This window comes from Bemisia tabaci, chromosome 8 (genome assembly GCF_918797505.1).
Source record: "Bemisia tabaci chromosome 8, PGI_BMITA_v3".
Classification (NCBI taxonomy): Eukaryota; Metazoa; Arthropoda; class Insecta; order Hemiptera; family Aleyrodidae; genus Bemisia; species Bemisia tabaci.
In genome coordinates, this window is record NC_092800.1 from 21,780,855 (window position 1) to 21,925,033 (window position 144,179).

Consider the following 144,179-nt stretch of genomic DNA (forward strand, 5'->3'; position numbering starts at 1 on the left):
ATGCCCATTGTTAAAGAATTAAAGACATTTTTCAAAATTTACAGTCTTTCAAAATGAGCTTTCCGTGTGATTTTGCTAAAAATGGACAATTGAGCGTAGCCCCCCCAAATTTTAGCGTACCTCAAAATCGTTGAACGTGCATAAGGAGACCATAGATATGGTGTCCTGTGCCAATTTTGAATGAAATCGAACAGATAGATTCTGAGATATCGCTGTAGACAGATTTGGGGGACGCCACACGGACGGACACACATTTTTTCAAGTATGGTTATTTTTACTCCTGGGACCTTAAAACGTCTAGAAATGATGAAATTTCAACTTTTTTTTTTTTTTTTTTTTTGGAGGATGACAATACTTCCTCTCTACCCTATGGGAAAAAATGCGAATACATTTTTTTCCCGCAAAGTTGGAGGGAAAGAAAGAGGAACGCTGATACAGAACCAGATTTTGTTCCTCTTTTTTTCGTAAGTTCCCCTTGACGGCTGCAAGATCTATAGATGCTAGGTACAATAGAAAAACTCTTGGGAGCTAAAGACCTTGTCAACTCCAATAACTCCATCGAAACACCCCTCACGAAAGGATTACTTACAAATACCGAGTAAACAGGCTTTTGCAATAAAATACAACTAAAGAGGAATGAGCAGATAATAGCTTATTTATTTCTTTAATTTGACATTTAATGTGAGGCCACAACAAAGAAGTATTAGAAAAAAAAAAAATTTATAAAATGAAATCAGTATGATAGTTCAAGAAATAAGTAAGAGGGAATACATTCAATTAAGTACTTCCTCTGGGCAAATCTAAAAATAAAATTATGAACTGGAATGAACTGAATAGAAATGTGCTAAATATACACCAGCAAGGAGAGCATTAATTTGTATGCTCATGAAAAAAAAGGAACCGACATTAAAAGAGAGCAGATACTCATATTTCCACATACTTATAAAATTAAACTGTGAATTACCTAAACTTAATGGAATTATGTAGAACTAAAGATGAGGGAAAATGTTTTTAAAAAATTGGAGACGGAAATTTTCTTAACCCTGTTATACTTTAGCACTTCAGTGTTTTAAGCAGAAAATTACTAAAATTTAATCTCAATATTTAAAAATTTATGTGAAAAAGTCAACTACAGGTTCTTTAATAATAGGAAGCTGAGCAAAAATATACCTATACGGTTTCACTGGTGTATAAAAATGAATACTTATTCACTTGGTAATCTCTGAATGAAAATTTTATTTGAGTGAATAATGCAAATATACATGACCGAATAAAATCTAGTGATTACCAAGACACTAAAATTACAGTCGGTTGATGGAGAGTTCAAAAAAACTTATGTCACGAAAAAGCAAAGTGAAGAGGCTTTTGAGCGACATAAGTATATCCTTCTTGATCTCTTTTTAAGATAAAAATTTAAGTACATCTATGCATGAAAAACAAGAAAATAGGTACCAAGAATCATTCATGGACCTAAGCAATGGAAAAACAGCAAGCAAGAGCTATCTTTATTTCGAAGCAGGGCATAGATTAAGGGCTGAAAACTTAAACAAAACCGCAATGAATGTAAATGATGGTGGAATATGTTAAAAAAATCCACATGACAGAACTAGAGGTTGATAAGGTCAGATAAGAGGCACCATTGGACCCCTCAAGTTCAACCAAATCATTTGAGAGTGACATGCATTCGCCCTGCTTCACTCGCTGTCTGAGTCAGGCCCCTCGAGCTGCTCTCTCATTGCTCGTAATTGCATTGGCATAAGGGGATTTTTATAGTGATCTATTACATCCGATTTTTCAATAGCATAACCGATAAAACTCCAGCCCTCCTTTAGGGCATAGTTTACATTCTCAGTTATCATTCCTTTAGACCACCAGTGTGGCAGAATTCGCGACTGTGGAGCTCTCCTCGCATCTATTCTCGTTATGAGAGTCAGATATTTACGGAAGTGTTGTGCTGCCGTGCCAGGACTGGCCCCTCCATACACAGAGTCTTCATCTACGTCTCCCTCAAATACGTACTCATCTTCAATTTTCATTTTGTATACATCGATTAGAAGCTTAAACACTTCATGCTTTGGACGGTTTGAAAACCATGTGCCATCAAGAACTGCAAAGGGATCCAGAATTGAACCTTGTCCATCATCACTACAATCACTTTTATGCTCCCTCCAATTAGCTCTTTGACACTCACGAGAGCAGTAGCGTTCTCTTTTGCATCTACTACATCTCAGAAGTGGCACCTCGTTCTCAGATTTGTGGCAAGTAGCGCACCGATATTCAACATTCGAGGACATTCTTAATTAGAAATATTTGAAGGAGATGATGATTCGGAGGTAATTAGAACTGAAGATTAAACTTGAAAATTGCTGTGAGGAGACGTATGAGAGGACCTCACGAGTCACGCCTGATTGTGAACAAACATAAGCACAGAGAAAGAGATAATTTGAATGTAGTTGTCGGCAAAGAAAAATGTCTGTGCTCACTAGGAATTCACTTCATCTATTTGCATACTAGACGGCAGCTGAGGTTGAAAAATCTAGACTACCTGCAAGTAAAAAAAGGCCAAAGGCAAGTGACGATTATGATAGACAGACTTCCGTGATTCAAATTCTTGAGTCGCCAGATATCTTAAGTTTAGGACTGCATTTTTTGTTCAATAAGTAGGTAAAAAGCTGCTCCATCAAAATTCTCTTCAGCGGTCAACTGCAACAAAAAATTAAATTTTGATAATAGAATATTACATATGAAGGGTACAAGTAAATTTCACGATTTCTAAATTACTGCTGCGAGACTTCAATGCACCAAAATAACACTGTGACAAAATCATTCATCACTGTGCATATGGCTCTTCGTCTTCTGGAGAGCAGAATTTCCTTGGAAACAGAGGTAAGTCCAGATTCTAAAGCCAAGTTGAGCCCTTAAAATCCTGTACCAGGTGCCTGGTTGTTGAAATTTTTGTCGGCACAACAAGAATCGAAAATCGAAAGGTATATTTCTTAGCGCAGATACCTAGGGCTACATCTTGTCTTCTCTTGACGGCATAGCCAGTTAAAGTTTCAACAATCAGGCTGCAGCACTGAACTAGATTACTTAGACAGCAAGATAATCGCGCAATGTGAGTGTGGATATGAATGTCAAATCGGTTCATTTGCAATAGCTTAGAATAAATTTACTTCTGACAGAAGTACCCATGGAAAATAACAGTTCCTAAATTGAATGTCTCATTGTCTCCTATAAAAGCGTTGAAAACAAATTTAGAAAGTTAAACATAGGTATGTACTTCTGACAGGTAGCTACCGGGACTCTTACATGTATTCAATGAGAGAGGAGTTCTAGTGTCGAGGAGATTGAAAAAAATATGTGATAAGGTAAGTAACATAAATTAAGTATAATTGAGGGCTGAAAAAATTCAGGTGTGGATCTGATATACTTACCAATGAGTTCCAACACGTGGCAGGATAGAAGGCTAATGCTTGGCCTAGGTAAACTGAAACTGAGTAATCTGCTGAATTGCGGAAATGTGATAATAATCAAATCAAATCATAACAAAAGATTGTTCTTTGTGATTGTACGGAGAGACGGCGCGGCAGGATGGAGGGGAACCGCTACAGAGGGGAGCCATTTTTCATAATTTTTACTTTTCCCGCTATTCGAGCCATCTTCTAGCCATCAGTTTCTTCAGTGAGGCACATCTAATTCTCGCGGATTCAACAAAACAACGGTCATCATTTTTCTGATTTCGCCTAAAGTTGACTGGTGCTAGTCGCATCTGGTGAGCTTTTGGCAATATGGCGATTTGTTTACATTCTTCCTTATCACTTGCAAAGCGGAAAATTTTCCAATTTTTCCTTTGAAACTCTCCGAATTTGTCATAAAATGACTTTTTACCAAGTAAATAATTAATTCACCCCTTCTACTCAACATTTGTGATACTTTCGGTGGTTTCACTTCTTGCAGTGAGAAACAGATTCCTCGAGACAGCCTGGTCCTCAGATTGTTCAACTTCCATATGGATAATTATTTTAGCAATCGAAATGTTCTTTGACTGTAAATGGTGTATAATTTTTTCAAGATAATTCTCTGTAAATAATTCTGTTTCCAAAATCCTATCCCGAAGCCTGATGTAATGCATTGAATGCGGAGCATTTCGACTGAAGAGTCGATATGTGTCTTTAAGGAGCTGTGTAAATGAAACGGTTGGATAAGCCTGTAAGCAGTACAATTTCTTTTGTGTGTGAAAAATAACTGAATGTCCAGAATTCTAAACATCTGACCGTATCTCAAGTACCTGAAGGAAATGTTGGTCAGGTCAGAGTTTGTGAATCCTTGGCAGCAGTTACTGAAATTCTCCTACGTACTTAACAACTTTGCTCATTAAAGTTTGGTAAGTGAGAAATGTAAACCAACAATAAGTAGTGCGCGGTTTGAATCTTCGCCTGTTTTCGTCAAGAGGTAGATTTGACGCATTATGAAAAAGCTAAAAACTGCAAATAAGCTGTCACATTTCTTTCTTGAAAGATGCCTGTTCAAACTAAATTTAGTTTCTTTATTTCTGAATGATGAAAGAACCTTTAAGGGCCGAAATATCACGAATTTTGATCTATAAGTTGTAAGAGAGCACTCTGGTGAGATCCTCTTTCCTTTTTTCGAGTTACACATTTTCCAATTTTACAGGAAGTAGTATTAGTTGCATCCAGTATCACAATTTATATGTATTCAATGTGTTTCCTCATCGAAATGAGCGAAGAAAAAACATTTACTTTTATTTTCACCGAATTAATGAGAGTTTTACTGCCAACTAAGCTAGCAAATGTTTACGGTGAAGCTACTTTATTTGTTTCACGACTCCCAATTTTAGGAATTCTAAGGCGAAGTTGATAGCGTATACATCATTTCTCATTTAATGCAAGGTTGAAATACTTTATGATGGTGGTGGAAGAGACAATTCTGGTAAAATTGAGAGAATAATCAGGAAGAAAAGTTCTTAAACAAATCTCAGGAACTCCATCAGATGATGGGCACTTCACCCTCCAAGGATTTTTACACTATGGAGTTATGGACTAATACTGACAAGCATAATATGATGGATCTGAGCGGTCTCTTACTTACCTAACTTTGATGAGCGAAGGCCTTAAATATGTAGAAGAATTGCATTAACTGCTGCCAAGGATTCACAAACTCTGACCTGACCAACATTTCTTTTAGGTACTTGAGATACAGTCAGATGTTTAGAATTCTGGACATTCAGTTATTTTCCACACACAAAAGAATTCGTACAGCTTGCGAGCTTATCCAAACGTTTCATTTACACGCCTCCTTAACAACAAATATCGACGCTTCGCAGCCATAACACTCCGCTTTCAACGCACTACATCAGGCTTAGAGATAGGATGTTGGAGACATCAAGCATTTGATCCACGATTAATACTTATCATAGTGAGCAGCTTATGACATAGACAGTAAATTTTTTTTCGTCAAATTTCAATACAGTGTATCTGTAAGACTGGCAGTGCTGCTGTGATCAGGTTCTTGACAGATCTCAAATAGCTAAAATATCTCTATCCTGCGACATGATATGGAGGTTAATAGATTGAGAATTTGATCACAAGGTATTGATACTGTCTAGAAAAAATTATACACCATTTAAAGTCAAAGGAAAGTTCGATAACAACTAAAATTATCCATTATGAAGTTGAACAATCTGCGGACCAGGCTCAGAGTCTCGAGGAATCTGCTTCTCACTACATAAAGTGAAACCACCGAAAGTATCACAAATGTTGATTAAAAGGGGCGAATTAATTTTTTACCTTCTAATAGGTCATTTTATGACAATTTGGAAGAGTTTCAAATGAAAAATTGGAAAATTTTCCGCTTTGCAATTGATTAGGAAGAATGTAAACAAGCCGCCATAATGCCAACAGCCGAGTAGCATCAGTCAACTTTAGGCGAAATCAGAAAATACATGACTGTTGTTCCGTTGGATCCCCGAGAATTAGATGTGCCTCACTGAAAACCCAACGTTTCTTCTCACATTATTTTGACCTCAACTTTGAACATAAGAGTATACTCTTATAGGGAAGAGTCGCTCTGTGATGATAAAGCATGTGCCATCACCTATTTGAGGTTATGTGGGTTGGGGTTCTGTTATTGACTTATTGCAAAAGTATAATACTGTGAGTGTAACTGTAATGTAATGAATCAAGTGAAAGAATTTTGTCTCACTTGATTACTTTGAATCGAGTGAAGTTCTGCAGTGAAGTTTTAGATTTACAGGTGTGTTACTAATCTAAAATTCTCACTTATTTAGTATCAGCCCACTAGTTTGGAGTCAAGCCCGCAACCTTTTTCTTGAGTAATACTCCCGGTTGATTTTTTCATTTTTTACCTCGAATTCCCTCTCTGATCTCTCATTGAACTTGTCTTTTGACTCTCTCTTAGGTTCTGTCAGTAAGCGGGTTTTGTTCAATTAATTCACCTGTTTTATCAATATATTATTCACCTATCAAACACCGCCAAGTTGTTGCAGAATTTTGAAATCCGACTCCTCAGTGACACGTTGAAGTCCCACCACCAAAAAGCCTTTCAATCGTGCTAACCCAACATGTTTCTAGCCAAATTTAACCACATGATTGGTGCCGACCGTATAGAGTTGTTCTTATTTTCTGCCACTCGAATCTAATATGCCAAGAAAATGACTTTTGGTCTAAAATCCGAGAACCATGCCAACCAGTGAGGGTTACTTATTACCATCATTATTTTGAGGCCAATGGCTGCTAAGCACAACCAAATTGCCGGCACGCTCTTTGACCACATGTATCTAAATTAAATAGCCTCATTGAGGAATGAACTAACTTACTTTGATTTCAATTACAGGAACATCATGGTGCGTGCATCAGTGCCAGTAAATCCGGAAAAAGCCTCTAAAACTAAGGTCCGTGCTGCGAAAAGAAGTAAGAAAGCATGGAGGAAGACTGATTCAAGCGATGTTGATGCATTCCTCGAAGATAAAAGATTGGAAGAGAGATTAGGGTAAGAGTCTATTGCAAGTCTTGGTGTTGGAATACCTAGTGTCTGGTTTTGCACCAAAAAAAAGAGTGTTCAATCTTAAACATGTATCTTAATTTTTATAAACTGCTTCCTAGTAAGGGAAAAACTTTGTGCCAATAATAGTTCCAATTCACCACAAGTGTTTTGAAGTTTTAAGTTACTGAAATCATTTAGACGAAAACCGAGTTTCCATATTAAGCAAGTATTGCGATTTGTCTGCTCATGATTTCAATAATGTAAGCTGGTAATTTGGGGGGAAAAAATCTGAATTACTATTGAGTATGAAAGTTACTTTTAATGAAGTCAGGAGAGAAATCTTATCATTGTAAGAATTTATTAATGTAATGGTGTGTTGAAAACGGAATCTAATATTTCACTTTTCATATTGGTTTACAAAGATTGTGTTGATCTGGAAAATTTATTTTTTGCGTCTTTTTTTTCATTTCTAGAAAACCCTTTTCAGAACGAACTGATGATGAATTGTTCCAAGTCGACACTGCCCCAGCCAAAAAGTCAGTGCCCCTATCAGTCGCTGAAAAGAAGAGGAAAGCATTTCTACCTCCTAAGTGTTTTGAGATTTTAGAGCCAGACTCTGCAGTTCCAGATCCTATTACCAAAAGGTATTGTTCCACATTATTCCTCTTTTGATTTTATTTTTTAGGCTTTGGTATTAAGTTGTATACCTAATACTGTACCACCACGCAAGAATCCAAAAATCTCGGACCCCAACCATCCGTGCTCAAATCTTAGGTATAGGAACCATTCGCTTAGTGTGCATAAATATTTCTTATTTTCACCTAAATAATTGAAATCTTGGCCAAAGTTGGCGCTTCAATGTTTGGGATCAGCTAGCTATGAAAACACTGGAACCTAAACAAACTTTCTTGATTGATACTAAAATTGTTAAAAGACCCCCTGAAGAGAATTCAATTGGGTAAAGGAAAGCTGTAAAATGTGTAGTTAGTAAGGAAAAACCTGACTCAAGGGTGCCATAAGATATCCGGTGCTCATCATAAATTGTTTGTGAAAAAAAGTAATTTACTACCCTTAAAACCTGATGTCCCCTAAATTTCTCAGTAAGATTCAAACACTGCCAATCAGTATCTACTTCCCTCCCTCCAGTACAAAGAATGGCCCTTAAGTAGGCATCCAGAGATTATTTTTTTTGCCTCGGTCCTTTGTAGACTGATTCTGTCAGCTTTGCTGCAATTGACCCTTTACATTCCACAATAATAATGAAAAGTAAGTTCTGGTAAGTTAATACGTAATGCTAATTTCAAATCTTTGAAAAAAATCAGCGTCTGTCAGGTCTATATTTTAAGATGCTCAGTGAAAGCCCTTTCAAATGAAATTGCCTCAAGCATACATATTACTGTGAAAGCTCGCCAAATCTAATTGTCTAGGGACCGAAAGTTAATTCGACTTAAATGGCAATTCTTCTTAACTGACTCTCCGCATACCTTATGAATGTGTCTAGGGCCGGAAAAAAAATTTGGCTTAATTGGCATTTTGTCTTAACCATAGTTCAACTTAGCGAGCTTTTACTGTAATTTCAATGCCCTTAAGGGTATTCTCATTGAAGTTTCAACTAATTCAGGCATATTTTTAATATATTGGTGCTAGCATGAAAAATTTAACATCCTAAAATTAGTCGAAGCACTTGATTTTTTTTTTTATTAAAAAAAAAGTTGTCTTCAGCCTCAATTGCATTACTTTTGTGTTGCTCTAGAAGTATGGAAAACTGAGAGACTGAAATATTCAGTCTTGTCAATTGTAGGAGCACTGATACTACCTTTTCCCCTTTTTTGTATTTGGTATTTCACATTAGTAAATTTTCAGGCAAAATATACAACCAATGTTGTCCATTAGCATTCTGGCGCTTGCTGTATGATGGCGCTGGTTGAGAATATATTTTGAGGCATAGTGCGTAATATTTCTGCTGATCAGGATTGAAGGAATCATATGAAAGGCACTCACCAGAAATCAATTTTTATTTTTGAATTTTTTTGAAACTACATATCTGATGGACTCATAGAGGTTATCTTTATTGCCAAACTTTGTGAGTGATGAATTAAACTTTGCTGTTCAATTGAAGTCTTTGTTTTACTAAAGTTTTCTAGTCTTTTTTATCACTGAAATATTCAAAATTCAAGATTCTCATCATTTTAATGTGGTTAATGGTATATGCACAGAAATCGAGTTAGGACCAAAGCAGAGCGACAAGACCGAATTGCCAAAAGCAAAGAAGAGCAGAGGAAAAAGTTAGGTTTACGCAAGAGGAAAGAAATTGACTCAATCAAACAAAAGCGAGCTCATCGGTGGCAAAAGAAGAAAGAAGCGAGGAAGGATCTTTTTAAAGTAAACCCATGGATAGATGGTAAGAATAATTCGTTTATTTCTTCAGTTTAAGCAGCTTTTCATTTTAAAATTATTTAATTTCTTTTGGACTTGTCGAAATCAAAAGAAACTATATCCTTTGTGACATGAGCAGGGTGTTTACAAGTCCGGAATTTCCGGAGAGTCCAGAAATAATACTGCTTTTTTAAGGACAGTTCGGAAGTACTGAAAAAGTGCGGAAATTCGGCAAGAAGGTCCGGAATTTTTGCCATTTTTGTCTCAATTTGAGTGAGAAATTCAAATTTTATCAAATGGAGGTACTGAAAAAGTACTGAATTTTTCTATTGAGGAGGTATTGAATTTCTTGGAAATGTACTGCAAAAGTACTGTAAAAGTACTAATTTTTGGTCATCCTGTTTTAGTAGACACCCTGCATGAGTCATGTCATGCATGTATTCTTATGGATCGCAGGGCACATATCAGAATGGATGTACATAGTTCCTCTTGAGTTAAATAGGTCCATTTTTTTCATTAGGTTCCTTATTTTGTGGCAGGGAGATGCCGAAAAATTTGACCCTTTACTTGCGTAAAAAAAGGAAACTTCTCTCACCAAATATAATGATAATGCCTTTTATAGAGTTCTTATTGATAAAAAAAAAGAGGGATAATCAGAAGGCTATGCCACACTGATGATGGGATCCAAAACACGCCTGTAGTCGCCTTCCTGATTGTATTATCTTGAGTCTGGTGTTCCATATTATAACAAACTTTTTTACTCATGTAGATCCCTCTGTAAGTATTTGAAGAATGCAATGAACTGTTTATTTTCTTTCAAAACTGATAGTTGCATTTCTTTGGCTCTCCACTACAGATATCCCGGACCTTAATTTCCTTCCCTGTTTCTATTATGCACCTACCATGAACTTTTAAGGTTGATTTAATTAAAATTTCTCTCAACCGAGAAATTTAACCTAGAATAGATTATCAAATGCAATAAACTGATTTAGTGGCTACACCATGGTTCAATTGTAAACAAACTGATAACCCTCTCTCTGATTCGCACCCTTCGTACCATGGTAGTGAAATGCATCTAAGTGTTTCTTGTAATCGAATTTTCTTGTATTTAATGAGCTCTTAATTTATTTATGATCTGTCAATGACTAAATTATAATGAGTAAACACAATTGACTTGCGCAGAATTTTTACATAAGGCTATGTCATTTCAGGGTTTCCACAGTCAGGGAATACTGGGAAAACCGGGAAATGTCAGGGAATTTTAAAAAGTCAGGGAAAACTGGAATTTTCAGTGAAAATGGTGAAAATGTCGAAAATGTCGAAAATGTCCAGGAAAAATTGTGAAGTCGCCTCTATTTGCTTTCTGGACTAGGCTTGACGTTTCATAATAGATTTTGCGTGAAAACTATCTTTAATTACCCATGTCTTTATTTTAACCATCTAGCATATCTTCAATTGTCAGGGAACTTTACTAAAATGAGACAGGAAAATCAGGGAAACGTCAGGGAATTTCATTTTCCTCATTCTATGGCAACCCTGCAGCCTGATTGTTGAAATTTTGTGTTTGTCGGGTAGACTTAGATGACATAGGTTAAAAGGCGAAGCGTGATTGGTCGGCTATGTCTTATTGCTGCTTTTTCGTGCCTTTGTCAGGTAGAATGGATGACTTACTTTTGGAAACTTACGCTTCAGTTACACTCCGCCTTTTTACCCATGTCATCTATGTCTACCCGACAAACATAAAATTTCAACAATCAGGCTGCTAATTATTTTTTTTTGGTTTGAACCACTGGGTTTGATATTATATCAAATGACATATTCATGAAATCAGTCTGTACAAGGAAAGGAAAGGGACTTTTATGTATAATCTTTTGCTTTTCAGAGAATGACTTATTTAATGGCAACGGGAAGTGGCTTGAGACTGACACCAAGCGACATAATCTTACAAAAACTGGAAAAGTTCTGGAAACTGTGAAAACACCCGCCAGCGTCCAAGTAAAACCAAGCATTTTGCCACCACTCCCTAAACCACACCCAGGAACTTCTTATAACCCAACTCTAGAGGACCACAACCGGCTTTTGCAGAGCGTAGCAGAAAAGGAAATGAGGAAAACTAAAAAAGAGATTGAATTGGCTCGTGAAGTCAGTAAATACCGCATTATGGAGCCTAAACAGATTGAAGTAAGTAATTTTATCATGACCATTTTATGGAGAAATACTAATCAACTAGTTACTCACCTCCAATTTCTGCAATGTGTTCTGCATTCATGTATTGGCGTAAAAAAAAAAAAAAAAAAAAAAAAAAAAAACGAAATTTCATCATATCTAGGCGCTTTAGCCCTCTATGACATGAATTGATTTTAGATCTTAGATTCTAGGAGACACTAATCATTTTTGTAGCTTGCACAAAAAACATAGAGTACCAAATGAAGAATTTGCAGGTGTCTGAAATTTGAAAAATTTCGTGTTGAAGAGGAAACTGCTGATTGAACTGAATACTATTTGTTCATTAATCGAGCAATTGTTAAAGGAGATGTGACAAAAATATCTCTTTTGCTAAAATACATGCGATTTAATGGGAAATGCTGCCAGATAACGTCACGAGGCGGTGCATTTTCTCACTTTTAAATCAATTTTTAGACTATTTCCAATCGCAGAAAAAATTATAAAAAATACTGCAAAATCAGCTCTTTTAGCAATTTCAGAAGAAGCAGTACAAAATTTGCATGCAAATTCTCCATTTGTTTTCAAAATTTTAAATTTTAGGGAATCGGTTATTCGAAAAAAGAAAAAACTAATGAAAATTTACAAAATCAGGCCACGGAAGAAAGATTCAATTTTTAAAAAACCCAAAAACACGTTGCTACAAATTTGTAACACTATGCCATAGAAGGTTAAAGTGCCCGGAGTAAAAAAACCATTCTTGTTTTTTTTTCTCTCCCTACCCCCTCCCTTGCAAAGAACTATGGTAAAGTAAATAATATGTCGTATAGTGAAATCAAAACACCAATAATGTAAAGCTTAAAATTGGTCATAAAATTTTAAACCTGAAAAACTTGTCATCTTTGTGAAAGCTTCAATCCTTATTATTTTGTAAAATGTATTAGTTCAGTCCAGCTTCAACATGATCATCTCTGTCTATAATCATATTTTGTCTTCAAAACTAAGTGATAAATATGTTCAGCAAGCAGTAAATTTCTTGTAAATTTTTCAGGAAGAATGGATGGATGAAATGATGCAGGGGTTGGAGAAAGATGAAAACAATGAAGATGAAAGTAGCAGTAATGAAAGTTCTGAGTTGCGTTCTGTTAATAAGCCAGTAACCCGTGATAGAAAGAAAAAGGCAAGCCAGCGCCAGCGTAAGAAGGAACATGAAAGGAAGCAAAGGGAAACCCGGAAAAAGAAATTGGAAAAAAGGCGATTGGCCGATCTTGACAGGTATGTATATTGAAAACCATAACTGGACCTATGGGGTTGTTTTCAATCATGGAAAGCTTAAATTTTCAGTTTTTGAAACCTTCAAACCCTCTATGAATCGGGCCAAATTTTTTAAAAAAATATTGGTAGCTGCATAGTGAGGCAATATAAATGTCATAAAATACTTAAGCTTACTTTTTTAAAGCAATAAGCTCTTATTACAGGTAATTGCCTTTCTTTTTCAGGGGCAGTTAAATCTCTGCATGCGTAGGTCAGATATACTCCGGCATTTTTCCTGCCAAGCCCCTCTTTTTTACTTCTTATTTTTATTTTTTTCCCTTCCCTCCCCCCTTTTTTTTGCTTTTACCAACTCATCGAAATTGCTGTTAATGTTTTCCTTGTAATTTTAAGTGTTTTGCCATGATCTATCGAAGTTCTTCTTGTTCAACTAATTTTTCCGCTCTGTTTTTTCAACCACATAATTATTTTTTATCACAGGGTAAAATCATATTCCAAACTGATTGATCAAGCTCTAGAGATTGAGCAGGCCAAGCAAGTGAAACTTCAGAAGCGCAAAGCTATCCGAGACAAGGTCCTCACAAAACGGCTCAGTAAGAATAAATTTGTGGCACCAGCCCCTGTATTCAGTCAGAGAGAGGATATTACTGGGAATTTGCGGACTATCACTCCTGTGGGCAATATTGCTGCCCAGGTACTTTCCAATCTGCAAAAACGCAACATGATTGAAGTAACACAGAGACAGCTGAAGTATGTATACATTTCATTTATGTCTTATTTACTCAGAATAAACCTTTTTTTTTTCAAATTCTCATGAAATTGTATCTTTGAGGCATTAGAATTTTTTTTTTTTTACCGGATATTTTTTTTGCATGATTGATTCATCATCTTTTTTTCCATTTTTATTTGATGTATAAAGGAGTCTCTGAAAATTATGGAAAAGTTGCAACGAGATTACGGTAAAGTATAACTCAGCAAAGGGCGCATGTTGTGAAAAAATTGAATAGCTGCTCTAAGACCTCCACCTCACTTCCCAGGTTTAAAGGTCTAATGTGCCATAAATTTCCTTTTAATGCTTCAACTTTAAGGAAGTCTTTTCTCAGAATTCCATTGTTGTCACTTAACTCCTTCATCAGTCATACTTACCCTTCATATAGCAGAAATCGTATTGACTGTGAAGCTCACAGACCACGTATTACAGTTTGTGATGTTGCAGACTTCCTGGCTTTCAGTTAATTACAACTAAGTAAAACTGCATAGGGACCAGATTGTTAGTTCCTCTTAGAAAGAAACTTCTACTTAGAATGCTTTTTGTTTTTATGATAAATTCGATGGGACGTTAAAAAAGTTTGACTTAGGGGAAAATTCAACTTTAAGAGCTTTTGACCTTGAGGAAGTTAACTGTTCTTCATTTTTTAAACGGAAAAATACTCAACATTAATCCTGGAAAACTTCTATTATTTGTCTTCTCCTAGCAAAGATAACTATGCGAAAACTTCGAGGAATGATACTGATTTGTTCTTCTTCAAAAAATTAAAATGGGAGAGGAGATTTCTAAACATTACAAACGAGTTACGTGGTTTTGTAGTTTCACCTTCAGTATGGAATATTTAGCAGAATAGCTAGTAGAATTTATGAATATCACAGTAATGACGGCACCCAAGTGGATGTGAGGTTCAGTCCCCAGGGAGCTCATTGGTTAAAGTTTTTTTTTTTTTTGGTAGACAAAAGAAGTCGGTGGCATATAAAAATTTAAATTATTATTGTGTTTAGCATAAAATCGATTGGAAAATGAAGTTACATTGTTTTAACTGTTTTAATTTCTTGATAGACACCTTGTTTTTCAGGAGTTATTTAATTTCCTTTCAAAAATAAAACTGTTACTAATGGGGGAAAGCGAGTTAAGGGACTGTGAGATGGATAGATCAGAAAGAAAAGAGAATCAGTAAATTGAAAAACTTTAACTCCTAGAAAGAGTTCAAATGATGGCCATAGCGTTTCTAGGCCGTGTTAATTGGTCGCATTTAAGGCTGTAACTCTGGAAAGCAGCAGAATTTACTCCAATTTATTTTTTGTGTTTGAGTTTTTTAATTTTCTGATTCTCACTCCCTTATTTTCCAAGAAATTGAGTGTTAATCCATTTGCACACATACATAGTTCAGAGTGTAGCTAACCTACTAAAAAAAAGTAAATTCATTAAATTTTTAGGATTTTAGGCCACTGGACAACGAAGCAATGATAAAATCATCTTAAGAATGGTGAAAATTTTCATTTCAGAAGCTGATTTAAAAAGTATAATAAAATTTTGAAACTGCTCTCTTTAAACTTAGTTTTTCTCTGTGCCTCGGTTAAGTTTATCACACTCAATGGTTGCCTTTTTCCTTTTTCAGGTCAAAGAAAGCGAAGAAAAAGAATACAAAAACATTCAAGAAAAGATCACATGTCCTCCCAACAAAGTAATTTTGATAGCTGTGATAATCTATTGTTTATGTATGATAATACACTATTTTTATGCCCCTTATTTAAATTCATTGTTTTTATTTTCTATGTGAAATGAGTTTAATTTATTTTTAAGAACAATATTCTACTTCTACTGAGTTTCGCTCATGCCTATCCATAATTACCTACTTATTTATCAAACACCCGCTATGCAGTGTATTAAACATGTAGTTATCTAGATATTGCAATGGATTATTTTGCAGCATTGTACATAGATATGTAGGATAGGCTCTTAAAATTCAGAGTTCTTTTATACTGCAGTATAGTTTTATATTTCAAGAAAAATTCATGTTTACACTAGTAGGTATAATTGAAAGGTTTCAAATAATCTTAGTTTCAAAGGAAGATAACTTCCGTTTTGTAAATGATATAAAAAGTGCCACAAAGAAAATAGGTAGTGAGAATTCTTGATTCATATAGATCCCACAATTGAAACTCTGATTTGCAAATATAATGTAGCTTAGAACGTTATCAAAAAGGAAGATTTGAAGGGGAAATTTTATGATGATGATGATTTGAAGGAAAAATATCACACTTTGAACACTTGGCCAGAAAATTCTATAAAGTGAGGCTCCGATTAGCAGTTTTAAGCTGTTCTCCGAGATATTTACTGAAATAAATTTTCAAAGATGACAGAAGTGTCTCTCTTTCAAACATTTTCCTCCTGAGCCCTCCTGACCTCCAAAATTTATTCCACTGCAGCACTGCGGATTTTACTCAAATTAATTTTTACAATTTTGTTTAATCGTACTGCTACATGTTCCAAGAATCTTGTTCGGTAAGAAATGACAACTCCATCAAATCATGAGAAACATACTGAATAATTTTCACAGTAAATCTGTAGTAGGTGGGAGGGGGGACGATTCCAGAAACATAAAACGGGAATTTCTATTCCGGAAACCGCATCCCTGCCGCATGCCAACGTACAACAGGTTTGCCTTTCTTACAGAGCTAAAATCTCTCGTACTAGCCCTGCGTTTAAACTTTCTTTTTTTTCCGTCCATACTACCTATATTCTTTGCCCGATCAAAGAAAAAAATAATTTCAATCCAAATTATTCGTAATCCATCGTCGAATCCTCAATTTTTCAACATATTACCCAGAATTTTCAAAAGAACAATCCCATAATGCACAGTGACGTTATGTTATTACGGTACGGGCACTTGATTCGCGTTCTTCAACGAAATCGATATGGATTTGTGGAAGGGGAGGGGAAGTGGGGCAATTGTTATGGCAGGCAGGCTCGCAGCAGGCCCGTTCGTGATGTGTTTGTGTTCGTAACTTTGTGACTTTCCTCATTATCACGATTTCTAATTTTGATTTTATCAACTCGGAAGTGTTTCGAAAGATGTGATACTTCGAAAATTAAAATATGAGTAATGAATCTTCGAGCCAGTCCCATTATAATGTGGACGAAGTGTCCAGGCCCGAGGATTTTCTAAACGCGATTGCCAGCCTAGACCTAGACAGCAATGGTATCATTCAGCAACAAAGTGAAAAGATAAAAGTGCTGGAAGCCCAGTTGAAATCGGTGATCAGCGAACGAGATTTGTTACTATGTGAAGTGAGCAGACTCAAATTCGAATTGGAAATCGCCGATCTCAAAAGGATTCACGAAGACAGGCAAGTTAACCTTACTGCCTTTCTACCATTCTTATCACACAGTTTTTGTTGTGAATTTTCGACTACACGATCCTTCCTTCAATTTGGTCTTTGAAATTCGCATCCTCTCTCTCTGAAATGAAATTATTTTGGCCTGTCACTGAGGAAAATGGAGGCTGCTACTGTTGTCAACAACCTCTGTCAATTTGTGATTTCTCTTCCCTATTGTATTGGTTTTCTTATCTCCTGCTATCATGAACTTTCTTCTGCTGTTACATAACTTTACCATAGATGAGAGCCCTAACTAATAGTTTTTCCCTCTACACTCTACAGCTTTGAGATTTTCTCTGTCATCCGCATTGTTCCACTTTCAAAGTGATTTTCAATTTCTACAATGTGCGATGGACCTAAACGCTTCAGGAAATGAGAGTAGGTTGCCTGTTGTTTTATCTGAACCTTACTTCAAACTTCTTCTGGAATGAAACTAGTAGTGATTTTCTTTTTCTATTCTTGTAGATTTTAATGACGGATATGACAAAAGTATGATTCGAGGACATGCCAGGTACTATGAACTAATTTTACTCTTGCTTTCACTTACATCGTAAAGGTGTTCAATCGAATCGCGCTTGAGTAATGAGCAGAATATTGCCTTGCCTACTGTCAGTTAAGTTTAACTACCATGCAGCTTAACTACCCCCGCTGATTTTTAACCAGTCTCTTGCTATCTGATGTCTTTCTTCTTCAAGATCGTTTTTATTTCTCGTAGGAATTATGTTTCTAAGAAAAATCTTTTCGCATTCAAAGCGGTAAGTTTTCTCAACTATAAGAATGACGAGTAACAAACTAATGATTGCATTGCTTTTGAAAAACGCGTGATCATAGTTGCTTTCATTTTAATAGTGTGACCCTGTGCAAACTTCTCCTTCGTTACTTAAATATCCATCCATCAAACCAATCATCAAGTACTCAAGTCAAATTTTATTTTTATCCTCAATATTTTATTTTAGCCATTCATGAGCATATCTGCGCCTGTTTCTCCTGAGCCATAACTAATTTTCAATGCCTTACGCTTCCGAAAATTCCTAAGACAGTCTCAGAAACACCAGTTCCTAAATTTGAATTACTTAGCCCTTCATCATTGAACTCTTCAATAAAAAACTGAAGTACCTATCCATATAACTTACTAATCAAACAAGTATAGTACTTGTGAGTTGGAGGTCTTACTTACCTAATCCTCTTCTCTTATTTTATCTGTCCTTAGCTCTCCTAACTTTTTTTTAACATCTGGTACTTCTGAATACTTAGCACGAACCTGTATAGAAAATTTTCTCTCATCATTTATTAATATACTTTTTATTAACTTTTTTTCTTTTTTAATAATTTTAATGTGTGTGAGAGTAGCTAAATTGTTTTGAAATTTTAGAAAAAATTAATCCTCTAGAAAGTAAATTCTGATTTTGTTACTTACACCAAATTTAACAATAAATAAATGGATGTCCGCTTAAGTACCTTGTTTACCTAACAATGTAAGTCAACTTCTCAGGTAATTAATTTTTGGACCATTGCAAAAGTAAGGAAGTAAATGAAAATTATTTTTATTTTCAAATTCAACTAGTTACATTTTGATTGTAAAACTGCACTACATGTGTCTTGGTTTGTAAGACTTCTTGTCATATTATTTTTAAAAATGGAATAACGCTCCAAGTATTTCTCGAAAACTGCTCTGATTTTTTTTTCTCGGAGTTAAATATACGTTGAAAATTTCAAGGAATAGTGTTGGTTTGTTCTCCTTCATCATACAAAAATGGGAGTGGAGATTTTGAGACACCTGATCTGAAATACGCATTTTTGCTGTTTACTGTCATTTGTTGATGGAGCGAGTAGATATCGACGGTGAAAGTCGGCAATCACATAACTCGGTTTGCGACGTCGCAGACTTCCTGTCATACTTTATTTTTTAAATGGAAAACTACTCAACGGCAATTCTTTAAAACTGTCATGATTTTTCTTCTCAATGTGAAGAAAATTCTGCAAAAACTTCAAGAAATAATATCAATTTGTTCTCCTTTGAGAAAATGACGTAGAGGCGGAGATTTTCAGACACCGCAAACGAGTTATGTGATTGCCGACTCTCACCGTCGATATTCATTAACTTGCCTGTCAAGCCAACTTGTAATGTGTTGATCCTTTAAAAGAGGAAGAATCATCAGTCAACATCTACTATTTGCTCAAATGAACTCAACAAGATGTTCTTGTCACATATCTAATCGGGTGTGATGCAAGTTTAAGAGTAATGTCTAGAGGGACAGTCCCTATAGTTGGAGAATAATGTTTACAAGAGGAAATTAATATAGTTACAACTTTAGATTTTGATAGGTGAAAACAATTGCTTGCCTTTTCATGAATTATATGTCAGACTGAAAATAGGAAGGAAGGCAAAAGAAAAATTACGTCAGGTTTAATGGATATCTGAAAGTTTTCTTTATTATTTTCAGATCTGATAATATGACCAAGGAACGTGAACAACAGCCTCCACATGCAACGTACATCAATGGCAATCTCAATGGAACACTGGAGACGTAAGCATAGTTTTTTCGTCAATTTGTTTAGTTTTTTTTTTTATCTTTTGACCAGGAGATACTTAAATGGATACTTTGTTCTCTTGTAATTTTCTCGTTTTTCTTCACATTAAATTACTATAATACTATAATAAATACCAAAGTATTGTACAAAGACAATTTGATACTTGGTGTGCGTTCTGTTTGCTTTTACACTACTTGAAATTTTGACTCATAAAACTGAATCACAAGGCAAAACTTGACTATGCAAAAAATAATTATCAACTACCTCCTGAGCTGGCTAAGTGTTGCATATGAAACCAGGCAACCCGGGTCGAGGTACCATGTTGCATATTAAAGAGGAATACGATCGGTTTCTTCATTAATCGTGCACTAAGATTTGGAAAAGCACTTGAAACACCAAAAGTAAGTTTTTCTGAGAGAGCACAAATTTAATGTTAATTTTTGGGAGAGCAGATGTAGATAAGTAACACTGGGAATCTGTTAAGATAGCACAACACACTTTGTTCATGAAGTAACTGGATTACAAAGTTGGAAATAGAAAGTTCTGCACATAGTTAAATATCTTAGAAAGACTTGCGAAAGCTTAAGAGAGGACATGTAGTCTTAGCTGAGATGGTAAACGCAAAGTAAAGTTCCTGGTTCACAGAGAAGGGGAAGCAGGCCTAGAAATGTAAGTTTTAGGGCTTGTTGCATCAGCCATCCGGTGTACAGATAAAAAAAATATTAAATAAATGTGATGGTACGTATGATTGTATATAAGCAACGGCTTAAGGCCTAGAATGCTTGACAAGTTGGAATTTAGAATGAGACAGAAGAAATAAGAGGGAAAAGGATGGTAGAAAAATCTGTCTCAGGGAGAATTTTGAAAAAAATGTTGCGTAACGCGCGTCACCAAGCGGTTAGTTCTAGTTCTAAGTGTTTATGTTTCACACAATATGGAGTAAAAAATTTGAAACCATAAGTAAGACTAGAGAAAAGAAAAATTATTTGCAGATTAGCTCAGAATATTGAAGGTTTCCCATATAACAGAGGAGAATAGACAAAAATGGCTCATACCTATCAAGTAAAATTATAAACATTCCCAAGAAACTTTCTCAAAGTGGTTATTATGACGAAAATCTATGAAATGTCCGAAATTTTGCTTTCATTAAGAGAAAGTCAGGGAATTCAAAATGTGTCTGGAAAAATGCATTTGTCAGAATGTGAATTATTCGCATTGTGTCACTCTCACGCAGAAGTAAATACAATTCTGTCCTCCCCTCTTTTTTTCTGTAACCAGAAAGGTTTCTATAAAATTCCACTAATTCTTAATTTCACTTATTTTCTGTCCTAGAATTTAAACTAACGTAAAAAAGCTTAGACATAGTCAAGCTATGTTTGCAAACAAAAAACCATGAAAAGTCATAAATAATTTGTGTGTGAAAAACTGCATTTTTTTAGCACAAATTCATTTGAGTTTTTCTTGAGTTAGAAATACTTAGAATTACCGATGCATCTTGTGAAGAATAATTTTTATGTCTCTTTACAGTGATACAGTTGACTCCGGGGAGCGAGCTTGTACGAGCTCTGTTTATCAATGTCATGGCTGGTCCCAAAGTCTTACCAAGAAAAGCTCAGTAAGGAATAGTACTGAGCTCAAACGCTGTAGAGTACAAAATGTGTAAGTACTCACCATATTTTTCAGCGCTTTGGTAAATTATTTGCATGCGTGCTGCAGTAAAATTTGTAATCAAGACATGGCACTAGTAATCATAACGTTTAACAATGACACCAGGCGTCTCAAACTGTCTAAGTAACAGCCAAGAATTTGGAAATTCATTAATTTATGGGGCCATAATGAAACTTTTTTTTTTTTTTGCTTGTTAAACATATCAATTGCATAGTGGTGTGCAAATTCCAAAAATACAGCATATAAAGGGCAAAAAAGACAGCTGATTTTGATGTTCAGCTCCGTGACTTCCTCTTGTTTTTTTGATGTCCACCAGCGAAACAAGGGTGAAACAATCGAACAAAATGTGCTACACTGTACTTTAATGACCTCTCATAAAAGTAAACCATATCATCACATCACATCAAAATTCATCAAATCATCCCCGCATTATAATTCCCATTTTTGAATCGATATTTACAAAAGTGGTGAAGCAATCCCTCAGTTAGGCAGTTTTGGGTAACCTGGTACCGTAGTATCTATCAGTTCTTCCGTTTTGGGTTATCAACATTTGATTTCACCATCATCAAAAAATGATGAGGCTGAGTTTTCAGAGATTTTTAGGCATATCATCAACCTGAAAGAGTTCAGGCTAGACTAGATTCAATTTTTTTTAGTGCAGGCTTGGTTTTACCATTAAACACAGAGCAAACCAAGCCGCTAAAAGGGTTTAACTACTACCACCCACCAGCTACCACAAATTTATAAGGCTTTGACTGTATATTCATTTACAGAAACGCCATAAATGTCAGTGCAGGATGTTTCATGTAAGAAATATAAAGGACAAAAGAATCCTGAATCAGTATTGGTTGATAGATTATGTGTTCTTACCAATTTATGATGTCTGATCGGTATTGCCCTAAGTAGAATTTTACTTTTGGCTCGCCTCTCAATGAGTTTCCTTTACAGTAATGATTTTTGACGGCTTGCAATATTTTTGTTAACTTCAATCGAGGATAAGTTACTGTGCTTAATGGCTGTCTCTCAATGGTTACTTCACCAGTTCTAATTCATTATAAAAACCATCGTTCAATTAAAAATTATCCACACAGGTAAATTGAAAATGTCCCCCTCAATTTAATTTTTTTTTTTTTTGAATGATCAGTAGGTATGAGCTGTCTCAAGACCTATTAGACAAACAAATCGAAGTACTGGAACGGAAATATGGTGGCGTCAAAGCCCGCACTGCTGCGATTGTTATCCAGCGGGCATTCCGGCATTACATGCTCCTCAAAAAGTTCGCCCACATCACAGCAATGGCTAAGGCGGAACGTCGTCTAAGTAGACGGATACAGAATTTTGAAGAAAGTGAGCGTAATTTGTGTCCACTGCCCGAGGCCGAGTATGAAATCCATTCAACTCCTCCTTTGCGATCCATGTCTTTGAGAGAGCACAGAAATACTGGGTTCCACATGCCACGATCATACTCAGGGAGGTGTGATCTGACTTACTATTCCTCCTCTTCACAGCATTATTATTCACCACAACAGTTTTTTGCAGACCATAATAAAGTAAGTAAAATGTTTTTCTGATTTAATGTATGTTTATTATGCAAATTGTTTTATCTAAGTATGGAAATCTCTAATTGTATCTTTGAGAGAATATTTAAGTAGACCATTCTTTCATTGCGTTTTTTTCAAGAACATTGAGATCGGTATTTTAACAAATACATACAATCGTCCATAGAGAGAGGACTTTAGTGACTCGTGTAATTTTTTTATTTGTTCTGTTTAGTAAAAAAAAAAAACAAGTTTTGCTGTCCAATGAAAAAAGCTCTCAATCCCCTCAAAGAATATGTTACCATCAGTTTAGTTGATGTTTGCGCCAAGAAAGGGCTTAAAGCTATTAAAGTTGTATTATAGATTAACAAGTTTTAAAAAACTACAGATTGAAACCTTAAATTGCATTCATTTTAAACTGTCTGGTTTAGCTCTGGTTTAGTTCAACATTTTTAGAGCCAAACATGTTTGTCTAACACTCCTTTACAGTGGTACTAGCACCCAATTTGAATATTTTTTCTTAAAACTTTTAATGATTTTTGACATATCTATTTTTTCCTTTTCAGAATGGTCTTAGTCCAGAGCCTCCTTTGAGTAGAGCTGCAAACTCGTCCCCGTCTCCAGACACCTCTACAATGAGGTCTTTGCATCGGAAAGTCCCCCCAGAAGTCCCAAAGCGAACATCATCTATCACTTTGCGATGCATGGACACCCCAAACCAAAGTTTCAACACTTCAGGAACGCTGACTTTGAGCGGAAGCCTGTCAAGCGTTCAGTCCTCGGGCAGCGATACACCGCCACAGTTTGTCAACTCACCTTCTCCAGCACCACCTCCTGCCACGTGGAGTAAAAAGATTCCGGTACGGAGCAAGTCTGTCATTTATTGTGTCCCTTCATAGTTACAAATCCCTAGTCTATGAGATAAGCGGCTGAAATACTTTAGGAGTATATTACTCAGGTTTGCCAGTCAGTGAAAATGAGGAACTTTATCAGGGAATTTTAAGAAGTTAAGGAAAATGAAAAAAAATCAGGGGAAGTGGATAAAACGTCTTTTCCCTCACAAAAGAACGTAACTATAATTCAATGTTGCTAAATTTCCCCTTGCGAATACCATCTGTACCAGAAGAATTTTGGGCATTTCTAACTGAAAATCACCCTAATTTTTCCCGTGATCATGCCGAAATCAGAAAAATTTTGAGGAAAATTTCATGGGGACACTTTTGTAAAAAATTGAATCGTTTGACTCAAATATGGAATGGAACTACATTGCTTTGTTCGAAAAACAATGGAAAATGTCAGAAAACAACAGTCAATTCATTTAATTGTATTTAACCATACACCAATGGGCTGTGCAGCATATTCATACAAGAGTTATAAATTTAGGATACAAAACAGTGCAATTCCTGTCATTGAAAAGAATACAATTTTGAAACAGCAAGAACAATATTTAAACAAATGGTAACAACAACAATCTAACCTTCTAGATGAAAAGAAAACTATAAACTTAAGAGTAGAATAAGCCTTAATTAAAAGAAAAGATAAGGCCCTTCATAGAGTTTTTAAAAAAGGATGCTGTTACCCTTGCTTAATGGCAGTAAGTGAACCAAAGCCCCCTAAATGTAACTGCAATATGAAAAAGCATTACAATGCAGTAGTCCAGGGCCGCTTGAATTTTTTGTTAATTTTAGGAGAAAGGGAAGGAGAGATATCCCTCCTTCGCTCTTGCTACATCCCTGCTGGTGTGAGGGATAAAGTTCCTTCTGAATGATAAAGAAAATCTGGGTCGCAAACATAACCCCATAAACTCCAAATTTGTTTTGTCCCATCGTTTTCATCGCCCCTTTTTCTATTGTTCGGTCAAACTCTTTCCCATTAGCCTGTATAGCAATGGTTTTTATTAGTTAATTTCTTTTTCTCTCTTTCCAGGTCCATGAACAGATGCAATCAACAACTTCACTCCCTGTTTATCATCATGAAGTGGCATTATCATATAAGGTTTGTTGATTTATCTGGTCTTGTTATCAAATTCGGTTTGTCTTGTCAACAAAATTTAGTTTACAACCAAGAATTCCAGAGCAAAAGAAATAGGATCTCGATCAGTGGATTGAAGAAACATTAGTGTGACAGTTTCTAACGTCAAGAAAAGTATGAAACTCTGCTTTTGAATGTAGATGTGCAAAAGCTCAAAAGAAGGATGAAAGTTATAAATAACCTTGTCAATTTACCGTATCTACGAGGTGAAATAATTTTCAGCGAATTGCCTCCTTGTTGCAACTTTTGAGAGGAACTCTTTGCATCAAGAGCTATCTTTGATCATTTAATCTAAAATACTTGTGCTTTTTAAAGTTATTTTTGAATCTCCAAAATTGAATTTTTGGATTTCCTCCCTCTGTGTATACCTCAGTTCCTATAATTTATGTTAGAGTATTCTAATTTTTTGAAATTTTGGGCCTCTTGAATTTTTTTTATCAACCTCTAATTTCTCGCTCAACAAATCAGAGGGAGTCATCCTCATCATGCAATTAATCATTCCTGCCTCTTTTGCAGATCTCAGAAACGGTGAGGAAGCGTCAGTATAGAGTAGGTCTGAATCTCTTCAATAAGAAGCCGGAGAAAGGAATAGCTTACTTAGTTCGTCGAGGCTTCCTAGAGAACACACCGCAGGGCGTTGCAAGGTTCTTCATTTCACGGAAAGGACTAAGCAAGCAAATGATTGGAGAGTATTTAGGCAATTTACAAGCAAAATTCAATAATGCAGTTCTAGAGTAAGTAATTTGCTTTCCTTTAAAAAGGTTATTGTACCTCTTTGATCATAGCTTAGGACATTACTGAAATTTTGCCCCCTCCCCCCTTCCTACCTCCTGAAAAAGAGAGTTGTGAGATATGTTTTATACTTTGCTTAAAAAAGTTCAAATAACATATACTTTATATGAAATGTAATCTGAAATTTAAAGCTGCCTCCTTTTCGAAATTCAAAATTGTTGGACTAAAGTACATTTTAACACTTCTAATTGGCACAAAAATTAACTTAGTAACTAGTAGCTCATTCATGAGGACTCTAAAACTAGATGTATTTCATTGTCAAAAATTCAAATTTAAATTTCTTTACCCAAGTTGACAGAAACTGCGTTTCTAAAATATTTACCCCAGTGTGCTCAGGACCCGTTTCCCATTTTCAGTTTCAATGATAGCGACTTCCGATTTTGCGCTAGTTTGACTATAAATTAAGCCATCATCTATGCCTCTGTTTTCTAATTATAACTCTGTTGTTTTAGGTGTTTTGCAGAGGAATTGGACCTCTCAGGAATGCAGGTTGATGTGGCTCTGCGCAAATTTCAGACTTACCTTCGGCTACCAGGAGAAGCTCAAAAGATTGAGCGACTCATGGAAGTATTTAGCCATCGATACTGCCACTGCAACCGAGATGTTCTTGCTAGGCTGCGAAGTCCTGATACTGTTTTTGTCCTTGCGTTCGCCATCATCATGCTCAACACGGATCTACACACGCCCAACCTGAAGCCAGAGCGGCGCATGAAACTAGATGATTTCATCAAGAATTTAAGAGGTTTGTAGCCATGTATTTAATTCCTTTACTAGTTTACTTTTATTTAAAAATACACCCCCCCCTCCCCCGACTAGAAAAATTTAATACAAGTAGTAGAAGCATTGTACCCGTTGTAACCGAGGATCAAAAACTTTGTTGTCAATGTTACGTAGTTTCCTGTACAGCTTATTTTGAGTTTATCGTAAATGAGTCCTGCAATCCTCTTGCCAAAGTTTGACTTATTCATATTTCGGTTTTTTTTAGGTGTGGATGACTGTCACGACGTAGACAGAGACATGCTTGTAGGTATATATGAAAGAGTGAAAGCAAATGAATTCAAGCCCGGCTCTGATCATGTTACCCAAGTTTTAAAGGTGCAGTCTACAATTGTTGGCAAAAAACCAGTAAGTACATTTTCGGTTGTTTTCATTTTGTGTTGGACGTCAGATGCACTTTTAAGTTATTTTCTGAAAATTTGTATCTGATTTTTCGCCCTCACGTGATAGGAATCACTCTTTGGGAAGTATGCCCTCGTTTATTAAGGTCTTGTATCTCATGGACGTTTACACATCGGAGATTTCGATTTTGCATGGAGGGAATAAGTAGCGGGGTACATATATTTATGGTGGCTTTTCTCAAAGTATACGGCTGCAAAGTTTACGGTTCAGTTGTATTTTTTCAAATCATAAAGGAAGGAAAAATTGCCCTGTCATTCCAAAATCATTTAGTGACAAAGAGTTGTTGAGCTTTTCATTTATTTATTTGTTTATTGTACAATGCACGGGTAAATACTCAAGATTCAATGAGACAATAAATTAAAAAATACAACAAGACAACAAGTTTTTATATATTTTTGCATGTCAATGCATACAGCTCTTTCGTGAAATTTCAATGAAAATTTTTCTCTTACAGAATCTAGCAGTTCCTCATCGAAGACTGGTCTGCTATTGTCGTTTATATGAAGTCTTAGACATTAACAAGAAAGAAAAGCATAGCCTTCATCAGCGCGAAGTGTTCCTTTTCAATGATCTACTAGTCATAACAAAAATACTCAGCAAGAAGAAGAACTCGGTCACCTACACTTTTAGGAAAAGCTTCCCCTTGTCGGGGTTGGTTGTCACCCTTTTCGAGTCTACTTGTAAGTACCTTTTTTTTTTGTGAAGATTCTGTTCCTTTTTCTAGCAGTGTCGGTGACGCAGTGGCCAAAGCAGTTTGTTGCCAGCACTAAGGTTCTGGGTTCGATTCTTGGGGATGATGGGTTTATAAGGACACTTAAAAATCCATCATCAAGACTGCGGGTTACCAAGACCATCAAAATACCCATTTTAACTATTTACAATTTTATCCAGGGTGTCTACAAGTCTGGAATTTCTGGAAAGTCCGTAAATAGTACTGAGTTTTTAAGGGCGGTCCGGAAGTACTGAAAAAGTGTGGAAATTTGCAAGAAGGTCCGAAAATGTTGTCATTTTTGTCGCAATTTAAGCGAGGAATTCAAATCTTTGAAATTTTCCGAATTTTGTCAATTGGAGGTACTGAAAAAGTACTGAATTTTTCTGTTGAGGAGATGCTGAATTTCTTGGGAATGTACTGAAAAAGTACTGTAAAAGTACTGATTTTTGGTCAGCCTGTATCAGTAGACACCTTGTTAACAAACAATGAGTTCATACATTGCAACGTAGATACATCACAAAAGTTTTAATCATCAATACCTCTTTTTTTATTAAAAAAAACTGATCGGCCTTTATTTAAAGTATTTATGTATTTGTTGCATACTGACTAGAAGTAGACCAATAACTTTTGTGCGACTCATCGCAAAGTTATAAGCTATCTTGAAAAGCTGGAAAGCAGGCAACGTTTACGGCTTTCAAAAACATAAAAATATCAGCTAATCTCAAAAATCTGTTAAAAGTCTTTGAACCAAAGATCTTGTTGCAGTCATAAGCAGAAATTTGAAAAAGTGAAGAAGTTGATAATGTTGCTAAAATGTTTCGTTTTTGTATCATACAATTAGATAAAAAGTTCGAAATTTGATGGAAAGCTAGGTAATTTTTTATTCGAGTTTTACCAGTAACCGCATTCTTTGTTTGATTTATAGATTATCCATTCGGAATTAAACTCTCTCAAAAAGTTGACAGTCAGTTGCTCATCATTTTTAATGCAAGGAACGACCATGACCGCTGCAAGTTCGCTGAAGATATTCGGGAGTCAATAAGCGAAATGGACGAAATGGAGAACCTCCGTATCGAATCTGAACTGGAAAGGCAGAAAAGTAGTCGAGTTGTGAGGTAAGTAATAATCTCTAAGCAGTCTTCAGCTGAATAATTCTGAATTAGTGATCATGCAACTGAATTTTCAAATAATTTGAAGAAGGGGAAACTGAGTCTAACAGATCTTATGTTCTTTATAGGGGAGAAGAAGGATATGATTTATGATTCATCATTTATCCCCAATGATCATAGAAATATTTATGCTTCAATGATATAAGCCTTAAATATAAGACAACTCAATTAAAAGAGCTGAAAATGATCAGTCAAGTTGTGAACGCTGTCAATTTTTGAGTCACTTACTTTTAACTATTTAGGCATGAAACCTTTATGTCTCTTGGAAGAGGACCAAGACGTTCCTTCGAAAAATTTTGGAAGCTGAACCAACGGCATTTAAAAGTCTATCATTTCGAATATGTTACCTTCCAGATCCTCCAGTAATAACGGAAGTCCTGACAATAGAGATAGTGGAGTAGCAGATGTTGAGGTGTGTCCGCTAGTAAGCACATCACCCAGAAATGAACCTGCGTCAATCAAATTGCCGGTAGACAATCCAGCCGTTTTAAAACGATCAGCCCTTAGTAATTCCCTGCTCGACATTCATGACCAATGTAAGTAGTTTTCTCTGGACTTGATTCTTTTTTAATCGATAAAAGCTGATGTTTTAAATTTTCTGGCTGTTGAACTGGGGAAGCCAAATCAGCATGTTTTAAAACTTCAATCTACAATGAGATGTTTAAGCTTCGATGTCTTGATCACTTTGTAAAGCAAGATCTTTGATTGGTTGAATTAAACTTTTCTTTCTTCAGTGTTTGCATTACATTTATAGCTACACTCTGTATTATGTTTTAGAGTATTTTTATAACATGTCCTGATAGTCATTCTGCTTAATCTAGGTATCATGAATTTTGCTTTGAGCCCTTTACAGTCTTATCTAAATTAATATTTGGACTTTACCCTTGTTTTGTATAGTTTGAAAACGGGACTAAGAAAAATCTCCCTTTGCTAAAGATCAGAGTTTTTAGCATCAAGATTTTCCTGATTCTATCAGGATTTGAGGTCAATCAGGATTCAATCTTGAAATCATCAGGATTTGAGACAAAATCGGTCGTAAAATCAGGATTTGAGAAAAGTCGGCCGTCCAATCTGATTTTTTTATTGAGCTATTTTTGTGAAGTTACATTTGCCAATTTTTCTCCGCAAAAAATCAGGATTTTGGAAAATTTTAAAATCAGGATTTAGCAGTCAAAAATCAGGAAAAATCAGGATTTCCCAAAATGAAAAAAACTAGACACCCTGAAGATGCTTGGCATACATTCTTATAAGGTTCACAAAATAGTGTGTTTCCACACTAGATAATATTTTCTGATCATGATCATGCAGGAATTCTCATTATCATCCATGCAGGGATAATTGGTTCATGTCTCTTTTTATCTTTCAGTCGGTGCGGAAAAAGGGCAACGGCGGGGAAGTGTGGGATCCCTGGACTCAGGTATGTCTGTCTCCTTTCAGTCGACGTCAGCCAGCACTGTGAGTAGAGACTCCTCCCCGCAGAGCATCTACCCCAAAATGAACAACGTTCCTGTCTCCAAAAATCAGTCCTCGTTCCTCGGAGGCCTTTTCGCCAAGAGGGAAAGGAAATCTTCTCGAGCAGAAGAAATCGTCCAACCAAGCCGAAGTACGGAAGTTTAACTATCTCGTTGACCCGTGAATTTCGAAAAGCTGCTTACGTTTTTAAAGGTTTGCAACACATCCAAAGTTTTACCTATCTCCATCGTTTTAAAGTATGTACCTTGAGATTCAGACTTATTTGACATTTTGTATAGCTAAAGGGTTTTTTCTCATCAGTAAGTGTCGCAGGTGGATTGACAAGTGCCTGTGGTGCCAACTGGTGAAAATTCTCTTCCCCTGTCCACCTCATGATAGATTTTGGACGTTTTGTTAGTGAGACTCTTAAGCGTGTCTGGCCAAGATATTCTAAAACATACTTCATCCATTCAGTGATTTGGTGGATTACATCATCTTAGAAGCAATACTGCCATTTTGGGGTGGGAATTACTTTAGACAATTTTAATGAGTCCAAATTGACGTTCTTCGTAAGTATTAAGTAGTTTTTTAAAATGAACACCTTAAATTTATCCAATGTCTAACTTGGAGCTACCAAACCACCAGAACATACTCTAGAAATTGGTCAATAGAAGAAAGCTCAGCCGGCAAGTCTGGGAAAAGTTCCTGATGTTTCTCGACGCAACTTAGAATTGAACCTTCCCAGCAGGTTTTTGAAATGGAAAATTGTAGCATCTAGAATTTATGACCTTTTATAAATCATTTGTGCTTAATGCTTCACTGATGCAGAAGCCAAAATGCCCCGTAACTCTTCTTGCAATCTGCTCTGGAAAATTTGAAGTGTGTTTGCTCATTTTTGCATTGAATGAGACGCTAAGAAACATATTTATGTTTCATGATATAGGCTTTTTAACATTTTGCTAGTGACTTTGTCCTTTATGTATTGTTGGCTCATCCAAGGTTAATAGACTCAGATCAGCCAACTTGGGGACCAGTGGCGTGGCGTGAATAATCGATTATCGATATCTCGCCATTTGAAGCTATGGTAAAGAATCGATTACTAAGGTGTTCGCTGCGAACACCCTGATAATCGATCAATTTTCATCGGTTTAAATGGCATAACAATCGATATATCGCAATTCACGCCTTGCCACTGTTAGGGACCGTTCATGAAATATGTCTCGCTGAAAATTAGATTTTTTTTTACTTTGCTCCCTTCCTCACTGGTAATACCAGCCTGCGCCTCCTCAAAATAAATTACCTAATGCTCAGATGAAACCATCTTCCCCTCACATTGTCGTTTTGTGATGAATTCTGGATTAAAATTTGCCGCCTCTCCGACTTCTCATATTAGATTTTTGCTTAATCAGCGCCCCTCAGAGTGATATAAGTGAGATAGTCTGAAGGATCCCCAAGGCGATAACCTTTAAATGTGTATTCTGTTTGAGCGTAGGATTTGAATTTTTGAGATTCTATCTCCTGTATGGAGACATTTTACTCATGTGGTTTATCTGTTCCGACAGTCCCCTCATGTATAGTCAATTTAAATCAAATGAAGGATACCAAAACGAACATTCTGTATTGGACAAACTTCTGACCTAGTGGATGAATAAAAATCATGAGAATTTTTACTCTAAAATTTGGCGTCTGGCTGGGCTGAGTCTACTGTCTAAGGGTTGGAACAATTATCTATCTACTTTAGCCCCGCTTCAATTGCTCTCTTTCAGGCTACTTCATTTGTTTGTGATTTTCTCTGATATTTTCTGGAGATAAAAAACCTCAGTGTTTGCTCACATCCTAATTCCAGATTGTCGTCTAATGGAACACTAGGCTAGGTGCGAATTAAGCATTCAAATGTACGGTTTTTCATCAGAAGTTAATAAATAATATGATTTTCGCAACAAAATTATTGAAAGTATCTCCTCACCAAGAATTTTGATGCATGAATTTAAACTTCCAGCTGTTGAAAAAAACCATCATCTACTTGAGTTGAATTTCAATTTTCAACATTACTGTAACTGTATCCGCAGTATGTAAGTATGGCATTCTCAATCCCGACATTTCGGCGCAGCTGTTGTATGTTATTTACATTTCAAACAACAGAAGGTGAAAGAGGAACACAGTTTGATCAAAGAAGCCTGTAAGCCTGTTAAAACCGTAGTAGTATGCAGTTTGATTCATGTAATTTAATGGTTTCTCTTACAAGTGGGAAATTCAATTTTGTCCAGTGCTACTTAAAAATATTAGTATTTTGGTTAGGTGTTTATTTAAGTAATTTTTGTCGCTTGAATCGTGTTCTTTGCGAAATTTTGAAGAGAAAACGTATCAGAGTGCTTAAATCTGTACATTTTTGATTGCAAGTCATGCTTTCAGTTGTCTGTTTTCATCCTAAGCAATTTCAATTGCAGCTCCTATTAAGCAGCTTTGCATTATGACTGTATTGCTCAGTATTATTCTTCTTATTTAATTATTTAAATTGTATTTAATGTCCTATTTCAGCTTGACTCACATTTTTCAATCCTAAATTTAAGCAGCAAAGAATTTATTTGCTCTTATTTAAATTGACCCTATAGGTATTTTAGCAAACGAAGGTTCCCTTTGAATTTTTAGCCTGTGTTCTTATTTTTTTCTGCTCCCTGTAACTGTTTCCTGTGAGGTAGATACTTCTTGAGTTTTTTTTTTGTTTGAATCTTGCATAGCTTTTCTGGCCTTCTCGGTTAATCTTAATTTGATATTGTCTATCCGCTCAATGCAAATGTTTCTTTTGGCCGATTTTTTGTCAAACATAGATCTTTTCTAGGCTGTGATTAATAGTCCTCGCTGTTAGCGTTTCTTGTTTTCAAAAACATCTTTAGTATCTCTCATGAAACATATGGATAAATGTAGGCCTACCTTACAAACAACGACATCTCTTGTACAAGCCCCAACAGTCTGTTCATTATGCTTTGCTGTGTACAGTATCGTCAACTGCTGTTTAATCAATTTCCTAATTTTTTCATGAGTCATGAAATTATTATGCATTGAAAAACTTACTTAACCACTTGTATCTCTCTGACACATAACTTGTAAAAGTCATGAATTCCTAGATCCCTGTAAAGAAACTTAATTATTAATTTATATATTCTTGAAGATATTTTAAGCTCTGGAAGCTCAATATATTTAGAACTCAGTACAATAAGGATTACAGTGTGTCCATTGCCTAGCGAATTGTATTTTGGTGAGGTTTATCTTTTTTTTTTTAAAAAAATTGCCTCCAAGTTTAAATTTTGTAGTTGCAGTATCACCGATTTTGGTCTGTAATGTTTAGTAGCAAACAGATTAAGTTATGGGTTGTGAATGAAATTGTCATTTTTTCAGTTTATTATTCAAGTAGGTAGATATACCCTTGCTGGAAAATTTAAACTCTTTCCTGAGGAGCTATTAGTTAAAAGTTAGTGGAGAAGGCCAAGGCTCTCAAAGGGCTGTCATGCTGAATAGTTAGTAAGTAGTATTTGTCAAAATTCACCATCTCGTATAAACTAATCAGAGCACATTATCGCAAGAGGCAGCAGGATTTTTCTAGCCTCCTTGATGGGGCGTTATCGGCAGCCCCATATTACATTTGAAAGTAGGATAACTCCAATTTTCATATCATTGCTGTATTATCGCTGTAGCTTTTACTTCCTTGTAAAGAGTATTTTTTGAACCATGTGTCAAAATCAAAAACTCCAAAACAAATTCATCCCCCCCCCCCCCCCCCCCCGCGAACGCTTGCGAATTGCTTTTGCGGCAAGATTACCTTTTCTCTAGTCTTTTTGTCCTTGTTCGTTTTCATCTGTCTTCTCTTTTGTCGAATTGCTTCCTTAAAGCGAAAAGCGTTTAGCAATCAAGTCCTCTCCTAATGCAAATTTTTATTTCATTTATTTATTTATTTTTTTTTAATATTAATGATGTATCCTCTTTGTCTTTACGACAAAAGTATTTATAACGTGATACTGTTCTTATCAGTATTAATCGGCCTAATCTAATTTTAGGTTTTTTGTCAGCCAAATGCTTTGTTTGTTTCAGCGATAATTTTATTTATTCCTAAGCTTTTAACGAAGCTTTCCGATAAAAAATGTTTGAATTCAAGCATTTTTGTATTATTATAAAAAAACATTTCTCTCAATTAGTTGGTGTTAACTCAACCCAGTATCAATCTGTCCTCTTATACATGGTGTCTCAAATCAAAGTATATAAACCGAATGGATCACTTCTTTAGACTAAAATAAGACTTCATTTTTTCGTTTGAGGTGTTTCAAGGGGGATACATTTTTAGGAGGAGCCCCTCTAAAGCCTCACATGCTTTTAGTCCTAACTTTTTTTGCCCTTAAGGAATGAATGTAGTGCATAAAAATACTCCCTACCCTCAAAGCTCATGTAGTTTCGTTGATAACTGGCTAAAATTTAAATATCAATTTTTATGGACGTACTTATAGGGGGATGTCCCCTTAAAATGGTTGCAACTAAAGAACATCATATAGATAACGAAATAGTCCTATTTGGGTCTGAAGGGTCAATCCTTAAAGTTCCCATCTTTCGATTTGTGACAACTTGTATAACTCTCTAAAAACTCCGAATGGATAACTTGCACCCGTTCAATTTTTATTGTCAGACCCTAAAAGAAAATACCCAAACGAAAACCTATGAATTGAACCTGTCTGTGCACCAAAGGCTTGGGGTCTAAAAGTGCCTAAAATAATACACAATTTTTCAGGTCCTCAAATTCTTGATTTGTAACTAGATTAAGAACTAGCCTGAACTTGATCTGATTATCAATAACTATGATTATTTATGTAAACTCTTTTTCGTAATCATCTGCTCATTTTTCTTATTCTTAATAAAAACCAACGAAATTGATTGCAATAATGAATATAAAAAAAGACAAAAGCATGTATCAGTTTGCATCTTGTTCAAATTTTAATGCTTTGTCGAAATTGTACATTTTCCACGTCGCCAGACTCATTCAAAAACATGAGGAGGATTTTCCTCCAATGTGTGGCGTTCTCTGATGTAACCAAAAATTTGTAACTTAGTCACCAGTTCTACTAATTTATTAACCGCATATTCTACTCGAAGCTTGTCTAACTTATACTAATCAAAATAACATAAGTTTGTACAGATTTTTAAAAATTTTATTGTTGCATATTACGGAGTTTGCTTTTTTGTGTGAGACACTGTACAATATTTTTTACAACATGCGTGCATGTGTGTTTTTTGTTTTTCATTTTTATTCAGTCACCGTTCTGCGCAGATTTAATAGTGAAGTTCATTAACTTAAAGTTTTATCTGGCCATCTTGGTGATGCTGATTTTATTTTTTGCTTGTTACTATGTGCCGGTTGTCAGTCCATCGGTTGTGTACAGTTATTTTGTACAGATCTTAGTTTTAAGACTTGAAATTTTATCCTATTTCTTTATCAGTTGCTCATTTCAACTCTCCTTCACTTACTTCCTCCAGTTCAAATATTAATTTAAATATCATATCAGCGTATTTGATTCTATTGTCTAAGTTGTCATAGTTATGAAGTTCCCTCTCTGAGGCAAGGCAATGAATATGGCTACTTAAATTGCTTAAATCCTCTTCTCCTCCTGGTCTACTTCAAGTGTCAGTTAATTTTGTTTTAGTCTTTTTTATGGAATTGTTAAAGTATAGCTCGCAAAATTGCAGGAAAAGAAAAATCAAGTGAACGATTTTGATGTTTCTAATTCTGTTTACCAAGGAGAATTGAGTGGCAAAGATTTTACCCTCTTCCTCATACACGTCTAGCACTATTAAAAAAAAAGTTGAATGATTTTTTCTCACAAAAATCTAATTTAAAAAAAATGACCATCTAAGGTATGGCCTCAGTCTCATAAATTTTGTATTTTTTTTAATCTGTCTCATCGTTGTACTGAATGTTGTTAAGTCAAGCTTTTTAAGGGATTTTTTCTGGAAAGTGATTTTTGATGTTGGAATTTTTGTATGAATATTTTTGACTCCGTGAAGGTTTGCCTTAAATTCAGTTTTTGCCGTTTCTCCTTTTCTTGACCCTTCGATGTCCCAAATATTTAGCAGCCCTGCTAAAACTTGTACAGTAGTTGCATAATATTCAGACCTTGTATAGTGCCCAATATGTGAAACTCATATTTTTGTATTCATTATTTTTTATCCGTAGACTCATTAATGGGTGTTTGCCCGGTAACTTTTTGGCTCTCAAAATTATGCCTTACCCCCTCCCCTCCTCAGCCCTTGTGTGCAAAGTCTCTCTTTTTTTAAAGTCTAGGCGATACTCGGAAAGTAGACATACTTTATCCGCTAATTATCTGTAGACTGAATTTTTTTTCTCATTCAATGATAGCCTGGTTTGTTTACATGGTTAATTTTACCAGCTCAGTAAAACAACATGGCAGAACTGATTAGATAATTCTAACTAGATTCAATTCATAACAGTGTAGTAATTAATGTCAAATTTTTAAAGTTTTCATTTTCCCCTCGGTCTAGTTTGTTTATCTGGCCATTAATATTTTAAAAAATGTGAGGCATTTTGAATGAGGTCTTAACGTTTTTTTTAAAGACGTATTTCTGCTTATGCTCTCTCGACTGAAGCTTTCTCCGTGAAGATTTCCTCTCCCTTTTTTTCCAAGGTATTCAGTTTTTATTAGCTTTATTTCAAGGGTCTTTACATTCACTTTTTTATGAGTTGTTTGTATTCAAACTCAATACAACTTCACACAATAATTTATAAGCAAGGCTGTGCGTTTTTAGCCTAACATCCTTTTGAATTTAATGTTTTTTTAGTGTGGGGTGATTTTGTCTAAATTTCGAACCAGCACTGATCAATGTTAAATGAGGCCATTTTTATGCTCCAATTGTTTGCGCTTCCCTCTTCTTTATCTCACTTTTCGCATTTTTATGAACTTAAAAAACTGAGCCGACATTGACGCTTTTTTTTCGCAAAAAAGAAAAAACCCCTCCATCACAGCATTTTAGTTTCATGTCTAAGCTGAATTTTTCTTGCAAATTCAGCATTTACACACATCCAACTTTTTTTCTCCAAGCTACAATAATTTCTAACAAGTCTGTCTGTCAACAGTAACTATAAATGTAACCTTCATGAATTTATCGGAAGAAGCATGTAGCACTTTTACCTCTTTTCCTGATTAAAATATCTAAAATCGAATTATATTGTAGATGATCCGGTATTACATATATACTATTACTTCTTACTTCTCTTTTTCCTGTTTAACATCCAAAACAGGTGTAATTTTTTCGATAACTTAAATATTGATGTTTCTGTTTTTAATTTTTCAACTCCAGACTTTAACTAAAGTAATTGTTAATATTATAGCTCATTTAGCTCTTTTTCCCATAGGTTGTTGTACTGAAAATCATCAGTAGAATAAAGTGAATTGGTTTGTGTGACTTAAAATATCAAAGTTTCATTTTCCTAAAGTGATTCAATCCATTTTTCCTTTGCTTTGACCTTTTCAACAAACGCGCAACTGAATTTTTAATATTGTAAAGAAAAACTTCTCCTATCCTTCACTTACGAGATTTTTTTTGTTTTGTTTGTTTTTGATCTTCTAATGCTCTACTGTAATGTAGACACTTTAGTCAGTCTATGGATTTCTTCCGCTAGTCTACCACTGTAACAGTATAGTTAACCAGTACTAATAAAACTATTAAAATGAGAATGAACTACATAGTTGTATGTTCTTACTAGTATTAATTATGTATTTCTTATTTTATCATTTAAACTCTGTTCGTCTTTTGTTAATGTTATTTTTAATATAAAATTGCACAACTACCTAAGATTTTTTTATTTCAACCACTCAATTTTTTCTTTATCCTCCTCGTTAAAGTGTACTTTATTTCATAATACAGATGCCATGTCTAAAGAAATTTCCAAAGTTAATTCAAGTTGCATCTTCTGATTTTGCATTCTGTATTGCAACAGTAATTACCACGTGTTATATCGATGGCTAAAGTACAAAACCAACTATCTTCATTTGTGACGTTGCAGATTTCCTATCATACGTACTTTACTTTTACTGCTGAAAACTAGTCAACGTAATTTTTAGAAAACTTTCTTGATTATTCCTCATTGTTAGAAGAATGCTCTGTAAAAATTTCAAGCTATATGGTTGGGTTTTTTCTTCTCGAAAAATAAAATATGTGTGTACATTTTGATGAAACATTGCAGTTAAGATACATCATTTCACTTTTTTGGCCATCGATACTGTCATTCTTTAATGAATTTGATAGCCTAGTTAACCAGAATCAATCGAACTGCATTTTATATTGCTTAACCTTCTCTCAAGTGTAATTTTATTAACCAAGAATCTGTAACACTCTGCTTTTGAATTTGATGAGGGGCATTTTCATGATCCTCAGAAAATGTCCAGTAAGTTTCCAGATTTTAGTCACGTCACTTTTAGTTACTTATTCAAAAACCAGACAGAGCAAAAACAACCAATGTGGAATACAGATATGCCATTTCTAGTTTAAGCTCTCTTGCTCATAGGAAAATGAAAAGAATCAGTTGGTGTTGCCACTAGCTGAAGCCGTAACTGATCAGTCTCTGCTGCTCATACCTACTCTTTGTAGAGAGTGTGTCTCCCAGCTCTCTGCTAGTTTTTATACATGTTTCCAGTCTTTCCTTCTAATCAAGTAGTACAGGTTACACTCAATGCTATTTCATCTGTTAAAATCATTGCCACTACATCGGAGTGTTACGTATGTTGCATGACTGCTAATTGAAGGGGCTCCGCCTGATGAAACTAATTGTAATCAAATTGAAACAAATTGCGAGTTTTCTTTGCACTGCAAGTAGTGCAAGTCACCCATCGTTTGCCTGGGCGTTCAAAATTGGCAATTATAGATATTGTAATGTACAAATATAACAGTTTCATGGTAAAATATTTGCAACTTGAATAAACTTCATCAAACCAATAGATAATGCGCATAATTGACAATGTCGAAGTCCGCCTTCAATTCTGCAGTATAGGCAATAAACCTACCGGGAAGTTCGAATATATAGTTGCCCAATTGGGTCGCATTCAGGAAAAAGGAACCTGCGCGATCACAGTGATTTCAAAATCGCGCAACTTCTCACTTTCTTTTAAAAATACTTAATATGTGTGCGGTATTCACAATTAGGTTCCTCAGAATTTAACAATTTGTCGGTGGGAAGTGAAAGCTATCTACTATTCTGAGAGATTTTTTAGATAATTATGAAGAAGCAACATTTTTACAACACTAGCTGTAATCGCGCTGGTTCCTTTTTGTTAAATGTGATCCAATTGTGTGGATCCACGGGCGGTGAATGAGGATACGGCTTGTTATAGTAAATCCTCGAAAACTGAAATTTCCAGATATTTTAGATTAAATTGCGTGCAAAATTGTCTGAAATTTTTTGGGAAAAATATTCGCAATTTTCCTAATAAATTCGGTTTTTATCGAAGGAAACTTGGCAACGTTTGAAGGCTCATACGGCCAGGGCCGGATTTACCCACTTTCCGCCCATGGGCCGCCTGTATTTTGCCGCCCCCTTCTCATTCGTTTTGAAACATCAATAAAAACCATCAAGTGAACATGCCGGAGGGGGAGGGGTGCATAAGACGCGTTTACCTACCTACTCATGTTGGATACATTTTTTGCGAAAGCCCTGTCAACACTACTAGTAAAATTTCACGAAAATTTGGACGAAAGTTAAATTCCGTAAACCTGTCTCTGTGTAGACAAGGTCCTTCATTTATAAGAAATGAACCAAAAAATTACGAAAGAACAAACATAAATGTGATTAAATAATTTTAACTTATTCCTCCGCCGCTGCGCCTGCGCCGCGCTATAGCACTGTGTTTGGCGCAATGCGTGAAGTATTCCTGCAGTCTTGTAGGCGCTATGCGTTTCGCACGCCAACCGCTCCTGACCGCGCTGTGTTTGACGCAATGCGTGAAGTATTCATGCAGTCTTGTAGGCGCTAATATGTGTTACATGCCGACCGTCGCTCCGCGCCGCGCCGAGGACTTTTCCTTTTCTTTTCAAGTCATCGTCATCATTCCTCTCTGCGCTGAGCTCCAGGCCAAATTGCGTGTTAAGTTCCTCTCTTAACTCGACTAATTAAAGATGCTGTCTCTTGTATCACCGAAAAGCGAAAAAATTCGAAATTACTACTCTCAAGAAAGAGAGACTTTGTCCTCTTTTCTCATTGATAATTTTTTTTTCTGAATCCGATTTTTTTTATACCTACATCCAAAAAAATTGCAAAATTTGCCGCCCCCTAAATTTGCCGCCATGGGCTGCGACCCAAGTGGCCACCCCCTTAATCCGGCCCTGCATACGGCGTTCTTTCTTAGCACGGCATGCGGCAGCTCAGGTGCGCTCTACATGAAGCAGTGTTTGCGGTTGCTTGGTTACAAAATAACACGGTAGCATCCTCGTGTTATCCTTGTCGAATTCTCGAGGTTTTAAGCGTCCAATATATGGTGGCAACAGTGGTTCTTCAAGTATCTCTAGTAAAGGATTCTGCATACATTCCTAACTTCGTCCTACCTAGATGTTACCGCTAGACGACTTGTTATATTTCAACTCCGTCATATATTTGGTTTTAATTCCTCCATCGTCCCTCCGAATCTTGACTTGTCGATTGAACCCACAAAAATGGAGTCTGAATGTATTCTCACACCGGGCGAGATAGATTTCTACGCTGCGAGTATACAACCGTCAGATTTTGAAACTATCGGAACATCGAGGTAAAACTTTCTGATATATTCACAGATTACCGGCCTCTCATGTGATTTGCGAACAGCAGAGGTTTGCTCCAACGTAGCAAACCTTTAAAAAACACTTCTCAATATCCCTGAAAAACTGTCATAGATAGGAACTATTTTTCCGGAAGTCCTTTAACTTACTTATGCTATTTTTTAAAGGTGAATTTTCATTTTTTAAAAAAAAAATCGCAAGAAACACATGTTTTTAGGGTTTTGTCTTATTTTGTCAAACATCTTAAATGTTAAGAAACTGCAGTAAATTTTTAAAAGTTTTAACACTTTTTTTTTACTCAACCCTTAATGCCCAGGACTTTGATGCGCAAAGTTCCAAGTTGGGTCAAATCGACTCGTATTGATTTTGACACTTTTTAAAGCATGGACAAGGGCGCCAGTTAACGGCGCAGAGATACAACTATTCGTGTTTGATGGATGTCCGTGTTGCGTCTGCAAATGTGAAGGCGCGATGGCGCCAGGCGTGAGCCCGCACTGCTTCGCTCTATGCTGCTAGGCTGCCTGTAAGGTGTCGCTCAGATTTGACTGAAAAGTTGAAAAACGAGGTCGGATTACGTCTCTCGTATCTTCGGCCGTTGCTCAAGAAGCTCTTTAAACACCAACGTATAAATAAGACAAACGGAACCAACACAACATGGAAATAGAGCATGGAAAAGGACGCACGTTGATGACGGCGCAGAGATACAACTATTCCAGCTCGATGGATGTCCGTGTTGCATCTGCGAAATTGAAGGAGCTATGGCGCAAAGCGTGAACTCGCAAAGCTCCGCGCTACATGCTGCCGATTAGATGTCACTCAGATTCGGGAGTAAAGTTTAAAAACGAGGCCCAAATACGTCTCTCCTATCTTTGGCTTTGCCGTTGACAATTTGACATTGACACCGTAGATCTTTTTCTTTTTTGAAAATGAGTAATATCCGTAAAAAAAATTGAGTAAAGTCATCCACTGATTCCTGAGACCAGGATAATTTTGATGAGTGTAAAGCGTCCATCCAAATAAATAATTTACAAACGAAATAATTATTTATTTTTTCCAGCTGGTTTGAGGCGCATGAGAGACTGCAAAGGTTATATCAACAGGCTACTCTAGAGGCGTCAAAAAACATTGAAGAACATGTTAAGGAAGCCATCATTTCCAACTTGAAAGTAGGTGATCATGCTTTACACATATTTATACACATGCGATATTATGTAAGTACTGTGGAGGGTAAGTAGGTACTTGCAGTTATATGTGAACAGAGTTGCTTTAAAGCTCAAGCAAGATCACTGGTATTTTATGATCGGAATAATAAAAAAAGCTTTTTTTACGATTTTAACAATGATAGAACACCCATTGCCAAGAGTTCGTGGCTTCGTAAGAAGGAGAGTAAGTAGTAGAAGTTACCCCGGCGCACAGTAGATCGAGTCAATGAGAGAGGTCGGACAAAATTTGGAAACTTTAAAAGCTTTTAACTATCCGTTCATACAAAACTTTGAAGTCTTTAAAGTGGTTGCATTGGTTTCTTAGTGAAATTTTCTTTCAGAGCTACCCCTTGAAATTTAAAATGTGACAAATTAAACAGCAAAATTTTCAGTTTTAGTTAAAAATTTCATGTCCAACCTTATCGATTGAGTCGATCCATTGTGCGGCGGCGGTTTCGAAAATTAAGAGCCCTTTCAATAATGGAACCATTCTCAAAATAACAGATTTTTTTGCAAAAAGCCCCCATACCCTTTGAAATTTACTGATTCAATAACTTTATACGAGCATGCTATAGTTGCAGATACTGGTCTACGAGGCAGTCCTCATCTCTGTGTGGAAACAACGAATTCTCCCTCGGATTTTGAAACAAAACCCGAACACGGAAAATACATTCCCCATTTATATTATAGTAAGTTGAATTCCAAAAACACTTAACATGCTCTCTTATTTATAGATGGTTTTCTTGTCTCCTCTAAAATTGTGCAAAACCATTAAAATGCGTTGTTAAGTTCGAGGGAGTAAAATAATACTGCATAGGAACTCTGTGCTCCTTCAATCTAGTGTGACGCAATTTGAGTTATTCAGAAGTCGGATTCCATAAATCACGCATCTGAAATGATTTTGAGCTTTTTAATGTTTGACCAGAGATATTTAAGATGAAAGCCTAATCACATTTACATGTAAAAAAAATTTGTTTTTAAAAAAAAAAGAAAAAAAGAAGCATGTGCAGTTTTTTGCAGTCTCTATAATTCTAACCATCTCTGAACTAACGCACGATCAATGGACAACTTTTTGGTCAATTTAATTTAAGATAAACCGCGAAATGCTTTACAATTCCATGTGGTTTTTGATAATAAATATATTTTAATTTATGTTCCTTCTACACGCGCCAAATAAGTAAGGTAAAACCTCTAAGAGTCCACCTCAGTATAATATGAAAAATTTGGAAACAAGATGGTTTTACTGAGGAAATTTTGATAAGGTAAAATGAGAGTTTGGTACCTAAGTACATGCAGCATCAAATCAATACATTTTCGAGTTGTTATAAGGATTTAAAATTTTGACCTCAAAAATATTTTCATTTTTTTCATAGTTCTATCACGAGGCAGTAGTGGTCGGTCTCCTTCAGACAGTCTTATACCATTCTGAGGGTTGTGAATATTTACAAGATAGCGCTGTGGAACTTGTTGATTATTGTATTTTGGTGCTTACAAGAATAGCAATAAGGTAACGCACGGCTTATTTCTTCAACATAGTTTAACCCTTGAAGAGTTTTAATAAATGTACTTACTTCGATCATACTTATAGCAAAAAATGGACGTATATGGTTCAGCAATTTTCCGAGATTAGGTACTACATGCCTGGTCACATCGCACGATTTCGCGAAAGGCCCGGCACATCGCGATGAGCATATATTTCGATTTTTGCTCGTAACAGCCCAAGTGGCACAGTGCAACAAAATTAAATTGTATATAATACGTCTTGAATAAAATTGTAATTTTTTTAAATTACAATATTTGTACATCATTTAGTCGATTTATGCCGATTTTAAACAATCAACAAAATGAGTTCCATGTGTCAGAAAGATAGGCAATATGCAATGCAATGAAAAATGTCAACTTATTCCAATTTTATTATTGCAATAAGTTTCGATAAATGGGGCCCCTTCAAATAGGAGCTAGGCAACATACACAACACTCAATGAAATTGCAATATTTTTACTGCGTAATTGCTACTTATTGCAATCTGTGCTACTTGGGAGAAACGTATATCGTAATCCTAGTTTGAGCGGCAATTCTAATGACTACGATGGTTGCCTCAGTTCCAGAGATGCAAAAGAGTTGAAAAAGGACAAGCTGAAAGCTTCAACTTTGGAAGAGCTGAGAGCTCAGGAGGAAACCCTCTTGTTCGGCATCGGAGCAAGTTGTTTGGGCATCATTCGATACTTGGTGGAGAATCTGGATTGCGTGCCCGTAACGGTAGCCACGCGTTTGTACTCGGACAACGACGTTCCTCTCTTGGTTTGTCAGCTCATTGATCAAGAATCTTGGACGAGAAGAAATGCCAAAGGAGATACCTACAAGTATACAGGTGATCCACCCAAGTAGCCAACTCAAAAATATCGAAATAAAATTGGGATTTATGGCAATAAAATTAACATTTTTATACCATGGCGCTGCGATACAGGGTGATCCAGGGTCAAACGGCCAGACTGCAGGAGCCGGAACACCCCCAAACCCCCTCTTGAAATTGAGATTTCAATTTTTTTGATCATTTTTGCATTCAGGGCATAAAAGTACAGGGGAGTGCAAATTTTCATGAGATTTGGTTCACAACCGTTGCCAAAATTCGGGAAAAACGATTTACCTACTTTCCTAAATTTTGGGGAGGCCGTAGCTCCGACTAGGTAAGTAAACTTTTGGAAAAGAAAACTTCATACAACAAAAAAGTCTTATTTTGACCCATACTTCCGTGCTAGTGCTACTCAGTATACACTAAGATGCCAGAAAAAAGATCACTCAACAATCTTGATTTTCATCAGTTTTATGTTTTCCCTGAAAAATTAATCGTCCTGCAATATAATGCCATTTTTCCGATATGGGATTCATTTTAATGATCATTGTCAAAATTTTGAATTAAATAAGTTGATTTTGTTTTCATAGACGGCGAATGGAAGAAGATAACGGATGTGCAAGAAATGACGAAAACCGAGGCACAACTCTGGCTTGCGATGCATCAACTTCTACTGAATAAGCACATCATTCACCACTACGAACTAACAGAAAGTCGTAAAAACCGACTCGGGCGATTGAATCGATTCCTCCACGAACTGCTACTGGACCAACTTCCGCCTCTGATCGACTTGAAACGATGGTTGAGTCAGTTGGCGGTATCTCAGGTAAGTTTGTAAAAACGCCTTTGTCTATTGCAACCACCCGCTTCTACGAATAGGCTCGTTCCTTTTCCTCTTCGTCTTCTTTGTCTATGGCTTCGTCTATCACTGTCAATAATCAGCCCGCATTCTTGCATTACGAGTGGTGAACTGAGCACATCAAGAAAGAAGCATCAAAGCGCATAAGAGCAGATGCAACTTGAAATGCCATTGACTGTGCTCTTCCATAGTAACTACAACAGGAGTGCTCCTTCAATTTGATAGCTATGCAATTTGAGCTACAGAAGAGTTGAAATAGTCGCATCATTGCTCCTGTCACTCTCGAAACGCTGGTTAATTGGAAACAGAATCGCGTTTAAGTAACAATAAACGCGGAAATGTTTGTCTGTGTAGGCAGAGATGGAATAAAGTGACATTTCAAGAAACTTTATGTGAAATTTCAAAAGGCTTGAATAAATTTCACAAAATTTTAAATTGATTACTTTTCTCCCGAATTATTAATTGAACCATTGGAGATCAGGAAGCGTTTCACGTGGTCTTCCTGTTGTTGCGGCAGTAATATGCTGCCCTCCTGAGGTGCAATACACGGAGGGGGGGGGGGGTTTACAAAGGGGAGTTTAGAGAGAAAAACCCTAACTTAATCTCTAAACCAAACTGAAATACTTGCAACATGTGAATGTTTCATAGAGTACATAGAGTCGTAATGTAAATGGAAGAGCTGGGCGTCATGTTCTGCGCGACGAATTCCGAGCCCGGTGTGCGCCGAGTTCGGGTCACTTTTTCGATACATTTTCGATCCAAAATGGCGGTGTGGAATACGTGGTGATTCCTACCTCCTTTGTTGTTGTTGTTGTCATCGGATGGCCGGGTACCCGTGTATCGCAAACAATCGATTATGTATCGAAAAAGTGACCCGGCGTCACACAGGAGTCTCGGAATTCGGGACATGGAAAATGCTTAAAAGTGCGGGCGCCAGCTCTCCCTTTTACATTACGACTCTATGTACTCTATGGAATGTTTAAAGGCTTTGTGTGATGTATTTCAAAATTTAGAATCAATGTTTTTGGGAATTTTGTGACCTCTTAAATGCATCCCCAAAAGTCTCAAACGATTTTTCACGAATCTTCGTGAAATTTCGTGTAATTTTGCGGAATAAATTTCATGAGATTTTCCATCCCTACGTGTAGGTGCCGACGATGAGCTCGAAGAAGCCGTTCATCGTGGAGTTGTCGACGGAGTTTCGAAGTGGACTGGAGACGAGCTGTGCGGGAAGATGGGACGAAATAGCTGAGGAACACGCGCGGCGCTTGCTCCAGCTTTCGCGGGCCGAAACGGTCAAACTGGCCAACAGCCTCAGCAACGCCTTCGAGTCGCTCGCCGACGTCTGCGACGCAGGGCCCAAGTGTGCCAATTGCGGCGATCGCGCCACGCAGAAATGTTCCCGCTGCAAGAACGAATGGTATTGCGGAAGGTCAGTAATACGTAGATTCATTTCATTTTTCAAAAATTTCTGAAAAAGAGAGAGGGAGGGGGGAGGGGGGGGAGGGGGAGGGAGGGAGAGAGGGAGGGGGAGGGAGGAGGGAGGGGAAGAAAAGAAAAAAAATGGACCTCGGACCCTAGCCCCCCCCTCAAATTTTAGCGTACCCCAAAATCGTTTGACGCGCATAAGGAGACCATAGATATGTATGGTGCTCTGTGCAAATGAATGCAATTGAACAGATAGATTCTGAGGTATGGGGGACGCCGGACGGACGGACACATATTTTTTCAAGTATGGTTATTTTGACCCCAGGAACCTTAAAACGTCTAGAAATTATGAAATTTCAACTCCCCCCCCCCCCCTTGCAGAATGACAATACTTCCTCTACCCTAGGGGAGAGAGAAAGTAAAAACATTAAATGCTCGTTTTAGGAAGCCCTTTTGGACTAGTTTTGAACGGAAAATTTAACTTTTAGTCCTACCATTCTTATTTGGAAAATATCTAAAAATTTCGAGAAAACTGACTAATCCTACCTATAGTTCAAAGTGTAAAATTTACTCTGGTTGCATCCGATCCCGAGACCCACTGAACTCACTGAAGCTTCCTGAGCCGTGAAACACTATAAACCGACATGAGGTGTGTGACGTGCAAAACACTTTTTTGTACTCCTTTCAAGTTATATTGTTTTTGCAGCTCTATAATAATCGTCTCGTGTTTATGTTTATGAATCCTCTAGGCCATGCCAGGTGAAACAATGGAAAAATCATAAAGAACATTGCAATACTGTCAGTGGTGTCAAAGAATGCGAAAGTTCTTCGTGAGCAGTCGGATCACAGCCGTAAAAATGATCTTAGATTAAAAACACAATAAAATATGTAAACCTTGACCATTTGTAAACTTCAGACGTGAAATCTATCATGTACGAATGATGTAAATAAAGATGTTAAATTTTACTCCACCTTCCCAATTTTTTTTTTTTCGTTTGCCTAGAAATTTTAACTCCTCCACGAATACGAAAAACCTACGGCTTTAAAAAAATGGCAGGTTGAAAACACATACAACTTGCAATTAAACATGAGATTTAAAAACAAAATATATATTTAAAAGAAAATAAGGATTCAATTTATAACACTCCTCGGTTGGTAGTTCATCATCCTTGAACTGTTCAAGGATGATTAATAAGAGCAGATGCCACCTGAAATACCTTTGACTGCGCTCTCCCATAGTGCGGCAATAATTCTCCTTCAATTTGATAGCTATGCAATTTGAGCTGCGGGAGAGTTGAAATAGTCGCATGGCGCGCCTGCCACTCTCAGCGCGCGATATATACCAAGAAAATACTACATGAAGCGTCGTTTCTCAGATGGAAGTAGGTACGTAACTACTCTCCAACGTTGCAAATTATTTTATTTTAATTATACAACAGCGTATATTTTGAAACGCCGCGTTCGAGACATGTTTTTTCGACTCTTATCACCGCAGTAAACACCGCTCACATGCAGCAGCATGCATCTGACAAGCCGACAGCGCGCCGCTCGCGTGTGCGCCTTGCACTTCGTTGGTGGCTGACAGCGCACGGAGCAACCATGACGTCACCCCTCCGTATCGATCCGTAACAGCTGTAAGAGGGCTGCCGGGAGTGCGGTTAGCAGCCACCGTGTGGGTAAACTACCTCCTAAAATTGTTCCGTCCTTAAGTTTTTATATTCTTGTATTCTTGTGACAATATTACTAATGTCGGGTGAGGAGGGCGAGGCGGCCGAAAGGCAGGATTTGGAGAGGTTGTGGAAACAGGAAATAGCGGCAAATGTTGACTCGGAATCCACGGCGATTTTCGACTGGTGGGCAAGACTCACAGCACAATATGCCGAAAACGCCCGGACGTATTTCAACCTCGAGTTCCTCGACAATAAAGCCAAATGGTTCTACGAGATCAAGGACGAGCTCAAAAGCCCTACTGCCGTCGCTTGCGCTATTATCTTCCAGTAGTAAGTTGCTTGGCACCTTTAAATTGTTTACATTCTACCTGAGTAGCGTTTTGCGACAAAAATATTGGAATGAATTGTTCCTGCAATCGAATGACTACATTTTTATCGTAGAATCTTAATTTTCACATCATTTCGTCGATAAATTTCGCGACTCTAAACGATCAGACGAAAAATAGGCATTCAATTTAATTGCAAGTTGCAACGAGAGGAGCCCCTTCAATTAGTAGATAGGCAACATACGCAACACCCTACTGCAAATTTTGTAGTAGAGTGCAAAAGAAATTGCATTTTACCGAATCTCATCTCCCGAATCTATTTAGAAAATTTGCGAAAGTCAGAAATTTTGTGAATTTTATATTTAAGGAGAAACCAGTGGAAAGAAAAGAGCATGAGAATATCCTTGCTCTCTAAAATGAAAAATTATTAGAGGAGGTATAACCGAATCACCTAATTTGCCGAAATACACGTGTTCAAATAGGAAATGCTGTCTGATGGAGGCTACAGGATTTTTTCGTTTTTAGATCTATTTTCCTACAGTTTCCCATATCAGAGAACAATTACGAAAAATACTGCGAACTCATATCATTAAGCACCCTCGGATGTAGCGATAAAATTTTTCGTGCAACTTATTTTCCTTTTTTAATTATATAAGTTCTATTTATTTCGTAATTTTTTGACTTTTCTGATCGTTTCAGCTTTGAGTACGAACCACAATCAGAGGACTGGCGTGAAAAAAATTCCGAGCATTTCAAAGAATTCGCTACAGAAGTTCAATTAGACGATGTAAGTTGGATGAAATAATATTCAAGTGTTTCACTTAAGTTTATACCCTGTACATACAACACCCAAGTCGCCCAGTCGATAACTAAGTATTCGTTCATGTTTGTAGGACTTTTGGCCTAACCGCTCAATTGAAGGCGCAACAGTAATTTATTTTTCTGAGTCGCACAATCGAGTTTATATTTTGTCTTTTGTTGGATGAAGCTATGTGATGGTTAATGGAACTGCAACAATGCAAAAAACTCGGATTTCTTAGGGATGAAATATTACTATGCTTCTATTTACAGATGCCCTTTTTTATTATTACAGGATAAAACTAGAACAACTATCGAACTATTGGACGCTAGCAAGACGAGTATAACTGAAGAACACCAAAGCGAGGGTGCATATGGATCAGAAGACATTCACTTCTTCCTAGACTTAGACATGGTCTACTTAGGCGCTGATGCACCCGAATACCGCGCACAGTCAGACAAAATGCGCCAAGAGTATTCTTTTCTTCGATCGGACCAGTATAATACGTCTCAGATTAAAGGTGGGTGAGCTATTTACCATAGGTGCGATAATAAACATTTCGACAACCAAAGTATCTCAAGTAGCACAGTGCAACGAAAATATTGAAATTAAATTGCAATTTGATTCCAGTAAAATTGTAATATTTTTACCATTAAATTGCAATACTATCACATCATGTAGCCGATTTACGCAGATTTTAAACAATCAACAAAATGAGCTCCATGTATCAGAAAGTTTGGCAATATGCAGTGCAATGAAAAATAGCAACTTATTTCAATAGTATCGCAATGAGTTTCCATAAATGGAGCCCCTTCAAATAGGAGCTAGGCAACATACACAACACTCATTGGAATTCCAATATTTTGACTAAGTAGATAATTGCTACGTATTGCAATCTGTGCAACTTGGGTACGAAACCGCATATGTGACGTCGTAGATTACCAGTCATAATTTCGGTATTTTTTCTTTGGAAAACTAGTCAATGCAATATCTTGAAAACTGCCTTGAATTTCCCTCTCTATTAGCAGAATATTCTGTGGGTGTCTATAGATGTTTCGAGTTATAAAATTGGTTTGATTCTCTTCGAAAAAATAAAATAGGGACGAAAGAATTGTACGAGGATTTTGTAAAAAATGTGACAAGCTAGTGAAAAGATCGGTTAGGACAAAGGTCAGGTTTCCTTAAAATAGTGCCACGTGAATGTTAGATTATTCCCTTGGCAAATTTTGGACGCTCCCTCGATGCCATGTGTGTATAGGTATTGATTAAAAAGTGATACAGGAGGTGTCAGAGAGGTACCAGAGAATAGATTCTAATATGCAGATAATAAGTTGAGTCTTTGCCACGATCTGGTTCTTTTGAAAGAGAGCACAATAATTTCGGAGAAGTTCAATGCTTTTTTTCAATTTTGAGATTCATACTTGGGGGCGATTAATGATATTCCGTTTTGCTATCGTCTGTGCAAATGTTTCTGGAAGGAATATTTTGATATGCATCGATATTGGATGACTTGGCTTGGGATTTAATTATCTATTCTTACTCTCTCAATTTTTTTCATGGTATAAAAAATCACCTGCTGCTTTATGCCCCTCTTTCTGTTCTTGGTTTTATTTTTCTTATTACTTAATTACTTTCTTTGTTATCTTTCAGATACTCCAAAGTTTTCTATTGATACCCAACATTTACGTTACATCTACATTCCGAGAGAAATTTGAAGAAAAAGCTCGAAAAAACATAAACCAAGAAATTGAATACCTACTGTCACATCCTGAGTCACTTGGTTTTAAGGAGGACGGATTTCAAGAGGAAAATGTTTAGATACATCATACCTTCAAGGTTGAAGTAAAAACTTTCGTCAATGAAAATTAGTCGGAAAGAATCTTATTGCAATAGCTTGTATACAAGGGAGAGCTCCATATCAAGCTTATCAGTGGGGCTACTAATAAATTGCCTTCACAAGCACAGCCATCATTGCTCACACTCTTTTTCACTAGTTCTAGGCAGCAAGCGAACATAAAAGACATGTGAGAGATTAGATTAACCCCAGAACTGAGTTTATCCAGAAAATTATAAAATTTTTGAACCATCTTCCTCTTTTTCTGTAGGTGCTGAGTAAAAAGATATATGAAGTGATTTCAGAAAATGAAGTTCATTTTAGAAGTTTTTATATGGCAGCTTTTTAAATGCAAGCCTATGGGTGGTCAACATTAAATGCTCATTTGGTCATTTGCAAAATGCACTTTGGTTTTGTCATTTGATTTTCAAGCTGTCATTTTAACTACTCAATCCTGATGAAAATTAAAGGAGGCGCTTGTGAGATTAAATACAGCAGATTTTATGAATTTCTCACTTTTAACCATCTGAATTTGCATTCTAAATTGTATGTTACTCTGTATGGTATGACTGAGCAATAAATTCAGTATTTCCAAGCTAAGAACTGAACTTAAAGCCCTCTAAAAGAGGATTTTAATTAAAAACTGAGAGGAGAATGCTCCTGTAATCCTTCAAAAAGAAAAAAAAAAACAAAATTAGTTTTGCTGCAGGACTAAACGCTAGCTGAAAATTTAAATAAAAAGCATAATTTCATTGGAATTTTGATTTATTTATTCATATTATGCCACATGGTATTTCCTATCATTGATCGAAAGTCCCAAACCATACGTCAGCGGTGAAACTACAGAAAATAAGCCTCTTGGTTGCGGTGTTTCAAAATATCCGCTAATATTTTATTTCTAATACGAAGACTGGACCAATATCATGACTTGAAATTTTTGCGATACATTTTTCACACAGAGAGAGTCTGAAATCACCTAAGTTTCAAAGAAATGATGTCGAGTAGTTTTTTTTTTTTTTTTTAAAGTAGAAAATAATGTACGGCAAGAAGCCTACAACATTGCAAACTGAGATATGAGTTTCTGTAGTTTCACCATCGACATGACTGCAAATACATGCATTGATTCAATGTTCACTTAAAAAAGCTCAAAAAGAGTTATTGGTTTACATTTTGGTATTCACCTGTTATTTATTGGCGTCTGATGCTATTCCAAAATTAAGATCTCTGTCAAGCCAAAGAGTTAATGAATGAAGGTTTTTTTTTTCTTTCTTTTTTTCAAATTGTTACAAAGCTTTTGATACTTTGGTGAGTAGTAAAAATGTGAAAGAGTATTAAAAAGATAGAAAATCGAAATTCAGCTTTCAAAAGAATTTATTACAAATAAACAATTGAGATAAAATTGACAGAAATAGAAAACCAGGCTTCCAACATTGTTTTTATATACAGTGTTTACAAACAGACCCGCCCAGAACCATCTAAATGAAGGTACAAATAGCTATGCAAACACAGTGAAATCATGTCAGGAACAAAAATAAACTTTTTCTCAAAAACTATTTTAAAAAAAGAAGAATATTTACATAATGTACAAAACCAAACAAGAACAAAATATGAACAATTTTATTTTGATAAAAGGAGTCAGTACCATTCACGGTTTTGAGGCTCTCCTTGCTTGCAGCATTTAATGAGTAAAAAAAATTAAGATTCCTGTTCTATGACTAAAATAAGTGGCATTAAGATTAGAAAAAGAGAATGGTACACTCACTTAGACTTATAATTTTGCTGAGAAGTATTTTCGCATAGAACAACATTGCTTGATGAGACGCACCTTCAGCCCTAATATATTTAGGTGCCAAAATGACAACATAATGAGAAACTCAATTTTGTAGTAATGCAATGCACAAAAAAAAAAAAAAAAAAAAAAAAAAAAAAAAAAAAAAAAGAAAGTTTGACCTCTTACTTCTGATATCTTTCGGGGCATTTTCATCCCCAAATGCTTTTTTCATACATGATGAGAAACACTTCCTAGCTTTTTCAAAAAGACCGACAGACTAAATGCTCCCTTACAGAGGACCATGCATGTATGAGCAAAGAGAAAGAGAAAATCTTAACATTATGGGTCACTACTTACAAAATTGCGATAGCAAAGTTAAATATTGATGGCTAAAGTTAAAAAATGGGTTCCTCGCATTGCGAGTTTAGTTTCCGCTCAGATATTACCTTTTTTAAGGAAAACTAACCAACAGTTTCTTTTGAAATTTTTGGTGAATTCTGTTGAGCTCATTCTAAAATAAATCACCCAAAATTGAGAGGAAGCATTTTGATTACTTTTCCATCAGAAAAATGAAACATGATCGAAAATTTTTAAAAGTTGCTAGTAAGATATGCATTTCTTTGCACTTAGTCATCAATTTTGCGATTTGAGAATCAAAGCATATGTATCATGTATTCCTCCCTTCATTCAGCTACTGAGTTAATTTTTGATTTTAAAGAATTTAGATTTCTGACATTTTGACGTATGTACGCTGAAATAGACTTGCAATTTTTTATTTTTTTTTTGAAAATCATTTACACTCTTTCATTCGTTCATGAACATTTAAATGAGAAAATCAACTGATAATGATTTAAAAACTAAACCAGTAAATAAATCTATAAATATCAGTCAATGAGCCACAGACCTGAAAAACAGGGCATTAGGAGGTCCCTCAACAATAGAGATCTCACATGTACATCAAATAAATAAATGACGGGGATTAGAGTAACCAATGTTACATCATATTTTCTTTGTGCAAATGCTCTACTGTACTATTTTTGGTAACTATCTTTGATAAGTTACCAAAACTAGTACAGTAGAGCATTTGATACTGACAACATTAGCCCCGTTTGTAAGTACTGAAGCAAAAGCCCTTTTAGGTTAATTTTATGCTAATTTGGTACTCAATTTTACATTTTTGACAATGTTTTCTTTTCGATGAGAATAATTTTCACTTCTGCTCAGAACAAATTTATTAGGTACAATCAGTATTCATGTGTGCTATTACCATCACTAAAGAATGAGAAATTTTTGAAAATTCTGTAATACTTTCTGTTATGAAAGATTTTTAGGTAATTTTTTAGGCAAAAGGCGACGAATGCATACCTGATTTGCAACATTTAAAAATCTACAATCATGTTTTACTTCCTTCAATAAAAACTGATCAAAATGTTTCCATAAAATTTTATGTGATTCTTTAAAATGAGTGGGGAAAATTCATAGAAAATTTCAATAGAGACTGTAGGTAAGTTGTCTTTTAAGAAAATAAAACATAAGCAAAAAATTACGATGTCATGATCTGAGATACATATTTTTCAACCTTAGCCATCAATATCATTCAAGTGCTTTAGAACATTTCACAATGAAGATACTTTTACATTTTTCTTAAAAAAAATGTAGCAATGAATCAGTCTGTTAACTAAAAAGGAGACAGAAAAACAAGAAGATTAAAATAATTTGGAGTAGGTACAGGGGTAAAGTAAGGGTTTGTTACTTTTAAGTCCATTCTTGAGCTTTGATCAGAGGCTACTTTTAGCCAATATTGTGAGTTCTAAAGTGCTTTTTACAGGCTGCTTTGGTAGCGTAGCTCTTGAAGCACAGCTTACAAACAAAGGAGCGACTCTGACTATTCATATTGTGCTTTTCTTTGAGATGGTCATCACAGGCCGTTTTCGAATGGAATATTCCCATGCATTCACCACAAACATAATGGCCCAGAGTCTCAGGGCCATGGGCAAAGCGCATATGCTTGTAGAGTCTAGACTTGGTCAAAACATTTTGCCCGCACTCTTCACACAAGAATGTTGAGACTGTTTGGTGACGTTTACGGTGATTGTAAAATGAAGTCATGTTCATGGAGCTGTATTCACAATCCTTGCACTGCCATTTTTCTCTTGGTTTCTCCTTTGTGTGCTTCAAGGCATGCTGTTTAACGGAGACTTTTGAGGCAAGTCTCATTCCGCAAATATGACACATGTAGGGTTTTTCTCCAGTGTGTTTCCTAGCGTGTTCGACAAGTTTTCTGCTTGTAGGGGCACGATAACCACAGTCATCGCAGATAAATTTGTCACTGTGAAGTCTCTTGTGCATGTTTAAACGCTCTTTGTTTGAGAAACCTTTATCGCAAAGATCACAGAACATAGTTTTCTCCGCATGGTAAATGCTTTGGTGCCAGTGTACTCTGTCTTCAAATATGAAACATTTGCCGCAAATTCCACAAGCTTCATTAGCGGGCAGTTCACCATGATATTCTTTGTCATGATGAGTTAATTCGTAAAACTTTGCGTATGCTACGTTTTCGCAAAGATGGCATTGGTAAATCTTAGGTTTTGGTTTCTTCTTGTAGATCTTGCGTTTTCGTTTCCGGATTCTCCTGATGATAGGAAGACCATTCTGATTATTCGTCGTTTGATCTGCTTCATTTTCATCGTCTTTAGGCGGGTCTGGAAGCTGATCAGCCCAGAACAGTACGTCTTTGATCCCATCATCGTTCTCGTCATGGTCAATTACAACATTGGAAGTCTCACCATCAAACACCGTAGGTTCAGTCGGTAAATAGAACCTTTGTAAAATTTGACTTCTCTGCTTATTTTTCGGTATAGTTGCAGGATCCATTTTCATATGCTCAGGTACTTTCTCCTTCCAGCTTTTTTTACTACTCAAAAGGCTGGTTGCTACAACTGGCTCTCGGTGACCCTCCTCAGTTATAGTATATTTTACTTCACTCTTTTCGCTCGCGCTTTCTTCCGAATAATTGGTGGAAAGATTTGATGTTTCTAGGTCTAGACCTTCGAAAAGAATATCATCGATGTTTTTTGTTTTCGCGTTTTTGGGACAAGAAGATTTAGCAGCTTTGGGTGCTTTCAAGATAGGAGGAATGAGTTTAGGTTTGACTGGAGGTGATCTAGTTGTGACTGGTAACCTAGGAATTGGAACTTTAGGTAAGGACGTTGTAAGAGGTGCTAAAGTTAGCGTGAAAGGTACTGATGAGAGGGGGGTAGAATTAACAAGGGGTTGCTTACTTGTGTCACCTTCATTTTCAGAGCTTGTTTTTTCTTTTTGTTGCCCCGTTTCACCGTCTTTGTTCTGAATGGGCTGCAATATAAATCTCGTTGTTGGCTTGGCTGGCGATTTGGGAGGTCTGCCCAGAATCGCCTTGTACTTCCCGGTGGCGTGAGGCTGATCTGGGGCAGACTTGATTGGTATCGAGAATATTTGTTCCTCTTCTTCCTGCTCCTCTTGTTCTTTACTCATTTCTTCCTCTTCTTTCTTATATTGACCCTGTAAACAATATAATTTATGAAGGCGTAAGATATGGATGAATGAATGAATTGAACCAGTTATTTTTTCAAAAGAGCATTTATTGGGATGCAAAGATTGATTGCAAATCAAATACTGTTTTCCTTGGATATCACAAAGTGACACTAATGTAACGAAGAAAATAATTTGCTAAATTATCAGAATGAGGGGATAGAGCAAATAATTTAGATAAAGGTGGTTACCTAAAAAATAATATGCTCTAAATGACTGAGCATTAAATTTGAATAGAAAGGAAAAAGGTTCTTGTTTTGCAAAACAGAGGGAAGAAATCTGAATTTAAGAATTCAATCATTTTCAGTAACTACAGAGAAAAATACGATGAGGAACAGAATCTAAATTTAAGGTAGACAGTTGAGAGAAATTTCAGCTAGGCTGTCCAAAAACGGGCAGTAAACAGCTGTAGACTGTAGCGACACTTTTTATTGCTTAAAACATGGCTTTGTCTGGCTTCCCATATCTGACAATGTTTACGGTTTGGTACCTATATTTGCCACAGCTTGCTTTTTGACCTTAACTCAATGTGATGAAGATCGATGGATATTTGTTATGTTTGAATCAGACAGAAAAAAAAGGGGGAAAAAGGCTGCAGAGAATCACAAAGATTCACTTGCTCTTCTTAATTCATTGTTAATCATTAATAAAGTTGGCATGGATTCAGTTCCAACAATTCCAAATCAAGTATGCAAATGGTACCCTGATGGATCTCTGGACTTGTGGGACTCATCAGGTGGCAATATATACTTGCAGTTACCAGCCAGTTAATTTATACAACAAAAACTTAACGACATTGAGCTGAAAGCGTAGGAAATGCAGGCAACGATTTCTTTTCAGCTTAACAACTCTTCAGCATAGAGAATTTAAGTGTAGCCTCAAAAGAGATTCCTGAGTTCGATAACTTCTTATCTACAGAGTGAAAAAACATTAAATATGGGTGTAGACCCAGCGCATGGTTACGACAAAACAAATAGGTCTGAGTTTTAGACAACATAGACACATCTAATTGTTCCACAAAAAAGATTTCTGCTTAAAAATGAAACAGTGGACCCAGAGACCTTATGCTCTATATTTGATGATTTCAAAAGTGAGATAAAGTCTATGTTTTCACTATTTTTAGGAATTTAAGTTCATTTATTGCAGTTCAAGATTTTCTGCTCTTTCAAACTGATCAGTGCTGAATTATTTATGCTTGGAGTGCACAACAACAAAGCAACTTTTGAGTGCTAACATTTCAATGCGGCTGCAAAGTCGCCCCGAATTCTTGTAATTTGACATTTGTCAGACGTTCCAACTTGAATGGTCCAGTCCCATGTTCACATGTGTTTCTCATTGCTTTCCTGCTGTCAGTTTAGACGGAAGTGCCCATTTAAACATTGACGAATTCAAAATGCTTTGTGACAGCCATGTTTGGGGCTAAAATTTATCATGGCACTATTTTATAGCTTATTTAGCTCATGTAAGTTGATAAAATCTTAACTAAGGCTCTCGAACAAGAGGCAAATACTTTTAGGAAATTTCCTCAATTTTTCCCTGGTTTATATTCTCATTAAGCGGTAAGATTGTTAGTGATAATTTAAATAAAATTATTAGATTCTTTTGCAACCAATGAAATTTCAGGATTTTTGATGGGCAAAACTGGGATTGTGAGAAAATTCTGTTGTAATTTTGTCGTTCACCCATCAAAGAGACGTATCTTGACTGCGATACTTCAGTATTTTTTACTTGAATCACATTTTTACAAGAAAACAGTCGCATGAATTTGCCTGAAATTTCCATTAATTTTTCTTCACATTTCTGAGAAAAACTTCTAGAATTATCAGACAAAATCTTGCACTGTTTCTCCCATGAAAAATAAAATGCTCAGAGAGATGCTGAAAACACGCAGACAAAATTGGTTCCTTCGTGCGGGAGATGACAATTTATTTTACACCATGCAAAAATAAAAAAAAAGGGTAAGGAATAAAGTTTAGAGGTTGAAATTTGCTGAGTAATCCCATAATTGATAAGAGCCTATGACTCAATCAAGTACTACAGACTTTCAGAATAACAGATATAAATGGTGGATAGGAGAAAATGTGACTAGAATTAGTACATGTACTACGGGCAATGTGCACGCATTGATGTATGTAATATCCTGAAGTAAGATAATGCAATATTTGTTGCAGCATTGACTTCAAAGATGTCATTGCCATCAATGACTCCAATGCCAGACAATACAAGATGGGCATTGTTCTCTTTGGAAGATACTTGCACCTTGCCTGTAGTACGTAGATAACTAAGAGAAGCAAAAAAATCATGAAGAACCTAAAATACTGTTTTTCCACTCCAAGTTAAACATATAATAGCAAAAACCAGAAGTAAGTACAAGACTTGGTGTACATTACAGATAGTGGGTAAGAATTACTTTTGAATTGAAATACGAAAGTATGGAAAATTGAAGATTCATTAGAATTTTGGGGAAAATCCTGATCAAACTTGTATTCAAGTACGTATTACATGAACTATTTGAGGGAGAGCTTGTTTTACAAGGGGAAGGGGGGGGGGGCGGCAAATCCAGTTTTACGTAGGCCTCTCACTACATAAAGAGAAAAAAAAAGATCTGATGTTCTTTTTCCACTGACACTGACAGGGGTGCTCTTCCTTAAATGCAAAAAAAAAGGGAAAAAGAGGACGAAGAAGCAAAATACTTGACAATCAGAATCAATGAAAACAAATGAAAATTACTCAAGTGAATACTTGCCAGCGGGAAAATATAAAGAATACTTTGGTAACGACACCTCAATTTCAAAGGCACAGGCATATCGCCGAAATATTACTCAATTTTTTTTTATTTTTTTTTTTTAATCGCTTGATTTAACAATCTTTCCCCTTACATCATATATAAATTCTGATACATTGCTCCCTTGGAGCACTTTCAGTTACTAGAGCATCTTCTACACTAAGCAGAGATCAAAATTGAATGAATGATTACTTTGCATTAACCGACAATCTAACTGTATTATCTGAAAAATTGTGTTAAAAGGCCAAAGCCTTGAAAGACCTAAATTGAAAAACTTGCGCTTTGGGGATATACTACTACGATTAAATAAATAAAAAATAATGAAAAACTGAGAGGATCTTCATCTAAAGATATGAATGTCATAGCAAACCGAGATAATGTAAATTTCTAAAAAATTGGAACGTGCTACACAGATAGTATTCGGAAGAAAAGTAGAAAAACTGGACACAGGATAAATACATAGTGATAAAAGGTATGAAGACTGGAGTGCAAACATTTTAATGTTGATAAGGAGTCTGGTATAAAAAAATTCTACGGGTGATAGGTATGTAGTATCATAAAAGTTATACCCAAGTCTTCTGAAGGATTTCTTCGTTAGCTTCAATAATTTGTTGAATTCGTTGAGAGATGTCATCAGTAGATTTGAATTTATTGGCAAATTTATTTCCCGCATCATTTGATTTGACTCCAGGACTGGGTTGGGCTAATTTTGATGAAGGTTGCTTCCTAGCTGGCAAGACATTCTGTACGGAGGGTTTAAGAATAGGCTTGAGTTTGGATCTAGTTCTAGTCTGAACTAATCCTGGTGAGAAGGATTGTTTTCGTGGTGAGCGTGCTGATTCAACAGTCACTGCCTTAGTCGGCGCAGGCATCAACACCTTTTGCTTCTTCGGCACCGACACTCCTGAATCTGAGATACTACGTTTGATCCCTTTGGTGGTGATCAGATTTGGTTGATTCACAAGTTGAGTCTGTGAAGGTACTATTTGATAGAACTGCGTTGTTCCACTTTGGGAAGTTACTGGCAACATAAAATGGCTCCCGGAGTCTGCGGAAGGAGGGATCAAGAATTTCACTGCTTTTTCTCCAGGCGATCTGGCATATTTATGGAACATCAGAGCTTCCTTTGAACCTGACTCACTGTTAGATTTTAATATGGATTGGAGGATAGATGGATTCAATTCTTTCTGATTTTCTGCTAGAAGATTTCCTTGTGATTCCGATAATTCAGTTTCACCTTCTGCAGGCAAAATGATGTACTGAACACCATCCTTTTCGGACAGAGTTACGTTCACGGTATTTTCAGACTGAAACAAAAATTGGAAAACAAATGGTTAGATCAGAAACCTTCACATGGCAAAGAAACATTGAAAAAAAACCGAACAGCAATTTTTAGTAACAACAGGGGGGTGCTCAAAATAATCTGGCTTGATGCTTCGATTAAAAAACCAAGCAACTTATTGAGGAACTCTTGGTCTCATTTGAAAGAAGACATTCAAATTGACTAGACGAAAAATACTGAGTTTCCACTTTAAACATAAAATGGAGATTTTAAATATGTTTACAGTTAAGTTTGTTTAATATTAATGAGATATGTATTGTGATTATCAATGCTTGCTTTGGACTGAATTCTTAAATTAGGAACTAAAATTTTTGGCTCAGTTTGAAAACAATGTATGTGTCGCAGGCGATTAGTCAAATTAGGCATTTTACCAAATGCCTGAGGCAGACAGTCAAATTTTGACAGTTAACAGAATTTTTTAAATTTAAGCCAAAAGCTCACCCCTTTTCAATATTTTTGAAAAAACGATGCATCAATTCTACAAACTCTCCTTGTTCCTTCCTTTTCAAATACTTCCCATAGGTATAAATGTTGAACTTTTAAAAACTCTGCGTTATATGACATGCAGCACATTTTCAGATGAATGTTCCTTGTGGAGCTGAAATCTGGTTAAAATACTCTCCTATGATGCACCTTTTTACACAGAATTTTTTCTAACCTGATCGATGAATTATTTTGTATAAAATTAGAAGGAAAAAAATCAGGATTTCATTCAGCATAAAAACATTTGACTATATGCCTGCGACATTAATTTATACCATTAATTTCCCTATGGACGTATGTCATTTACAAATGAGCTGGAAATGGTTCCTAATTGCAAAATGTAGCCCATTTTTAACCCAGCCTGTTATTCGGAGATGACAATCCATTAGGGTCAAGTTGGAGCCAGACAGATGGTATCTTTCATTTGAAAGTAAAAGTCACTGGGCTATCAGAAGGAATGATGGCACAATAACTTGAAGAGTCCATAAATGAAGAATGATCAATTACTCACTTCTGTCAAAATTGTTTCTACCATCTGTGAATCTTCATCTCTGGTTTCAGAAAGCTCGGAAGCTGTCCGCAAAACTGCAATAAAAGAAACAAAAAAGTTGATTTTTTCCAGAAATCAATGATCCCCTAACTTAACAGTGATGGTGTTTACAATTTATCGATGACTCTACGATGGACAACATTCTTGTCAATGTTTATATGAGTAGTTTGGTCAACCTAAAACTTATTTTGTACCGTCATTTATTGCTGTGTTATAGTATTTATGTATTATTGTACAGTTGAACATGTGTCAAAAATGTGTGAGAATATAAAAAATTTGATCGTAAAAAGTAGTCACCTCGCCCGGGATCGAACCCGGGACCGCCCACGTACCAGGCTAGTGCTCTACTGCAGAGCTACCGCCTGATGTGGGAAGAGAGCTGCTCAACTGTGTATACAGACTCGAGCGCTCAAAACAAGACTTTTCGGAATTTTTTTTTTGGGTGTTTCCAGGGTGAATTGGAAAAAACAAAGAAACTCGGGTCTAATGGATTCATCCAAAGAGTTCGTACAAGTTTTTTCAGCCCGATCGGAGGCGGCAGCTTGAAAATTTCCCCTTGTAAGAGGATTGATTGGTTATATTTTGATTCATCCGCTTTTTATTTCTACAAACAGACTGCGATTTCATGCATGAGTTGTTACACGGTTTGTCGTAACTAGTGTCGCTCAAAAAGCACTTCTCTTTGCTCATATATCATGCTCTAGGGAGCTTCTTCACTCTGTAATGAGACTATCAGTTGATTCCTGAATTTATCGCTCAGAGAAAAATTGAGGACTCTGATTAAATGTTATAGTTGATTGTGTTTCTTGTACAATGTTTTCTTTGGTAAGGAAACACTCTACCAGAGAATTACAGAAAAAATTGGAAGGTTGTTGCTACTTACAGCCATCCATCACAAATTCCACTTCGCAAAATACATTTTTCTCTAGCTCCAGCAAAAGGCAATTCTGCCCTTGTACAACTTTGTCCGCTGTGCAGGCAAAATAGTTTTCACTACAAAGTGATCGGTATAGATTCCGATTGGCTAGAAACAGAAAAGAAAAAAAAAAATGAATCCTAAAAATTATGGTGCGTAATTTTTGATTTGTCAGAGTTTCCTTTACCCTGTTTGAATGAGTCGTCCTTTGTTTGGATTTTTTCTTTCTACGGGAAAATTCATTTTGACGTTTCAGTGCAAATTTTTCAAATATACTGAAATTTAAAATAAAAAAAAACAAAAAAAACAACAACAACAACAAGATGAAGGAAAAAATAGCAAAAAAGGTTAGACAGGTAAAACCTGTTGGTTACCAAATCAATTTGAACCAAAGAATTGCGCTCTGAATAAGAATAAGGATGATCAACACTCGCCATTTCCCTCAGCTACATGTGAAAATGCATAGGTACCTATCTCAACTCAAACATTTAAAAATCTCCAAAAATGTTTAATTTTCATCGGAAAACTAATCAAGATTTCCCCGTGTGATTTGTGTGCTTTTTTGAGAGTGAGTGGGAAAAATTTGCAGAAAATTTCAATAGAAAATATTGGTCAGGTTTCCTTTAAAATATATAAAAATGAGCAGAAACTGACCGTATTACAATGGGATACGTAAGTATTTGTCATCTTCGGTCATTGATAATTCATATTATATAATATAATTTTATTTGCAAATTTATTGAAAAAAAAATTGAAGTGAAAATTTTGAATCACCACAGTTGCAGCACATTTTTAATAAATTTTAATATGTTTCTATAAAGGCCTAGATACACACGGCGATCAATCGCCGCGAGTAAAAGACGAAAGCCAATGGATAGCCTTGATTTCGATCCATTGACGTCGATATATCAAAATCAAGGCTCTCCATTGGCTTTCGTCTTTTACTCGCGGCAATTAATCGCTGTGTGTATATAGGCTTTAAAGTAGAAATGCCCAATTACTTGTGATTTTAAATTCTCTCTGCTCTACTTTAATTTCTAAATCAAAGCATGACAGAGAAAGGATAAAAAAAGAAGAGAAAACAAAGAGGAGCAGCAGGTAAAAACTCACTTTCTAAAAACTCAGCTTCAATTAATAGCTTAAAAGCCTCAGGGTCAGCGAGTCTGATCAAGGGACTTTGATTTTTCTTGGGCGGGTCATTTTTCGTGGTATCAATACACTCGATGCTGTCGGCACTTTCAGTCGAGCTCCCACTGTTGTCATCACAGACCATGATTTGCCCTTCAATCTGGGAACTTTCATCATTTTCGCCTTCCTCTTCGAGCTGAGGATTTTCTTCCATTTGAGAAGTTTCCTTGTCCTCATCTCCTTCTTCAATATGGTAAGTTTCTTCAATTTGTATTTGCTCTTCAGATGTAGATCCTCCTTCCTCTTGGGGTTCGTCTTTAGAATTGCAGCTATTTTCTTCCTCTTTGCTATGTTTCTTTTTTGAATCACACTTTCTAGAACTGGGTTCTTCTTCCTCAGGAATGCTTTTATCACTTTTGTCTTTAGAAGCATTTTCTTTGAGATTTGCTGCATCTCCATCATCCTTAACATAGAAACAAGAAAAAAGTTAAAATTTGGCTTTAATTAAATGTTGAAATAATTTTACTTAAAATCTAAATTTAAATTTCTACATTTTTATAAATTTTTAAATTAATTATCAATCTTATTTAGATATATTTGGTATTTTGATCTATTTTACTTTAATACTTAACTTTTAAAGTTTTCTATTGTTTAATTTTGTAATTCAGGTTATCAAATAAATAGATAAACAATATTTAATTAAATTACCTTATTTAATAACTAGATACTCAAAATATTATATCCGAAAAATATTTTCCAACAGATAGTCTAAAATTCCGTGCCTCAATGATCTGAGAAATAGTAAGCACCTTCTCGCCCCACAGGTGACTTTTTGAAAGCAGTGAAATAATAATACTTACTGAGGGTTGATTTAAAACGTGAGGGATACAAAGCGCAGAAAGTTAAATTTTCAGTTTTCAACCTTAAAATTTACTTTTCATTCAAGCAAGATGGTGTAAATTACTGACCTGTGGCCCGTCAGTGATACTTATACCAGAAGTGTTCCCTCTTCCGAGTTAAAAAAGAAAAAAAGGGGGTTAATTTAAAACGTGAGAGATACAAGGCGCGGGAAGTTAGATTTCCAGTTTTCAACCTTAGGCATAACACTTACCAGTTAAACAAATTTTTTCTGTGAAAAATAAGTTGTCAAGCTCAGTGATCTGAATTCGAGTAAATAATGGGTGGATGCATCTATGGAAAGGACATTAATATTTACAGAAAACTCTTTTCAGGATAAATAAATGCAATTCTACACATTGAAAAGAAAAGGTCTTACCGCTATTGAGCAATGTAACCTATTTAAAACACTACAGAGAAAGTCTTCTGATTTCTGACAAGAAGTTTTGAAAGATTTCCATGATTCCATTTGATCCAGGCAATCTTGACAAACATGTTTGGGTAATTCATCTTCAACTCGAACCTGTGCAAAAGAGCCGAGATAAGCTTAAAAAAAACACAATTGCTTAAAAGGTAACTGCCTACAACTAAATTTATAGCCAACACTTTTTCAGCATTGGAAAATTACATGTTAAGGTAACTTTAGGTATCTCATGAAGCAAAACATGTTAGAGGTCCGATATGAAATTTTCAAAATACACATAAAACATGATACAACTATTTTTTTGCACCTCTAACAGAGCAGAGGCTAGAAGACCATCAAAATTTGAGTTATTTTGAGCTTAGGTACCCGACTTGATTCTGCACTTTAGGTACATGCTATACTTAGAAATGATGATCGAAGGCTTCATCTGAGCATGATGACAGATCGCGGCTACTTACAGATGGCATGTTCACTGACCGACTTGAAGTTCAGACTTCAACCTTGTTACCGTTGACAAATAAATTGCCTCCAGTACATCCAACTTGTTCCAAATAACTACTATTTTTAAAGTCTTGTCCTGTTTTGCTCCTTGCCATTCAGTCTAGAATTTTACAAGTGCTTGTCCATAGCAAAGGCACTTTGGGTCCATAGGAATGTCCTTAGGGTTGACAGGCCAATAATTGATTCTCTTTGTACGTTACTACTTGTGCCCGTTTAAATTACAAGAATACAAGATGGGTTTCCTACGGAGGCCAAATGCAAACCCATCACAGAAACGCATGGTGCGATATATCCTACTATCAGTATTTTTCGTATTTATGCTAATGCATCGAAAAAGATATAGATTACTTTTTCAATGTTCTGCAAGTATCAAATACACGAATTGCAAGGGACGCTTACATAGCGATTTGACTACGAGCGATTAGAAAATAAGATGATGAAGAGGTCAACCTTGCAGGGTGTGTTGAAGATATCCTTGTATGCTGCAGACTTTCCTGCCTAGCATTAAGTTCCAAGAGTTTAAAAATGTACTTACCACAATATCAACACATTCTTTGATGAGATCAGAGAGGGGGTTTTCAGAATGGCATATTGGGTTGAGAGTTGTACTTTCTTTAACACACAAACGGCAAGTCCGTTCAAAATTCATACTCGACGTTGGGCTGGTATCCATGATAAGGCTAAAAGTTTAGGGATACCAAATGCTTACACTATGTACATCACATTTCTTTCTGATGAGGATGAAGAGAATCTATTCACTTTGATAACATCCTAACCAAAGAATTTAAAATTAGTACATAAACACGACAGAGCAAGAATGCATGCAGTAAAATATTTCGTAATCCGCCATCAACGATTTAATACACCTCACCTAAGTACGGAACTACGTCACAGGCGTGGGGTTGCCATTAGCCAATCACAGCTCAGGGTTTGATAGATACCGAAGTGCCATGATGTCGCACGCTTGCGGCACACTTTTTCTGATTATGCGTTGCCTAGTCTAATGTAAATGTAGTATACATTTTGCTGAAATACTGTAATCAGACCGATTAAGCGGCAACATTGTTTCAGGGTCATTGGTAAAAGCGCTCATTCCGCTTGACGTCACAGCCGCTCGTTGGTCACAGCTCAAATTGACGTCATTTTTACAACCGAGCCAAATTTAACGGCCGATCATAGATAGCATGTTCTTTTCAGCTGAAATTTTAGAACTAAAATTCACACTATTTCCTTAAATATTGACATATTTCTCCTCTGTAGTTTGCTTAGCAGTGAATGAAATTTTACTCATGGACTCAATAGACCGACAAAATTATCGGAATATTTAGCAATGAAGCCGAATAGAGGCCAAAGTTGGAAATAACTCGCTCCTCTACATGGGCTAAACCAGGCTAAACTAGAAATATTTTGTGAGAGGAGAAGGGAGGGGGGGACTACAAGATATCCTACCTATTCCGCATTCCGAAAGATAATGGGATTTTTTTTTGCTTAAACAGGGGATCGGGGGCCATATTGAATTTTGGAAATCCGCATTTCAGGCCTCATATTTAAGTAGGTACTATCTTGGATTTTCGAATTTCGAAAATTTGAGTTGAAATTCATGTTTTCCGTCAAAAAAGAACTGCTGGCATCGGGTTTGACACAAATCGATCGAACAGGAGCCATCGTAAGATCCATAAGATTCGAAACTGAAAAATGATACCAGTCAGTTTACGCTACTTAGTGCGCCTTCAATTACATTTGATACAGTGCAATACCTTAGTGTTGGAATAGTTGCTCTGAAAGCGCCTTCAAAAGTGTACATTCAATTTGATGACAGATTTTAAAGGTTACCGCTGAAATTACACTGTGGAACGTTCGCAGTGATACGTTTTCTCATCATCTAGGTGTGGTAAAGAATACGCATACCTGACATTTGTGCAGATCGCAGACCATACGCATGGCACATCACGAAGCAGAGATACGCACTGGCTTTCCTGTGCCGGGCACAGGAAAGCCGAAAAACAACGCGGGAACGCTACTTCAATATTAAACTTCCATCGCCTTGCTGAGGCGCAAGGATACAACTATTTGAACTCTCCGGAACGCGTGAGGTATCCCGCCTCAATTGAAGGCGTTTACGAATCTTAAGTATTTACATGACGAGCTTTCAAATTTGTTTGCATTTATTGCGATTTGAGTTCATTTTATATTAGTTAAATATCCTGCTCTTAATTTTTAATTATTCTGCAAAATATCTTTTACGAAATACAATCCTGGCTTTAGCGCCTTTAACTCCGGCCTTATCGGTAGAAACTGCAGTAGCGGCACAAGAAACCGAAAAACAACGCGGGAACGCTACTTCAATATTAAACTTCCATCGCCTTGCTAAGGCGCAGGGATACAACTATTTGAACTCTCCGGAACGCGTGAGGTATCACGCCTCAATTGAAGGCGTTTTCGAATCTTCTGTATTTACATGACGAGATTTTCCAAATTTGTTTGCATTATATTGTCGATTTGAGTTCCTTTTATTAATTAGTTAAATAATTCCTGCTTCTTAATTTTTAATTATTCTGCAAAAATTATCTTTTTACGAAATACAATCCTGGCTTTAGCGCCCTTTAACTCCGGCCTTAACGGTCGAAACTGCAGTAGCGGCACAGGAAAACCGAAAAACAACACGGGGACGCTACTTCAATATTAAACTTCCATCGCCTTGCTAAGGCGCAGGGATACAACTATTTGAACTCTCCGGAACGCGTGAGGTATCACGGCTCAATTGAAGGCGTTTTGGAATCTTCTGTATTTACATGACGAGATTTACCAAATTGTTTTGCATTATACTGTAGACTTGAGTTCATTTTATTATTTAGTTAAATTCCTCCTGCTCTTTAATTTTTAATTATTCCGCAAACACTATCTATTGCGAAATACAACCCTGGCTTTAGTGCCCTTAAACTACGTTAGTTTTATGCATTTTATTGTAGATTTGACTGATTTGAGTTCCTTTTGTTATTTAGTTAAATTATTCCTGCTTCTTAATTTTTAATTATTCTGCAAAAATTATCTTTTGCGAAATACAATCCTGGCTTTAGCGCCTTTAAACTACAGCCTTAACGGTTTAAACTACAGTAGCGATACAGGAAAACTGAAAAACAACGCGAGGACGCTACTTCAATATTAAACTTCCATCGCCTTGCTAAGGCGCAGAGATACAACTATATGAACTCTCCGGAACGCGTGAGGTATCACGCTTCAATTGAAGGCGTTTACGAATCTTATGTATTTACAAGACGAGATTTTCCAAATTTTTTTGCATTATACAGGGTGGCCCAGACCTACCGTACCAGGCCTTTTTTCGGTTAATTTGGGTCATACGAAGTCCAGGATCGCGGGGATGACTAGGGAATCGACCCCAAGGAATCCGAATTTCATGGTCCCAGAGCCCCTCTGGCGCCCCTTGGGGGGTAACGGGGGGGTCCGTCCTTCAAAAGTCAGGATTTATGTCAAAATTTTGAAATTATTTCATCGGAATCAGAACGTACGGAAATTTTTAACTTAAATCGACACCAAGAAATCCAAAATTGGCCCATCCTGGTCCAAAATACCGACCCTTAAAGGTGGGGGACAGAGCCCCCTTTCAAAAAAATTCAAATTTGTTAAATTGACGTAGAGACTCGGGAAAAATGTGTATTCATGGGTAATCGACCCCAAAGAATCCAAATTTGAGGGTCCCATTGTCCTCAGACACTTTTCTGACGGGGCACAGGGGGTCTCTGAACTTTTAAATTTAACCGATTTGGAGGTTACCCCTGTGCCCCATCAGAAAAGTGTCTGAGGACAATGGGACCCTCAAATTTGGATTCTTTGGGGTCGATTACCCATGAATACACATTATTCCCGAGTCTCTACGTCAATTTAACAAATTTGAATTTTTTTGAAAGGGGGCTCTGTCCCCCACCTTTAAGGGTCGGTATTTTGGACCCGGATGGGCCGATTTTGGATTTCTTGGTGTCGATTTAAGTTAAAAATTTCCGTACGTTCTGATTCCGATGAAATAATTTCAAAATTTTGACATAAATCCTTACTTTTGAAGTACGGACCCCCCCGTTACCCCCCAAGGGGCGCCAGGGGGGCTTCGTATGACCCAAATTAACCGAAAAAAAGGCCTGGTACGGTAGGTCTGGGCCACCCTGTATTGAAGATTTGAGTTCCTTTTATTATCTAGTTAAATTACTCCTACTGCTTAATTTTTAATTATTCTGCGAAAACTATCCATTTGCGAAATAAAACCCTGGCTTTAGCGCCCTTAACCTACGTTAGTTTTATGCATTTTATCGTAGATTTGACTGATTTGAGTTCCTTTTGTTATTTAGTTAAATTATTCCTGCTTCTATCTTTTTGCGAAATAAAACCCTGGCTTTAGCGGCCTTAAACTACGGCCTTAACGGTCAAAACTACACTAGCGGCACAGGAAAGCCGAAAGACAACGCGGGGACGCTACTACAATATAAAACTTCCATCGCCTTGCTAAGGCGCAGGGATACAACTATTTGAACTCTCCGGAACGCGTGAGGTATCACGCCTCAATTGAAGGCGTTTTCGAATCTTCTGTATTTACATGGAGAGATTTTCCAAATTTGTTTGCATTATATTGTCGATTTGAGTTCCTTTTATTAATTAGTTAAATTACTCCTGCAGTCCTGCTTCTTAATTTTTAATCATTCTTCAAAAATTATCTGTTTGCGAAATACAATCCTGGCTTTAGCTCCCTTAAACTACGGCCTTAACGGTCAAAACTGCAGTAGCGGCACTCAATTAGCAATGTTGCAAGTTTCGCACTGCCTGTTTAAAGAGCGTAAACCAAAATGTACACACTCTAGGTAAATCTGCCGATATTTGTATCCATCGATGTGCAGTCATAGCTGTAGATTTCTACCATCCTAATTTTCAAATAATTACTTTACATCGGTTATTCATAATACTGCTTTTTACATTACCTACACTTTCCTAGAACATACCCACTTGATACTTATCCAGCGTTGCCAAATTATCAAGAATTTCGTCATTAGCCTTTGTCCTTTTGTCGTTTATCATCCCTATTTTGTACTCATTCTCTTGTTCGTTTATTTTCCCTCTCAATTTTCCTCCTTATTAAACATGCTTTTTTTTCGATTTCATTCCTTTCTTTGGCGGGGTTTCCTTTTTTTCATTAATAAATAAAAAATAATACAGCAAAAGTCCGCAACTTTCATCCCGGTTAAAATGCTCAGTGAGTACAGCTGCAATTTTGATGCAAAAATGCGATCGATCGATTGTATTAAAATTGAATGTCTCAGTACGAAAACGACCTATCTCGGAAAACTGAAATTTTTCAGGGGACGACATAAGCTGCGTAACAGCCAGGAAAAAAGCGTTTCTACACACACTCACACAAAAGAAAACATCGTAAAAAACCCAAGTTGAATTGTTTTCGAACTGAGATATCCAATTACTATTGGGTGGCTATTTGAATTTATGTAGGTAGTAGTTGAGATAATTTTGTATGTGTGATATAAATGAAAAAATTCAATTTTGTGATGCTCAGCCATCGGCTTTCATAATTTTATTCTCGCAACAATTTTTCAACAATGTCATCAAATTTACAAAACTAACTATACAGAGAAAGAAACAAATACTTTAATTTACAGACTAAACATTCTGTGCAACCCAAAGGGGCATTTACAATTTATACATAGCAAGCAAATAAAAAAGTCAGGCAGCATACAATCTGCTAAAATAAAATTTCTAATAATTCCAAGCGCTCCGCAAAATTTGTTCCCAAAAACGAGCAATTATCCTTACTGCTGACTTAATGAAAGACTACTTCAGCAGTTGCAGAGGATTTTTTTATACAGAGAAATGTCATCATAAAAATGCTAAAGAAAAGAGTGACACATTTTTTTTTACTTAGTAGGCAGTCCTCCCATTACTGAACTTTTTCATAATTCCGAGTGACTGACTACCATTTTGGTTATTTCCGAAGTAAGTATACACGAAACATTCTTAATATTAAGGTAAGCTTGATATTCAAAACTTTTAGTTTAACAGGTCGTTACAAAAATGTGCATTTTGCACCTTCAAAACTTAAGGTGATTCGATGGACGCCATATTTTGTGTCAGAACGGCATGCGATATATCGCATAAATTGGTTCCATTTTTTCAGCTACTCGTCATTTTTCTCCAATTTTGAGATCGCAATTCTGTTGTCAGGAGACTAAAACACTCATTTACCAATTTTAACAAAGAAATTCAACGTAATGAAGGCGTGGTTTTTTTAGAGAGAAAATATCGCATTCGCGTGCAGTTTCGATATCAGTTTCGAATGCGATATTTTCTCTCTTAAAAACCACGCCTTTATTACGTTGAATTTCTTTGTTAAAATTGGTAAGTGAGTGCTTTAGTCTCCTGAAAACAGAATTGCGATCTCAAAATTGGAGAAAAATGACGAGTAGCTGAAAAAATGGAACCAATTTATGCGATATATCGCATGCCGTTCTGACACAAAATATGGCGTCCATCGACTCACCTTAAGATCAATCGAGGCGTAGTAGATGAAAAATAACTACCTTTATTTTCTAAAAGCTCGAGTTAAATATTGTATCATTTACAATTTTAATTATCTTTGAAAGAGGGGGGGGGGGGAGAAGAATTATCTTAAAATTAAAATCCCCTTTTTTATAAATAGAACATAAATCCCGTGCGAGTCTCTCTTTACATGTGATTCAGTGGCTTGGCGTGAATTACGATATATCGATTGTTATGTCATTTAAACCTATGAAAAAGGATCGATAAATAGGGTGTTCGCAGCGAACACCTTAATAATCGATTCTTTGCCATAGGTTTAAATGGCATAACAATCGATATATCGCAATTCACGTCACGCTACTGATGTGATTGCCAATCAATATAAGATGGATTGAAGACTTGAATTTGACATTCAAACTGTGATGATGCAAAAAAGAAAAAAAATGAAAACAGAATAATTAACAGAAGCTTGGAACAAGAAATGTTGGCTTTCATTCCGGTCTCGTCCACATCGACTGAAGAGTTGATTTGGGTGACGGAAAGAGGAAAGAAAAAACACTTAAGCCGCACGTTATTTCATTGCAGTAGACACTTACCTATCCTTCCAACTTGCAGACTGTTTTGTTACAAATGATACATTTTTTTTACAATGAATTATCATACATTTATACAATTATGAACTATAAAGGAACTTTTAAGGGTCTTATGTACGTAAAAACTAACATGGGGATTTGAGATGCATTAAAATACGTCAAATAATTACCTTAACAAAAACGTAGACAGCTCAGAGTTACCTTTCAATATGATATACTGAATTTTGCAGTTTGATTAAATGAATTAGCAATTTTTTTTTATTCCATACAATTGAGATACTTTCACATTATTTAAGGTCAGGAAATGCAAAGTTTGAACGATCAAAAAAAATGAGTGCTACGCGTGGGGGAGGTAGGCAATTTGCAATGCAAAAAATATTGCATCTTATTAAATATAATTTCAATGCATCACAAGAAGGTGAGCCCCTTCAATTAGTGAATAGGCAACATACGCATCACACCAAAACAGAGAAATAATTTCACTATGCGATTGCAATTTGATGCAACCAGTGCTACTTGACACTATAGGCTTGTTCTCAATACCCATGAAGAATTATTTGTCCATGCATAGTTCAAATTCTGTTGTGAAAAATCACGGGGCTAATTTACCTAACTTGGACTAGTAGGTTGGGATTCTTTAAAATTTCTCATTCAATTTTTCGAATGAAATGGTCAACAACACTTAAAATTACACGATTATTGTCAAATTCAAATGATAGGGAGAGGTTTTAGAATTTGAAATCATCAACTTCATACCAGGCGTCTAGAAGTATGTACACTGTACAAAGAGAGGAGGGGTGGGAGAGAGGGGTTGGGAGGGAAGGGGAGGTAATATCACAGCCTTGGAGCAGTTTAAAACTTAGTCTATAACGCTGTCAATGCGGGCATGATGTAAGTAGAACTACTGATAGTTTGGGGCTATGTTAAAAAGTAGAGCAATCAGCATTACAAAAAACAAGAGTAAATCTTTTTCATTTTTAAAAAAGAATAATTAAAAAAACCGCATACGTTGGAATTCCAGAAATACAGGACGTTAATAGTTGCATGAGCAGGACTTACTTTGAACAACATGTAGTCCGACCGTGATACGCGACCATCATACACGGTGAAAAAAACTTCGTGCATAGGACCCGAAGTTGAGGTCATACGGATCTCTGAAGTTTCTGATCACGCATCCGAAAACTTGAGGTCGGGCTGCCGAAGTTCGGGTCAGACATCGAGGCGCCTCGGTATGTACCAGAGTACTTCAGATGTGTGACCCGAAACCTTCGGTATATATCGAAGTACTCCAGATGTCTGACCCAAACTTCGGCAGGTCAACCTCAAGTTTTCGGATGCGCGATCCGAAAACTTCAGAGATCCATATGACCTCAACTTCGGGTCCAACGCCCGAAGTTTTTTTCTCCGTGTATTAAATAATCATTATCTACCTATTCTGCCGTGCTAAGGAAGAACGCCGTATAAACATTCGAGAGTTGCCAAATTTCCTTCGATAAAATGTTCAATCTGTAGGAAAGTTATGAAAATTTTGCTTCGAAAGTTTCAGGCGCTTTAGGTGACATTACGAACAAAATTATCTGAAAAGTTGGAAGAAAAATATTCATAAATTTTCCAGAAAATTCGTGTTTATCAAGGGAAATTTGGCAACGCCTGATGGCTCATACGGCGTTCTTCCTTAGCATGGCAGTATTGAGCTACCTTACATTGAGTTCGTGAGTAGACCCAAGTGAGCTACCACGACATCACCCTAGATCGACAGCGTTTGAGGGTTCTCGACAGACGAGCCAAGAATCAGGATCAAATGCAACCGCACCCGGTGACGACCATGTCCGCGTAGGTCTTGAGCACGGTCTTCCCGTTGTTGTCCAGGTAGAGCATGGAGATGGGCTCCAGGGAGGTGGGCGCGCAGCAGGGCTTCGGCATGAGGTTCGGCTTCACCGAGTTGACCAGCGTCTGGATCGTCGCATGGTTCGTCGTGTTCATGTGCTCCGGGAGCGGGAAAGGGCACTCGCCGTCGCAGAAGTAGGCGTCGTACCCGGCCGGGGCTACGATCCAGTCCGACCATCCCACGTCGCTGAAGTCGATGCGCATCGGGCGCCGCTTGCAAAGGTCTCTTCGCTTGCCACCCTTGGCGCGCTCCGTCGATCGGGATCGCCGAGACAGAAGATCTTCTATCCGACGTTTCTTGTTCTGTCCGTCGTCCGAGTAGACAAAGAGCACGGGTTGCGCTTCCCGCCAGTCGGCTTCGGTCTCCGTGGATCTGCGCATGCGCACCGCGGGCTCCTTACGGGTGCGGACTTCGACGACGATCCCGAAGTTGGGTTTGCCGGCGCGCCAGCCCTCGACGGCCGGGAGGATGTCCAGGCTCACGCCGTTGGAGCGGCTCACGTCCACTTGCTTCGTGTCCAGGAGTCGGAGGATCGGCTGTTTCTTTCCGGAGATTCCCGGTTGGATGACGTCGTGCACCCGGATCGTCTGGTAGTGCGGACCAGGGCCTCCGGTTGCGGAGATAGTCAACCGTAGCTCGGCCGCTGTGATGCCCTCTGTGCTGGGTAGCGTTGAGATGTCGAAGTTGAGGCTCCCTTTCGAGGGATCGCTGGTTTGGGAGTCGGCTGGATCACCTGAAACAAATCAAAATTCAGTTTTTTAGTGGGATGCTGGTGAAGGTTGGCTCAGTAAACTGTAAACAATTAATTAATTATAATTAAACAGCTGTAAACAATTGATTCTGAGCGTAAAAAGAATGCTTTAAAAATGCCGCGATTCGCAGATGGGCAATACTTCATTCTTACATACAATTTCATCCAATGCATTTTACTTACAATGGTTCATTGTTTCATCCTATTTTAATGATCGGCGTAAAGCATTTTCGCAGGTTTCGGGCTGAGGGAATTGCATGGATGCATTTACGGTGGGCGATTGGTCACTTCGTCTTTTCCCACACAAAGGAATGCGACTCAATTCAAAGGTTGCGAGTCGACTCGAAAAATTCAATTTTTTATATCTAAGCAACTTTTTTTTAAAATTTCGCTGATTTTGAAGTGCAGTCTGGAGAAAAATCAGTTGAATTTTTAGTTTGGTAAGCCCAATAGTTATCCAGTAAAAATGCATTTTGCAAATGAAAATTTTGGAACTATGCATTTTAGCTACGTTCCTTCAATTGGGAGACAGCGAATCGCGCTAGTTACAGAATTGCGTTCCGATGGCTTAAAATTATCAGAGTAACGAGAGTAATAAGAATGTGTACAAATGCCAAATTTTCAAGTCCAATATTTCCGGAGAAATCGCTCAGCAAAACACAAGGTGCATGATGTCATCCACCGCAGTATAGTGCGAACAGTGGTTTCTTCCAACTCGGTTTTATCAATCAGGATTACGCATATTTGCACTGGTTGCTCAATGTAAAACACAGAGGAGACCGAGGTGGAAGAAACCACGTTGTATGCACAACTGCGGTGGATCACATCATACTCCATGTTTTTGGATGAGAGATTTCTTCGTTAAGTTAAAATTTTGCAGAATTCTTTCCGATTTAATGTTCATATTGGAGAGAAATCAAACATATCGTATTCTCTAATATAACAATACAAAAGTAATAATTCGTAACGCATAATGCATAAGACCTGAAGCGCGACGCAAAGGGTTAGACTGTAAAGTAGTCAGGGGGCGCACCCCTAATTTCATTGAAAATCACAAAAATCTATATTGCCGTGAATAAAGAACTGCGTTAAGGATTGGGACGAATCGGGATGAAAGGGCAGAAACATGAAAAGACAGGGATAGAATAAGAGAGGAAAGACGAGATGAGCGCGCTTAATTGAATCGGTCAGTTACAGAAGGGCTCAAGCGTAAAAAATAAGAATTCGAGAAAAATGGTAATAACCGTTTTAATTGACCCCTTCTAAATCTCAGAGCTCTAAAATATTAAAGCGATGAATTATTTAATCGCAAAATTTTTATAGTCTACAGCTCAAGCTACAAACGAAATCATCAGAAAAATCGAAATAGAAATATTCTGAAATTTTCCTGGAAATTCGCTATGATCTCTATGAATTGATCTCCATTGACTGGAAAAAATAATATGCTGTTTTAGCACCTAACATGCTAAAAATGTGTCTGGTGATCCCAAGATACTGCCTTTACTGCCCTCGCAGTTGACTTTACATCCTGTGAATGCAAATTCAACTGCGTGGGCAATCAAGGCTGCATCTTAGGATCACCAGACACATTTTTCACATCCTAGATGATAAAACAACATACCATTTTTTTAGCGATTTTAAACGGGTTGGTACATGCAGTTTCTACTGTTTTTTTTTTCGTATTTTTATGTCTAGCGCTTAAGTCCTTTTGTAACTGAGCGATTCAATGGGCCTCAATCCGATTCACCCAATAGTTTATAGATCCGATTTCCATCTAACTCCTTATCTCATTTTAGTTTTGTGACTTTTCTCGGGGGTGGTGTCCCTGGTTAAAGTCTGACTCAGGGTAGTTTATGAAACATAGTCTGACGTCACGCTGACTCACTTTTGCTGGGGGTGATTCAAATCAACCTCCCATAAACCTCGAATGTACCCAGACCGACAGTATCAATGACTGCCCGGAACGTGACAGCTGAGAAACTGAATCGCGAATCGCAACAATCAAAATCCATTCATTTTCAACGGAGACTTAAACGGAGGCATAGAAAAATAAGCGTGTCGCGGAAACTGAATAGGACGCGTATCATATACTCTATGACATAAAATCGTAAGAGTAACGCATAATGCATAAGTTTTGAGGTGCGAAACGGTCAGGGGGCGTACCCCCTAGTTTCATGTAATTTTTGGATACGTTAGAGAGAGAATTTAGAATAAAAATCTATTGAAAAATTCAAACAAGAAACTCTAAAAGTTTTGTAGAGAATTTTATCACATGAAAGTTGGCAACATTCGAATGCTCTACAGTGTTTTCCTACAGCGCAAAGAAGTACACTCAGGATCATCTCAGCACATAAAATACACTGGAAAAAAAAACACATTGGATTCTAGAGTCCAGACTCTTGAAAACATTGACCGATCTTTGAATCCGATTGAATCAAGAGTATTTTTTCTTGAATGAAAACGAAATTCGCTTAAATTAAGAGGCTTGGTTCTTGATTTAAGCTAGAGTCTGATTGAATCAAGAGTACTTTTTCTGTCGATGTTTTTAAGAGTCTGGACTCTAGATCCAATGTGTTTTTTTTTTTCCAGTGTCAGGTGGTCTCGATGCACGCGCTGAGAGAGCTGCTTCCCTACGAGAAAAAAAGTTTCCTCGACGCACAACATGTGAAAAAAAAAAAAAAACAAAAAAAAACGAATTAATCCTGATGAATCCGACAACGTGCTGAAGGAAGCTCGAGTAAATCCATTAATTTATGTCCCAGTGGCAACTGCCGGTGGGCCGTGCGTGCGCGCCACGCCGATGCAGGCACCACGAGCAACTATTTTAACTCCCCGGGGATCAAATTGCATACCCGATAAAATGAAGGAACTTTGAGTTGATCCGATCAGCAATGTGCGCCGTTACCGCAAGTTGGCTTTAACTTCAAGCGACATTGAACCATTTAAACTCGAACACAGAGGGAATCTGCTGATTTGTTGCTACTCGGTATGAAATGTATTAATAACATATTTTCTACCGTTTAACCGCTGCAAGTGACAAACTGAAATAATTGTGCCAACTGTCGCACTTTAAAACATGTTCTTGTATGCATCAGTGGCGTGGCGTGAATTGCGGTAAATCGATTGTTTTGCCATTTAAACCTATGGAAAAGGATCGATAAACAGGGTGTTCGCAGCGAACACCTTGATAATCGATTCTTTACCATAGGTTTAAATGGCATAACAATCGATGTATCGCAATTCACGCCACGCCACTGGTATGCATAGCAAACGGTTCTATAAATCGTATTCGATAGTGGTTCGATACATCGCTTGGTTTCAAACAATAGAGTATAACCTCAAACAAAAATTTTAGTATTTAAGTCGGAGAAGATGAAAATGAGAAAATTCCTTACAATTTTACTTTTTATTGCCATTTTGTACCCATAAGAATAAAACATCTATCACAAAAAGCCCGTTCTCTCAGATTACTCGATTGACTTTTGAGGCTATGTTTACATGTTGAACCAAATCTATATCGATACAATCTCACCTGTTTGATGTATCGAATACGATCAATTCTCGTCGGCTTATTAAGGCATTCTGACTCGCCGTCTTAGCGCTCCACAGATTGCCATAATATTAGAGGGACGTAAACTATGATAGCTCTATAAAAGAGTGTAAAATTATACAAACTTTCTGTATTGAAAATCTGCTTCATTTTTCTTTTCGCAGCAAAAAATAATATGTGAATATCACGAGAAATAGCGGTTAAGCTGAAGCAACTGTGGAACATCTGCTGTAAGTAAAGCGCCTTCAAATTTTCAAGATGCAACAAGTTGGACACGACGGGTATCAAGCAAAGATTCAGTGAGCATATCTACCCTCGCCCCTTGTAGTATGAAAGAAAACGTCATTTCACCTCAAATTTTGAAACCCCGAAATTAAAAAAAAAAAAAAAAACATATTTTCTCGGTTTCATATAATTAACGTGTGAAATTTTAATACAACTTCACTGTTTACTGTTATGCCCTTATGTTACTATCACTTCAGTTATCTAATCATCAATGAAGTATGAAAACCCGGTATAAATTCAAACTTGCTACAGAGCCCCGATCTTTACAAATGCACGTATACAAAATTCCAAATTAGTGATCCCGAATCTCGCACGTGATTTCCCAGGCACTGGATACGGAAGGTATATTCGCGCATGTATCGTTTCGTTGCATAATCGGGGTTTATACGCGAGTAATTCCAACCCCCATTCACCCTCATTTATAATTCTCAGCTCTTTCATCTGAATGCTTTTATGGAAGTTTCTGGATTAGAACGGCACCAAAAGTCAACCAATGCATGAAATATTACCACTATATACGAAGGCTTGCATATTCCTAAAATGAAGAGAGCCTATTTTTCATAGGAAGTTGTGAGGAAGAAGTCTCCTAGATTCGCGGTTTGTAATTTAATGGCCTCGACTACAATTTTACATTCCCGAATAGAATAGTAGGTGTGTATTTTTTTCATTTTTTTATTTATTTATTTTTTTTTAGAACTCAATGAAGGAGAAGAGGAGGAAGAAGGAGAGGGGGATAGAGAAGGAGAGAAGAATAGAGATCAAATGAAGAAAAATATAACAAGAGAGAAAGAGCAAAATAATAATAAAAAGATGAAGGAAATTGAAGAAAAGAAAGAAAAACAATAAGTAGAAACCAGTATAGATCAAGAAGGAGAATGAAAAGAAAAAGGAGAAAAAAAGGAGGAGAAGAAAGAGAAGAAGAAAGAGAAGGGGAAAGAGAAGGAGAAGAAGAAAGAGAGGGAGAGGAGGAAAGAAGAAGAAGGATAGGAGAAGAAGGAGAAGAAGGAGAAGAAGGAGAAGAAGAAGAAGGAGAATAAGAAGAATAAGGAAAGGAAAGGAGAAAAAGAAGAAGGAAAAATAGGAAGAAGCTAAAGGAAAGAAGACGAAGAGGAAGGAAAGAAGAAGAAGGAAAGAAGAGGCAAAAATTGGCTGAAGGTGTAAACTGTAGGAATTTATGCCCATTTGTATAGTGAGAATTTATCCACTTATGGTACGCTTGTTTTTCTAGTCTTCCGTTTAAGTCTCCATGGTTGCGGTTAGCGCAATCTTATGGCCCGGCTTTCATTTTAAAGTCTGAATAAAATAATAAATACAGTAATATTAGTTTTTAAGTGTGTATTAAGAGTGATTTGAATAAATTACCTGTATGGAAAAACGACGTGACCGTATTGGCGGAAAGGGTGTGCTGACCAGGGAGCGGTAGATTCACAGTCTCATACTCAGAGTTGGCCTGTTTCCGGTAAAGTTCCAGCATGTGCGGCGGGATAAATGCCTTCCGTCGGTCCACGGCAGGTCGCGATGGCATCCGCAACAGGAGCAGCAGGTTCGATTCGATCGATTTCGCCAGCTCGGGGTCCACGGAGCCGGAAATTTCCGGAATCACCAACGACGAGAACAAAAACACAAGGATCCACTCCATGGTGAAAGCGCCTGAAACACACCAACCAAACCCATGAGCATGAGCTTATTGTTTCATTTTCCTACTCTGCCGTGCTGAGGAAAAACGCCGTAAGAACGTTTGAGAGTTGCCAAATTTCCTTCGATAAAATGCTTATTTTTAAGGAGAGATATGAATATTTTTCTTTGAAATTTTCAGGAGTTGTAGGTGAAATTGCAAATAAAATCATTTGAAAAATAGGGAGAAAAGGAAATTTGGCAACGCATGAAGGTTCACACGGCGTTCTTCCTTAGCACGGTACTGCCGTGCTAAGGAAAAACGCCGTATGAACATTCGAGAGTTGCCAAATTTCCTTCGGTAAAAAGCTCATTTTTAAGAAAATTTATGAATATTTTTCCCTGAAATTTTCAGGAACTCTATGTTAAATTACGAAGAAAATTATCTGAAAAATTGGGAGGAAAATATTCATAAGTTTACCAGGAAATTCGTGCTTAATCAAAGGAGATTTGGCAACGCCTGAAGGTTCATACGGCGTTCTTCCTTAGCATGGCAGGGTAGTACACATCAAACAAGAATTTCAAATCTACATGTTTACACGTATCATGTTTTTCTACAAATAAGACGAACTTTTTTTGATACACTGACTCAAATTCAAGATTATCTTTCTAGTGTGACCAATATCGATTTGGAAGTTGGCAACTCTATTTCTCCTCCATTTAAATCCATTTTAAGAATATCGATTTTAGGAGAGGCAAGCTACCTCAACAAGAATCGATTGTTTCACATACATTTACATGGAGGAAAAGCAGAGTTATTGTTATAACTTTCAAAAACAGCTTGGAGTGTGATGTCATGTGTCACGTAATGCTGTACCCTTTTCTCTCCTTGAAAATTCCGCCCCATAAGAGTGTGACGTAATTTATGGACGACCCCGGAACAGATCACTTCATGGCCAATCAAAAACTAATGAAATAACGTAACTGTTGGTCCAAGGAAAGAAGAAAAAATAACATTCTTCTTTATTTTGAAAAATACTTTAAGACTTACGGGCTGTTCGAGTCCCCCCTTCCCTGAAAAACCCCTTGAGCAAATAAAGTTTGGTTTAAAATAAAATAACGTGAGAAAATTGGCGATGCCACAAGCTGGTATTTTCGTGAATGGAGATTTGTTATAGTTTTGTGTCGATTGATACGGGATCTATTCAAAGAGTTAATCAACACCACACGTTGTACGGTAAGAAAGCAGGCTCAACACTGTGTAAAACAATTTAAAAATTGGAGAAAGCTAAGCTCAAGTTCATCGAAATTTTTAGTAAGTTTTGGTGAAAATATTGAAAAAAAAAAAAAAAATGGATCCAAAAAGAATGGGCGGAGGGGGGAGTTATTCTCGATGACGTACGTTTGGTTATGGAGATTTGTTATAGTTTGTGTTGATTGATACGGGACTTAAGGTGATTCGACGGACACTATATTTTGTGCCAAAACGACATGCGATATGTCGCATCGATTGGTTCCATTTTTTCAGCTACTCGTCATTTTTCTCGCATTTCTGCTGTAATGAGACTAAAGAATTCATGTACTAAATTTGACAAAGAAATTCAAGGTATTAAAGGCGGGGTTTTTTCAGAGGAAAAATATCGCATTCGAATGCAGTTTCGATATAAGTATCGAATGCGCTATTTTTCCTCTTAAAAACCCCTGCCTTTATTACGTCGAGTTTCTTTGTCAAATTTAGTACATGAATTCTTTAGTCTCATGACAACAGAAGTGCGATCTTAAAATTAAAAAAAAACATGAAAAGTAGCTGAAATTGTGGTACGAATCGATGCGATGTATCGTACGTCGCTCTGACACACAAAATGGCAACCGTCGAATCACCTTAAACGTCAAATATCATCATCAAACACGAAGTTACAAAATTTTCAGGATACAGCATAAAGTGTCCCTCTTTTCTAATTTTTCAATATTTTATCTTCTAGCCCATATTAAAGAGTTTAGCAACAGTGAGTAGAGAACTGAGTGGACGCGCCCGAGTTGTTAAGTTTCGCCAGTAAAGCGGCAAATCGCACTCATTTACGCTTCTTGGGGCCTGATGCCGATGCTATAAGCCATTCATAATGCACACTTCCAAACAATCTTTCACGTACTTTCACATGGTATTCCTACTCCCCCCTCCAGATTTTTAGAAACTAAGAGATTGGTGCCGAAAGGGGTACGAAATTGCGATCGCGACTGCAGCCGTACTTTTTTACAGCTCGCATTTTTTCCTGCAACGAGGCTTTCCTTTTAGATAAACTGTACTTAAACGGGTTGGATCCATGCAAATTCTCATTCTCTTTTATCGTACTTTTACGTTATCACCGCAGTTTTTCGCTACAAACCCGAGAAAATCTGAAAATTTTTAATTTATCACTGTCAGCGCGCGTTTTAGTTTTGATAAGATGACGAGGTCCTCTGGGATAGGAAAATAAAATCGATCAAATTGTAAATGCTGCAATTCATATCGATGGCTAGAGTACGAAATCACGTGTCCCCATTGCGGTGTTTCAGTATCTCTGCTCCTATTTTATTTTTTCGTTGGAAAACAAGTTAACTATATCGCTTGAAATATCTACAGAATATTCTGCTAATGGAGAAGAAAAATCACGGACTTTTCAAGGAAATTAAATTGACTATATAGTTTTCCAAAGAAAGAATAAAGTGTGACCGGAAGTCTGCAACGTCGTAAACGGAGGTAGATGGTTTCGCACTTTAGCCATCGATATAAATGAAGTTACTGATGATCAGGTTAAAACAAGAGGGAAACATGTGAAAGCGCGGTATAATCCTATGTGTGCACCAATCACGCCATGGCTAGCCTTAAAACTCGTTTTCACTAGTACAGAGTAGGCAGATAGTATCGGTAGGTATTTGGAAAATAGGGTGGTCGGCTATATTTGGATTACATTTTGCAAGAAGGAACCACTATCTCAAGCTCTTCCATAAAAGGATTGCATTTCGCAAAAAGGAACTGGAAGAATCGCAAAAGGAAGAATCGCCGTGATGCTAAGATTGTGCAACTTTACCCTTTCCATAAGACTACAGTAATCGAGCAAAAATATGACATTTACGTGGATATTTTTGTCTTAAGTTTACAAGTTTTAGCGAGTAAAATAGAAAAATTTTGTAGATAATCAGGTTTTTCTTCCAGACAAAAGAAGTTACACAATCTTAGCAACATTGCAATGCTCTTGGTTCCTTTTTGCAAAATGCAATCCAAAAGCTGCTTTATCCATAGGGAAATCAATGGCATGTATGTTGTTCCTAAAATGAACAAGAAGTAATGATTCCTTATTGCAAAATGTGGCCCATTTATAACACCATCCGATAACAAATAAACCAAGAATAAACATGAGTAAAATTAAAAATTCGACAGTACTCACTTTGAACTGGAAAGCGGGAAGCCTTGAACATCACAAAACACACAACATCAAGAAATACGGCACAACACTTGTCAGAAGAGACAAGAAATACGGCACAACACTTGTCAGAAGAGAGCAAAAACACACGAAAAACTGTTCGGAATTCTGAGAGTCCATCAAAACCAACACGTCCTGCACGAGGAGAAGATAAACAACACTGACACGGAGAAAAAAAACCGTAGAAGACGGAGAAAAAGGTTTCTGGGAAGAGAGGCCGAAGTCGCGGTGCCGAGGATCGCCAAAAGAACTAGACAGGCCGACGCTAGGATTGTCACTACTGTCAGACAGTTTGGCTCCTTAATTACCCCCTTGCCGCCACCCCCGCCCTCGAAGGCACCGCAAGAGCACGTGCGTGGTTGACCGGTCCGGCAAATCCCAAGAGGGTTGGCGGAGGGGTAGGAGCGGAGTGGGGGAGGAATCGGGCAGCCCGCTTCCTGGGATACCCCCCGATTCCTGGCTCTGGAGCCGAGGCGCTCGCAGACTGCTTGGCTCCGAAAGTGAAAATCCAGGCCGCATGGCTCCTCTCCGTCGTTTGGCACCCCGTTTCGAGGGGCCACGTGGGTCCGTCTTGCAAAACTTGACTCCCCTCATCTGCTCGCGCCGTTCGGGATTCTATGCTCTCGTGCACGGCCGAAAAATCTTCTGTATCTATGCTGCCGCGCAAGGGAAAAACGCCGTATGGGCCTTCGGGCGTTGCCGAATTTCCTCTGATAAAATACGAATTTATTTGGAAAATTTTAAATTTTTCTTCCAATTTTTCAGACTATTTTGTTCGCAATTTAATCTAAGATATCTGGAGATGTTAAGGAAAAATGTAAATAAATTTCGTCGAAAATACATGTTTTATCTGAGGTAATTTGGCAGCTCTCGGGTGTTCATACGGCGCTCTTCCTTTGCAGTATAAAAATCAGAATTCAGACTTGATGTATTTGAAAAGCAACCCCTCGTTAATAACTTTGTCTAAAGACTTTGATAAAGGAGCCGTTTAAACGTCAGATATCATCATCAAACACGAAGTTACAGGAACTTAAGTTAAAAATTTTCAGGATAAATCTATGCTGATTTATTATTCGATGCGATTCTATGCTCTCGTGCACGGCCGAAAAATCTTCTGTATCTATGTTGCCGCGCTGAGGAAAAACGCCGTATGGGCCTTCGGGCGTTGCCAAATTTCTTTTGATAAAATACGAATTCATTCACTGGAAAAAAAACCACATTGGATCTAGAGTCCAGACTGTTGAAAACATTGACGAGAAAAAATACTCTTGATTCAATCGGATTTTTGCTTGAATCAAAACGAAATCCGCTCAAATTAAGAGGCTTGGTTCTTGATTTAAGCTTAAATCTGATTGAATCAAGAGTATTTTTTCTTGTCGATGTTTTTAAGAGTCTGGGATCTAGATCCAATATGTTTTTTTCCCCCAGTGAAAGTTATGAATAGTGCTCTTCCAATTTTTCGGTAAATATCGTTTGGGGTTTGATTAAAAATATCCACAAATTTCAAACAGGACAAATATGCATAACTTCCTTCGAAAATAAACATTTTATCGGAGGATATTTGGGATATATCGAGAGGTAACTCTCGACTGTTCATAGGACTTTTTCCCTCAGCAAGGTTATGGCTAAAATTCGAATCTTCGTTTGCGACAAAGCGGATTTCTGCCGTGCTGAGGGAAAACGCCGTGTAAGCATTGAAATGCTGCAAATTGTCTCTCAGAAAATATTTATTTTGAGGGAAGTAATGAATATTTTTCCTTTAAATTCTCAGACACTTCAGATCATATTACGACAATACATTCTCCGAAAAATCGAAAGAAACCCCGAAATCCGCGATTCGTAGAAGGGAACATGGCAACGTCTGTAGTCTGGTGAAGAGTATTCTTCAAAAGCAGGTCTAAAGTAGTGATCAGTGGTTTTAGATCAGCCCACAGGAATGTTTCATTGTTTTTAAATCGCAAATCAGCACTGCCTTAAATGTGAAAGCATTATTTTCCAAAGTGATATGTAACTATTGAAAATAATGCTGAACATGCTTATTGGGTCCAATACACGTCTCGACAATGAAAGACTTAAACGCAGGGTAAAGAATAACAACCGCAACTCGGTTGATTACCAAAAGTCCTCAAAAATGCTGTTAATGTTTTCAGACGACCTGTAAACGATGAACAATAAACATGTCGCTCCTCTGACGTGAGAATGAATCTCAATTTCTACGTGAGCCTTGTTCTCCGTATGGCTCTATGCATTCCACGGATCATGTAAAAAAAGAGGTACACCCACACACCGGAGAAGTGGCTATGTGTGCCGGTTGATGTCACTAACCATAGGTCCGAAGAAGGGGCACTATCCGCTTTGTTTCCAAGGGATTGTATCTTTTTTAAATGAATAAATGACCTACACTCAGATTCAATTATTTTTCAGCGGTATGACCATCAGGACACGATTCTCAAACCCGCGCAACTATATCTCCTCTTGTCGTGCGAGGCACCTGTAATAGATAGATGACCATTGTCAAAACTTCATCTTGATTGCATAGGAGTGCTTCCCATCTCCTTTTTTACCTTGTTACAAAGCGTCTCCTCCGCCTCCCCATCCCTCACCCCCTCGGCTTTTCGACCCTTAACGCTCATCCCCTTACCCCTCGACCCTTTGAAGAGCCGCGTCGCACAATGGATCGAGTCAATAGGAGAGATCGGACATGAAGTTTTTGCAAATTTTGATGTTTATTTCGTCACATTTTAAATTTCAAGGGGTGCTGTAAGATGAAAATTTCACGAGGAAACAAATGAGACCACTTTTCGAACCTCAAAGTTATGTATAGACGGAGTTATAAGCCTTTAAAGTTTCCAAATTTTGTCCGACCTCTCATATTGACTCAATCCACTGTGCGTCGGAGGCTTTGGATGACCAACATCGCACCTCAAGACATGGCGGGCGGCCGGACAGCCAGGCAAAAGCACCTCAAGGATATTTATAGTCCGTAATCTGCAGGATCCACCCTCAGGGATCCCTTCCGACAAAGGTGAGAAAGATAGGTCCCGTTATCGTCCATGGGATTTGACCCTTCACCTCTCCCTCGCCCTTTTATTAAACTTGTCTTTTTTATTCGTGTCCTTTGCGTGTTTTGGGTTGCGCTCGATATCGAATCAGTGGAGTGGAGTGTTTTGCGATCGGTGGCGTGGCGTGAATTGCAATCTATCGATTGTTATTCCATTTAAACCTATTGTAAATAATCGATTATTAAGGTGTTCGCTGCAAACACCCTGTTTATCGATCCTTTTCCATGGGTTTAAATGGCATAAAAATCAATATATCGCAAAGCATGCCACGCCACTTCATTGAATACGGACTGAGATTGTGATTGTACAACCCTCGGCAAAAACTATACTGCATTTTGCAATGAAAAACTAAGACTTTACGCTCATTTTAGAAACAGCGTATGTGTTTTTGATGTTCCTACGTTGAGAGTAAAGAGATAAGATATGTTGTTTCTAAAATGAGCCATAAATTGACGTTTCTAACTGCAAAATGGACCACATTTTGCAATAAGTGACCACTATTTCTGGCTCATTTTAGAAACAACATTTAGGCCATTGGTTTCCCTATGCAGAGAGGTGCTTTTATGGAAGAGCCAGAGATAATGGTTCCTTATTGCAAAATGTAATCCAAATGTAGTTCAATCTGTTAATTATCTAATCTAATGGCTCTGATTTGGGAGAAAATATTTATAACTCCTCTCTTGAATGATATCGGCGTGAAATTTGGCAATGTTCAAAACAGCCAGTTACTTGGTAGTTGTTACTTAGCGGCGACAGCGCAGTAAGGTGTTAACATAATAACACATACATACATGCGCTTTGACACTCCGAGAGAAGGAAGTCCCTGCATTCTTTCCGCCTTTTCCTCCACCCGATTCAAACCCGGTTCTACCGTGCTAAGGAGAAACGCCTTATGAGCATGCGAATGTTGCCAAATTTCTCCTTAAAAATATTTGATTATGAAGAAAGTGATTAATTTTTTCCCTTGAAACTGTCAGATTATTTTAGAAATACGAGAAAAATTGTCTGCACAATTCTGCCGTGCTAAGTAAAAACGCCGTACGAACCTTCAGGCGCTGCCAAGTTTCCTCCTATAATATCCGAATTTACCGAGAAAATTGTGAATATTATTTTACAAAATTTTCAGATATTTTTGTAAGTAATTTAATCTAAAAAATCTGAAAATATCAGGTAAAAATATGCATGGATGTTGTCAAAAATACATGTTTTATCAAGGAAAATTTGGCAACTCTATTTTTGCAAGCAATTTAATCTAAAATACCTGAAAATATCAGGTAAAAATATGCATGGATGTTGTCAAAAATACATGTTTCATTTTGGCAATTCGCGAATGTTCATACGGCGTTCTTCCTTAGCACGGCAGAATTGGAGGGTAGGTATTTATGGATGTCCTCAAAAATTCATGATTTGTCAAATGAAATTTGGCAACATTTGCGGGCCAATACGACGTTCTTCCTTACCATTTCTTCGTCGGATGATGCCCGAGCCGACCGTGATCCGAGCTCCCAGGCCGTGGGAAACTCCAAAAACGGGGCAAAGTGCAAGCGGCCATTCATAATTTTTGCATGCCGCGTTCAAGCCACAGGCCGTGGAAATACCCGGACCAAAGGCCCAACGGGAAATTCGGAGAGATGAGCCGCGTCCGACTACCTGCGGCCATCGGCTGTCACAGAAGGGGTGGGAACCAACGCTTGTTGCCAGATCTCCGCAATAACACCAACGAACCATCCAAGTTTTTGCGAATCTCTGCCATATCCTGCAACAACACAGCGTCAACCTGTCTAGCGGTGTGTAGACAATGACCTCTCTCTTGGCCTCTCTCCCCCTCCACGACTTTCTCCCTCTCGCGGTCTTCTACCCCTGCTCCGACCCGCTAAGGAAGAATGCCGTATGAGCCTTTAGACGTTGCCAAATTTCCTATAATACAATACGGATTTTCAAGGAAACTTTCGGATATTTTCCTACAAAATGTACAAAGAATTTCATTCGAGATTTGATCTAAAGTAGGTGGAAATTTCAAAGCCAAATATTCTTGACTTGCCTATGAAATTAATGTTTAACGACGGGAATTTTGGCAATTCCTGAAGGCTCATATGACGTTTCTCCTTAACACGGCAGGGTTGAAAGAAATGCAATGACCTCCGTCTTTCGTATGCAAGATCCCTTGATTTATGGCCTGTTTACCAAATCCACTCTTTACCAGCACGGCCCTCTATTCACTATTCAGCTTTGCTAGGAAAGAACACCGTATGAGAATTTAAACGTCGCAACATCGTTCCGACTTAAATTTGTATATTACCTAAATAAAAGTTAAAACCAGAATTCCTTAAAATTGTTGGCACCCGGATAGAAAAAAAAAGGTAACAAAACAATCTGGCTATTCATGATCTCTCCCAAGTAGCAATGATCGCGATTAGTTGCGATTTGATCGAAAAATGGATCGCGATTTTAAAGACGTCGATTTATTGCAAATATTATCGGATAAAAAATTGCGATTTCATCACGTAAATTTGCAATAAAATAGCTATTTTATCGACGGCGATTTATCGCAATATTATCAAACTAAAAATCGCGACGGATCGAGATAAAATAACGATTCTATCGAACACGATTTTACAGAAATAAAATTGCGACAAGATCGAAGATAATCGCCTAAATGTTGATGATTCCAGCGATTTTATCGCCACAAAATCGTAAAAAAATTGCAACTTAATTTCAAAATATCGCGATATTTCCGTTGAAAAATGCTACTTGGGCCAAGAATTCAGGTTGCAGTGACTGCATCACACAGTAAGAAAGAGCAACCAACATTTTGAGTTATTATGGGAAGTAGAGCAGAAAGTAAACTGAAACTGGGGCTCAATATTTTTTGGTTAGTTTTCCGGTGAATTACATTGACTAAATCTTTGGGTTGAAGATTTGCATTCCCGTTAAAAGTAAAGTGAAATCCGCCAGGATTAGACATGGATCGCGTTGGTCATGGTAAAATGTGCCAGCCAATCGCAAGTCGCAACTTCTACGCGACATCAAGAGACACAAGAGTAAACATTCATTCAGCCGGAAACTTTCTTCATCCACAGATGTCTCGGAGTACCTAATCTACGGTGTCGGTCAATTTAACCAAAAACTGTGTTGAGCTATCAAGTCCCTTCGGTTGATCTAGCCGGCAAAAAGTAAATCAAAGTAGCCCTAAGTTACCATAAACACGGAACTTTTCAACTGAGCAGATTTTTGACAGTGTTATCCATATGTATTTGCATTAAATAGACAAATAATCAGCAGAATCTGACGCTCGTCATTGCATTTGAATAGCCAGACTGTATAAAAATATTAAAAATAGCCTGGTCAGTCTATAACAGGCAAGACCATCCTTTTTTCGTGGAGATAAGAATATATATCGTCACCTTCCGGCCAAAGTATATGTATCACAAGCGCCTTGCGACGTTCAAAAATTCCTGCTGCCATTTTAATTTTTTACAGAGAAATTGTTCAACGAAGCTGTCCGAAAATTTCACGGAACTTTTTTTGTGCTGCCGATAAAATTCAGTGAAATGTTCCAACAGATTCGACAAAATTTTCTCTGTAAAAAAAAGGAACGGAAATTTTTAAACGTCGCATGGCGCTTGTGATACTTCGGCCGGAAAGTGACGTTATATTGATCTCAATATTCGATCCATCAAACTTTCTCACTTAGAATTCTGAATCACCCTGAGTTTACGACACGAGGAAGAGGGGTAAAGATTTCAATTAAATAATTATAAAAGGGGTTGTTGACTTTATTACACAGAAAAAATACACTGGTATCTTAGTCTTTGAAATCCTTAAACTAATCAGTTTATTTACATCAGTTCAGGAGTCTCTTGCAATTCTGCTACTCGTCTCCACACGCCAATGAGAAGAAAAATAAATGATAATTTAACTCCCGTTTCCACCTTTTAGTTCCCAATTTGCAGGGGAAATGTGTGATCGCGGAAAATCTCACTTCACAAGACAATCCACGACGCTGCGTTCAACTAATTTATAGCTGAAGTCCCATCAGTGATCGGTGATGCAAGTAAAGCGATCAATGAAGCCACAAGAATTCAGGAGAATCTACCCGGCTCGTTTATTTTCACTGCAAACATAAAAAAAGAAATGCATGTTTTATTTTATAACCAAAATCCTGGACGTTTACTGTCATGCTGAATGAAGAATTAATACCGTTTACCGAATGAAGATTTAAGTGTTGCCAAATTTCTTCCAATAAAAACCAATATTTGCTCGATTATTAATTTATGAATGTCGCATGCAGTTAGCAATCGCTGGCAAATAGCAAGTCTCGTGTGATAAAAAAAAGGAGTCGGAAATAGTTTCAATACACCACACATTATATTCAATGTCTAAAAATAATATTTTGAAGGCCGGACACAGCCATTAAACTTTATCTCTAAAATTAATTTAAGTACGCAGAGAAATAAATATTGAAAACTCCAATCGTGAATATCCATACCCCTATTTTGCCCTGCTTTTGCTTGTTTTTGACACTAAATATCAGTAAGGTTGACAATCTCAGACCCCCAGGCTGTGTGCTGAAATTCCCTCTTAGAATTTCGGAATTCCCACACCACTTGGCATTTCTGCTCTTACAAGGGAGGAAGAAAAACAATACAAAGTAAAAATTTTTTTGTGTAAAATTCTAAAAAAAAGAGTGGAAACCTGCAAATTCGAAATCGTAGTTACGCATAATTTGACGCATTCATGGATAATATTTTTTTCTCTCCGAAGCTAAACGAGTTAAAATGGCCAAGATAGGTGACGTTAAAATGCGAGTATATGATTAGAATTTGAATCAGTCATTTTGAAAAAGACTTAAGAGCTAGAAATGATTTTACGGCGAGAAAAGTAGTGGAATGTTTATTAATCGAACCATCTTAAATCCCAGGATAATTCATAACGTGGTGTAATTAATCGCTTTAATATTTCAGCGCTCTGAGATTCAAAACAGAGAGTTCTCCAAAACGGTTTTTACTATTTTTCTCGCATTCCCATTTTTGGCGCCTAAATCTGTTGCAGAATGGAGAAATGGCCGGTCTCCTGTTATGTGGTGCACTGCCGTACTAAGGAAAAACACCGTATGAACATCCGAGAGTTGCCAAATTTCCTTCGATACAATGTTTATTTTTGAGGAAAGTTATGAATATTTTTCCGATAAATTTTCAAGAGCGTTGGGTAAAATTGCATACAGAATCATCTAAAAAAATTGAGGAAAAATATTTAAAAATTTGCCCGATAATTCGTGATTTACCAAAGGAAATTTGGCAGTGCATGAAGGTTCATAAGGCGCGCGGCGTTCTTCCTTACCACGGCAGTATAATGGTTGTAGCTAGTAAGAGCAATGTAAGAGGCCCTGTGTAAGAGGTCCCGGGTCCAATTCCCGGCCAGAAGGCCGATTATTGAAACTTATGGACAAAGCTATAGACAAAGACGACAAAAGGGATTTGGAGGGATCCTATAGGTGAAAGCAGGTGGTGGCAATGGACATCATAGGAGTTAGGTAATGGACTAACTAACGGCAACCCACTAAAGATCCGACAGTTAGTCCATCATTTCCTTCCTTAGTCTATGGGAACCACACATTTCAACCAATAGGATCGCTCCATACTCCCTCCCTATGTCTTCTTTGTCTATCGCTTTGTCCATCAGTTTCAATAATCGGCCCGCAGGTGACCTTAGATTGAATGTTTTAGGCAGTGGTCACCTGGGGCTGGGATAATAAGCGTGGGATTAGCCGATAGGCTACTTGAAATTAGTAAAAGAAGAGAAAAAAAAAGACAGATTCGATAAAGTACTCACTTTCAGTTAAGTAGACACAAATGAGAACGGTTATGGAAAGGATCACAGTCATGGCGGTCACTAGAGCAGTGAGTTGATGAGATTCGCACCAGCATTTCTTGACAGGCTTCCTGCGCCACCGTTCCATGCCTCCGACTAGAGTGAAGTGTGTTGATGAGGCTAAAGATGCCGTGTCCAGCTGTTTGCCCTTTTGATGACCACTGTTTTCCAGTCTTTTAAGGGCTGCTAAGTTGGCGACCGTCAGACTCAGAAGTAAGCTGCCTGAGGTCCCGCTCTGCAAAAGTCAAAAGGAAGGAATTAGCCCTCACGAAGTTAAAAATTCTTCCAACACACGTGCGTGGTTTATGATTTTCCTATAGAGGCAAAATTCACTCATGGTGATGGAGAGATGGAAGGGGGAAGCAGTCTGAGTGAAAACTTAAAAATCTCTGAGTACTTTCGAATGGCCAGAATTTGTTATTAATTACAAAAAAAACGGGATAATAATGTGAAAAATGTGACAGAATCTGCCGAATGGCCGAGGTCAAAACGGATATCTAAGTTTTTTGAATTAGGCGAGATTTAATCATTCTTGGGGTGGAGGGAGGGGGGGGGGGTCAATCAATAATATTGAGATGCATTTAGTTCCTTTTTGCTAGTTCCAGTGTGAATTAGCTGTGTTTTTGCCGCCTACAAAACGAATTAAAATTGTGTGTACGGCAGGTAGGAAAACTAATCTGTCCATTAGGAGCTTGGATGGAAAAAGAAAGAAAAATAAAATAAAAAATCGCTCAAGAAATGGCTGTATCACATTTTTTTACTTTTTTCCTATAAGAGATACACCGAGTAGCCACAAGTCTAAACTTCATCAGAGAATATTCTTCGGGAAATGATGAATAATAACATTACAAGACAGCAATGATGAGTTTCGCACTGGAAAAAAAAAACACATTGGATCTAGAGTCCAGACTGTTAAAAACATCGACAAGATAAAATAATCTTGATTCAATCGGATTTTTGCTTAAATCAAGAACCAAACCTCTTAATTTGAGCGGATTTCCTTTCGATCTACGCAAAAATCTTATTGAATCAAGATTATTTTTTCTTGTCAATGTTTTCAAGAGTCTGGACTCTAGCTCCAAAGTGTTTTTTTTTTTCCAGTGCGTCGTAGAAAATAAGCAGAAAAAAACAAATTTTTACTATTTAAAGGTATCTGAATGGCACTAGACAAAAAGTCACGTATTGCCTCCAGAATCAAAATTGTGTCCAGTGGATATACTGTACGCTATATGTACCGCAGTCGCTCTTGCTCGCTTCGACTATTGACTGATTGTGAGCGTGCTGCGTGCACTTAATTTTTGTATCTTGTTGCGCCTTCAATTTAGGATGACGCGATAGTGTATACAAGAGAGCTAAGTTCGCAGTGAACGCTCATGCAGGGGCGGGCCGGTCATTGAAACCATCAACATGTGTTTAGCAGAGATCAGTCTGGTGCTGGTGCCAATAACGCGACGTCCGACAAAAATAACACATGGTCTTGTAAAATCAACAACATTTTTAACAAAACGCTAAAAATTAATACCCAACGCTTAACGACTGGCATTGAAGCTGACTTCAGTAAAAATTAGCAGGGAATTTTGTCAGAAATGGCGAAAACTCGTCATTCTGACACGTACTAAAAAAGAAAAATAAAAAGAAAAATATTTTCGCGTATAGAAAATTTATCAAATACAACAGAATTTCCGTAAAAAAACAGCTCACCTGAGTACTTGAATTACTAGAGGGAGATATACTAGAGTCACCATAGTTCTCTGACACATTTGTTTCAGTTGTCAAATAGGAGTATGGTTGACTTTCTCCGTCCGAGCTGTGTTCTGGTTTCGGGTCACTTTGGCACTGGTAAGAGAGCTGCGAGGAAGAATTTCTTGTCAGCAGGACTGGCCTTGGTATGGTCCAAGGAAGGGTTTGCTCTTGAGATACCAACGAGGAGCTATGTTTCTCATCTACTATCGAAACATTCTGCAACAGAGAGAAGCAATTTTTTAATATAATTTCCGAGGGCTACTTATTCAGATGCATATATAAAAGACTCCACTGGGCTCTATTGGAGACACACGTGGGAGGCCTAGGCGTGGCAAATGTAGGATTTAAAACATTCAGACGTAATGAAGTTTCAATCATTGTATAATGGAATATACGTAAAAATCAATGCCACTCAAGACATCTTGACCATCGAAATTTTAGTGAAAGATCATGAGACTTTCCCAGAATTGATTGATATAATGTCTCATTATTTCTGTTACGCCTCGTCTGTAAAATTGATAGATTTGCGGACCAGTGGTGTGGCGTGCTTTGCGATATATCTATTGATCTGTAATTTAAACCTATGGAAAAGGGTCGATTAACAGAATTTTCGTAGCGAACACCTTCATAATCGATTCTTTATCGAGGATTCAAATGGGGGAATATCGATAATCGATCATTCACGCCACGCCACTGCTGCAGACTGGACATCCTCTTTACCGAGTCTGTGAACTGCCGGTCTGAAGTCTGAAAATTACGCCAACCGGGTCGATCGTTGATTTTAGCTACAATCCGTACGTTAACCGACAAATGTCACCCTTTGGTCAAAGGGTCAAATGGGGGGTTTCAAGATTTCTGACGAATATTTCGCGGAATTTTTAATGAAATTTAAAAGTCTCAAAATTAGAACAATTCACCTCAAAAATTTACAAGTTACGTAAATCAAGTTTAAAATTAATTATTTTCAATTTCTTTTAGGATTTTTTAAAAAGAAATTTCAAGTTTTTTATTTTACTAACCCGGTATCTGAGTCTACAAATCCGACCAATAAAAATGTATTTTACCTATCGAGGAAGATATAAATGAAACTAATAGAAAGGGGATAATTCTCGGTGGATATATCCAAGAAAGTCTTTTTAGAAAGTATTTCAAAAGTTGGAAATAGGAAAATCAATTGAAGCATGAAATTCGTTGACCAATCAGAGAGCGGCACTATTTTTCTAAATAGGCACTATGTTATTCGAAAGCTACGACTGAAGACAACTCCCATTCATTTCTGGAGAGGTAAGGAAAGTGAAAGTGCCTTCAATTTTGAACATGCAACACGCACACTCGTGGAACACGAATAGTTGCATGAAGGCGCTACCGTCAACTCAGCCTAGCCTTTGTAAAGCGGAAACGCATCCACTTGTATAGCTTTATGTGTGAGCAATTTATCTGGCTTACGTAGAAAGCATTTGATATTGAGGTAACCCCCATTTTGAAAATGCCACTCAATTTTTGGACGAGCACTCATTCTTGGCATAGGGCACCACCAGATTTGGTGTTAATCTGAAGTTAAGAGCTCTCATGCTATCCGAGAAATTCCAACCTTTTGCACATGCATTTGCACGCATTTGTGCATATTTAGACTGCCAAAAAAGTAAAAAAATGTGTTTCTCCATTTCAAGTTTGCAACGTTGCAAAACGTTCGATTATGTATTTTTTTTTTTCGAAAAAACTAATTAGCAATCTTTAATAAAGAATTCCTAATAATGGTGTCAAAATAGTATATTCTCAATATCTTTTGGGAATAATATTTAAAAACGATGAGAACAATTTACACACAAATTTCAGGAAAGACTGTTGGTTAGTTTTCCTTTAAGACAAATGTAACACATGTGAATACGTGCAATGTCGTGATCGAAGCCACGCATTTTTTACTTTTTCAGCGCTAGGTAGATAACTAGTGTACATGTGCACTGCTTCAACGACAGTACTTAAGAACACGTGATTTGTAATTATTGATAAGTGAAAAAATCAAATCCCAGTAAAAGCTTGTACTTCTTAGATCAACTCGTTGGGGGGTCTGATCGGAAAACTAGGATTCCTGCGTATCTACACTTGTAGTAGGAGAATGGAGATGCACGGTTGCACGCTGCATAATTTGCGGAACCTACTCGAGGCAATGAAATCATGCTATGTCATCCGTCCGCTCTATTGGGAGTTCTATTTATTTATGCACTTGCTTATTATTCACATACTACGTTGCCACATTGAATCCATAAATTTAATTCGATGTGTGTATGTACTCTTTCATGAGCAGTCGCAGACCGATTTAAGTGGTGATTACGCCATTCATTCAATGATCGATTATTCTAATACAAAAAATTGAGCACAGAACTTTTTGCAAAATAGAGTAGCATTGCTAAACCAATGGAGCGCTTGCATGTGTCAGGAATTTGCGATTTATGTACTTACTAACTCATATCAAAAATTTAGTAAAAAACACGATGGTGCCACTGGTTTTCTCTGGAACGAACTCTAAAGCTCAAAAAAGCTCTTAAAGCTAAGGTCGTAATGGAAGGGATATCCCACGCTATCCCGAGATTCCACCTCTATATCATGTCAAACTCTTCGTGCAAAGATAGGAAGCAAATACATTAACAGGGTTGTCACTTTGTTTGGGGACTCCAAAACTGAAAACACGGCAGCCCTGCTAATGTATTTGCTCCCTAATTTTGCATGGAGAGTTTGTCTTGATATCGAGGTGGACTACTAGGACAGTGTGGGGTATCCCCTCCATTAAAGCCTCAACTTTGAGACCTTTTTTGAGCTTTGAAGTTCATTTTAGAGAAAATCAGTGGCACCATCTTGTCTCTGTAAAATTTTACAAAGGAATCAGTACCTACTTAAATCGCAAATTCCTGACGCATACAAGAGCTCCATTACTCAACTTTTTGGCATCATCATGCGAATTTGAACAGAGACCTCCGGAAGTAACTTCCACACTAAATTAGAAGATAGCAGTGTGGGGTCTCAAAAATATGTTGTATCTGTTTACAGTTGCCTTTCAGAATAAAACCTCACAATAATCATTGGGCCTGTTAATTTTAAACTCACGCTCCCACTCACACTAGTGCATGCGTGTTAACGCGACAACGCAGCGAAGATGAGAACTCGCTCGGACTGATATTGGCGCGATGGCATACTTCCGGCTATTAGACTACAACGAACAACACTCATCTCGTGTAATTATTGTCGCGAATATCAACTCCCTGTCGGACAGCAATTAATACCGTTTAGAACCCATAAAATTTCAAATCGCGTCTTCGTCGATTTGAGCGCTCAACTGCTTCCGCGAGAATCCCTTGCCCCCGCACTCCCCTCCCATCTTTGTATTCTGTGCTGGGCTTTGGTTCATGGCTACGGATACCTTGAACTTGTCTTTATACTGCCTGTCCGAGAAAATGATACCCGAAGACCCCGAACTATGGCTTCACATGGTGTGAAAGTTTTTGTCAGGAATTTATACACTTTGAGACTTCGAGATGGAAAATAAGAAAGAGAAGAAGAAAGAGGGACGGATGAAGAGGAAGAATGAGTAGAAAGAGGAGCATATGGGAGGAAAGGAGGAGGAGGAAATTGGACGAGGATTTAGACCATTTTTATTTTTGTGTGTGTATATTATCCCTATGGATTTTGCCAAGAGGCAATTTATTTTGAAAACCCTGCACTGTTATCCTCTTTAAATACTGCCTTGCTATAGAAGAACGTCGTATGAGCCTTCAGACGTTGCCATTAAAAACGAATTCACTGGGTAAGTTGTGAAAATATTTCTTCAAATTTTTCAAACAATTTTGTTCGCCATTGAATCTGAAATATCTGGAAATTTCAGGGGAAATATATATACATCTCTTTCCTTAAATATACATGTTTTATACGTTATGTTTTACGGGAAATTTGCGACTCTTGAATGTTCATACTGCGTCCTTCCTTAAATGGTAGTAAAGTTTGAAATTTACTATTGAAGTTTAACGCTCAGAATCTTCCGATGATGACTGTAGACCAAAACTGAACAACCAGTTTAGCAATCCCTGTCTAGTCTGCAAAAATTTGCCTGGCGAAGTGTTCAACTTGGCATTCATCGTTTAGCGAATTTTGTACGAATTGTACCCAATAATTTGCTCATCAGTGCCATTAGGCGAAAAGTAGCGTTGCCCTTCAAATGGAACTTTTGTATCACTCGATTACATAGCTTACGGTTGATACGGCATAATTTGGCACAGGGTCTCTGAAGTATCCTTTCTATATGACTTCGTTTTGGCATTACATTGGAAAAATGCTCTTTTACCATCGAAGTCAAGCAACTTGTTTGACCTGTAGTCTGGGTTCAAATGTGAGAGCGCGATAAAAATTATGATGCGCGTTTATCAGCGGAAAAGGATAAAGTTGAAATGTCGCACAGTGAATCGAGCCTATCAGAGCGGTCGGGCATGAAATTTTTAACTAAAACTGCAAATTTTGATGTTTAATTCGTCACATTTCAAATTTCAATAGGTACATCTAGAAGAACATTTCCCGAGGAAATCAATGGAACCACTTTTAAAACCTCAAAGTTTTATATTATGAACGGAGTTATGAGCTCTTAAATTTTCCGAACTTTGTCCGATCTCCCCCGCTGACTCAATCCATTGTGCGGCGGCTCCGGGGACTCGTTTGAAAGAATCATGTTGCAATTGACTTGTACAAGAAGAACTCAATTTTAAGAAGTATCAGAAGAAACCTTTCTGGTTTCAGAATAACAGTCAAAATTTGAAAAATCAGATGAGACCTCAGAGTAGTGCGGTGTGCTATTGGTTTTCGGTAAGCTATCAAGACGGCTCCATCAAAAAAGTAACGATAGGAATTGCAGGGACATGGTGTGACCAAAAATACTTTTCTTGAACGTTGTACCGTAAAATAGTGACAAAATGAATTTATTAGAAATGCATGGTCACATTCAAACCCGTCTTAAAAGAATAATGTATACATTTATATTTTAGGAATTACAACTCTCTAACCTAGGGACGTATGCACTTTTTGTATTAAAGTATCTGAAGAAACTGTTGCCAGTGATGACTTTCATAAGTTGTAAAAATGCCGAGTCATCTGTGCTAAACTAGTGTATCGTTAAGGCTCTAAAAAATACAGGCCTGTATATGCCTGTGCATAAATTATTTGAGATAAGGCATCTTACAAAACACACAGTCTCATCACTCTGGATTGCGATGATCTTTCGACACTTTCATTTATTTTCTGACCGAGGCATCATTTCGAGTCATTTACATTGATCAAAAAGTTAGACTGAAGCGAGACAAAAGCCGAAAAACAAAATTAATTAAGTGTGAAGTAATTTAAATGTGAATCTAATGTGCTGTACGTATCTGTAGATTTTAATTGAACACTTTAGGAAACATAGTAGAATTTCACCGTTTATTCGTATGTTTTTACTGATACCTTACCGTCCTCAGTCCCGCTAAGAAAGAAACGCCGTAAGAGCCTTAAGGTAAAAAATAAATTTACTTAAACAATTTTATTCATTTTTCTTCCACTTTTTTCGACAATCTTCCTCGCAATTTGATGTAAAAATTCTGAAAATTTCACCGAAAAAAATGAGTAACTTTCTTCAGGATTAAATATTTTATCGGAGAAAATTTGACAACTGGAATGTTCTTACGGCATTACCTATTCCTTGGCACGGCAATACGGCCAAAAATGCCGCGTGATGCTGGGTGGAAGGGAAAGGAAAGAGAATCCATGATGATACAATTCTCATAAGGGGAATGGATACTATAAAATGGGTTTTTAGAAAAAACAATACTATTCCTCCCTGTCCCCTCTCCTGGACCATAAATTTGATTTTCAAAATTTCGACACAAACGATATACCTTTGAAAAATTCATCGTATAACACTTATTATATTGTACTGTTGAATAACCAAGGTCCACCGTTTGTAAATGACCGAGGAAAAAAAATAACCGACCAAGGTCTTTGGAAAGTGTTTTTTGCTTAATTTTTCAGACAGTTTATCATGGATCTTTGCGGTTAACTAACCGGTGAAGTGGTAATCGGGAAAGTATGGAATACAAATGGCCACACTGGCCAGCTGTCACCGAAAACGGAGTAGAGGGCAGGTTCTGGGGTGTGTTTGATATAATTAATTCATTTTCCAGCGCAGAATTTCGGTTTGCGCGGAGGAAAATTCACCGACAGTCGCGAGGAAATGAGAGACTCTTGATAACTAATGCAGAAAACTTGTTTAGTAAAAACGGAAGGTTTCGTTTTCTCTAAGAGACAGACAAATAACCCCTCCACCTGTCCCCTAAAACATACAGAAACTCTCCGTTTCTTATTAAAATATTTGATTTTCTAATCCAATTAAAGAGAAGAAGGCAGGTCTCAGTCCAAATAATGCGTTAGCGGCCAGTATGCGTATTTATAGTCTGCTCAGCTTATTGTTGGGCATAAAATTCCGGATACTGAATAATCTCTGTCTCATCAAGTATTTTGGTATTTCGTACGAAAAACAATTTATTAGTATAAATCAATATATATTATTCACATCACGATCACCTCTACTTCTTTTTACGATTAGACATTTTTTGTCGGCTCATCGTTTCCCCGCTAAAACTGTTCAGATAAATTACTTGGTACCATGTTAGCGTTTCTCTGACTGAAGGAGAATGCAAAGAAGAGAGAGAATAGAGGAGAAGAAAAAGGAAAGAGAAATTCTGGAATTAAGATGAAGAGATGAAAGGGAAAGAGGAGAGTAAAAAGAAGAATTAAATAAGGAGGAAAGCTGACGAAGAAGATGAAAGGAGAATAAGACGAGAAGAAACATGGAAGAGAGGCAAAGGGAAAAGAGGGCAAAAAAGGGGGAAAAGGGAAAAACGTAGAATTAGAGGAAGAGAAGGCGGCATTTGTCGGCGTAGTAACAATAATAGATCATACGTTGTTCCTAAAATAAGCCTAAAATTTTAAATCCTGATCGTAAAATTTAACTCATGCCTCAGCAAATGAGTACTTCTATGTTTTCAATTGGAAGGAGTGCATTTTTCGAGGTAAAAAAAGGCTCAGGTCTAGGACGGCCAGGGATATCCCTTGGTTCATCCTGCACCTCGCGCAAATCTGTCGTGCTAAGGAAAAAACGATGTATGAACATTGAAGAACTGTCACATTTCCTCCGATTAAATGTTAATTTTTGAGGGATTACTAATTACTATCCACATAATGGGCTTGTTGCAAGGTGCGGGGATTTGCTAATTGGACGTATTTCTATCAAACGGAACTATGTGCATTATGACGTGAGCCCTGGTATGCATGTATTTTTATGGGTCTCAAGGCTCATGTCTTAATGCACATAGGTCCGTTTGATAGAAATACGTCCAATTGATGTCTGATTCCAATGACAAACTCAAAAAGAACAATGGCTGTATTAAACATTTTGAAATCACCTCCCACTCTCAAAAAAGCTATTTTGAGGACCGACCGATTCAAAACTGTCATTTTAACGCGGGAATGTATCTGGTACACTCATGACATCACAGTTCATGACAAACCTGGTATCTTCATCAAGGGGCTGACAATTCCTCATAGGGAAATACATTTTAAACAATGAAGAGACCAGGTTTGTCATCAACTGTGACGTCACGAGTGTACCGGATGCGTTCCCGCGTAAAAGTGACCATTTTGAAAATTCGCATTTTGGGGCGTTTTTAAGTTGATTTTTGGGGGTGGTCAGCGGTAAAAAAACTCCGGAAAAATTCCTGTGAAATCAGGATCCTCAAAAAAAAAAAAAAAAGTTTGAAAAGTTTGAAACTTTTTGCTCAATTTTCCAAGTGTACTCATTTTCTATCGAAGGAAAAATGGCAATTCCTGGGGGCTTTACGTGTTTTTACTTATCACGGCAGGACTATTTTAAAGCTCCGAAATCTGGCGCGAAACGACGAAAAGAGGATAAAATGTGCCGGAGTAAGCGCGGACTGTTAACTGTAATCAGGGTCGATGTGATACAGTGGGTAAGCGTTAAGCGACACACATTCCAAAATAATACTTAGCAAGGTCGCCGATATGGAGGAGGTAATTCAACTTGAAGTCATCACACTCTCGTAGCGCGTGCGATTCGCACCGGGCGTGGAGTTGACACATTGAACGATAATCATCAAATTATTTCCCGCCATGAACCTTGCACATTGAATAAAGGATCGTGACAATAGTCCGAAGTCGAAAAATGAGTATTATCGATTGCTACGTTTCAAATCTCATGATTTATATCTTCATGGCTTTCTTTCATTACAAGAAGCTAACCAACATTTTTTTAATACTATTTTCTGTCAATTTCCTTCACGCCTTGAATAATATTCACATGAAATTGCGAGGAGCTATTCAGGGTTGTTTTCTCCTAAAATTAAATAAATTGATGAAAAAAACAACAAAATAAAATAAAATACAATTAAATATAGTATGATCGGAGCTTTTAAAAATTATAACTTAGATACGCATTTTCCGCCTTCAGCTATCGATGTCACTCTTCGTAATTTTCCAAACGCACTAAGAGACTCACAAGTGATGATTGATTCATATTATTTTCTCTTCTCAAGATTAATTAAATTACTTCCAGCAATTAGACAACATTGTAACAAGAATTAACAAGATTGAAAAATTTCCTTAAACAGCTATTTCCACGAGATACCCTTATGATAATTACACTTTGGACTGAAACCAAGAGCATTTCAATATTGTTACAATTTTGCAGCTTATTTTATTCTTTAGGAAATAGAATGAATGTAAACTTTTTCTATCTATGCTATGCATTAATAAAATGTCACTTCCAAAAAAGTACCCGCAGTTATTATTTTCCGTTATATCATTTTAAGATAAAGTTACACTGACTTAACAATTTTACAAACCTCCTGGTTTGTTTTTGCAAGATGCGGGTTACTTCAACGTTGGGAATGTATTGGCAGAATTTCAAGGAGGCAAACCCTAAGTTGGCTCAGAAGACGTGATGAGATGACCCCAAAAGAGATCGCTAGTGCAATTTCTAGAACACATACGTTGATGATGGTCGGATATGGCCCTGTAGACTTTGAAAACTGTATGCTTTTAAAATCAACTTAATCAAACTTAATAATCAACCATTATTTTTACACATTAAAGCGAAGGGTGGAAGATATTGGCTAGTGAGGATGTTTCGCTTAGTTCATATAAAAAGCAAGAATATAATCAAAAGTAATGTAATCAATTATCTCTAAGCCCAATTACTTGGCTCGGTAGAGTCAACAAACTTATTTCCTCCTCCTTTTTACCGTATCTGTTCTTTTCTTCAAAACTGCGCGAGGTGAGAAATGCTTGATACAACTATATCTACTCCTAAGCAGCTTAAATTGCAGAAGTGGCGTATTGAAGGAGTTTTCAACAGAAAACTTACTTGCAATTGTTAAGCAAGTACCCAACCGTATCAACGACAAGTTAGTTAGTATTAGGTAGTTGTCGTTGATAAGGGTCACATGTGCCGTCACATGTAATATGCAGTTCGAGTCAATTTCGTTATTACCAAATGTAAGCGCATTTCCTCCTTCTTCTCTATTTTCCCTCCCTCTTTTTTCCTCCTCTTTTTCTTCTTCATTTTTCTCTGGCGAAAGGGAGGGGGGCGCACGCACGCCTCCTAACCCCCCCCCCCCTCCCGGATCCGCCTGTACCCAATGGCTAGGCTGTGCCTATATACCTAATTACAGTCTCGAACAGTAACCGAAACAATAAAGCGGTATGAGTTTTCGCTACTCAGAAAAGGCGACTAGATTTTTCGAAATTATTTTTGGCAACGTTGCTTTTCATCTCACGGTTGGTGTCCGTTACTCCACACTCAAGGCGTATCATTTTGCCGCTCCTCTGACGTAAGGGCGTATCTCGATTTTTGTATGAGCCCTGCTCTGCATATATCGCCATGCTTTCTAGGGCTCATGAGAAAATTGAGTTATGCCCTTACGTTAGAGGAGCGACGATTTGAAGCCGTTGATCGGCGGAGCATCAAAGTTGTTCCGAAATCCATTGTTTTGATGTGGGCGGTCGGTCAGACGTAAAGGTCATTGTTTTTTTTCCGCGAGATGCTATCGTACCCATGATTTATGGTTGTCATTCATTCATTCATTGCCTAGGTGTATGCGTTTACAAATTAGTACATGGTATGCTATGAAACGAGCTTGCTACACGAGATCGCGCAAGGTCCAAATTAGTCTAAAAGTCGATGAAAAAGTCTTGATGGGTGCGTTGCTGTGCTGAGAAAAAACGCCGTTTCAGCCTTTAGACGTTGCCGAATTTCTCTCGGTAAAATAAAAATTTTTCTACAAACTTGTGAATATTTTTTTCACAATTTCTCAAAATATATTATTCCTAATTGGATCTCATTTAGCTGAAAGGCGCCAAGCCACGCCAGCTATTGCCAAATTTAATTGAACAATTTAATTTTTCACAAGAGAAAGTTTGTGTGGATTCCTCTGAAAATTTTACAGAGTTCACCTCGTACTATGCAGAAAATTAACTGAAATTTGCACAAAAATCCGCACGATCGTTTTCTTGTAAAAAATTGAACTGTCCAATTAAATTTGGTAATAATAGCTGATGTGGCTTGGTTTATTCCTCCTTAACGCTGTCCAACTACTCTTAAACATCTGAAAATTTCCAGGGAAAAATATTCGTATAACTGTTCTCAGGACTTAACAATTTGATTGGAAAAATTTCGCAATATGTGTGATTGCCTGTGCGGCGTTTTCTTTTCACATGGCAGTACAGAAAAAAGAATGAGTGAAGCCGTAAATCAGGTATTCCTAAAATTAGAATAAGAGTTTTGACCACTGGCTAATTTGACACTTATCTGTTTGTTCGAATTCGGAACTGTAGAATTTCCCGCAAACAGCCAGGAAGCGGTCACCCTCCAAGCATTCCTTTCGGCAAGAAAACTTGCTTGCAAAAAATGTCTCGTTTTAGCAGACGCCACAAGCTACAACTTATTATCCGATTCAATCAGATTCTTTTTTCTTTATTCGCCGCAAATGTTTCACGTAATCGCTCTGCGGAAAGAGTGTGGGCTGGTCACAAAGAAATCAATGAACTCTATCTTTTTTCTTGGCTTATTGAAAAAAAAAATCAATGCTCAGATGGAAGAATGGAAATTTCAATCAATTTGATGACTCAAGCGATACCGAAATTGAAAATGAAACGGGGAAAAACTTCTTAAATGTGTGAATTATTAAAAGAAAAAAATACTCGTGTGCATAAATTAGTTGAAGTGAGAGAACCAGTGATACATCTGTCCACTACGATGCCGATGACTTGCATAATATGATGAATCTGCCTGTGGCTTGTCTAGAACGTGCATTTTAGATAGGAATATTAAATTTAGCAATTGATTTTTTTAGCTTTATGAGTTAAAAAAAACAAAACCAATACATTTTAGTATAGTGTTTGTAAAGCAGAATATATGATTGCCGTTAATAACAAGATCCGTAAAATATTTAGTACGACATATTTTAAAGCTTAGATTTCACGACGCAGAACCTTGACCTTGATAATGTACCTTCATTTAAAGAGAGATAACATACAAAATTATCAAAAAATCCGTAAAAATTATCATACCCATCTTCCATGGCATATCAAGCTTTATATAGATATTTTTCCTTAATTTTTATTTTCCTAATTGGATTCTTAGCTGAAGAAAGTTTACGATGACATTTCATCTATCAAAACAAAAAATTAGCATCCAAAAACTTGCTTCATAAACTCAATATAAAAATTTGTTTAAATATGGAGACAGAGATGATTGGTGATTGAAAAAAGCTTTCATGTACCAAAAAGTATTTATCTACTATCAAAAGTCTTTCTACAAGTTACCATTTGTATTGATCATGTAAATGCAGAAGGAATCAATTGATACAAACAATTAAATAATCAAATAATTTTATACAATTATAATGTTGGATTTCGGAGAAACTATCATTTCAATCAAGTTTATGAAGCATTTGACCGGAGGACTGAATGTTAGGATTATACTATCTCGAGGATTTCTACGGCATGAATATCTGAATATTCATGTCAAATAACTTTATATTTAAATTTACTCAGGTGTTTTGATCTTCTAAATCTGCTCTGTCTAATTCTGAGCCAAAAATTCGATTACGAGGGGTGATTGGTGAGAGGGATCGATTTCTTGCATAAATTAAATGCTCACCCTCTGGTTACTGAATAATTCCACCTTGTTGTTTGTTTTAGTATATTGAAGTTATAAATAGACTGCAGAAAAAATATCAAAAAAACGAAGAGGGCTCAAGAGAATCTTATGAAAATTGAAAACGTTTACGTAAATCGTTACGAAATCGTTTTACAATCGAGAGTTCATACTTTCAATTTGCTTATTTTTCTAGCCTCGCGTTTAAGTCTCGCGTACAAGGTCTTGGTATTGGTTGCATTGCGTAATTTAATGGCCTCGGCTACGGTTTTAGAGTCCTGAATAAAATAGTGAATATTTATTTTTTATTTCTAAGTTTCATTGATGTGGGAGAAGAGGAAGGAGATAGAAAAGAAGAAAGAGAAGCAGAGGAAGGATATGGTGAAAAGGAAAGTAATAAAAAGTGAAAGAGAAAGCGAATTTTCCCCAATTTTTCTTTGCACAACACCTCCGTGGGATAATCCGGTGCTTTTCAGTTACAGCCCCTTCTCCCTGCAGTCTTTACTCATTAACCAGCACCGGGTAGCCATCATTTGAGATCATCAAATTGGCCTAGCCGGGAATCGAACCCAAGACCTCTTGACTAGACTCATTACTTAATTGCTACAACCGTTACACCATAGGTGGCCGAAAGATAAGAAGTAAAAAAAGTAATAAGAATCCTAAGAAGAAGAGAAGAAGTAGAAGAAGAAGAAGAAGAAGAAGAAGAAGAAGAGGAAGAAGAAGAGAAGAAGAAGAAGAAGAAGGAGAAGCAGAAGCAGAAAATGAAGAAGACGATGATGAAGAGGAAGAATTTATTGGCATGAATAGTGATGCCGTATGCAAAAACACGTTTGGCAAAGTACATATCTCAAAAATAGTGCAGATATCAGTCCATTTGTGTGTAGGAAAAACTATATGTAAATATTTATGAACAGTTATTTGTAAATTATTTTAAGATTTCACTTGCGATGGACCTTTAATTTGACTCATTTTTCGATATTTTTTCTTTGATGGAAAGAGTAAAAAGTGAATTGAAACATGAGAAAATTAAGATGTCCTGGAGTGAGCGTATAAATGTTCCCCTTACACATTTTCGAGGGAGAGGTAAGATTTATGGACCCCGGTCGTGGCATTTCGCTACTGGTCATCCTCTATAAAAAATGTCGTTATCACCTTTGACATTCAACCAAATTTCTAAGACGTGTAGAAGTGAATTGGAACATGAGAAAAGTAAGATGGCTAGGTGTGTGCGCATGAATTTCTCCCTTACACATTTTCGAGGGAGAGATAAGATTTATGGACCACAATCATGGAATTTCGCTACTGGTCATCCTCTATAAAAAATGTCGTATCACCTTTGACATTCAACCAAATTTCTAAGACGTGCAAGAGGAATGTTAATTCCAGTAGCACAAAGCAGGAGGCGTGAAATAGTTTATGAATGAATGGTGTGGTATTAGTGCAGTGGTGCCGTTTCACATTCGAACAATAATTTACAGATTGCTAATTCACCTAGATCCTTCTACTATTTTTTTCACTCCTTTTCTTCCTTACATAAAAAGAATCACTGATTTTGGATTTCTAACATAAAAATTGGCTTATCATATCTCTTGAGATTCCACGATGAATTGTAAAAAGGGAGTCCGAAGGATTACTTACACTATAACGTCCACGGATTTTTTCTGTACCCGGTTGAAATCACGTTAGCCAAACTGCAGTTATTTTCAAAATGTATACGTTTGTGTTCAATTGCTGTTGTGACTTACTACATTGATTTTGATTGTTTTGACGGCGGAAAATGTGAAATTACTAATTCTACTGTAAATTAATAACACTGAACCCCAACTAATACTTAGTTTCAGAAACTTTGGTGTGTTGAAAGTGTGTTTCGCGAGACATTTTGACGAAATAAAATTTCCCACGGTAGGTTAATTCTGACCCTATCTTATGATCCATTTTGAAAAATTAATGGTGCATCATTAATTTTGAAATTGCCTACGACGCCAAATTCGGAAAGAATCAATAATAGATGCTAGTTTTTAGAGGGCGAATTTTTTGTTCCATTCCAATCTGATTGCGAACACATTCCATGACTTTCCATTTCCGATCAAGATTCGATGATTGGAAAAATGATCAAATCCGTGAGTAAAACAAGATAGAGAAGATAAAATTCGATTGTGATGCGCGAAACCATCGGCTATCGATATAACTCATTCGAAACTATGTTCAATAATCGATTTTAGAGGTGTATTCCGATATCGATCCTTTTTCATAGGTTTAAAGTGTCAGATAGATCGATTAATCGCTGAGTACGCCACGATAGAGGTGTGATCGTCACGTAATAAAGACGGAGGTGTGGCTTTAAAGTTTGAACTTGACCTTGCTCGGCGCGTACACTGCCCCTTACTCATTAAGTTTTCTCATTCACTTTTTTTTCAGGCAAAGTTCCAGTTAGTTTTCCGCTTTTTTCAGCGAAACCTGATCGCTATGTCCGTTGAAATGTCTCATGCAGAGGAAAAATTTGAATTTAGATGATTTCTTCAGAAATATTTGAGATAAAAGTCTCTATAGCTGAATCGATATTTTACGTAAGGGTCAATCAAGGATATGGACTCTTATCTAACTCGATCAATTTTTTTTATCAGTCGCAAGGAACTGACCTCAAAGTTTTTTTTTCTGAGAATCTGTAAAAGTTCATGGTCAGAAATATTGCACAACTTTCCTGTGGATTAAAGTTAAAGTGTTTGTGTCATCAGGGCGCGAGACTTTAAGGTAGTAATGAATTCCTGCTTTCTTCTGTTGTTTAAGTTGCTTCTGCAGTGTAACTCAATTCTGGAACAACGCGTATCAACACAAAGGCAACGTGATTACTACTACTACAAAAGTTGGTAGACCCTGGGACTCAGTATTAGCAATGTAAAAGTAATGCCTTTCTTTTCGGACAATCAATGTATGTAACTCCAGGCTTATAGACTGCTTCAATCATTGAGAAATTTAAGTTCATATTTTTTATGAGGTGAAGCTCTCAGTGAGAATACGATTAATTAGAAGGGAAAGAAAGTGATTAATAAAACGTTCACTTATAGTTTGGATTCTTCCTTCTATCCAGCGCGTTTTTCCTTGCTTATCTAATGACTCGAGGTAATGTAACCTAGATTCGACCAATATGGCAACTGATTGACGCAAACAGGGAAACAAATTGTAATCCGTCTATGCAGCGTAATCGGGCGGGGTACTTTTGGGGAGTCAAGATTTTCTTTTGGGCGAGGAAATACGAACTGAGCGTACTTTTCAGTTGATTATGAATAAACACTAATGCTCGGTGTCATAGGCGTACAAAAGGGGGTCCAGGGGGTTGGTTCCCTCCCCCCCTACAATTGAGAATAGTATATCATCTGGCCCCCCTCCAGAAATTCTGGATGTGGGAAAAACCATCGCCGAGGAGGATTATCTCTCTAGATGTATACAGTCTTAAATTAAAACACCGTGTTCATTCATTTTGCATTTTCTAAAATTTTCATTTTGGAGGCCTCGAAATGTGTTCAAATAGAGTTCAAATTTCAAAAAAATTTCCAGATGTTTTGAACGCAGCAATGCGAAAGTATTTTGCACTGAAAGTATGAGACAAAAAGCGTAATTATTATGCAGAAGTTGATGGAAAATCTCCGTCACAGATAGCCTCAAATTGCGTTCAAATGGATTTCAACTTTCAATAATTTCTCGGGGGAGGCGCTCTGATGGAAGGGGGGCAGGGTCCCCCAAGCAAAATGACCTATGCACGCCCAGTCGCTCATGCTGCCGTGCAAAATAAGAACGCCGTATGAACCTTCAGGAGTTGCCAAATTTCCTTTGAAAAATCACTAATTTCAAGATCATTTGTGAATATTTGTCTTCAAATTTCTCAGGTAATTTGGTTTGCATTTTTATCTAAAAAGTCTAAAAATTTCAAGAAAAAATATTGATAATTTTTTTCAAAAAGGAACATTTTCCGAGAGGAAATTTGGCAACTCTCTAATGTTCATGCGGCGTTCCTCCTTAACACGGCAGCATGCTTGGTGTCGGGATTTAAGGGCAAAACGAAAACGAATCTTGCTCCATGGAGATGCGCGATAATGTTTGACCGTTTTTATGACATTGCGAGTGCACATTCTTATGAGTGGTGGCGTGTAGTATTTTCTCACGGTTGCACAACAGTTTGAATTCCGCGGTGCGATTGTTTAAAATCTTGAGCTAGCGCTAGCCAAGTGGCTGAATTTTATTTATCGCTGAAGTGAAATATAGAAACCTTATTTTGCTGTGTGTTCTTTTATTTTAATTATTGCTCTACCAATTTTCAAAAATAATATCACATGCCAAAGTTATTATAAAAAGGAATGATCCATCGATGGCAAGGTGCAAAACCACGTATCTCCGTTTGTGACGTTGCAGACCTCCTATCATAATACGCATTTTTTCATTGGAAAATTAGTCAACTTAATGTCTTGAAAACTTCCTTGCTTTTTCTTTCCGTCGGGAGAATATTCTGTAAACATTTTAAGCTACAAAGTTGACTTTCTTCTCATCGAACAAATAAAATAGGAGCAGAGAGTTTGAAACACCGCAATAGGGATACGTGGTTCTGCACTCTATATACTCTTATACTGCCGTGATAAGGAAGAACGCCGTGTGAACAATCGAGAGTTGCCAAGTTACCTTCAATAAAATGTTTATTTTTGAGGAAAGTTATGAATAATTTTCCAAATAAATTCTCAGCAAGAACTTTAGGCATAATTGCGAACAAAATTATCTGAAAAATTTGAAAAAAATATTTGCAAATTTTCCCGGATATTTGTGTTTCAGCGAAGGAAATTTGGCAACGCCTAAAGGTTCATACGGCGTTCTTCTTCAGCACGGCAGTATTCCGTTTCCGCGTCACGCTTATTTTCCTACTTTTGCGTTAAAGTCTCCGTTGAAAATGAATAGATTTACAATAGTCGCGATACACGATTCAGTTTCCCAGCCGGAACCTTCCAGGCAATCATTGACAGTATCAGACCAGGCCCATTTGAGGAAAAAAGGGAGTTGTTTTAATTGTATCACTTCCTATAAGAAAGTCGTAGACTTAAAATTAGATAATGAGGTTGATGGAACTCGGATCTACAGACTTTTGGTCGGCATACATTTTCGAAGCCTATCGATCAGCCATCGCTGCCGTGCTAAGGAAGAACACCGTATGAACTCTCGAGAGTTGCCAAATTTCCTAAGATAAAATGTTTATTTTTGAGGAAAGTTATGAATATTTTTCCTTGACATTTTCAGGAAGTTTAGGTAATATTGTAAATAAAATTATCCGAAAAATTAAAGGAAAAATATTCATAAATTGATCAGGAAATTCATGTTCAATAAATAGAAATTTGGCAACGCTTAAAAGTTTATACGGCGTTTTTCCTTAGCACGGCAGCATAGCCATCGATATGGACGTGTGAAAAGTGGGGATGAACACGAGACCGGTCCTTAGACGCCATGTAATTGAATCAATTCGTTAAAGTCGATTTTTTCTGAGAGCCTCCCTAGTAGCACAACCCGTTTCACTAATATTTTAGAAACATCTCATAGGTGTCTAACTTGTGTCATCTCACTGAAACGTTTCAGAAATATTTTTGAAATATATAATTGACACGAAGCTTTGCAGAGGTTTCATTGATACAAATTTGAACCGTTTTAAAAACGTTTTTTTTAAAATTAAAAAAATTAAAATCAAAATATATTAGAAAGAAATTTGAAATAAATTGCGGCTGTAAAAAATGAAACAAAATAGAAATGTTTCAGAACTATCTTGGAAACATTATTCCGAAACCTACGTCCAAATTTTGTACCTAAAAAATATATTGGAAATAAATTTGAAATGTTTTACTTTCAGTTTTTTGATGCGTGATTACCAAAATTTTGAATTGTTTTGAAAACAAATTTAAAAAAAATTTACGCGATTTTTCAGAAATATTTCTAAAACATATCAGAAATATTTCGTATGAATTTAGAAAAATACCATTTCATCTGAAACATTTTTGAAACAAATTTAAAACATTTTGACCTAGTTTGATCTTTGTTACGTTGAACTGAGTCAAAATTATTTTCCAAACATTTCTTCTTCATCTCATTAATCTTTGTTAAAACGTTTCCAAAACAAATTATAAATGTCATCTGAAATGGGTGGTTTTAGTTGAAATATTTGGAACACATTTTGAAAATGTTTCAACAAATCCTTTTCAAAACATTTTCAAAATGTCTCTAAAACCTTTTTGAATATTTTGTTTGAATTTATACGTCACTTAAAAATGTTTTTGACACGTTTTAGAAATGTTTCATTGATTAACATAGAAACATTTCTAGGACCTTTCTAAAACTTTTCCTGGTTCAAACTGAATCCACCAGAGGGCGTTAACGTTTAATTTCTCAATTTTACCAAATTTCAGCTTAATTTTTCGTCTCAAGCTATACTTTTTGGACATTTAATTATGTGGAGGTTATAAACACGTTTAATTCCTTGTATGAATCGAGTTCATCTCCATAAAAGCTCATAAGTTATGGATTATCTAGAATATTGAAACCGTACATCGTGCTTTACGTATACTTTTCTAAAGTGAAGGTGTTCTAATCCCTCTGATAGGTTGATAATGATGAAGTGTAACGATTCAGCCTTCAGGCATGGTTGGTATCAAGGGATTCCTGTTGTGATGGTTCTAATTCCACAGCGACATTAGTTATTAAAACAAATGTCTGAAAATTTTTGATACTTAGCCTCTAGTTAACCCCCGAAGAAACACATTTCTGAAACATGCAAACATTTCTAAAACATTTCATAGTGAACAGTCAGAACCTAATTTTCTCAAACACATGTTACAGAAATGTTGCTGAAACGATTCAGTGAAACTTTGAAACATCCTCAATAGGTTTCAGAAACATCTTCCCACGGTGTAGGCGACACAAGAATTTGGGGTGACATAGAGAAGTGTCTGAAACGTGTTAAAAACTGAATGAACACATTCTGAACGTGTTTAATATGTTTCGATGAAACGTAAGAAATATTTTGAAAACCATCGAAATGTTTTGGAAACGTTTCTGAAACAATTTTGTGAGAGCATCAATCACCTTTCCTTTCAAAAATATGTTTCAGAAATGTTCCTGAAACGTATCAGTGAAACTTTGCTACATCCTCAATAGGTATCAGAAACATCTGCATAGGGTGTCAGTTTGACAAAAATTTGGGGTGACATAGAGAAGTGTCTGAAACGTGTTAAAAACTGAATGAAAACATTTTGAACGTGTTTAAAATGTTTCGATGAAATGTGTTGACAATGTTTTTTGATTTCAGTGACACATTTTTGAAACATTTTAAACACTAATTGTGCTAATAGGGCTATTCTTCATCGACGCTGCGCTTTTCCTTAGAAGCCAATTTCGAGGGTCACAATCTCTGAGAATCGTCCTGCTCATTACGAAGAGTTGCCAAAGAATCGCCGAACGCGCCAAGCACAGAGTCCAGAAAGAATTAACCCTGAAACACTTAATTCAACGCTCGAGCTCAGAGGTTAATAATGTGAGAACGGAGAGAGATCTCTTGATTCGCCATAAGTCGCGAGCGGCCGAGACATTTCGCGGTGACCATCCAACTGCGCCTAAACATTGTGCAACAGGATCGTTGGTAATTGAAAATTCGGAAGTGGATCGATTGCACAACCCAAGGCTGGGCGAGTTTTTTTCCTCGGCACGGGTTAATCGGTCGAGTTTAGCGAAGATGCACCGCGCGCGCAAGTGGCAATTTGCCACCAGCGCACAGTGGATCCAGTCAATACTGCCGTGATAGCGAAGAGAGCCGTAAGTGCAAATTTTCGAAATCGAGTTTTCTTCAAAATTCGTCTAAATTATTTCAGATGAAATTACTGAGACAGCTAAAACAGCAAAATTCATCCTAATTTAATGAAAACGAGACATATGAGAAAGCCGCAAGTGCACAAAAAATGACATAGTTTTTTCAAGACAGCCGTAGGTGCATGAGAGCAAATGAAAACAGTGCTTTCAAGAGGAATGCCGCCCTCATCTGCCGATTTCTAACCTGAAAATGTGTTAGTTGTGCGTCGAAAACGCAACCACAAAAGCATGCAGAGGATAGCACTTACGGCTGTCTTGCTTAACAATAACCCAGCAGGAAAATGAAAATACCCTTTATATGTAATGGAAATAAAATCAGTTGACTTTAAATCATTCATACGATTTCGAGGAGTCTTCCGGACGATTAGTGGCAATTTGACAAAGTACGGAGGCTTCATTCAATAAAATTTTCCGGTCAGAAGCTTCTGAGCCCGTTTTCTCTGAACTTCATTTTTGTACTTACGGCTCTTTTCGCTATCACGGCAGAACAGGTGAGGTCGGACAAAATTGGGAAACTATAAAACGACGGTGAAACTGCCAGACCACGTATCTCGTTTGCGGTGTTCAAAAATCTCTCCTCCCATTTTATTTTTGTAAAGGAAAACAAACCAAAATCATTCATTTAAGTTTTCGCAGCTTTTTCGTCACTCAAAGAAGAAAAATCACGGAAGTTTCCAAGAATTGACGTTGAATTGTTTTCCATCTGGAAAATGAAGTATGACAGGAAGTTTGCGACGTCGCAAACCGATATACGTGGTCTGGTAGTTTCACCGTCGAAAAGCTTATATCTCCGTTTATACAAAACTTTGAGGTCCTAAAAGTGGTTTCATTGGTTTCCTCGGGAAATTTTATTCAAGTAGCACCCTTAAAAATTTTTAATGTGACGAAACAATCGTCAAAATTTGCAGTTTTAGTCTAAAATTTCATGTCCGACCTCTCTGATCGACTCGACCCACTGTGCAGCGCTGTCGCCTGTGCCCGAAAATGCAGCTTTCCCCCGAAGTGCGCGAAAGCTCGATAATTTCCGTCTGGTCAGCAACTGCGGCCAGGGGCACGCGGCGAGAGCCAGGCTTTGCGCAATCGCTTGAATTTTCTGTTCCAAGGTGAATTACTCTTGACTTCTGACATCGGAGCTAGATTCTGCACCGCCGAACGCTACCGCAGTACGCATCCGCTATCCTTCCTCTCTACGTAGAGTACCTACATTTGCATAGACAGAGTATATGGCCACCCCTGTCTTTTTAGTACGGGAAAGTTGTGCCGCTTTTTGATTGGTCTACGAGTTTTAGGCTATCATGATGCCCTTACAGCCGTAAATAAACAAACAATCCTATTCTGCCGTGCTAAGGAAAAACGCCGTATGAACATTCGCGAGTTGCCAAATTTCCTTCGATAAAATGATCATTCTTGTGGGAAGTTATGAATGTTTTTCCCTGAAATTTTCAGGAACTTCAGGTAAAATTGCGAAAAAAATTATCTGAAAAATTAGGAGGAAAATATTCATAACTTCACCAGGAAATTTGAATATTATCAGAGGAAATGTGGCAACGCCTTAAGTTCATCCGGTGTTCATCCCTAGCACGGCAGCATTGGTCGATAGGCTTCGAAAATGTATGCCGACCGAAAGTCTATAGATCCGAGTTCCGTCAACCTCACTCTGAAAAAAAAAACTCCGGCCGTGGGAGCCGCAATTACGGGCTATATAGACATACCGTCCGTTCCGGGCTGAAAGGCCGAAAATTCCGGCTGCTGGAGGCGTAGCTTTGATTGCTCCGGGTTCAGAGGCCGAAGCTACGGCTCCAGCAGCCGGAATTTTCGGCCTTTGAGCCCGGAACGGACGGTATGTCTGCCCGTAATTGCGGCTCCCACGGCCGGAGTTTTTTTTTCAGTGCATTATCTAATTTTAGGTTTGCGACTTTTTTAGGAAGTGATGCGATATAAACGCCTCCCTTTTTTCCGCAAATGGGCCTAGTCTAACACTGTCAATGATTGCCTGGAAGGTTACGGCTGGAAAACTGAATCGTGTATCGCGACAATCGCAAATCCATTCATTTTCAACGGAGACTTTAACGCATAAGTAGGAAAAGAGGCGTGACGCGGAAACGGAATATATTATATTCTCTTTAATATAAAAGCATTAGAGTAACGCGTAACGCATAAGACCTGATGCGCGAAGCGCTTAGAAGGGTTGGGTCATGAAGCGTTAAGGTGGTGCGTCCTCCTAATTTTATGTAATTTTTTAATAATTGTTTATCAAGTTCATGTACAAGAACGCGAGAGCCGCGCCCCTCGGAGACAGTAACGGTGAAAAATCGCCGAAGTTTCTTTCGCGCGATTTGACGCTATGCTACAAATCTCTTGAAAATTATCTGTGGAGATAATTAACGTATCTTATTCATTCTTCTTGACATCTTTTTTACCTATAATTACCAGGCGTAGGATTGATGACCAAAAGCAACTTTCACAGGATTGTAAACCCCTACGGTAAAGTTCCCATGACATCGGCTCGGATGTCTTGCGTTCCCTTCAAAATTGAATTCCATCAAAACCTAAAAAGAGGGGGGGAAAGGAAAAAACATTGAAGTGGGATGGCGGCCACAGAATGAGCCCAACAATACGTCATTGTAGGAAGAAAAATGAAAAAGCCACGTGACTGTTTCAAAAGTAGTCATGAAGAGAACGTTTGCTATATAAATATTTAAACATTGCGAGACCCAAAAATAATTTAGCCGGGTAATACGTCCGTACACACATTTTTCATCAAAAGCTCAACATTTGACACCGGTCTTTACAACCACAAAAAACTTAAAAAATTCAAATTTTGGCGCCTGCACCAAAATAGCGTCATTCCCCATGAGACAATACGTTATGTACCATGTATACATGTTACATCAGGGTGTCCCAACGGCTGGAAAGGGAGCATCTGGTGGCCAGAAGCGCCCAAAAATCGTTCGCTTAACATGCCGAGGAATGACCTTAGGTCAAACTCGCCGAAGAAGTTTTCCCCGATTTCCTGGAAACATTGAGGCGGCTCGCCGGGTGGACAGCCGAAATGAGGGCAGCTCCTCCGCCGCGCAGCCCGAGACGTCACGGGACGTCACGCTCGATAGGCCGGGCAAGGAAAGACGATCCTTGACGTCGACGATGGGCACAGCTCGACGTCACGTCAGCACTCTCTTGCGTTTGGTACAGATGTATCTTCAGCCCGACGCAGAGTTGCCGATTTTGCGAAGAATGCGCGTCACGCATGACCGAAGGATATACACTTCAGAGACCCCTCGCTGCTATCTCAGAATTAGTGTAGACGTCATTGACGGAAGTCAGCAGCGTTCAGATATACTAGTTATGACTGCTGACCAAAGAGTTGGAGAGAGTTTCTTTAGAAATTCGAATTTAATTTTCAAGAATTTGCGTAGTCAAAATGCTCACCCCGATAGTGACCAGTTATCATCAGGCGAATTTTTGTTGTTGCTCGAGTGGTTACTCAACGATCATCATATGGACTACATTTTGCAATTAGGACCTATAAATTCCGGCTCGTTTGAAAAAACACTTATGTGCATAGGGGAACTAATGGCACATACGTTGTTTTTAAACCGGGTCGGATTTTATAGTTCCAAATTGCAAAATGCAGTCCATATGATGGAAAAGAGCGATATGACCTCCGATTGTAACTTTTGCCCCACCTGATTACATTGCTTCGACTTTTAGTGCCGGGGTTTCTAAAATGCAATGTCTTGGCCACAGAAAAGTATTGCGTCTATCGATTTATCGATTAGTTAGATAAGTCAATCTTCTGTCAATGAGACTTAAAAATGTTTGCCTTTTATTCAAATTTGGACTTGATTTGTCGTCTTTTTTACGAATACTTTTGGATATCTCCCTTTAATTTTCCCTTTTTCCTTTTCTCTCCTCATTTTTCAAATTACCCCCCTTTGTAACCCCACTCTCTTTGTCACTAAAGTTACCAAATTTGCAATTTTGTTCGTTGGAATTGATTCTATTGAATCAAGAACGGGGCCTACCGCTCTTTTCTTCGCTAAGAAGTCAAAGTCTACCAAGTTTTTTGATTTTATCGATATGAATTCAACGAAAATTTTACGCCAGTTCAGCTACACAAAGGACTCAACTGAAAAAAAAAACCCCGGGCATGAAAGCCATAATTACGGGCTGTATAGACATACCGTCCGCGTTCTGGGCTGTATAGACATACCGGCCGCGTTCCGGGCTCAGAGGCCAAAAGTTCCGGGCTCAGAGGCCGAAATTTCCGGGCGTAGCATCCGGAGCAATCGAAGCTACGGCTTCAGCACTCAGAACTCTCGGCTTCTGAGCTCGGAACGGACAGTATGCCTGTATAGGCCTCGATAGACGATCAAATTCCCGAACCAATTCCGATCAAAGTAGTATCAAAGTGTCGGGAGTCATCTGTCTTAAACTCATTAATTTGCTTCATTTTAAAATGAAAACTTGGCAGAAATGTTTCCTGTGGCAGGAAATGATGAATGGTGGCACTCCGTTCTGATCTTACTTTGAACAAAAAAGTGCGGCCCGTCAAAATTTGATGGTAGATGGTGACCACCAGTCATCAGCATGTCTACTTTGATCGGAATTGGTTCGGAATTTGATCGTCTATGCAGGACTTATAGCCCGTAATTTTTTTTCAGAGAAAAACTGCGGAAAAATTATCTTAATTCGTTCAAAATGGCAACGGTGCGAGGATACAGGGGATCGAGGCACGATGCGCGACGTGGACATCCAAGTTTCACCGAAAATCAGCGGCGGATCGGATCGGATCTGATGTCCTTGACGGACGGTGCGATCGGGCGATTGTTTCCCCGGGCAGCCGGGTCGCGGCCTCCTGAACTCCCGAATCATGAGAAAAACGCAGATGATGGTGCGAAAAGTAAACCTAAAGCCCCATTCTGAGTGGCTAACGCCCACGCAAGACAAAGTCTTCGTTCCTGAGGACCATGACCACGCAAAGCTTCGTTGCCAGTCGAGAAGAATAATCTTGCGTATCCAGCGCTATAACTATCGAAGTAACGTCAGGGACCGAATTTTGTCGGCTCTTTCACACGGAGTGCAACATCCATCGATGAGTTCAAACCGCACCACCGGCTAATCAGAAGCGCTAAGCCGGACTTAGGTGCAGTCGAAACCCGTCCTAAGTATATTTAAGTACGGTGGAAGGACCGAAAAAAATCGGCATCAGGGAGTAAGGTAGAGTTACTGTCAAATTTGATAATATATAGTGATAGAATTTATGGGATTTGACCACAAAAAAAGAAGAGAAAACGTTGCATTGGTAAAGCAGTCGATCTCTGTATCGAATGCCAAATCCTAATTTCATCCCTCAAAAATTTGAAATATTTTATGCGTAGACCACAGACACAGATGTGTCCATCCGGATTGTTTTTCAAAAAATGGCGAGAATGTATTCTTCAAGAATACATTCAAGCGGACAGTTGAATCTTAGTGATCGATGAACAATTTGGAAACTTTTTTTCATATATATATACACTGAGAAAAAAACTATGGTTAAAATTACCATATAAGTGATGCTCCAATATATAATTTCTTGATTAATAAATGTATTAATAAATAAAATAAATGTGGCATGTTTTGGATGTCCAAACATGAACTATTCCTACATGGAACTATTAGTGTGAGCTTTTAAAACATTTGTTTCGATCAGATTTGATTTTTCTTGATGCACCGCTGTTATGGTACTCTATTGTATTATTCTCACTATATTCTAAAGTTGTCTAACTTCGCTCATAACCTTCATTCGGTGAAGTACCAAAACAGAACAGAGTCATTTTCTGGACCTAGTTAATTTTTTAAGTCGCTGATTTTCTGGGAACACGCACGATGTTTGCAGCCTCGAAAACTTTCCTCGAATGATTTGCATATTTCTGAAGAAAAATGAGTATTACTCTCGCGTTACCTCGTAATGCATTGCGAAAACATTTTTTGCATGCTTAAACGAAACGTAATATATTTTAACCATAGCACATGTGGCAAAAATGATCTAAAGGAGAGTACTAATGCACTTGAAGCAGCAGAATGTGACTTCCTGTGAGCAGGTCACGCTGCAAAAGATGAGTTGTTTTTATATTTTGTCGAAAAAATTCTGAATTTCTCGCAGCTTAATCTGTTGTGATAAGTAGTTTTGGGGATCGCATATTCAGACACCTTCTATCTAAGCTCATGCGTGTGGTCTTGAAAATCAAGTCGCGGCACTTACCTTATCTGATTCAAGGCGTTATTAACCTTAGCCATTTTAAGTCTCACAAACGCTCTTAAGTATTTTAATTCACGAAGATTCCCTTGAATTATCTTGAGCAGGTATTAGAAATAAAATGATGTATTAAGTCATAAAAATGGCATTTACCGGTGTAATTAATCTTGATGTAATAAAAATTAAAAAGTAAAAAGATAAATAAATTGCCATGACTAATTAAAAACCGATTGGCAGATCTAAGTAACGAAATATGTTGATTCATGAAAAAATATCCCAAAAGAAATTAACACCCTGTCATGAAATCTTACGATCGGTGCGACTAGATCATCTAATGTGACTAAGTGAGAAAACTGAATATATTCTGCCCTGAAATGATTGAAAGCACTTATCGATTAAAGTAAAAAAAATAAAAAAAAATAATAATATTTGTTTGTTTCTGTTTTGGGCACAGGTATGGAGGCAGCTGAAATTGGCAGCTTTAGAATGACTAACTAGCTTCCGTTCGTTGTACGTCAGCTTTTCACGAATATCTGCTACAACCATAACCGACGAAAAGGAATTGAACGCTGCGTCAGAAAAGTAAACGAACAATAAGGAACTCCTCCCATTACCTTTCCGCGAGTCACCTTACATTACAAGTTCAAGGGGAGTTTTTTGGTGCGAAACGGAAGCCTATCTTAAAGGAGTTGAAAATCTTTTAGACCAAAAGAAACTATCATACCCACTGTTTGTAAAAATAACAATTATCATCAGTTTTAATTGTCAGTGTGATGCTACGACCAATTAGCGTCATGTCGAAAACTATATTTGCAGTAGGTTTAATAGTTCACGATAAAATTTTTCTGAGCAGTTCCTCATTCTTTTTTCACCACTCCCACCGCTTAAAATCACATTAAATTTCCCTTCTCTGCACCCCATATTTTGCACATATGCCAAGAAATTAAATGATGAAAAATAGAGGTAGAAGAACTCGTAGAATTATGTTTGCTTCTGTCGCTCTGTTCGTTTCTTTTCCTTATCATTATGTTTCCCAAGCCTTTTTCTTCTTCTCCTCCTCGTTTTTGACTTGTACTTATGTGGATATCGGTCCTTAAAAACGTTTTGCCACTTTAAATTGCGGCGTAAGATCTAGGAAATGCGTGAAGTACTTAATTTTGATGAAACAGGCGCAACAATCATCGCTCTTTGAAAAAAAAAATTGACGCAAACTTCGAGGAGTTTGGAGATACAAATATAGAAAATTTTTAGTATTTTCATCTGAGAATAAGTATAAATCTCAATTCTTACAGATCTATATTACTTTGATTATTCATTCAAGAAGCTGAATTATAATTTGAGCTTTTGAATAACTTGCAACCAAGTGAGTAAAGTTCTCATGTTTGACATTAATGTATTCTCACGCATTTCTGGGCTGTTGGATTTGAAAAGTACATCCGTTTTATACTACCGTGCTCCAGCTTTTCGGAAAATTGAATTTTTCTGGAAAATTTTGTTGTTCCGGAAACTTTAAGTTTGGAAAAATACTTCCGTTATGGGGAAAATTGATGAAATTTTTAGATTCAGCCTATAAATCTGTTTATATTCGCCATTTGACATTCTTGGCCTCTTCAAAAAAAAAAAAAAAAAAAAAAAAAAAATGTGTATTTACCTTCAATATTTTTTACATTGCAAAGTATTTAAAAATATATGGTTACCTTAAAGCCTTGACAAATTATTCCACTCTAAACTTCCATTATTCTCAAGTCTGTCTCAACCCATTAAATCCTTCTCAATCCCAAGGTTTCTTTTTTGCACTCGACGTAAGTTTTATTTTTAGCACTGGTCAAAAAAAAGAGAAGAAGATCACGACCGAGACGCGACGAAAAAGCAAAACGGAAGTGAAATGGCGAAAAGAAAATATCAATTCTATACTTTAAGGCGTTATTCGCAGGACAATCCGACCTTCAATCGATAAGTGCGGGATTAGTTGAAAATCGATGTTTGGCAGAGGAAAAGCACAGCAAGTGCGACAAAAAGCGTGCGAGAAGCGCACTGCTGTGCTATGGAAAAACGTCGTACGAACATTCGAACGTTGCCAAATTTTCCTTGATATAAAATTTATTTTGGAAGAAAGTTACGAATGTTTTTCCTTGAAATTTTCAAATATTTTAGATTAAATTGCGAACAAAATTGTCTGAAAAAAGTGGAAAAAATATATTCACAACTTTCCCAATCGTACGCATTTTATGGTAGGAAATTTGGCAACGTAAGGAGGTTCATACGACGTTTTGCCTTAGTACAAAGCGAAGGACCATGACCTCCTGGAGAGCGTGATGAGCCCGAACGCACCTCCAAGGTGTTTCTTGCGGTTCCGCTCTCATCCGATACGAACTCCACTCGGTATTTCATTTTTGACAGGATTCGCTGCCGTGCAGCACGGAGGCAAATCCTGCTATGCTAAAACGTCGTAAGACCATTCTCACGTTGTCAAATAGACCACTAAACAAGGTACAAATGTAAGGACTCTGAAGTATCGATGGCTGAAGCGCGTAACCACTTATCTGCCGTGATGGCGAAAAGAGTAGTAAGTGCATGCTGGGATGAACCTTGCGATACATAAAGGCATGTGCTAACCATTACTCATACAGAAATGCACTTGCTAATCTCTTTGCTATGCTGCTGTGCTAAGGAAAAACGCCGTATGAACCTTCAGGCGTTGCCAAATTTCCTTTGATAAAACAAGAATTTTCTAGTAAATCTAAAAAGATTTTTCTTCCAATTTTTCAGATAATTTTGTTCCCGATTTTGTCTAAATTCCCTGAAAATTTCAAGGAAACATATTCATAACTTTCCTCAAAATTTCACATTTTATCGAAGAAAATTTGGTAACTCTCGAATGTTCATACGGCGTTCTCCCTTAGCACGGCAGTATGGCAGTAATCACCGTTTACGTTGTTGTAGGTTTCTCGTCATACTTAAATTTTTCTTTAGACAGCTAGCCAATAATTCCTTGAAAAATTCCTTGATTCCTTTTTATTAGCAGAATATACATCAAGAATTTCAAGTTATGAGGTTAACTTATTTCTCTTCGAAAAAATAAAATTGGAACGGAAATTTCTGAACATCGCAATGTGGATACGTGGTTTTGCAGTTTGGCCACCGATATGGTTTTCCTTCAAAATTTTACGTAGAACACGAATTTTGCACTTAAAATTACTGAAACTAATTCCTGATGAAGACATTAACGTTTTTATTTGGTATTGGTCACGAAAAATTTGAATTTGTTGCTCACTTGGAGAACCAGAGTCTACTTGACTCTAATCACACACTACAACGGTCTTGGCAGGCTCTTCAATCAATTTATGTGTTCCTTTCCCTCCTCACGCAGCAATATTTTTTATTTATCCGAAAATTTGTAGCTTGTTTTGCCTAGAAAGTATATTAATCCAAACCTCTTCGGTCGATTGTAAGTATGTAAATAAAAGTAAAAATAAAATCACTTCAGAATTTGTCGAGAAAATAGGAAGAAAATTTTCATCTTCGAAATCTTCTCGCAGTAATTTTCATAATTTCATTTTCATGTATCTATAAAATTCAAGGAATAATATAAAAAGTCAAGAAAAATAAAATAGGCAAAAATTAGACAACCTTCAAATGGTCATGCGACGTTCTTGCCCAGCACGGAAGATGGATCATTAATTAAGCGATCGCTCGTGAAAATTCGTGAGGCACCGTCTTGACAAGCGCACAATGGATCGAGTCAATGGGAATGGTCGAACAAAATTTGGAAACTTTAAAAGCTCATAACTCCGTTCATGCCAAACTTTGAGGTTTTATAATTGGTTCTGTTAGTTTTCTAGTGAAATTTTCATCTGAAAGCACCCCTCAAAATTGTAAATGTGACGAATCAAACATCAAAATTTGCAGTTTTAGTTCAAAATTTCATGTCCAACTTCTCTGATTGACTCGATCTACTGTGAGGCAGTCCGTGATGAGTATGCCAGGTTCTTGTTGGAGTCAAAAGGCGGGTGCGTTTTGTTTTATTGCTGGTCAATTGTGCCGTTGCGTAACGGAGCTTCTTTAATTTCCCGCGAACGGTCCACGAGGAAAATGGATAAAAATAAACCTTTTATTCGGGTGTCCGTTTTCGCCACCGTCTCACCGTCTGAGAATGTTAAGAATGGTGATTCTCCGGCTTCGGGACAGGTGACTAGAGGCTGTTCAGGCCAATGTGAACGGTTAGGAATAACCATTTTATTAGAGGTTCTGCACTATGCAATAACGGCCAATGAGTGTAAAAGTTACTTCCGGTGGTCATTTTCTAATTTGAGTTTTCCTGATTGATGTACGCTGAGTGTAATTTGGTTTGATATATTGAACTCAAAAGCGTCTCCTCCACGTGAAAATTAGTTTCAGGGTGATTCAACGGTTGCCATTTGTTGTGTCGGAGCGACGTGCGATATATCGCATCGATTCGTTACAAAAGCTCAGGTACATGCCATTTTTTTCGAATTTCGAGATCGCGCTCCTGTTGTCATGAAACTAGGGAATTCATGTACCAAATTTGACAGAGAAATTCAAGGGAATAAAGGCAGAGCTTTTGGGAAAATATCGCTTTCGAGTGCAGTTTCGATATCAGTATTGAATGAAATATTTTTCCGCTAAAAAAAAATCCTGCCTGTATTACCTTGAATTTCTCTGTCAAATTTGGCACATGAATTCCCTAGTCTCATGACAACAGAAGTGCTAGCTCAAAATTCGAATAAAAATAACAAGTAGCTGAAATAGTGGAACGAATCGATGCGATAAATCGCAAGTCGCTCTGAAACAAAAAATGGCGTCGGTCGAATTACCTTACTCTTTTAATATCTCAGCCAGGGACATCTTTTACTGAATACGATTGCTTTGTTTCGCGTTCGGATAAAGGTGATCATGCGCTTTGCCTCATAGGTGCATTACGTATTTTGCTGTGCTAGGGAGGAACTTCGTATTAACATTCGAGAGTCACCAAATTTTCTTCAATAAAATGTTCATTTTTGAGGAAAGTTATGAATATTTTTCTTTGAAATTTTCAGAAACTTCAGGTGAAATAGCTAGCAACATTATCCGAAAAATGGAAAGAAAAATATTCATGGATTTACCAGGAAATTCGTGTTTTATCAGTGTAAACTTGGCAACGCCTGATGGTTCAAAGGGTGTTTTTCCTTGGAACGACTGTATTCAACGCACCCTAAGGTCCCTGACCGAAAATATCCGAATTTAATTATGTACCACTGAGGTATCCCGATGATAAAGGAAGGGGAAAAAAAGCACAGGCAAAAATATTGCCGGAGGCAAGAAGTCTTTCTCGCATCTCTTTCTCTCCAAATAAGAACGTACAATAGCATTTCGCATCTCCTAGAAAGTCTGCATGTAGTTACATCAGGTGCGATCATTGTGAATGACCGCGTTAATTAGTCCAGAAAAAGTAATTCCCTTGAATAAAAGCGCTCAGAAATAATTAGCGTTACCCGAGGAATGCTTTCAAGTAGCATAGTTACTTAGTGCCTTTTATTAAAATTTTATTACCCGGCTTTGTATCTGTATGCCGATCGCCCCTCGTGCATTGAAATCAAATTATGGCAACTATAAAGAAATTAAAATCCTCCTTTAAAGGTGGGATTCGCTCTCATTAACGCATGGCTTAAGATTTATTCGCGTGTGAAATGTAAAGTCGAGTGGCATTTTATCGAGTGCAATAAAGCAGTGGCGTGGCGTGCTTTGCGATATATCGATAGATCTGTCATTTAAACCTATGGAAAAGGATCGATAGAAAAGGTGTTCGCAGCGAACACCTTAATACTCGATTCTTTACCATAGCTTCAAATGGAGAAATATCGATGGTCGATCATTCACGCCACGCCACTGCAATAAAGACTCTATCTTCCGGATCTACGAGTCAACGGACTCCATTGTGCTAGCAATTCGGCCGTCCATACTCGCGATGCAAGTGGATTACGAGATTTATCTGAGGTCATGGTCACATTCGTCAGAACTACAGACATAATCGATGTGTGGACACTCCCAATATAATGCGGCTTGGTTTAGCTAATTAAGGCATTGTTTGGTATAAGGGCGTATGCGTTCGAAAACCCTTTTTTGAGAAAAAAATTTAGAAGTTTGAAAGGCCACCGCCCGATTCCCTCCCGGATTTCCTCCCGGATCCAGATTCCTTCCCGGATGGGAGAAAAAAAGAAAAATTGGCAACGTCGCAACAATCATGACCAGGAATGTAAAAAATGAGAGAATAAGTCAAGCTTTGGGAATCACGAAAAAGCTTCTTTAAGACGCCAATGCATGTAGGGAAGTCGGGTGGTGCTTTGTAAAAGCATGATTTGTAACGTGAGTGAAAGCTTTCACAGACATCAGTCATTTTTGTGGGTGTGGATGCCTCAGTATTGGCAGCCCACGTGTTAAGTGGAAACATGGCACTTTCCGAAACGAAATAGTCGCAAAGATAATCCTAAACTTTTTCAACATAATTTTCAGTTGGCTGATCTGACTTGACTTCAGAGTAAATATCACCAACCTCATAAGGTAGCAGAAAAGGTGGACCGGAAGTAAGGTGCAGAAATCAGAAATCTGCCGGGGTCTTCCAAGACCCGAAGCCCCGAGGACGTTGGTTTGGACGAACGTCTTGGATTTTCCTCCACCAGAATTGGCTGAACATTCTTGGTCATGATTGCTAGGACATTGCCAATTTTTCTTTTTTTTCTCAAAAAATGTGCTTTTGAGGAGAGCTATGGAAAAGTCAAAGAAAAGTCATGGAAAATTCTGAAAATTGTGATGCGCTAACTTCAGTTTCCGCGCCAATTACTTTCTAAACTCATCCTCGAAACAGTCCTGGGACTTGGGTCAGCCACGGATGTGAATCCTTTGAGGAAGGCATAAAAGGAGATGGCACGAAGGAAACCCAAGGCGAGTAGGCAAGCTCCGGCTGAGCGGATACCTGCGTGGGTTCATGAGTCATACGCGTGGTATGGCTCACAGGTGCAGGCGCATCGCTCGTCCCGCGTCCAAAAGTCACTCATCCTCATCGGTCGCGTGCTTGGCGCGTTCTGCATCGTGCCGGTCGAATAGTTTTGCCGGTGCATATTCAGCATATGGATTACATTTTGCAATAAGGAACCACTATCCCTGGCTCTCCCATAAAAGCACATATCTGCACACGGAAATCAATGGCATGTATGTTGTTTCTATAATGGGCCAGAAATAGTAGTTCCTTTGGACCACATTTTGCAAGAAGGACCCACTATTTCTGGCTCATTTTAGAAACAACATACAGGCCATTGGTTTCCCTACGAAGAGAGGTGCTTTTATGGAGGAGCCAGAGATAGTGGTTCCTTGTTGCAAAATGTAATCCCTTTATTGCAAAATGTAATCCATATAATTCGGACATGATCGAACAGTTGGATCGAGCTAGAGTCCTTACATGGGGAAAGTACGGACTTGTAGAAATGAGGAGCTCTAATTAAGGCCTAAAAGGGCGGCCAACTATATCTAATTAAAAAACACTAGGAAAATGCCGCTTCCAATCTTCAGATTCCTGTACTGCCGTGATAAGGAAAAACGTCGCATGAGCCTCCAGACGTTGCCAAAACCCTGGCAAATAAATCTCCGATCATTTTGTTTGTAATTTGATCTAAAACGTCTGAAAATTTCAAGGAAAAATATTAATAATTTTCCTAAAAAATAAACATTTCCTAAAAAGGAAATTTGGTAACTCTCAAATGTTCGTACGGCGTTTTTCCTTGATATAGCAAAATAGCACACCAGAATGGCCCAACATTTTCATGAACGAGCGTCTCTCCGCAAAAGTATTAATGCAAAAAATAAGTTAAATGAGTGATTTAAAGATGACGGGCCGTGACAATGATGATCAGAAATCATTCTGGATAATTTGAGTTCATAAGTTGGCTACCCTTTGGGCATTAAAAGCTCCAAGACCTTACCTCCAAAATTATCGATATATCCGTGCTCTATCCCCTTTTAGGTTTAATCGACAGAAACCCACTTTCCTGGAAAGAATCCATGTATGGGCTCCATTCTCCCTCTTTCCATTTCAAGATTGATAATAATCTCGTTTGCACTCCACAATTATTTGCCTCTGATATTTGAAAAATCCGGACTTCCGGCTAGAGTCCGCTAAAAGCTCAACGATGAGCGCATCAACTAAAATAAAAGCTTGACGGTTCCCACATTTGTTCCGTTTCCAATCATCGATGACGTTACTATACTTGCTAATACTGCCGTGCTGGGGCTAAACGCCGCATGAGCCCTCAGGCGTTGCCAAATTTCCTGTGAAAAAACTCGAATTTCCTGGTAAACGTAAGAAAATTTCCCTTCCAATTTTTCAGATAATTTTGTTCGTGTTTTTACCTATAGTTCCTGAAAATTTCAAGGAAAAATATTCATAACTTTTTTCTAAAATGAACATTATATCGAAGAAAATTTGGCAACTCTCGAATTTTTATACGGCGTTCTTCCTCAGAACGGCAGAATAGCGGCCTACACTCGCACGTTCATTTCCCACGTGTTCTTTTCACTAACCGTAACCGATGTAAAGGCGTACGTCGATTTCTACATGGGCCACGGAAAACATTGAGTTATATGAGGAACAGGGCTCACTTAAAAATCGATATACGCCCTTACGCCAAAAGAGCGACGAAACTCGACACCTCTTTAGCCCATTAAATGCCGATTATTTGCGAATCTCTTCGAACCGTTTTAGCCATCTACACAGTCCCGTGGATTTTTCTTTCAGATTCCCTCTGTGAGTAGCTGAAAGTAGAACGGTAAATAAAAAAAAATAAACATCCGCCAAGTCAAAGGTCTCCCCTTGCAAATTAGATTATTTGGTGTGATTTCAAATGATTTGACGTCGTTTTAGAATGATAACTCCAGTTTAAACTACCCATGCTGATTTTGAAATCATACAGCGTGACAAAAAATTAAAGTTTGGAATGACAACCAACCGGTTTCTGAATGAGTTCGAGCATCACGAGGACACACTAAACCAGTTGAAAATGCTCGCATGTATGAATCAAAGGATCGTTGTCCAGTAACGCATTTTTTCCGAGTGGACTGACCCATACCTGAGGTTTAAAAACACGCGTGAAATTTCTATGATTCACACTTTTCGCCGGTTATTTTTGAATTGCTTTCGACATTTGAACACGGAAAGTTCGGAAAATATACTGCGTAAAGGAAAAGAAGAACCTCAAACGCTAGCTTTATACGAAAACTATTTTCCTCAAAAAATAATGGGCTATGAGTAAGCAGTTTCCGACATCGCGAAGTAAAATGTGTGATTTTGAACTTGAACCGTTCTAATAGTGTCCTTGACTCCGAGTGATGAAGTGATTTTTCATTGAGACTTAAATAGCCAAATTTTTCAGTGGGTAATAAAGATGATAGAAGGCTCTAAACCTGAGATATGCTATCAAAAGAATGGCAAAAATGCACCACCTCATTCGGGATTTGCGTCCTCATATTGTTGAATTTGGGTCATCAAAGCAGCCGGGAATTCAAATGTTATCGAGAAAATGAAGAGTTTCTGGAGAGATCTTTGTATTCAATTAAGATGAGATTTGTGGCAATTTGTCCGCAAAAATTGAAATATCGACTTATGATTGTATGATGAAAATTCCTGATAAATCCCCTTACCCTTCGGGGGCAGGTGCAGTGACAGTTCTATTAAGCTCCTCTCATAGGAAAATTGCGATTTATTGTCGGGTGGGTAGATCTTTTGGCCTCTTAGTTCACTTTTATACATTCTTGGTGTACTTTTTTCGCCGGTTGTGGGGATTCTTCGACTATTTCTCTTTCCCACCTGGCTAAAACAGTTCGTTTGGTAAACCCAGAAGGGGGATAATGAAAACTATATGTAATTATAGTATTTTGGACGTCAGACCCTAAAATTTGAGAAAAAATACGTCGATAAAAGAAACAGAAGAGTACTTACGGCTGGCGGCACTCGTGGAAGCTGGTTTTCTTTTGCTGCGTCCTTGCTCATTTTAAATCCAACGGTTATCCAATTCGTTTATTAGAAATCCGAAGATGCACAAATCGAACGGCGATTGCAAATTAATGTAACTCTCGAGTTGTATTATCACTGTAAATGTTATAAACGTGATTGCTATTATCACCGTTAATGTTATAAACTTGAGTATTATTATCACTGTTGATGTTAAAAACTATTACTCCGAAAACGTCAAAACGCCACAAATCGCACAACTCGCACGATTAGAAAAAGGGTCAAAATCGTCACTAACTATCCCATTTCTTAATAAAAACGATAAAAAGCGGTAAAATGACAATCTAGCACCGAAAAATTTAACGTGAGTTTTCTGGTTAAAAAAAAAAAATCGTTTTTTAGTCAAAATTCATGCACCGGAGAGAGGGAGCCACAATTTCTCGGTGGTCGACAAATTCAGAGCCCTTCAAACTTTCTCCAAAAACGTGAAGAAATTGAACTTGCTTTCCTTTGCGATGTATCGTCACCGATGAAATTATCTCCGCACATACGATTGAGTCCCAGGGTGTGAATTTTCGAAAACTCTTCGGGTGGCGAATTAGTCTACGAAATCCTGGGAAAGCGGGACGCACTGGCTCCCCTCCGCGAAGTTTGGAGTCTGATCGTAGACTGGGAACGCGGCGAGCGGCACGGGATATCCGCGCGCCGGCCGTGGGTTATCGCGGCTTGCTCTTGACCGTGCTCCTACTTCGCCTCGGAGGGGGGGCGGGGGGCTGGCGCCCCCGCTTCTGCGGCTCCGTGCGGTTTGCCGGCGGACCGCAAGTTGATCTCAAAGCCTCAAGTTCAAGCTCACGCGCATTGTTTTCGTTGCTTCGCTGACGCCCTATCTTTGACGTTTCGACTTGGGTCTTATAAGTGGGTCCATTTCCACAGACCCCCCCCCCGCTTTTGAATTTTAAGAAAGAAACAAAATTAGCACAAAATTATGGTATTCTTCTTTTTGAAAATACGATAGTTAGGAGGGGCTACCGTTTCTACAGCCCCCCCCCCCCCCATTTTGAGGAGCGTTTCTCCCCTTAAGTTTGCAGCACAAAATAATTAATTTGCGGCACAAAATAGCGCAAAGTTGGCAAAAATTCACTGGAAAAAAAAATCATTGGATCTAGAGTCCGGACTCTTGAAAACATTGACAAGAAAAAAGACTCTTGATTCAATCGGATTTTTTCTTGAATCAAAACGAAACCCGCTTAAATTAAGAGGCTTATGGTTCTTGATTTAAGCTAGATTCTGATTGAATCAAGAGTACTTTTTCTTGTCGATGTTTTTAAGAGTCTGGATTCTAGATCCAATGTGTTTTTTTTCCAGTGTTTATGATACACTTTTTTTTCTTAAAATTCAAAAGTGGGGGGAGGCTGTGAAAATGGACCCCTTTTAAGTGGGGAGTGGAGGGATTATACCGCCGTGCTAAGGAAGAACGCTGTATGAACATTCGAGGGTTGCCAAATTTCCCCGGATAAAACAGGTATTTTTGATGATAGTCATGAATATTTTTCCTTGCAATTTTCAAATATTTTAGGGTAATTTCCGCAGGAAACTGTCTGAAATGTTTAGAGAAAAATATTTAAAATTTTCTACGTAAATTCGTTCTTAATTGAGGGGAACATGGCAACATCTGAAGGCTCATACGGCGTTCTAGCACGGCAGTATACCCGTCCAGATTCAGCATATTTAGGTTTTTGACTGATTGTGTAGGGGAGGCTCTGCTGAAGAAGAAGCTGGAACTATCAATTTGTTTTAACTCGATTAGAAGTCTCCAAAAACGTTTTGAAGTAAGGTATATGATATGATAGAAAGGCCTGATTTTCTTTAACAATTTTTCTTTGAAAATTATGAAGTGTTTTTTCTTTCTCTAGGGAAGCAGTTTCTTCCTCCGAACTTAGTCTATTACACAATAGCAGGCAAAGAGTTATTACCTACGAATAAAAAATTAAGATTAAAACGCTTCGAGTAAGATGGCGAATTTTTGGATGTTAAAATGATAAATGCTTTTTCCCGGGGCATCAAGAAACTTCTGCGTGATGGTGATGTATCATCGTTCCCTAATCAGCACTCTGCCGTGTTAAGGAAAAACGCAGTACAAGCTTTCAGGTGTCGCCAAATTCCTTTTGACAAATCACCAATTTTCAAGAAAATTTGAGCATATTTTTCTCCCAGTTTCTCAGATAATTTTGTTCCTAATTTGATTTAAAAAGTTTGAAAATTTCAATGAAAAATATTGATAATTTTCCCAAAAAATAAGCATTCTATCGGAGAAAACTTGACAACTCTCGAATATTTGTACGGCGTTCTTCTTTAGCACGGCAGTATACCATTCTCTTCTATCTGCCCTCTGTGACCTAGACAAATTCCTCTGAGGGAAAAGGAGTATTGCCCTCCGATTTTTGACAACGATCATCATCATATAAGTTGTATTAGAAAACTCATATCACACGAGCAACTTCTTGTATGTAAATAGATAGCCGGTGTAGGGAAAAGAGAAGTTCGCTTTGAAATCGCAACGATCGCCATAATGGCCTTTTGGTTTACTTTTCTCATGCAGCGTTTAAGTCTCCAAACCATTAATCGCAAACTTGCGATACCCATGATCCTAGTTCAAGCATTTGACTTAGTTGGACCGTACCACCATATCAACTGCCTTTGTTTTACTCGAGGGGTGCAACAATCCCCACGAAAAAAAAAAGGATTTGAGGGGGGCCCCCGGGGGAGAATTTCGACAAAATGATTCGTCGTAATTGTGTATGCATATCAAGGTAGCCCCGACCCGAATTTTCAATAAAGCAACTATAGTTGTGGTTTTTTAGACTTTGAAACAAAATGCAATATTTCAATGTATTATTATGTTGTATGTAAGGGGACGAGGGGTATTCCAAAAATGCTGCGCAGACTGTTTTGGAAGGCAGGCGGATATTGTTTTCAGAGAGTGAAATAGGATGTATTTCTATATGAATTGAAAATCCAAAAACTAAGTATGAATTAAACAAGGCATGCAATTCTTTACTGATTTATTTGGTTGTTCTTTTAAAGATTGCATAAGTAACATATTTTCTTTCGATAAATAAGATACGTTAATTTCTTTGTTATTGCTAAAAATCCTGGAGGAAGCAATTCGATCGTTAACCAGCGACAATTCGCGCATAGTTTCTCAAGAGTAGATGAGAATCGAGAACGCAACAGTTATCAATTCTGCCGTGCTGAGGAAAAACGACTTATGAGCCTCCAGGCGTTGCCAAATTTATTTTGATAAAACACAAAGCTCCTTAACTCCTTCAAATTTTTCGGATAATTTTGTTCCCATAATTTCACCTTAAATCCCTGAAAAGTTCGAAGAAAAATATTCATAACTTTCTGCAATTATAAACCTGTTAATTGAGGGTAATTTGACAACCCTCGAAGCTTCATACGACGTTCTTCCTTAGCACGGCAGAATTCGTCTGAGCTATTCAGATGGATTTGGTTCAATATAAAAACTTGCATTTTTTAAATCACGACTGCTGAGCAACGACTTATGACTGCCATTTTCAGCTCTCATGTCCAGGATGCAAACTTAGCATTAAAAAAGTGGATCAAAACGAACAGGATTCATGACCCATGATCACCGCGCAAGTACCCACGCCCAGCCATATTGTGCCGGCCAGGATGAGCAGTCACCGACAAAGAGTGAGAAAAAAACCACACAAAAAATAAATTGTACTTTCAATGTCAGTATTTCCATGGATTATCATTCTACATGATTGAACGGAAGTATTGCATAGGTCAGTATTACTGAAGTTTCCTGGAAAGTAATGTTTCACAGAATTCATGGATTTCATACACGACCATTCTACCGTATTCCGAATTTCTGAGCCCCTTCTATCTTGACATAGTAACACAAATTGTAAAGCCTAAACTCAGTAAGAATCAGAGGTGAAATTGACACATTTGGTAAATCAACCAAGTCCTTTTGGTTGATCTGACCGAAAAATATTAGCTAGAAGTAACCCGAAAAACCATGAACATGGAAATGTTTAAGTCTGCAGCAGGATCCTGTACCCATCGGAGGGGAAGGGGCTTTAATTCTTGACAAGGTCGCATCTCGTCACCTTCCAGCTAAAGAATCTCAAATGCCATGCGACGTTTCAAAATTTCCGCTGCCATTTTATTTTTTTCCACAGAAATTGTTCAACGAAGCTATCCGAAAATTTCACTAAATTTTCTTTGTGGTGCCGATAAAATTCAGTGAAATTTTCAACGAGATACAACAAACGATTTCTCTGTAAAAAAATAAAATAGTCGCGGAAATTTTGCAACGTCGCATGGCGCTTGTGATACTTACGCCGGAAAGTGACGATTTGTGTCAAGAGTGAACGCCTAGTAATCCCGATTCCCACTTAGATTTTAATATGCTTGGTTTTCCCGAGTAGCGCAAATGGGGTACTCTGCAGTCTGCTGTGCTACGTAAAAACGCCGTACAAGCAATTAAATGTTGCCAAATTTCCTCCTTGAAATTTTTTTTAAAGAAAGTTATGAATATTTTTACTCGAGATTTTCAAATTTTTTATATCAAATTACGAACAAAATCCTGTGATAAATCGGAGAAGAAATATTCACAAATTTTCCCGAAAATTCCTGATTTGTCGAGGGAAATTTGGCAAGCCTGATGGGTCATACGGCGTATTTCCTTTGCACGGCAGTACTTGCGATCTACCTGCATACTTTATAAGTTATCTCCTCGTTCCGAGAAAAGCCGCGAAAGGTGCGAGTCTGTGCTTATTACCCGTCGAGATCCTCAGATTAAATCCATAATTTCGAGGATGGTATTCAGCCATTGAAACCGCATTCGTGAACTTCTCTATGTAAAATTTTCGGCTCCCAAGGTTTCTTGCGGTCTGCTTTCGAGACGAAGGTATTCAAACGATATCTAAATTTCCCTCGGCTTGGATAGTGCACGGCGGGTGAAATAAATTTTTCAAAACGGAAAAATTGTCTGCGTTGCTGAGTGAGAGGAAATGATGAGTTATGTATTACCTCGCGATATTTTTAGAGATGGCTGTGCCTCGCCCGCCCGCACATAGCGTTGTTGTTCTCATTCAGTGGCATTTAAATTCGAGGTCACGAATTTTCCGAATTTTTAAAAATGGGAGTTGAATAATTTTCTATGGGGGTACCGAGAAAAGTTAGGTGGTATTAAAATAAGTACGAAATGTCATTTTGAAAATTTTTGCTAATTGTATGTTTGCCATAGCTGTTCGCTGATGTCGATTCATTCTATGGTTACAGAATTACAGAGAACTCCTCTTTGATTTCTGATTTATATTACTTTAGTCCACATACCAAGATTTTCCTCTGCGCGTATACCTTTTCGTTCAATTTTGTCCGCTCCTCTCAAACTAAAACTTTTGACTTTCACCGAATTGTTTTATTCGTTTATTTTTTCTCAATAATGTGTTGCCGGGGCATTATTGCTCAGTAGTGTGACTTTTCTCTCTAATTTCGTAAGTCAGGGTATGCACCCATTAATGATGTAATCTAACAACGGTTTTATCTCATTTAAAAGTCGAATCATTGTTGAGCTTTTGTAATTTTCTTCGCCTTCTTCTTTAAGCCAATGATGACGGATACTTAAAATACTCTGATATCATTTAAAAAAGACAAATGGCTGATTAAGAATTGAGAAAATTGTAAGACTGTCATTAAGCTTCGTCATATTTCTTACGATCCGGAGGGAAGTGCAATGCCCGTTTAAACCAATGACTAGACCTCAATTGGACGTATTTCTGTCAAACAGAACTATGTGCATTATGATGTGAGCCCTATTAAGCTTATACCCTTATGGGTCTCAGGGCTCATGTCTTAATGCACATAGTTCCGTTTGATAGAAATACGTCCAATTATTATTTGAGATAATTCAGCGGCGCCGTTGTAAAGGTCACGTTGTACCTAATTTAAGAAAATTCTAATGCTTCAAAGCATTATTATGTGTTTAAATATAACTTGTCGATTTTTCCACTTTCTCTCCTCTCATCCATGTTAAGCAGTTTCTTGACCCGATCGACTTGTTCAATCCTCGTTCTAAGGTGGGTTTTAGCAGTCAAATGTCACGTGGTCATGATGAATATCTGAAATATCCCAGACCGCAGAATCCTAAACTCAAGCAAAGTTTGCTGGAATACTGGTTTCACTTGAGTTTTTAGTTTAAAACGGACCTATTACGCCTAAAAGTACATTTTAGCACGTTATACCCAAAAAATCTCTTTCAAAATCTAAATTAAAGTTGAATGTATGACAACGCGGACATTAACCGTCCAATTTGACCACACGAATTTAATATTTTCCATTCGTATACTTCAGTTTATGTTAGGATTTACAAAATAGCATTTGTCAAGAAAAAAGAGAAAAAAAACAGTTCTTTTAGCTCTTAAGCTACAACGCTAAAAACGCTTTTAGACGTAATGGATCCGATCTTTGTCACATATTAACAGTGAAATCATTACACTTATCAGCAAATGTCCGGTTTCACGATGTTTGTTCATTTACAGGGTAGATTTCCATTAAACAGAATTTGTTCTCCGCGTAGCATTTTCTTGGCGTTAAATCACATTCCGTCTACTACCCAGTAATAGATTTTCTTACCTCTTGTTGAGTCAGTGTCAGTGGGGTTATTCAATCAAGACATTTTCGCCGGGTCATTGTTTTTAGGTCACCAGTTTCCCGCGCGCAACTTTCATTTTAGCTGATCAGGCTCATTGTCAAGCGCCGCGCGCGGTGGAAACTGCCTGATTTCCCTTCTAAATAGGATCGTATAATGTGATGGTTGCTCTCGCGACTGCGCTGAACAGCATTGTTGTTGCTGCTGAGAATCTCCAATTTTCCTGTACTACGGATGTAAAGGGGGCAAATGCTTTCCAAAAAAATGTCTGAGAGCGATAGATATTGTCCGTTTTCTTTAATTTCCATGACAGATCATTTTGCAAAAATAGTGATGTCATGCTCATGATGGAATGAAAATCGTTCACTTTTTCCGCGAGAAGATATGAAATTAGGGAAATCCTGTCCGGAAAGCATCGCCACCGGTATTAGCAGCGCTACCCTGTCATTACGGTGCGAGAATCCTTTTTCACCACAAGACCTTATTGCCTACATTCCTCTCGCAAGAATAAAACCGGAGAGCTCTGCAACAAAAATGGCATCTGCGGGTAAAACGATCAATCATCTGCAAGAGGTCGGAATTCCCTGGGACCAATGTGTACATAACACTTTTCATGGGAGGTTCATCAAACCTGGGATAACCTCGACGGCACCGAACGCTGACGAGTTCGCGATTCGTGCCGCCTCCGCCTCCTCCCTGATTACGTTACTCCTGATTTAGACCTGATTAATAGCTCGATCCGTCCGTTTATTTTCGCCATTAAATATAGCTCGCAATCATAGCTTAGAATAGTGGGTGTTGTTTTCTTGAAAAGTATATAGTAACATTCTTGACATACTATTTTTGTTGTGTTTTATTTATCAATGTAACTGCATACTTAAAGAATTATATTATTACTGTTTTTTAGGTAAGAATACCACTTTTATTGGTAATCAATTCCCGATAACTTTGCCATTTTATCTCGTAATTCTACCACAGTAGATAAAAAATATTGCATTTTTACCAAGGTCAGTAAATTACCGAGAAAGTTCAATAATTTCCTTCTCGGTAAAATTACCATTCCATAAATGGTAATTATACCAAGAAAAAACTGGATCAAGTAGAACCCTGCATCAATTTCCTTCTTATTCTCAATATTGTCAGTGCATGTTCTGAATTATGATTTAAATATTTAAAAAATTACACTGAAAATTACTAGACCGGTTTGGTCTTCACAAATTCGCACTGAACTTATGTACAAAATTGTATTACATTTTGCAATAAGGAGCCACTATTTCGGAGTCGTTTTAGAAACAGCGTGTGACCCGTTACAATCCCTACTCAAATACGGAATTTTATAGTCAAGCCCGGATTAGTGGTTCCTTATTGCAAAATTTAGTGTAAATGTAAAAAGTGTAAAAGTGTAAAGACTGATAGAAATCTGGTCTGAGTGGTGGATAACCATGAAGTCAAGAGACAATTGCAAGAAGGATTGAAATTACTGACGGTAGATCAATTGCTTACCAGTGGTATAGAGAAACAAACACGACCTTTGTGCGGGTAAAGCTCTTTCAGTAAGCCCGCTTAAAAATGACGATTGCGAATCTTGCATAGTCTGTTTTATGCATTTTCAAGTTTTTTGGCCGCGGACACGTTTTTCAGAACAATATCGGCCGTTAAGAAAGCGTACCCAACACGGAGCGGTCGCGAAATAGGCGGGAAACAGGCAGCAAAGCCTGGGGACTTGAACGCAGCGAAAGAAAAGTAAACTATTACCTGACTTGAAAATACGTTCATTTTTGGTCGTTGGCCACCGCAGCCGTGGTGGAAAATACTTCCTCCTCCATGAGAAAACCTAACCTGAATGTACAAATATTCTTGCAAACTCTTTTAGGATGTTTTACATGTATTCGTATGATTTCAGTCGTTATAAATCATTTATTTCCCAATGCACATAAGAAAAGAGTAAATGACAATAAATGCCAGGAATCACGCGTGAAGAAGATCCATAACAGTTTGCAAGATGGAGTTCGTGCAATTAGGTAAGGTTTTTTTAGGAGTGAACGACTAACTTTTTTGTTTTTTTATCGTGATTTACATGCAATTCCACCTCTTGAAAGCCATTTACTTATTTGTACTTTTCGTGTGCAGCAAACCCATGCATGGTGTATTTCGACTGTGTTTTCTTGCACTTAAAGCTACGTTTCAAACAAAATTGACGGTGTTTTTCCCTATATTTCTGAAAACTGAGGACAAAACATCGAAATTATTAGAGAGGAAATTTTGTCCTCGTTCAACTTTTTCCAACATATCATCGGCACTTTTCCCCCTCAGAAGCAAACCTCAACATTCCGAAGTAATAAAAAGTCATAAAACGGTATCTGAGACCTTGTGAAATTTTCCAGATTTTTTGCCTGCTTTATCACTGTATGACTGCTGATATTATTGATTGTGTAACATCAGCTACCGATTTTTGCAAGCAACAGCCTTTTTAAGAAAGTTAGCCGGACCAAACAGACGAAAACGATGAATTCTCTTTGATTTAATTATGTACATGGACTGGAAATGTGTGCTACTTTTAAAGCATTTCCTTGGTTGCTTTCAGTTCTACCTATTTAAACTGTTGGTGTGAGAATTAATATAAGGATGCCTCAATACAATCATATTAAAGATGAAGCTTCGCTTTTTTTGCAATTTAAAATTCCAAGACATATTAAGTTTTCATCTGCATTTTGACAGGTATGATGTTATGCTTCACTAGAATGAGAAATGAGTCACACCAATGTGACAAAAGTAAAGGAAATTTTAATCTTGAACTTTAATTTCTGTTGAAAGTGTCTAATGAATTATACTCAGACGTATTACTCGGTTCCTTATAAAATTGAAAAAATATTTAGTCCAGGGGCAATGAAAGTCTACATACTGCATTTTTTAAAAATTCAAAGTCCCATTATGTTTTACTCTTGATATTAAAAACCACGTTAAATAGAAATAAATCGTTTTCAGTAGACCCTACAAAATAGGTCAGAGCATACGTGCATTCGTGCACGCCGTAATTGAAACATTGCGGAGATGATCTAACACACCGTCAAAAGCTTAGTGGTTACTCTACGGATTTCCCAGTGACCTTCTAATGTCACTGCGCGCTCACTCCAAGTTTTAATTATTTTTTACGTCCTCTTTTCTTTCGGGCTGATGGGGTATTTCGGGAACAATTTATCATGCCGCCGTTGAATGAATGTATACCTCACATTCATATTTATCCATTTCTTTTTAATAAGCACTCCGTCCTGACTAAGGAAAAATCCCACCAGTATATCCGGCGGGTAATACCGCGGGTGTCTAAAAGACGGAAGGACCGCCGCAGCGCCGCGTTCTGTTGATACTATATTTACATTAGGAAATCGCTTTATTTATATTATGTTTTTTTAATAAATTGAGCAGACTAAAATTTGACTAACCTAATTTGACATTTAAAATTTAAAAACTAGAGCAATCTACTAAAAGAGTTTATTTAAATTCCAACTAATTAGGTGCCAGCAGTTGCGGTTAAACCTAGAATTAACTAACTAAATATTTAAATGCGGCTATTTTTTAATATTTTAAAATTTTTACTATCATGCGGCTTGTTAACGTAACTAGATCATCAACGTTAACAAAAATTTAGTGCTTGGGTTTCTTGGGTTCGTATAAAATTAGAAAGCCCCTCGTCACGGATTTTGAATTTAATGGTCTAAACCCTTTCAGGAGGTCCTAAAAACATGGTTTTGGGCAATTTTACCCTCCTGACCCCAACCACCCCCCCTCCAGCCCCGAAAAACCCATTTTTCGGGGAATTTTGGGGTATTTTCACGTTTTATTTCATATCTCCCGCAATTTTCGATAAAAATGCACCAAAATTTCACCAATTACACATCAGACCAGTCAGATTCTTGGGTAAAAAAATCAAATTTATCGTACCTTATTTAGGCCCCTAAAAAAATTCGTAAAAATCGTTTATTTCCAATTTTTTTCAGATTTTAGCGGTTTTAAAAAAAATGAGGACACATACATTTTTTGTTTTTGCCTTAAAATGTAGGTAATATACCCAGTTGTTACCAAAAAAAATCTCAAGCCTTCACGCGTGGTGCGTCCCACCGAAAAAATGGTTTTTTTGGCGCCAAAACGGTTAAAATGGCTCTTTTGGCAACGGTTTACTCGCACGCTATCAAGATTGTAACACTAAAATCACTAATTTTTGGTTTCAATGTTTCAAGAGGCATGCCCTAGTATCGTCAGAAAAGGTTTCAAGTCAATCGAGTCCTTGCGCCCCACGTAAAGTACCGGTTTTTGGCGCCGAAATGGTCATCATTGCTATTTCAGAAGAGGTTACTCGCGTAGGGTGGCCCTTATTTTTGAATTTACGGAGTTTAAAGTGCGGAACCCTGCAAATGGTTTCATTTGACGAGAAAATAACGGGGAAAAAATAAAAATTGAGAAAACAGCGTTTTAAAACGCGCCTCAAAGAGCCTAAAGTTCCGAGCGTGGCGTGCGAAGACGCGTTTTTTCGTCATTTCGCGAATTTTTTTCCTCCCTTTAAAATGTTCCTACGGCTTTGAAATTTTTAGAGATTATACACTGTTTAGAGTACTTTACGAGAAAAATAATGAAATTTACATAGCTCAGTTTAAAATTCTCTTTTATCCCCATCAAAGAGGCCACGTCGTGCGATTTTGCCGATTTTCCCTTTATATCGTTCATATTGCTTGTTAGCCCCGAAATACCATTAAATCGACTTGTTTTCCAGCAGCTGAACAGAATTGTTTATTTTTGGTTTAAATGACTCGGTAGACACTCTACTTCTAGAATCTGAAGAATTTTTGCTTTTGACTCTTCAAAAAATTTAATCTCGTTCAGGCAAACCGTGCCGAGAGAATGTTATGAACAATCATCGACGAAATCGCATGATGTGGCCTCTTTGATGGGGATAAAAGAGAATTTTAAACTGAGCTATGTAAATTTCATTATTTTTCTCGTAAAGTACTCTAAACAGTGTATAATCTCTAAAAATTTCAAAGCCGTAGGAACATTTTAAAGGGAGGAAAAAAATTCGCGAAATGACGAAAAAACGCGTCTTCGCACGCCACGCTCGGAACTTTAGGCTCTTTGAGGCGCGTTTTAAAACGCTGTTTTCTCAATTTTTATTTTTTCCCCGTTATTTTCTCGTCAAATGAAACCATTTGCAGGGTTCCGCACTTTAAACTCCGTAAATTCAAAAATAAGGGCCACCCTACGCGAGTAACCTCTTCTGAAATAGCAATGATGACCATTTCGGCGCCAAAAACCGGTACTTTACGTGGGGCGCAAGGACTCGATTGACTTGAAACCTTTTCTGACGATACTAGGGCATGCCTCTTGAAACATTGAAACCAAAAATTAGTGATTTTAGTGTTACAATCTTGATAGCGTGCGAGTAAACCGTTGCCAAAAGAGCCATTTTAACCGTTTTGGCGCCAAAAAAACCATTTTTTCGGTGGGACGCACCACGCGTGAAGGCTTGAGATTTTTTTTGGTAACAACTGGGTATATTACCTACATTTTAAGGCAAAAACAAAAAATGTATGTGTCCTCATTTTTTTTAAAACCGCTAAAATCTGAAAAAAATTGGAAATAAACGATTTTTACGAATTTTTTTAGGGGCCTAAATAAGGTACGATAAATTTGATTTTTTTACCCAAGAATCTGACTGGTCTGATGTGTAATTGGTGAAATTTTGGTGCATTTTTATCGAAAATTGCGGGAGATATGAAATAAAACGTGAAAATACCCCAAAATTCCCCGAAAAATGGGTTTTTCGGGGCTGGAGGGGGGGTGGTTGGGGTCAGGAGGGTAAAATTGCCCAAAACCATGTTTTTAGGACCTCCTGAAAGGGTTTAGACCATTAAATTCAAAATCCGTGACGAGGGGCATTTTGGTGCCCTTACCCAGGGATTTAGTAACCGCACCTACATTAAATGTAGATGCGCCTAATCCTGCAAGGATGAAAAATTTTTTCATCCGTGCAGGATTAGGCGTGTGGGTCAGTGAATGGCATATA

General features: G+C 37.5%; 7 protein-coding genes and 1 long non-coding RNA gene across 13 annotated transcripts; 4 read left to right on the top strand and 4 right to left on the bottom strand.

Annotated features, from left to right (window-relative positions):
* Positions 1-637: 637 nt before the first annotated feature.
* Positions 638-3,674, bottom strand: LOC109032563 (uncharacterized). The gene is made up of 2 exons (XR_011900330.1): positions 3,435-3,674; positions 638-2,703 (listed from the first exon to the last, which is right to left on the bottom strand). It is a non-coding gene; the product is annotated as an uncharacterized lncRNA (long non-coding RNA).
* Positions 3,675-6,115: 2,441 nt separating this feature from the next.
* On the top strand, positions 6,116-15,361 carry LOC109032562 (ribosome biogenesis protein NOP53). Its single transcript, XM_019044758.2, has 8 exons — positions 6,116-6,273; positions 6,874-7,029; positions 7,497-7,667; positions 9,240-9,424; positions 11,282-11,580; positions 12,614-12,837; positions 13,315-13,584; positions 15,225-15,361. The coding sequence occupies exons 2-8, from the start codon at positions 6,881-6,883 to the stop codon at positions 15,292-15,294; spliced, it is 1,368 nt and encodes a 455-aa protein (XP_018900303.2). The 5' UTR covers positions 6,116-6,273; positions 6,874-6,880; the 3' UTR covers positions 15,295-15,361.
* A 1,177-nt stretch (positions 15,362-16,538) lies between these two features.
* On the top strand, positions 16,539-37,905 carry siz (Brefeldin-resistant Arf-GEF family protein schizo). 5 transcript variants are annotated; one of them, XM_072303129.1, is made up of 14 exons: positions 16,817-16,956; positions 17,452-17,497; positions 19,431-19,514; positions 21,046-21,177; positions 22,331-22,736; positions 23,291-23,584; positions 24,651-24,719; positions 25,272-25,489; positions 26,000-26,289; positions 26,533-26,672; positions 27,181-27,406; positions 28,364-28,553; positions 28,962-29,143; positions 29,974-37,905. In XM_072303129.1, exons 2-14 carry the CDS (start codon positions 17,478-17,480, stop codon positions 30,222-30,224), a joined length of 2,502 nt encoding a protein of 833 aa, XP_072159230.1. In that variant the 5' UTR covers positions 16,817-16,956; positions 17,452-17,477; the 3' UTR covers positions 30,225-37,905. The 5 variants fall into 5 exon arrangements, with proteins under 5 accessions (XP_072159228.1, XP_018900298.1, XP_072159230.1 ...); XM_072303128.1 differs by lacking the exon at positions 16,817-16,956 and adding an exon at positions 17,074-17,364; XM_072303127.1 differs by lacking the exon at positions 17,452-17,497 and having other exon boundaries at positions 16,539-16,956; positions 22,334-22,736.
* A 2,680-nt stretch (positions 37,906-40,585) lies between these two features.
* On the top strand, positions 40,586-47,669 carry LOC109032538 (zinc finger MYND-type containing 10). Its single transcript, XM_019044719.2, has 8 exons — positions 40,586-40,852; positions 41,920-42,028; positions 42,640-42,753; positions 43,438-43,571; positions 44,167-44,435; positions 45,008-45,243; positions 46,425-46,708; positions 47,454-47,669. Exons 1-8 carry the CDS (start codon positions 40,761-40,763, stop codon positions 47,536-47,538), a joined length of 1,323 nt encoding a protein of 440 aa, XP_018900264.2. The 5' UTR covers positions 40,586-40,760; the 3' UTR covers positions 47,539-47,669.
* Positions 47,670-48,319: 650 nt separating this feature from the next.
* Positions 48,320-52,091, top strand: LOC109032597 (uncharacterized). The gene is made up of 4 exons (XM_019044813.2): positions 48,320-48,704; positions 49,400-49,487; positions 49,794-50,019; positions 51,150-52,091. The coding sequence occupies exons 1-4, from the start codon at positions 48,451-48,453 to the stop codon at positions 51,212-51,214; spliced, it is 633 nt and encodes a 210-aa protein (XP_018900358.2). The 5' UTR covers positions 48,320-48,450; the 3' UTR covers positions 51,215-52,091.
* A 595-nt stretch (positions 52,092-52,686) lies between these two features.
* On the bottom strand, positions 52,687-66,586 carry LOC109032596 (uncharacterized). Of its 2 annotated transcripts, XR_011900444.1 has the most exons (8): positions 66,236-66,586; positions 65,155-65,298; positions 63,861-64,341; positions 62,718-62,858; positions 61,796-61,869; positions 60,029-60,766; positions 54,200-56,644; positions 52,687-54,135 (listed from the first exon to the last, which is right to left on the bottom strand). XR_011900444.1 is itself a non-coding variant. In XM_019044812.2 (7 exons), the coding sequence occupies exons 1-7, from the start codon at positions 66,371-66,373 to the stop codon at positions 54,896-54,898; spliced, it is 3,465 nt and encodes a 1,154-aa protein (XP_018900357.2). In that variant the 5' UTR covers positions 66,374-66,586; the 3' UTR covers positions 52,687-54,895. The 2 variants fall into 2 exon arrangements, 1 of the variants encoding a protein (XP_018900357.2); XM_019044812.2 differs by having other exon boundaries at positions 52,687-56,644.
* A 4,668-nt stretch (positions 66,587-71,254) lies between these two features.
* On the bottom strand, positions 71,255-84,854 carry LOC109032526 (protein decapentaplegic). The gene is made up of 3 exons (XM_019044709.2): positions 84,356-84,854; positions 80,679-80,966; positions 71,255-75,463 (listed from the first exon to the last, which is right to left on the bottom strand). Exons 1-3 carry the CDS (start codon positions 84,384-84,386, stop codon positions 74,640-74,642), a joined length of 1,143 nt encoding a protein of 380 aa, XP_018900254.2. The 5' UTR covers positions 84,387-84,854; the 3' UTR covers positions 71,255-74,639.
* A 6,360-nt stretch (positions 84,855-91,214) lies between these two features.
* LOC109032524 (uncharacterized) lies at positions 91,215-132,137 on the bottom strand. Its single transcript, XM_019044704.2, has 4 exons — positions 131,428-132,137; positions 95,026-95,283; positions 93,286-93,559; positions 91,215-91,567 (listed from the first exon to the last, which is right to left on the bottom strand). The coding sequence occupies exons 1-4, from the start codon at positions 131,476-131,478 to the stop codon at positions 91,536-91,538; spliced, it is 615 nt and encodes a 204-aa protein (XP_018900249.2). The 5' UTR covers positions 131,479-132,137; the 3' UTR covers positions 91,215-91,535.
* Between the last annotated feature and the right edge of the window lie 12,042 nt (positions 132,138-144,179).

Coding starts and splice junctions, on each gene's coding strand:
- LOC109032562 (XM_019044758.2), top strand. CDS start 6,881: ATGGTGCGTGCATCAGTGCCAGTAAATCCGGAAAAAGCCTCTAAAACT. Junction 9,425..11,281: donor AGTAAACCCATGGATAGATG/GTAAGAATAATT, acceptor TTTGCTTTTCAG/AGAATGACTTATTTAATGGC. Junction 13,585..15,224: donor GTAACACAGAGACAGCTGAA/GTATGTATACAT, acceptor TTCCTTTTTCAG/GTCAAAGAAAGCGAAGAAAA.
- siz (XM_019044753.2), top strand. CDS start 16,706: ATGAGTAATGAATCTTCGAGCCAGTCCCATTATAATGTGGACGAAGTG. Junction 26,673..27,180: donor CAATTGTTGGCAAAAAACCA/GTAAGTACATTT, acceptor TTTCTCTTACAG/AATCTAGCAGTTCCTCATCG. Junction 27,407..28,363: donor CACCCTTTTCGAGTCTACTT/GTAAGTACCTTT, acceptor TTTGATTTATAG/ATTATCCATTCGGAATTAAA.
- LOC109032538 (XM_019044719.2), top strand. CDS start 40,761: ATGGAGTCTGAATGTATTCTCACACCGGGCGAGATAGATTTCTACGCT. Junction 43,572..44,166: donor CTTACAAGAATAGCAATAAG/GTAACGCACGGC, acceptor TGGTTGCCTCAG/TTCCAGAGATGCAAAAGAGT. Junction 44,436..45,007: donor AGATACCTACAAGTATACAG/GTGATCCACCCA, acceptor TTGTTTTCATAG/ACGGCGAATGGAAGAAGATA.
- LOC109032597 (XM_019044813.2), top strand. CDS start 48,451: ATGTCGGGTGAGGAGGGCGAGGCGGCCGAAAGGCAGGATTTGGAGAGG. Junction 48,705..49,399: donor TGCGCTATTATCTTCCAGTA/GTAAGTTGCTTG, acceptor TGATCGTTTCAG/CTTTGAGTACGAACCACAAT. Junction 50,020..51,149: donor TAATACGTCTCAGATTAAAG/GTGGGTGAGCTA, acceptor GTTATCTTTCAG/ATACTCCAAAGTTTTCTATT.
- LOC109032596 (XM_019044812.2), bottom strand. CDS start 66,373: ATGGATACCAGCCCAACGTCGAGTATGAATTTTGAACGGACTTGCCGT. Junction 62,859..63,860: donor TGAAGCTGAGTTTTTAGAAA/GTGAGTTTTTAC, acceptor TTCTGTTTCTAG/CCAATCGGAATCTATACCGA. Junction 60,767..61,795: donor TAGAAACAATTTTGACAGAA/GTGAGTAATTGA, acceptor TTTTTGTTTCAG/TCTGAAAATACCGTGAACGT.
- LOC109032526 (XM_019044709.2), bottom strand. CDS start 84,386: ATGTTCAAGGCTTCCCGCTTTCCAGTTCAAA. Junction 80,967..84,355: donor TTCCCGCTTTCCAGTTCAAA/GTGAGTACTGTC, acceptor GGTGTGTTTCAG/GCGCTTTCACCATGGAGTGG. Junction 75,464..80,678: donor CACGTCGTTTTTCCATACAG/GTAATTTATTCA, acceptor GATTTGTTTCAG/GTGATCCAGCCGACTCCCAA.
- LOC109032524 (XM_019044704.2), bottom strand. CDS start 131,478: ATGAGCAAGGACGCAGCAAAAGAAAACCAGCTTCCACGAGTGCCGCCA. Junction 95,284..131,427: donor TTCCACGAGTGCCGCCAGCC/GTAAGTACTCTT, acceptor TCTCTGTTGCAG/AATGTTTCGATAGTAGATGA. Junction 93,560..95,025: donor CTAGTAATTCAAGTACTCAG/GTGAGCTGTTTT, acceptor TGACTTTTGCAG/AGCGGGACCTCAGGCAGCTT.